The sequence below is a fragment of the Mesoplodon densirostris genome, chromosome 1 (assembly GCF_025265405.1).
Source record: "Mesoplodon densirostris isolate mMesDen1 chromosome 1, mMesDen1 primary haplotype, whole genome shotgun sequence".
Classification (NCBI taxonomy): Eukaryota; Metazoa; Chordata; class Mammalia; order Artiodactyla; family Ziphiidae; genus Mesoplodon; species Mesoplodon densirostris.
The window spans coordinates 9,703,594-9,847,772 of NC_082661.1; the positions used below are offsets into that span (position 1 = coordinate 9,703,594).

A 144,179-nucleotide genomic window follows, 5' to 3' on the forward strand; every position below is an offset into this window, starting at 1 on the left:
GCGGCTTCCTTCGCCGCGGTTCGTGACCTTAAAACTAAAAAGAGGCTCTGCACGGGGGAACCTGTGGTGGCCCGGCGCGCGAGCGCCCGGGAAAGTTCCCGCAAATTGCCGAGTTGGGGACCCGCCCCGGCCGCGAGAGGGGCCGTTGCCCAGACCCCGGGCGGTGGCACCGCCGGCCCCGGTCACGCGCTCTAGAGGAGGAGGACGAGCACCTCTCTGGAACTGACCCCCGTGCTCGGCACGCGCGACCGGGACCGTGGACCCTGTGCAGCCCTACGAAGAAGGCGGGGCCCGCGGGGCTGGCAGAAAGCCAGCTCCCAGATCCACGGTTAAGTGAAAAAAGCAAAGGGCATAAGTAATTAGAATATAATCGTTCGAGTCAGATTGTTTTCAAAAGTTGTTATGGGTAGGATGCGTGCTTGTACATGCACAGAATAGCTCCTGAAGGAGAAGCGAGAAGCTGCTAACGCGCGGGGTGGGGGGAGTCTTGGGTGGGAGAGGGGCGTCGTACTGTTTGAATTTTTCACCGCATGCGTGATTCTCTCAAAACGTTGTTAGTAAATAAAAGAGCTCGCCTTTGATCTCCCACGTGAGAGTCTTCGGTGGGTCATTTGGGACAGACGCCAGTCTAGGCGCCGTCAGGAGGAGCAGGGGCGACCCTGAGATGGGTCCCCGTGCCCTGGCAGTGCCAGGTCGGCAGGTGGGCAGAGCTTGAGCCGGAGGACCCTGTAAGAGGCGGGCTCACGCAGCCCTGGGCCCGGCCAGCCGGGCAGAGGCTCCCAAGGGCGGGTGGCCACGGGCCTTAGGGGGTGCTTAGCGACTTTTCACTATTCTTCTGTGTTTGGGTTGTTCCCTTGAGCACGTGGTACTTTTCCAACAAAAATAGTTTAAACGTAAAATCCAAGTATGTGTAACCCCCGCTCAAAGCACCTCCCAAATGTGAGGCATGTTAGCGTCCACGGTCCAGAGGGGTCCCTGGGACCAAGAGCCCGGAAGCAGGAGGTGTAGGAACCCGGGGCATGGCAAAGATGTCTTGGTCCCCAGCCTGTGTCCCTAGACCCCATGGCAGTATTTCCTAAAGCCAGAACCTCGTTCTTGTGGGAAGGGAGGCCTTCACTCAGAATTCACTCAGCCCTGGATACCAAAGGAGGGTGATACCTCTGCTGATTAGAGGCCCTGAGTGCCTGACTGGCTGTGGTTACCCAAAAAGGGGTTGGGCGGGGTGCAGGAGAGGAATAATTAGAAAAGTCCATCAGGAAATAAAAAGACTCTCCCCGCTGCAGGCCAGTGAGCAGATGAGATAAACAGGGCCTGCGGTGTGGATAAATTGGTGAAAACTCCTTTTCATCCAATACTTGTATTTTACAGATGAGAAAACTGAAGGCCAGAAAGGGTAAGTGACTCCCCAGGTCACACCACAAGTTAAGAGCGATGGAGCCAGAGCACCTTCTAAACGGTCTGTGCCTGCAAGTTCCCATCCTCCACCCTCCAGCCAAGTGACCAGACCGCAGAGTGAACTAGATGATTCAAAACAAAACATGACCACAACTTATCCGAGGTCCCTTCTTGTCAGAGAATAAGTCCCTGAGGGTCCCACTGAGTCCCCATCACGCTCGCACCCCGTTCTCCACTCCATCCCCCCACCACACACACTTTGCTCCCCCAGAGTTGAATAACTTGCATTTCCTGGAGCATACCTTCCTGTTTAAGGTTTCTCTGCCTTTGCTCATGCTCTCCTCTCTACCTGAAGCGCCCTTCCTCCCCTCCAGTGTGAGTTAGTGTGACCTAGTGAAGCAGGCAGGAGCCATGTCATCTGATGGGCTTGGATTCAAAATCCCACTTCTGGCCCTTAATTCTGTGCTTTCTGTAAGTTGCTTAAGGACCTCAGGGACCTTCACCAGGAAAATGGCCGTGACAACGGGTCTCCCTGGGGTAACTAACCTAAGAGCGTTTTTGACAATGGAACCACTCCTGTGATGGTTCACAACCTAGAAAAGGTGTTTGTGACTGATGATCAGAAATGCAAGCCACATAGGCCACAGGGCTGTACTACTAGGGAAGGAAGAAAGCACCTCCCTGCTGTTGGAAGCCATGCTGGTGGTTTCCTCAGGAGGAGTCAATTGAGGGAGGAATGGAAGACCGAGCAGAACCTGAGAAGCAGAATTGGAAATGCCCAAGGTTTTAGAAAGGCCATGATCGTATCACGATCACCCCCCTGCTCTGAGGATAATGCGGATCGCCAAGGGGACAGCTTGATCCAGGGGCCCCAACAAGTCCACGGACTCTGAGTTAGAAAATTAAAGTCCCACTGAAAGGATTATGGGGGCCCTGAACTGTCCACGTGGGAGGGTGTTGTGTGTGTGCCATGTGTGTCCATGTGAGGGCACGTGTGGAAGAACACAATAAATCAGGTGAAACCTGGCCTCAGGGGCCCAACATTGACCTTACCTTTGTCCCAGCACCTCCATATCTAGAAATAATGCTTTTGAACTGAGAGGGTTACTCTTTCTCTCTTTTATTTCTTCCTCCTCAGCTGCCACTTATAAAGACAGTTTCTTAAAAGATGAATTTTTTGAATACATCATGAAAAGTCATTTCTCACTCACCAGGTCTTGGCCCAGATTCCTAGAGAGGATTTTTCCAGAGAAAAGGGGGCAGTTCTGAAGCCACACAGGCAAGTTCCCTGCCATCCCCTCTGCAGGCCAGATTTGCAGCATGTAAGCTTTCATTTTGAACAAAATCAAGTCTATTCATGAAGAATGAACAATGAAACACCATGGCTGCCAAAGCCTGGGTTTGGAAATGCGGCTTCTGAAGTGGAACCATGGCTGTGCTTCTCAGAAGGAGAAAGATCTCCCACGGGGTCTCCCAAGCGCATGAAGGACCCAGAGTGGTGAGGGCCCTACTGCCTTTCCTCATCCGCAGGACCAGAAGCTAGGGAGCAGTGGTAATACTTTTGACTCTTCCTAAAGTCTTGTCAGTCCCCTACCCCCTAACTTCCTGGTCTCTCAATCACAGTCACATGAAGTCCAGACTTCATGCCCCATGCTCTCCCCCAAAATGCCCTCAAACCAGGCTGCTCTCCGGTCCCAGGGCGGCAGGTATCCTGAGTTCCCCCATAGCGCCCATTCTCACTCTCTCTGTAGTAACAGAACCCTGGCTGGCACATGCCACCTCTGAGCTGGTTTGGGCTCCCTTCCCTCTGAGTACCAGGCACACTCCCATCACCTCCCGCCACCCCACCGTCAGAAGGTGGTGACCTCCTGTGACAACAGGCACACCCTGGTCCTGCTTCTCTGAAGACAGTCTCACGTCCGATCGGTTAGGTTTGGTTCAGGAGAAACTTCTTGAGCATCTGCCATGTGGTGGCCACTCTACTGCCCACCGGAGATGCGGTGTGGAATAATGGAGCCCCTGCCCCGCAGGAGCTCAAAGTCTAGAATTTCCTGCCGTGATGGAAAGGCTCTCTACTTGTGCTGCTCCAGATGGTCGCCATCAACTAAATGTGGCTGCTGAGCTTTTGAAATGCGGCAAGTGCCAGTGAGGAACTGAATTTTACTCGTCTTTCATTTTAATTCATTTAGGTGTAAACAGCCACGTGAACGCACTCCGTAAGGCGCAGGAAACTAGTGCCTGTTCCTCAGGAGAGAGAGGGACAAGAAAACAAATGCAGGGGGGTTGAAGGACTTCCGTGAGGGGAAAATTGGGACGTTAGAAAGGTGCTAACAGAGCTCCATCTTGAGGGACGGGGAACAGCAGGAAGCACATCGTCCACGGGGGTGGGAGGGGGCGTGATATTACAAGTGCGCCTAGTTGGGAAAATTCTAGTGTGGCTACAGGCAGGAAAGGGGTCCCCGTGGGCAGGAGAGGCAGCTGGAGTAGGGGCCAGGTTGAGAAGGGCTCCAGCTGTCTGCCTAAGGAAGTTGGGCTTTCACTGATGCTGAAAGTTCCACTAGGCTTTTAGGGAGCTGTGTTTTGGCAAAATCACCCTGCTGCATATGGATGGTAGACTGAAAAAAAAAAAAGTGGATTCAGTAACAGACATTTAAAACTATAGTTACATTATTCGATTTTAGGTGAAGGAGAACTTTGAATTATATTGAAGATGCAGTTAGCATAACCCAATAAGATAAGAAGCAAAGAGATTCCATTAGCTTTGTAATAGTTAATTCATTTCAGCAATGACTTATTTAGTGCAAACCCCTCCTTCAGAAATAGTGCGAACGGTATGGATGTCTAAAATATTCTGGAGAACTTCTGAAGCGCTTTAGGAATATTAGGATTTCTAATATCAAGTCACAAAACATTCATGGCTATTAATTAAAGAAGAACCCCCCCCCCCCAGAAAACAATCCCAGACCTGGCTATTGCTCTGTTTCCTTTCAAGCCCTCAAGATCTCTAATGAAGACCCTTCGTTAATTTAGAGTAACCTGTCGCCTAAATCAACTGCAGAAGACCAACGGTCCACGTTTGCACTAATTAGCTCGTTCCAGTATATTTGCTTTAGAAAACTAAAAGTGCAAGGTGCGTGACCAGTTTTCTCCACTCTCAGTGACCAAATATCAGACAGACACAATTTCAAATAGACCCACAGGCAGGCACCAGATTGTAATGAATGACAGCTTGTCGATTTTCTGTTATTCACGAGCTGCATGAAAAGCTGAACAAGGTCACATGTAGACCATGCCGCCTTCTAGGCAAGATTGTTCCCGTTTCTTCTTTCTTTTTTTTTTTTTTTTTTTGCGGTACGCAGGCCTCTCACTGTTGTGGCCTCTCCGGTTGCAGAGCACAGGCTCCGGACGCGCAGGCTCAGCGGCCATGGCTCACGGGCCCAGCCGCTCCGTGGCATGTGGGATCTTCCCGGACCGGGGCACAAACCCGTGTCCCCTGCATCGGCAGGCGGACTCTCAACCACTGCCCCACCAGGGAAGCCCCTTTTTTTCTTTCTTTCTTTTTGAGGAGAGGGAGGGAACAAGCATTTATTGATCATCAGCAGATTCCCAGCAGTTTAAATATACAAGCTTGACAACAACCCTGTAATGTAGGTGTTATTATCACAACCTTGCTTTTGAAATAAGGAAACTGAGACTTGGACAAATCCATAACTTATCGAGGTTGTGAGTGTTAGAGGTGAGATTTGGTACCCAGGTCACTCTGTCTTCTCCCAGTTGTGTGTGATTAACTCTCCTGGCCACATTGGAAACGGCTTCATGGAGGAAGTGACATTTGCAAGTAGGCACAAGAAGTATGTTTAAAGGCACAGAACCAAGACAAGGCTGTTTAAAGAGCAACGAGGAGCCCATTTTGTCTAGACAGGTAGGAAATAAGCATGGGAAGGGAGCTTGGGGCAAGACTATGGAAGTTCATATGCCTTACTAAGGAGCTTGGATGAGTCAACACAAACCAGCACCACGTCACAGAAAACAAACCGAAATGCAAACCCTGTTGGTGGTGGTTTGATGATGTCATCTTTAGGTAGAGAAGGGAGCATCCTGCTACCCCCTTGGGTTAGTCACAAAACGAACCCTGGAAAATATCATTCAGAAATCAGTTGGAAAAAGCACTTATTGGAAAAAAAATTAAAAAACAAAAAAAAACTCTGCCTTCAGAAAAGGGTTTTTTGTTTGTTTTTTTAAGAAAATATCTTTTAACATTTAAGAGGCTTTTTTAGAATGTGGATATCTCATATTTTTATTGATATATTTATTTTGGACCTCGGTGCACAGGATTGAGTAAATCATACTTTTTATATTTTTCCATTCAAGGCCCCTCCCTTGTTTTATGTATTTATTTATTTTCTTTTATTCACATGTCCATCTCTCCACCTCCATCCCACTCTCAGTCATTCTGATGGTTCATTGTGTATCTGTTGATTTGCACGTATTAGTGCAAACAGGTTTTGGTTTGGATGCATGCATTTTTACTGAGGTGTTATTGACATATAACATTATATTCGTTTCAGGTGTACAACATAATGATTCGGTATTTGTGTATGTTATGAACTGACGGCCACAGTAAGTCCAGTTAGCATCTGTCCATCCTCATGGATAGTTACAAAAATTTCTTCCTGTGATAAGAACTTTTAAGATTTATTCTCTTAGCAACTTTTAAATATGTAATACAATACTATTAACTGTAGACACCATGCTGTACATTACATCCCCAGGACTTATTTATTTTATAGCTGGAAGTTTGTACATTTTGACCCCTTTCACCCATATGTGATCCATATGTGACCCCTTCACCTATATGGGAAAAAGTTCACATATAGAACATGCTGTCTTTTAGGAAAGATTGTTCAACTTTGACTCAAGGAAATTATGAGCCAGAATTTTAAAGGTACTCATAAAAAGACTTTTTAAAAGGGAGGGGGGGCTTCAACCTTTGAGTTATCTCACCACCTAGTTATATAGACACTAAAGTATCCTCAAACTGCCAGAGTTCTATAAGCATTCAAAAGCATTCACTAGGGCTTCCCTGGTGGCGCAGTGTTTGAGAGTCCGCCTGCCGATGCAGGGGACACGGGTTCATGCCCCAATCCAGGAAGATCCCACATGCCGCGGAGCGGCTGGGCCCGTGAGCCATGGGCGCCGAGCCTGCGCATCCGGAGCCTGTGCGCCACAACGGTGAGATGCCCACATACCGCAAAAAAAATAAAGCCTTCACTATGTTTATTTATCAATAGGATCTCTAAGGTGCTTGGAAATCAAAGTTTAAACCAACTTGACCTAGAAGGCCCAGATTCTTCTTCTACAAACTTGAATTGTCTTCTTACATATACCACCAAGTGTTTTTTCTTTTACTTTTTTTTTTTTTTAATCCTTAAACCAATGGGAACCAATGTGTAAAGCTGTGAGAATATAAAAGAATTATGCAGCTTTCTCCATGTCTGCTCTAAAAACCTGGACCAGAAGTCGCTGACAACTGAGGTCTCTGCTCCCCTCAGTATAACCCCAAGCCCTGCCACCAGCTCAAGGGGCCACCCAGATGGCCTTCCAGGGGCTTTGGGATTCCCGTCACCCAGTCACATTCTCCCACCCAGGCCATCTTCCTGTTTCCTTTGTCTGGCACAGAATAGGTTCATTGGAAATATTTGTCAATATTCTTGATTCACCAGCTGTAAAGAATGTGTGCCTTGAATAACTTGAACCAGAGAAGGGCTGGTCCTGCCTGGACCTTCCTGTGACCATAGCTACTAGGCCAGGGGGTCTCAAACCTGAGCGTGCCTCAGAAGCTCCTGGACGGCTGCTAAAACTCAGCTAGCTGAGCTCCACACGCCGGGAGTTTCTGGTTTGTAGACCTTAAACAAAGGCAGGGAAGACCAGAGCAGAGACGGCCACTGCTCCCATTTATGGAGGATGGAGGAATTCGGGCTTCATCTACGGATGGGGTTTCAATCCGGAATGGGATGTGGTCAGATTTGTGTGTTAGAGAGACCACCAGGACCAGGGTGGGAGCGGGCCTGAGGGATAGGGAAGTAGAGGGAGGGTTCTGGCAGGAGAGAAGAGCGTATGGTAAGTAGAGTTCAGCTAGGATTTTAGCAGCTGGGCTCACCTTGTGCCACAAAGAAAGAGTCTGCCGCTCTGCCTGCAGTCAGCTCCCTTTCCTCCCCACTCAAATGTCAAGCGCAGACTCGCCAAGGGCAGAAATGAAGGGCACACCTCCAACTAAGCAGAACAGAGTGGCTGTCCCAGGCACTCAGGAGGCTGGCCTCTCTCCCCCACCCCCTCCTCCGTGGCTACAGCCAGTCCTGGATGGAGAATGCGCCGTGTGCTAGGTGCAGGGGGTGGGACGCTGTCAGCTCGCCAGACGGCTGCCCATCTGGGTCAGCTCTGGGAGAGGCGTCTTTTCCCAGTCACACAAAGGTGCCTCAGAGGATGGGTACCCTGAAAACTCTCTCCTAAATCGTTAATGACCTGAGGACATTCTCCTCCCTGGCTTTAATGGTCCTCCTCGGCGAGAGGAGGTGACAGAGATCCCTGTTGTCCAATAGAATCACCTGGGGAGCTTAAAAAAATAATGCTGGTACCCAGGAATTTGGCAAAACTTGGATAAATTTAGTAACCGATAGTATTGAGTCTGTGTTGATTTTTTGGTTTTGATCATTTTACTGTGGTTGCAAAAGGGAAAGTTGTTTTTTGTTTTTGTTTTGTTTTGTTTAAGAAATTACACACTGAAATATTTAGAAGTAAAGAAGCTTCATGTCTGCAACTTAGTCTTAAGTGTTTCAGAAATAGAGAATGATTAAGCACATGTGGTTAACACTTGGGGAATCTGGGCTAAGGGTAAATAAGAGTTTTGTCCTATTTTTGCAATTTTTCTCTAAACCTAAAATTATTTCAAAAAAAAATTTTTTTAAGGAAAAACAATAAGCACCAGCAAGCCTGTGAAAAATTCTGAACATTGTTAGTCATCAACAAATCAACACCAAATTGAGATGCCACTTCACATTCAGTAGGGTGACTAGAATCAAAAAGCCAGGTGAGACCAAGAGAAGGCAAGGATGTGGAGAGATGGGAACCCTCATACACTGCTGGTGGGAATGGAAGTTGGTGCAGCCGCTTTGAAAAAGAGTCTGGCTGTTGCTCAAATAATTAAACAGAGTTACCAGCAGTTCCACTCCTAGGTATATACCCAAGAGAAACAAAAGCATATATCCACACAGAAGCTTGTACATGAATGTTCAAAGCAGCTTTATTCATAATAACCAAAAGATGGAAATAACCCAAATGTCCAATTGATGTGCCATGTCCATATAATAGAATATTATTCAGCCATTAAAAGAATGAAGTTCTGATACATGCTACAACATGGATAATCCTTGTGAAAGATTCACAAGATCTTTCTTGGGATTACCTGAAGATGGACTGCCCTAAGTGAAGGAAGCCAGTCACAAAAGACTATGTATTATATGCTTCTGTTCATATGAAAGGTCTAGAACAGGGAAATCTACAGAGACAGAAAGTAGATTCCTTGCTGCTTAGGGCTGTGGGGAGGATGAGGGGATAGACAGGTAATGGCTAAAGCATGCAGGGCTTCATTTTGAAGATATTTAAAAATTGACTGTGGTGATGGTCGCACATGTCTGTGAATATACTAAAACCCACTGAACTCTACACTTTTCTATGGTGAATTGTATGCTATTTGAATTATTACTCAATAAAACTGTTCTTAAAAACCCCTCTAGGGGGTGTGGTTGAGCATCCCTGGTGTCTAGTTCTCAGGGCCCTCCAGGGACTGCAATGAGCAGCCGGGCTGAGAACCACAGGCTGTTCCTATGTAGTGATGCTATGTGAACACATGTTTAAACCATCCAGTTATTCTATAACCAGGGTAATGTCCTTAGAGATCCAAAATTCGGTGGCAATGGGAATTCCATTTGTCTAATCCACAGCCCTTATTTAGTCGACCAAACTGTGCTTGGATGGCTCACCCCATGCCACCCCCCTACAACTTCAGCAGACTGGGAGCTGCCTGGACCAGCCACCTGGCCTGCCCATTGAGTGAGACGGTGCCAGCCACAGAGCAGACACGAGTCGCACACTGGCTGAGTTAGAGATGCTCACTTGCAGCAGAAGCCAGGTATTACATTGAAGTAATACATTTTCATCTTGATTTTCATTTACTTTCTTCCCTTCAGCTTGGTTCCATTTTTGATATGACCTCTGCTGTCACTGTCAGTACTCCCAGGTGGTGATGGCGGGGCACCGGCAACACATTATCCGTGACGAATCACGGCCGAGGTACTTTTCCACTGGGCTCACAGCCACAGCCCTTCTCCATCCTGCCATAGAATCACCGCACACCATGGACACTTGCCTCTCTCTCTCCTGCTGGACTCCCCTGCTTAGGGACAGTTTCTGGATGCCCAAGCCTATCTCAGTGCCTAGCACCCAGTTATTAAATTGACTTTCTATTCCTTAAAAAAAAAAAAAGAAGAAGAAGAAGAACCACTACTTTTAGAAATCAGACTGAAAACTCAGTCTCCTGCATTTACACTAGCCTTCCTGACGTGAAGATCTGCAGCTTGATAGGAGTGGAGGGAGAAAAAAACAGAACCCTCAATTTCAGGAAGACCGAGCCCCACCCCTGTGATCATTCAAAGAGATTTCAGGAAATCCTCCACTAACGGCCCAATTTCCCTGGCTTGAGATTCCAGAGGAAAGAGAAGAAAGACCCAGGGGGTTACTTACACACCGAACAAGAAATGCAGGATATAAAACTGTGCACGCTGCTTGCTTTCAGAGACTCCTCCCCTCCACATGCACCCAGTTACTCGGCCCTCCCACCACAGAACACCGACACACTGAATAAAGCCAAGCCCTCTACTGGTGTGCTAGAGTCATCTCTTCTCCTCCAGGACTTGGCTCCAACAAGTCTCCCCATCTCCTACATCATCAATCCTCCTTTTGCTATTGGCCATCAACGAAAGGCCACTATTTCTTCTATCTTAAAAAAACAAAAAAATCTTGAATCCGCTTTGGCTACCAGCAACCATCCCATTTCTCTGCTCCTGTTACAGCAAAACTCACAATAGTTCTGTTTGGTCCACTCCACCAAAACTGCTCCTATTAAGATTTCCAGTGGCCTCCACACTGGCAAACCGAGCAGTCATTTCTCAGTCGGCCTCTTACTAGACCTGTGAGCATCATTTGACACATCAGAGCCCCTCCTCCTTGACTCATTTTCTGCCCTTTGCTTCCAATTGACTTGTAGTCACAACTTCTCATTTTCCACTGCCAGTTCCTCTTCTGAGCTCTTAATGTTGGAGCACCCTGTCTGTTCCTTGGTCCTCTTTTCTCCTTTCATCTCTCTAATCCAGCCTCAGAGCTTTGAATAGCACCCAGTATGTTGAAGGCTCCCCAATTTTTATCTCCAATAAAGATTTCTCTCAATTCCAAATTTGTATATCCAACTGCCTTCCTGACCTTTCTCCTTGGTATCTAATAGGCATCTCAAACCATCACACTCAATACTGCAATTGCAACCTTTGCCCTCAAACCTGCTCTACCTGCGACCTTTGCCACCTCAGCTCAAGGGCTCTCTGTTCTTCCAGTTGTCCAGGCCAAAAACCTTGCCGTTATCCTTAAAGCATCACTTCCCCTCACTCGCCATTTCTAATCCATTAGGAAATATTCCACTTTGGAAATACAGACAGGCAAAAGGAGAGTGAGAAGAAAGGATAACATGAGTGATAACCTGAAGCATGACAAGGAGCATGATGCGTATGAAAGTCACAAAGGAAAAGATGTCACTGGGACCAATGGCCTCTATATGGAAATAATAAGGTTCCACAGGGAAGAGATTAAGTCCACATCGTGAAGGTACCAAAGCCAGGCAAAAGTGAGTTTTGATGTGGTTAAGTTCCTAAATCATGGAAAGTTCCCCGCATTTCCCACCCACTCATTCTCTCCTGCCCCAACGCCGACCAATGCTGAAGAAAACCAGTATGACAGGTAAAAGTACTGTCATTTCGAAGGGAGAAACAGGCAATGAAAACTTCAAGAGAACAATTTAAATTTTATGCACGAACTTGGATACTTCAAATTCCGAATCATCATTTCCAAATTTATTGTCATGTCACATAGTTTTTACTTATAAGGACCTTTTTCTCTCTGGGACCTTTCCAAATCTCCTCCATCACTATGCTTCTCTTATTACCCACTCCACCATTACCATCTCAGTCTCTGGATGTGTAGCTTTCCATGACTGATTTGATCACATATTACACTTTATATTTCTTTTAGCAAATTCCTTGTGGGTGTCATCTTTTTCTTAGGTTTCCTGTGCACTGCATATTGTACACTGAAGACACCCATTTGACCCAAGACCTCATCAGGTCAAAAGTTTCTTCACATGGAAAAACACCTCACGCTTACCCTATACCCAGTGACTACAACCAGTTTCTGCAACTCCTTCCAATTCCAGAATCTGGCAAACCTAAAATAAAGCTATTTTAAAATCCTTATTCTGATAACCTTATTAATTTACATGTCAAATGTCAGGGCTAAAAATCTCTCAGGGAGGTTGTGATCAGGATATGTATCTACTATCGATTCTCAAATGTTAAATTTAAATGCACGTATAAAGAATCTATCATTTACAATATTATGGTTCTGAAAAATATTGAAAATAGATTGAATGAAAATGCAACTCATTTAATAATTTGGAGATAGTGCAATAGAAACAAAGAATGCTTTTCAGGACTTCTACTTAGGCAGCAGTACCGTAATGGTCAAGAGCCCAAACCTTGGAATAAACAAGATGGGACTGTAAACCTAGTGCGACGTTAAACCGCTGACTTTTATTTCCAAACCTGTAAAGTGGGAGGTAAATGTGATTATAAAAGGGCCACAATGAGAGATCCTTGTGATGATGGAATTGTTGTTTCCTGATCATATCAGTATCAATATCCTGGTTATATGATTTTACTATAGTTTTTCAATGTTACCATTGGGTAAAACGGAGTAAAAAGGGTATACAAGAGCCCTGTATTATTTCTTAAAATTACATGGGAATCGACAGTTATCTCCAAATAAAAGGTTTATTAAAGTCATTCACAAATGTCGACTTAAGTTTTATATTAATATCCAAACCATCCTAGGCAATTACGTTATCTTCTCTAATTTTCTGAGTGAAATAAAGTGAGATTTCAAATTTAACAATGATGCAACCAGACGGTGGCGCTATTACTTCATGAATATACCATAGTAAGGCACTATTCACGTTATGTCATAAAAATAAAACGCTAGGATTTCGTCAGTCAAAATTGTAAATGTTAATTCCAATTCAGCAATATTTTCAATACATGTCTTACGTGAGGTTTGACAAAAATACAGTTTTCGTTAAGTCATTAAAAAATAAACAACATATACAACTAACCAATTCTGGATCTGCTTAACAGGGAAGTTTGCAAATGGAAAATACGAACCCATCTAAGTGTATTTTTCGCTGCGTCATATTGGACTGTCAAACCTCCCATGACAAGGAAGATTCTTACCAAGTCTGGTATTAAGCTGGTACTAAGCTGGTATGTCATTCCTTTTTTTTTTTTTTTTCGTCATTCCATTTTTATACAAACATTTCCTGCCTCACCAACTGTTAGAACTTCTGATAAAAACACAGCACTACTTTAACTAGAAGTAAAAAAAAATGGCTAAGGGATTTTTTTTTTTTTTTTTTTTTGGTGAAAGCAACAAAGTTTAGAACTTCCACATTTAAAAAAAAATTAAAAAATTTAAAATACTTTTCAGGGAAAGAAAATCAAGTTGCACCAGTTAATAAAAATTACCAACACAGATATCCTTTATCCAGCCAGTTCATTACTAGATGCTGGATACACAGCAAGTGTGGACTACTTGTTACTAACAGTGGGTTTGCAAGAAGCAGCCTCTAATACTTAACAGGGCACTTTTATGAGTGCAGGTCTACAGCTCACCTGGGGATCAGTATGTCCTCTGCACTCATCCTTATTCATGTCATACCGATCTAACCAATAACCAAACACCGCAAAAGCAGCCTGGATGATTCAAACAATGCTTTGAAGCCAGAATAATTGATTTTGCTTTTGAGAGCATGTTTTCTAATTAAGCAAAATAAGCTCTTTTTCCCAAAAAGACTGATGTTTCCTTGTGCAATTTCACATCAAGTTATACCCTTCCAAGTCTACCAAATAATGTCTGTCCTTAAATTCAAGTCAATTAACCAAACACATTTTGTACTTGTTCTATTTACTTGTTCACACAAGAACTGAACCAGACCAAATGAGAAATAAGTTAGAATTAATTTTGAGCAATTTATTCTCAAGTCATTACAGTGTTCAACCAGTTTGATGTATAAAGATAACAGACATAAAAGTAAACAATGGGAAGCACACATATATTCCCATTCTGAAAGAAGACATGTTATATATACAGAAAAAAATGCAGCAAATATTAAGGTATTCAAAGTAATTCTTTGACAATTCAGATGTGACATATTTACAGGAAAAGTATAAGTTTTAAAATAATTAAATAATTTTCATAGAATTATAAAAGTACTGAGATAAATATTAGGAGACTCTGACAATCACAAGACCACTTCCCTATTCTATTTTATACAAGGGTAGTTCTATAAAAAGTCCCAAAATAGAGCTAATATTTTGCCACTACGGAATATATCAAATTACCAATACCAAAATATTAAAATGAACATGCAATGTAAAAGCTGTACCAAAGAAAACAGCATTAGGCTCCTGAAATAGCCAACTGTCTACACAAGATTTCTTAGGTGTGTTCATGAAAAAAGAGCTTTCTAAAAGAGCTGCTGTAATGGATATATCTGCAGAGAAAGTGATAACTACTTAAAACCTTTTCATTCTATCATTCTCAAATGTAGCTGCAAAAAAGGAAAAATCTAAATATAACTTCTAAAAATATTAGCTTATGAAAAAAATGTTGAGTGGTGCATTCTTGATGCATTCGGATTTTTAAAGTGATGCTATGATAATTCTAGTATAATAGATAGTAACCTCTGGACCCCACCACTGTAATAAGAAATCCACCCTCCCCTCTCTTTCTCAAACAAGAAGTCATCTTAGAAAATGAAAAGGAGAAACAGTGACATCTACGAATTCAGAACAGTACTGTAATACGGCAAAATATCATAAAAATAGCAGCATGTGAAATTCAAGACTATTTTCTTAAAGCAAATGTTTAAGACTGAACCGTAAAAACAGTACTTGATCAAACTGGTCTATTACTCAACACCTGAAACGAACGATATTTTAGAAAGGTGCTTGTATTTATGATATCCCCATGATTAAATGTAAAGTCAAATATGTGTTTTAAAACATATATTGCACAGATAGAATAACAACATTCTGGTATCTCTAACACAAAATGGTATGTTATTTAGTACATTAACCTATGCTACTGAAAATTAATTTTATCCTAATTGTCTAAAACCAATCATGTAGGAGTTCTGAGCACATTAATCTCAAAATATTCCTAAACAAGATGAAAAAACACAGGCACTTGAATACAGGTGATTAGTGACAAAACACAGGGTTGCAATCGCATGACTAAGGGCAGTAAGTCTTTACACATAAACGTGAGGCCTTTCACGGATCCAAATACAGAAATAAGAACTATTTTACAAAACTCTGACAAGAAAATCAGATCTCCAAGGTATTTCGTATCAAATAATTTTCACTGAATAAAGCAATGACTGCTGCACGTCTTGATTAAGCTTTTACAAATAAATGTCCGAGATACGGTTGTTTGAATTCTAATTCTCCCCTTTCCTCCACCCCAGTACAACACACGACCCTCACTAACTGTCCAATAATACCCTCTATGCAAAACTCACTGCTCACCTTGAGATCCAGAGCATCAAAAATGGCTATCATTTCAAAACAGTCCACACTGTACTATAAGTTTTACAGCACCACAGACGTCATGAGTTCAGATATTTTTGTCTGGCAATATTTCATTCAATAATATTAACTGGTAAGAATGTATAGAGATTGGACATTTAATTGGAAGTCACAGTAGCATTTTTAAAACAACCAAAATAATTAATAAGCATTTTTCATGTTTTAAATTGTGAAACATTTAAATTGTCAAATTCACTTGGAAAAAATATCACACACACACTTTTATCATCCCAATGAGAACAAAGCTTCAGACAGTTGACACTGAGATACTTAGGGCTTTTTTCTTTCTTTCTTTCTTTCTTTTTTTTTTTTTTTTTTAAAGAAATTGCATTGAGTTTGGCCACATCCTAGCTTCTTGGCTTTACCAGCTTATAAAGAGAACATCGATGAGGCAGTATACTATATGCATTAAAGCCCCTTTCCCCTTTATCATCTTTGGCGAGAAGCCTCTTGAAAGGACACTGAGGGCGGATGAGGCGGGTCAGGCTCCACGTGCTCCCATCTCACACATCACTGACTGGAAGGCTTGCGTCATCCAAGTCCACGGGGTCACCATCGTGTTCCTGAGGGCCATTTTCACTTGGAGGTTTTAGCAGAGCTTGTTCAGTCACTTTGGTAGCTGGTTCTCTTGGAGAGACAGTCTGGACCTTGAAGTTCCCTGGCTTGACCTTGGCAAGAGATTCGTAAAATCCTCGCTTCTCCATGGAAAAGCTTGAGACCAGAGAGTCGCTGCGAGAGGCTGTGGATCGCGGGGTGGCTGCTGTAGCACCGGCAGAGAGGAGAGCGTGTTTGGGTTCGGAAGGGCAGCGGGAAGGCTCCTGCAAAGAGGGGTGCTGGTCAGACACGGGCAATCATTAACGGCAAGGCTAGTGACTCAGTGGGAGACTTTATTCTCTGAAAAACAAACAGAACAAAACACACACACACAGAGCAGAAGCATGAGCCATGCAGCATACACGTGCAAGTGCCTTCCCAAAGCAATGCATGTTTAGGAGTGAGTTTAGAGCGATGACAGCCAACAACCATTCCCACTTAGACACTAGCTCGTCAGTTCTTTTTTCTGAAGCCAAAGTTGGCTTTGAAGACTTTGAAGACTCAGTCAGCCTAAACGGGAATGCAGTGTGCCAACTGCAACTGAACTGTGTTTAACAGGGGCCCTACCAGCTTTACCATTTTATTTAAGAGTTTATTCTCAATAAACACTAGGAATTATCCCACACATTTTAGAAAGATTAAAAAATGAAAATGCAGAATATAAAAATAAAAGGCCATTTTCTCTTTAATAAGCAGAACTCAACATTTTTCAAACCTATTATTTTGTCTGGCAGCCTCATGAATTTGAGTTTTTGGTTCCCTGAATTTCACTGCAACCAATAATATCATAGTCTTTTCACTTCTTATTTAATTGCATTTATTTATTTTTGCATATGGCATACATTCATATGGCTTAAGATTTTTTTTTTTTTTTTTTTTTTTTTTTTTTTGCGGTACGCGGGCCTCTCACTGTTGTGGCCTCTCCCGTCGCGGAGCACAGGCTCCGGACATGCAGGCTCAGTGGCCATGGCTCATGGGCCTAGCCACTCCGTGGCATATGGGATCTTCCGGGACCGGGGCACGAACTTGTGTCCCCTGCATCGGCAGGCGGACTCCCAACCACTGCGCCACCAGGGAAGCCCGGCTTAAGATTTTAAAGGCAGGGAAGGGTACATATTTAAGCATTTATTAAAACTGTGGTGAAATAATTTCAGTTGTGAATATTAATTTCAATACACTTCTAACTAAATCAAATCTGAAGATAGCCTGAAATATGACCATTCCAAATGCATTGCCATATAGTTGTGACATTAGTGGCTTTGAAAACAAAGTGCTACAAACCACTAAAACACTCTAGATTCCCATTAGACGGCTAACTTTCACCTGAGATTTAATACACCATGCACACTATACTAATGTAGAGTTTATCCAATGCATGTGCACCTGTGAGTTTGAGCAAACTGTTACCACAAAGGTGCATTTTAAGTGGTGTAGTATAAAAAATCTCAAAATACACGAAATACAGAAATTGAAACTCTTGTGGCAATTCAGTAAATTAAGCTTTAGTAGATATGACTTTTTAAATTAGTGAAGTTGTCTTTTTTTTCATTATTTATTTATTTTTTAATATCCGTATCCAACCTGATGACTGTAGTGAAATAGTTTGCGTTAGTGTTGACAAAGTCAGTTATGATAACTGCAGAAGGCAGTTTGGTTAACTCAACTTTCCAGAATCAGTTGTTAAGTAGTGAGTAAGTCCAGGCCCTCTAGTAAGAAGGCACGTTTGCGTGAGAGCCCACATACGTGCTGCATTCCCCAGTTCTGGACGTATACCTCTGTATACAAGGATTCGACAGCCTTCTGGCCTGCCGCATCTGGAACACAGTGCAAAGCTAAGATTAGAGTTAACCTGTACTGGAGCGGGGAGAGAGAAAGTTCCGCTGATAGTTACAGCTTAGAGAGTCCAATCTGCCCCCACCACAAAGCACAAAACACAAACGCCCTTCTCCAACTTTTCCTCTTCCCAACAGACATTGTTTTTGCAGAGAGTCTCATACTTGACTGCTGAAAAGGTCACATAAAACACAGGCAGTTACAAAATTAACACCTATGAAAATAATTTCTGAGACATTCCAAACAGGATACAAGAAGAATAACTTTAAAAGTGAGAAAAATGGATTTGTATTTACTGATCTAGAGTCATTTCTAACAAGAAACAATTAAAAGACAATATTACTGCAATACTAGAAATGCAGGAAAATACTGCAAGTGCAGACTATCCAGCATCAATGAGTCTAGATACTAAAGGCTATCATGCTCCGTATTAGACTACCTTCTGCAGACCAATGTGCTGCACTTCAAGGTGCTTGGAAGTTTTTCATTCCTCAGTAGAATTTTTATTTTCAGATCAGAGATCAGTGACCAAAGTATTCCAAAGCTAAATCTTATTCCTATGATGAACTTGTACATGATAAATTAAAAAGTAAAGACATTTTCCTTACTATCTGAGAATGTTTAGCTGTTTTAATTTTATTATTATACTACCAAAAAGATAATTAAGATAGTAAAAAGCAGCCTTTTAAATTAACCTAGTAAAAAATGAGAATGAAATGGAAAATACTGACTGAGAACACTAGATTATATTTAAGGTTCAAGCTGCTCAACTGTCTTACAGCACTATTAAGGCAAAAAACCTAAACTGAAATTATAGGAAGTAAAAAGGAAACTGAGACCTTCACAAAACTGTGTAATGCTACAACTAAAGGTGCCTTACATGATTAGGCCAAATACCACACTAAGAATTGGTAAAATTATACCAAATCTGGACCTACTGACAAGTAAGAACTCCTAAAACAAAACAAGGAAATGTTCATTCTTTAGTTGCCCTGCTTGTGCATTTAAGACAATACAATGCACAGAAAGTTATGTATACATAACACTACAGGAAGCATTAAATTAGAAATGCATTATTTTTTTGCAAGTCCAATTGGTATGAAAGTCAACATGCAGATAAATCTCAAAACAGAAAGAAACTGAAAGGATTAGGGGGAGAGGAAGAAAAATAACTTGACAGGATCAGGGGACCCAAGGGAGTATCACCCCAGAGAACAGGAAACATACAGAAGACGCTGATCTGCCAGGTCCCCGCTGTGCTACAATGGCACCAGAGACTGCTTTAATCCAACTGTGCATCTCTTCAGGGCTATCAGCCTAAGGAGAAGGAAGGATTCATTCAATTTTTCCTCAAAATCAGCTCCTATGTCTGTAAATCCAATGTATTCATTTTGGTAATAATTAACAGTGTCAACAACAAAATCATTCTAAGGCAACGGTTTCCAAAAACTTTTAGAAATCACTTTTTTAAACCAGGTTTTGCTGGGTAACTTACAGAGATGTAAGTTGGGCATGTAATGTTTTAAGATGAGACACATCAAAAAGTGTCAATATGAATAATTATGGAGAGAAAACAAGAAGAGGAAGAAGTCAAAGAAAGACCTTCTCATTTCTCCTGCTGTACTGTCTGAATTTTCAAGATGAATATTTATGTAATTGTGCAGTTAAAAAAACACTGTGACATCTTTTTTTTTTTTTTTTTTTTTTGCGGTAACGCGGGCCTCTCACCGCTGCAGCCTCTCCCGCTGCGGAGCACAGGCTCCGGACGCACAGGCTCCGGATGCGCAGGCTCAGCGGCCATGGCTCAAGGGCCTAGCCACTCCGCGGCATGTGGGATCCTCCGGGACCGGGGCACAAACCCGTGTCCCCTGCACCGGCGGGTGGACTCTCAACCACTGTGCCACCAGGGAAGCCCTGTGACATCATTTTATATGTTATTTTTCTAAAAATAATTTCCAACAGTACCCTAAATCGTCATATTCCAAAGCATCATCTTCCTTGATAGGACCATGACTTGCAATGTGAATTAAAAACCTTACTATGACTTTAATCCAATTAAACAAGGCCCTCAGAGGGGTGGAGAGGTACTGCCCTTTACTTCTGGATTCTACTGTCTAGTAGTTTAAAAATTTTAAAGATACAAGTAAATTTTTTGAACCAATGATATTAACAAAGAGTTTTTAAAAGGAAAAACTCGAAGTAGGCAAAGGTAGAGTATACTTTCATTCACTACAAACAGGAGCACCAGTCTAGAAGTCAATTTGGCAAAGAGGTTTAAAAAAGTTCATGCTCTGATAGTTATTCTCGATCTAGATACGTATTGTAAAGAAGTAAGAAATTCAGGCAAATTTATGCACAAAATGTGCACTACCACATTAAATCACAGTAAATGTACAAAAACTATGTAAATGAGTGATCAGTAACAGTACAGTAGAGAAACAGTTTAATTGTGAAACATTCATATAAGAGAGCATAGTTCTAAAAGGTTTTCAGAGAATTTTTGATGTAGAAAAAAATGACTATGATATAGTAAACAAATAGGATATAACACTATATTGATATCATATAATCCCATTTGTTATAAAAAGATATGCTCTAATAAAGGAAAAAAAAAAAGAAAAAAAGAATGGTTGCCTGAATGTGGAATTCTATATGGTTTATAAAACACTTTTTCTTCATATTTTTCTGTATTTTCTAAATTTTCTGCAATAAGCATATGTAATAACTTTTATAAAACAAAACCAAATGTTCTTTTAAAAAAACTTCTAATCTAAATGAATGTGTTAAGTAAAAAGTGTATTTTAAACTTAAACATAGGATACTATCTACCATTAGTGAAATGATAAGATATACTGTGTACTTTTATTATGGATATTTGAGCCCCCCTTCTTATAAAATTACCAAAAGGTGATATAATTAAAATTCCAAAATATGTGCAAAAATAATCCAAATTGAAAGTACACACTTAGCATCTAACTTAAATAGCATTTCCCTTCCTCCAAATAAAATTTAATTCCATTTGACTAACTTACAGCAAAGAATACCCCTATTTGCTGAACATATGACCTGCCAATAATCTTATATATAATATTTTTTATTAAATTAGCAATTATATTTGTCATATTTTTTGCTTATTTTTATGAGAAACACATTTCTTTATGTTTATTTCACCTCTAAAATTATTAATTTCTTGTTAGGAGGATCTATAATCTCCAAAGAAGTATCTTACCTGCACATAGAAAGTTCGAGACGATGTTACAATTTCAAAGAGGTTGTCTCTCATCATTATGTCACTGTTAACAAAAAAAATTTTCCAATTGTACTTAAATAGCAGTTGTTTGATAGTTTTCCTTACACTTCTTTACCCAGTACCAAGTATGTGTCAATGAGAAAATAAATATTAGAGATAAAATACTGATTTAACTGAGAAATACTAAGTGATCGTTTTCCAATTTATTTTTGCATTAAATTTTACATATTTTATATAGTTGTATGTATTTTTAGAAAGGTTCATAAAACAACTTTAAAATTCAAAGTTTTCAACTGTGAAGAAATCAGTTTGTTCAAAGAAACAATGGCACAGTTAACATTCTTATAAAGCTCTATTCTGCAGCAACCCTGAAATACTAGAATTAATAATACATCAATTTGTCAAATATGATAGCTGTTCACATTAAATTTTGTCCTTTCCATTAATAAGCTTAAGAACTGTTTCCTAATTTGTAGTTTTCAAACAAAAAAATCTCAATACTCTGTTTCATCTGAAGGTTTTGAAACCTTTGGCATAACCCACTAGCAATAACACAGAAAAATATCAGCTGTAAGTACGTCAATTAAACTAAAGAACTATATATTGTGTAATAATAAGCGGTGCCAGGCACCAAGTCAGAGGCGGTGCTTTACCTTTGCTTACATTCCTGGACTTTATGAACCTCTTTAAGTGGTATTACGCGGAGAGGTTCCTTTTCCTGTCAAAAAAAGCAAATAAACAGATACATGACATATATTCTTAAAATCCTTTTCAGCATTACTTGTTTTATTTAGAGGTCTATGCGAAAATCATGCTTCTTTCCTGAAGCACATCTAAGACATAAATCTACCTTCTTGAACCATCCAGCATCAGAACAGCTCAAATACTATAACCTGAGACACACTGTGATTTGAAACAAGGAAACTGGCGTATAACCCATGTTCACATTATTTATGTGCTAAATGACAGTGTAGCTTATTAAAAACCATTAACCATCAGACTTTTCCTCGATGAACCCTTATTCACCCAGTAAGTGGAGGACTTCCTATTTTGGAATGTTATTTTCATACAGAGGGTACCAGAGTAGTGAATACCCAGCTTCTTTGAGTTAAATTTGTCATTTTAGGAATATCACTTTTATATGAATACATCATTTTAACAAGTACAATTTATTAAACATTTACTAAGTGCCAGGACATCTGCTATGTTTTAAACGTGTTATCTCACTTTCCACAACCCTAGAATACATGCACTATTACTCACCTGAGGAAACAGGATTAGACATATTAAGTACCTCACCTAAGGTTACAAAACTAGATATAAGGTTCACACATAAGATGTAACTAGCTCCTAGTTATTAGCACAGTACTTACAGTAAACATTTCATGAAATACACTGTATTTCACTGAAAACGACAACATGAGTTTAAGACATACCATTACTTTATGCAGTACTAAGAAAATAATTAAACCATGGATGAACACTTTTTTAAAACCAAAATCTTTTTTTTAAGTTTTAGAAAATAACTCATTTGCAGGTAAGCTCTAGGACGGCCTCTTCGTCTGCGTAGCTCTGGCCGCCCACACCAGCTGCCCCTCCAGACACTCCTTCCTGCTCCTGCACCACCACCAGGGACACCTGCACTGATGTGCCTCGCCTAGAAAATTTACATCTGAATTGTTAGGAACTGATGGGAGGAAAAGAGGGCAAACACGGTGACGAAGGACCCCCCAATTTTTAATGTTCTTTACATATTACAGATATTAATGTTTTATCTGTGATATATGTTATTAAATATTTTCTCCAGGTTTTCTTTTTTTTTCTTTTTAGATTAATTTGTGCTTTTATTTGCCAGTATAACTACAGTAACCTGCAAACTTTTTTATTCTAAAAAGCACATGTTACATCACAGTCCAACAAACACATATATAATGTGTATACATATATAAAAGTGAAACAAAGGTTTTGCCAAAAACGTCTACCCTGAGTGTTAATTTTAAGACTTTTTTTTAAAAACTAAGGCTGAACTGCACTGACACATCATAATCACCAAAGTCCCTAGTTCACCTTAGGGTTCGCTTTATGAAGTGAATAGTGTTGCACGTTCTATGTGTTTGGACAAAAGTATGATGACATAAAATCATTAAAATGTCATACGAAGTATTTTCACCGCTCATAAAAACTTCTGTATTCTATATATTCATCTCCCCTCCCCCGCAAACTCCTGGCAACCACTGATCTTTTTATTGTCTCCATTGTTTTGCCTTTTCCAGAATGGCACATACAAGGAATCTATTTTTCTTTTTTCCTTGAAGAGAGGGGTTCAAAGCCTTTATGCCTATAACACCACTCATGGCCCAGCCACACGTGGACTGGACAGGCTCCAGGTGGCAAACACCCCTACTAAATACTGTAGCTTTCCTTCCAGTACTGAGCCCTGTCCCACTGGTCCTGCCCAGCAGCCACGTGCAGGTGAAGGGGGGATACGTGTTGGGTATCTGTTCATAGGAAGGCCACAAGTTTTGTGACCCTTGTCACAATGAACCCTGATTTCCTGTCGGGTGTGTTGTAAACAGACGAGCCATTTCTTCAGACCCCCTGCTCTGAGCACACCCCATCCAGTTTTTCTTGTCTGCTGAAATCTTTTATACCTACTGAAAGAAACTTTTAAATTCTTATCTTTCAGAGAAACATATAAAAATATTTACAGATGAAATGTTATGCCTAATATTTGCTTCAAAATAGGAAGGGGGAAGTAGGTGGTGGTACAGAAGAAACAAAACTAGTCATGTGTTGATAATTATGAGATCTGGGTGATGGCTATTTAGGGGTTCAGAATACTATTCTATCTATTTACTTTATGTTCAAACTTTTCCATGATCCAAAGGTTTTGTAAAAGAGCCCCTTTATACTTTAAACATCAACTTTTATCATATATTATCCTTGAGCATATATAAAAATGTATAGGCAAAAAAAAAGTGTATAGGCAAAATAAATGGGTTAAGGTTTTTTAAAACCTCACATTCAGATCCCAGCTCACTCTCTGACTATGAGCCATCCATCTCAGTGTTTTTCACTCCATACTGTTCTCTGGGCCAGAAAGAGCACTGGTGATAATACAGCATTTCCTAAGAATCTCCCACTGTGTCCCTGAGATTTTCTTCCAACTGCCAGCACCCTTTTCTGCAGGTTTTTTTTTTTTTTTTTTTTTTTTTGTGGTACGCGGGCCTCTCACTGCTGTGGCCTCTCCCGTTGCGGAGCACAGGCTCCGGACGCGCAGGCTCAGCGGCCATGGCTCACGGGCCCAGCCGCTCCGCGGCATGTGGGATCTTCCCAGACCGGGGCACGAACTCGTGTCCCCTGCATCGGCAGGCGGACTCTCAACCACTGCGCCACCAGGGAAGCCCTTCTGCAGGTTTGGATGCTGACCTTCTGATCTTACCCAAAGGCGCTGTGCACACACAGGCAATGACAACTACAGCACAGCTGCTGCCTGGCTCCCTCACCTTCAGCAACAGTAAGAGACCTGAAGAGGTCAGAAACGGTAAAACGGGGGGAGGGGGTGTGCAGCTTAGTAACTGATAGAGGTCAATGATGATATTTAAAGTGTTCAGCTTTATCTGCGTTTGCTAAATGCTTAACATAGTCCTGAATACACACAACATAATTTCCCTACCTCCTATGATAGTTCAAGTATTCTTTCATCTCAAACTTTATAGCATAATATCCACATGCAGCTTTTCAACTTAGAGTAAATATTTCTATAAGAGTTCTTGTCTCATTATAACTACTGCGGATGACAAGGGGACATGTCAATTTCTCTGGTAAAACTGAACTCCTGAAGGCCAGAACATCACTGACTGCCCTCTTTATTCCCAGTTCCCAGTGCACCAGGGCCGTGGAGAGCTCAATGAATGTCTGGTGTGGGAAGGGCTCCTCCCAAGAGGACTGGCATTAACTGAAAGCAACGAATCAACCTGCCAACCAAGCACAAGGGTAGCTTCTGAGACACCAAGGCTGGTACTTTTTGAACCAAGGAACTACTGCTTCCAACTGAGGCTCTTAGGTTTTGAAGTCTAAGAAAGGGTCCCATGCTAAAATGGCTATTCTTGTTATGCTATGTCAATTTTTTACTCATTCAAAAACACTTATTATTTTCTAGGTACCAGGTGCTATGTTCATAAAAGGGTACAAAAGGGAATCTTTGCTCTCAAGAAGCTCATGCAATCAACTGGTAAAGACAAGTATGCAAACAATTACAAAACACAGTGGGAAGTATTAGGACAGAAGTGGGCATCAGGTTCCAGGTATGTAAAGAGAAGCCACTAAATCCAGAGTCCAAAAGCTTTCCAGAAGAACAGACACCTGAGATGAATCTTAAAATATTCCCTTCCTATTCTCCAGTGCTCTGTTGTCCAATAGAGTAGCCACTAGCTATGTGTAACTATTTGAATTTAAATGAACGAATACCAAATACAACCGGTTTTAATTTTAAAATTAAATACGGTCAGGTTTGTCAGTCACACTAGCCATATTTCCAGTGCTCAACAGCCACATGTAACCAGTAGACCTGGCCAATGCAGATAATGGAACATTTCCATCAGTGCAGAGTTCAGCTGGACAGTGCTGTTCTGGTACCGTCATTGAAATAAAATGCATGGTTCCCCCCCTCAAATGTCCCATAAAGAGAAGAGGTAGAATCGCACTCAATTTATCCAACAATCTATTGCAGAACTCAGGTCACATGACAGGAGTATTTTAAATAAGGATGTTACTCAAACAAGTGAAAGACGGACCTTCAATCTTTGATTCTACCTTCAGATAGGACAAAAATATCTTATATGAAGAAACTTAAAAGTCAATCTGAAATAGAAAAAGAAAATATCAAGAGAGGGCAGAGAAGAGAAGGCAGAAATCAGAGGGTCAAATGTTGACTTTCAGAGACTTAATTCTTTCTACCATCTCCTCCAATGCCTTTAGAGGAAATCTGTAGACTGAGGGGTTCTGATAGTTTTAATTCTTTCAACGTAGAATGCCTTTGAAGATACACTCTTTTTATTTAAGATGTATTTAACAAAAATACCATTAACCAAAAGCATCACAACAAAATAAACTGAACTGTATATACCTCTCAAAACCAGAATTTAATTATTTTAAAAATAGAAAACAGGACAAGAAATTATATAATCACTACAGTGTAACACTTGTAAAACATTTTTAAAGCAACAATCATGACACAGCAACATACCAGTTCAGATTTGAAGTAGCCTATTGTGTTTTCATCCAATTGAAAATATCTTCTCTTCCAGTTTTTCATCTATCAGAGATGAACACAGACATAAAACTTCTGTTTCTAAGAATGTCAAATGTTAATAACAACTTAATTATTCTGATATGAACCCACAATCAGAAATGTCAAGCACTGGAAAACCTTACTACCCTCCCTTAGTGAGGAGATACAGGAAATTTCATCTCTGTTGCTACTCAGGCCTTGAACTCCTAATTCAACTCTGGTGGCTGGCTTTCAGCTCTTACTGTATGATTTTATAATATGGTCTTATGTTTTTTATGCTCTAAAAGTTAAAAAAAAAAAAAAAGCACTTCCCCATCCCCCACAAAGTAAATGCTACCAAGAGTTCAACAGCAAGCACAGGAAATGTGATTAAACCACATCAAGCTTCTCATCTCTAAAATGCATGAATCCTTCTATAGGTACTTTATAATACTAAGAAGGAAAGCAACACATATTTAATAAAGTGAATATGCTTTGTAAAAATATTTTCTGTCAATGAGATATAGTTTTTGTGAAAGTACTTCAATATCTTTAAGGGTTAGTTAGTATTTTGGATTTAAAAGTAAAACAAAAAGAAAGGAATGTCTCTTTGAAAGCCCTAATTAACACTCGACCTGATGAGAATTCTGATTTTACCCGTAGACATGCTGGAATGAAAAAGCTTCAGCCCTTGCCTTCATTTCCCTTAGCCTAAAGAAGATCACACAGTTAGGGCTGAAAGAACCTTCCTCTGGCTGACCTAAGCCAATTAGACTTGCCAGGAGTGATGTGAGGTCAAGCAGAACCGCCAGTAGACATTTAAGTACTTCTTTACTCACAGAAATTTTTAAAATTTTATTTTTAAACTTTGAAGTCTATTTCCTCATGAAACTCTACAGATTTAGTTCACATTTTAGAAAGGTATTCTGGATTCATAAATACTGGTAAATTTACCTGCTCTTCCCACATTTCACCATTATGGATCTGGTTGTGTGAGAATATCTGGGCCAAGACGTAATAGCTCTTACTAAGGACCAGGTGCTATGCTAAGTGCTTTCTGTTTATATCTTTCAAAAAAGACCTCTGGATGGTAGGCTTTACAATATAATTTTCCATAAAAAGAAACTGAGAGCCCGAGAGGTTAAGTAAGTAGCCCAAGGTCTCAGTGTTTTCAGCTGGGGTCGGCCCAACCCCATATCAGGTAAGTGATCCTTCCACACCCTGCTCCCCTGGTCTCCCCTTTCCTGCCAATCTCCCTACTAGAGCTCCCTTTCCCTGACCTATTCCCAAGGGGGTAAAAAAATCAACAGAAAAACTTTCTGGAATAAATTTAAGCTGTTAGGAAGCTCATTTAAAATGGAAGGTTAGTGGTAATAAGCATTAACTTATCCAGCCACCCACAGACCAAGAAAATAATAGCACTGAGTTTTGAACACAGAATAACCCCTGTTCTATCCGATGACTCCTGGTCAGTAAGCTGGTCTTTCACTTTGGTTCTTTCACAAAACAAAGCAAACCCTAACCCTAACCCATGCTGAGAGTTTGCTAATATACACTCATTTTTCATTACTTCACATATTTTGTTAAACTACTCACCACTGCTCCTTGTTTTACACAATATCCAGCTTTGATAACTGCACTATCTGAAGATGGTTTAGGAGTAAAGTAAGGAAGATGGCTTTGTGACCGCTTCAAATTATTTCTGTCAATACTTTCACCACATTCATTTACTTCTTCTTTCTAAAATGAAGCAAAATAAAGATATTCCTTTTTTTGCTTGTTTACCTTCAAAGCATACTCGTAGTTCACGGTGTCATTCTAGTAGAAAAATCTTAAAATCTATTTTAGTTTAGTTAGAAACAGGGATCTTGGAGTAAAGAGTTTTCTAATTAATTTGAGATACTTAATCATAACTTTCAATACCACTGATTAAACCACAGATTTCTATTTCTCTTTTTCTGCAAAAGTCCTACCACCAGTGTTTTTTGGTTTTTGTTTTGCTGGGGGGGGGGCTGCTGGATGGTGGGGGTATAACTTTTAATTTTGAAATAATTATAAAGATTCACAGGAAGTTGTAAAAAAACAATGTACAGGAGGTCCTATGTACCCCTTCAACTGGGTTCCCCCAACAGGGAAACTGTATAACTATATAGCACATTATCAAAACTGACATCGAAACATTTCGCAGACCTTATTCATATCTCACCCATTTTACATGCATTCATTGTCTCTGCATATATCATTCTATGCAATTTTATTGCCAGATCTGTGTAACCACCACCAGTGCCAATGTACAGAGCGTTCACGATAGGCTCCCTTGGGCTACCCCTTTAGAGCTTCTATCCCCAGTTCCTTGGCAGCCGCTAATTTGTTCTCCATCTTTATTATTTTGACATTTAGAGAATTTAATATAAATGGAATCATACAGTAGGAGAGCTTTTGAGATGGTCTTTTTTCATTCTGCTTTCACTTTGGAGATTCATCCAGGTTGGTCCTTGTACCAACCGTCTGACCCTTCTCATTGAGAGTAGTATTCATGGTTTGGACATACCACTGGCTAATTCACCCACTGAAATGGCACTTGGGTTGTTACCACATTTGAGCTACTAGGAATAAAGCTGCTGTGAACATTCATGCTGTTTCTGTGTGAACATTCATGCTGTTTCCGTGTGAACATAAGTCTTCATTTCTTTAGGATAAATGCCTAGGAGTGCAAATCCTAGGTTAATACACTGATTGCAAGTTTACTTTTTTTTTTTTTTTTTTTTTGCGGTATGCGGGCCTCTCACTGTTGTGGCCTCCCCCGTTGCGGAGCACAGGCTCCGGACGCGCAGGCTCCGGACGCGCAGGCTCAGCGGCCATGGCTCACGGGCCCAGCCGCTCCGCGGCATATGGGATCCTCCCAGACCGGGGCACGAACCCGTATCCCCTGCATCGGCAGGCGGACTCTCAACCACTGCGCCACCAGGGAGGCCCCGCAAGTTTACTTTTATAAAAAACTGCTAAACTCTTTTCAGAGTGGCTGTACAATTTTACATTCCCACCAGTTATGTATGAGTGATTCAGTTTCTCCTCATCTTTGTCAGCATTTGTGTTATCATTAATTTTTAGTTGAGTTATTCTGATAGGTATATGATGATATCTCATTGTGGTCTTAATTTGCATTTCCTTACTGGCTAACGATGGTGAATATCCTTCCTAGCACTTATTTGCCACCTGTGTATCTTTTATCTTTTGATGAAATCTCTGTTCATGAATTTTGCCCATTTTCTAACTGGACTGTTTGGTATTTTTACTATTGAGTTTTGATAGTTCTTTATACATTCTAGATACAAGTGCTTTGTTGTATATGCGGTTTTACAAATATTTTCTCCCAGCATGGTGTTTTTCTGTTCATCCTCAACAGACAAAACATTTTTAATTTTGATAAGGTTCAATTTACCAATTTTTTCCCTTTATATAGATTGTGCTTTTGATGTCAAGTCTAAAAACTCTTCACCTAGTCCTAAATCCTCAAGATTTTCTCCTTTGCTATTTTCTAAAAGTTTCGCAGTTTTAATTTTTGTTTTTAACAGTTCAGTCCAGTGCTTTTAAAAAACTAACTATACTCAGGTTTTCATGTTCCCCAAAACATTAGCTTCCTGTTTATTTATAACGTACAACACAGGTGATAATCTATTCTACACATCAACCAAAGGCGTGTATTTTCAAGAAGTCCTAAATCTCGAGAGAAAAACTAAGTACTCAAATCATATCTTAGGGAATTTTCAATCTGCTCTACACTTAGACAGGTCAATAGCACTAATTATGTACTTAACTTTGTAATCCTAGCACTTAACCTGCTAAACCAATAGTTACTGAATAAATTAATCATGCAAATGAGATGTCATTTTGTTACTGTTATCTGAATGCTTTTATAATGAGTAAATACTACTTTAAATAAACTATATCGTAAAATGATAAAGCAATACAATTCTTTGGGATCTTTTTAATATTGCACCTGCCATACGCTCTTAGAACCTACTGAATAATCGATACCAAAATTAAAACACAAATCTTAATTCTATACAAAATTAAGACAGCCACAGATACAAACAACTACAATATCTTAGTACAACTAAAGACAAATTGTCTTAGCTCTCTATCAACACAAGACATAATACAGGTGAAAGCAGCTTAGTCTAGCTCTATCTCAACCAGAAGTCTTACAGGGTAAAATCATTACTTTTTTAAAAAAGTAAATACACACACACACACACACACACACACACACAAATTCCTAGTTTATTTTTTATCCAACTTTGGTGAAAAATGTAACCTCCCATTAGGGCAGGGAATTTCTGCTCATTAATACATATATCCTCTGTCTAGCATAAAGAAAGCACTGAATAATTAATTAACTAATAAGTCTTTTAAGTACAAAAAGGCACACAGGTAATGAAAATGCCTAACATTGGCAATATCAATTAATTACCTTAAAATTCTTAGTTTCTCAACTGCTAGTAATTTAATTTGCATTACAAACTTATTCACTTAATAGCAACCCAAGAAATTTAAGTGCATACAAGTTTTAATTTCATCAAAAACTTTAAAATAAATTTATATTTTCCATAATACCCAAGAGTAAGAATTAACTCAGCATACCAGTACTTTGGGGATAGAATTGACTCAAAATTCCAGTCCTCTGTTTAGTTCATCTAGGCCAGGTTGTAGAAAAACAGGTTTAAAAAATTATACATATTTACAAACACTTTGACTTGGCAATTTTCTCTCCAGGAGTTTATCCTTTAAAACATATTATCTATGGCTCTAAAGTTTATGCTAAAAGCATGTTCATCAAAGCATTTACGAGATAATGGAAAATATCTTGTTGCCCCCACCTGCCCCAACCTTCCTGGCACAGAGCTCCTAAAACCCTTGTAATTTCCTAAGTGATAAGAGCACTGGAAGCAACTTTTGTACTAATATTTGGTCTTTGACCCTGCTTCCTGACAAAGAGTTCATAAATCCCTTAGAATTTCCTGGGTGACAGCATGTCTTTTGTTCTAATAAGGTGACTCTTGGTGGATTCCTGAATGGGGGATAGTCACCAGAAAGACCAAGTCATGATTAAAGGCTTGGAATTTTCAGCCCCATTCCCTACTCTCTAGAGAGGGGAGAGGGGCTGGAAACAGAGTGGATGATCAATCATGCCTACGTGATGACGCCTCCATAAAAATCCCTACAATATGGAATTCAGAAAGCTTCTGCATTAGTGAATTAATGGAGGTACTAGGAGAGTGGTGCACCCAAAGAAGGCATGGAAGCTCCACACACACCCCTTCCCACATACCTTGCCCTACACACCTCTTCTATCTGGATGTTCATCTGTATCCTTTATCATATCCTTTTACAATAAACAGGTATACAGTAATTAAACTGTTTTCCTAAGTTCTGTGAGCTGCTTTAGCAAACTAATTGAACCCAATAAGCGGGCCACAGGAACCTCGAATTTATAGCCCATCAAGTCAGAAGCACAGGTAATAATGTGGACTTACGACTGACATCTGAAGGGGGTGGAGGGGCAGTCTTGTGGGACTGAGCCCTTCACCTGTGGGATCCAGATAGGCAGTGTCAGAATTGAGTTAAATTGTCGGACACCCAGCTGGTGTCACAGCATTGCTTGTGTAGGGGAAAAACCCCACTCATCTCGTGTCAGAAGTGTTGGGGTGGGCCTCCCTGGTGGCGCAGTGGTTGAGAGTCCGCCTGCCGATGCAGGGGATACGGGTTCGTGCCCCAGTCCGGGAGGATCCCATATGCCGCAGAGCGGCTGGGCCCGTGAGCCATGACCGCTGAGCCTGCGCGTCCGGAGCCTGTGCTCCGCAACGGGAGAGGCCACAACAGTGAGAGGCCCGCATACCGCAAAAAAAAAAAAAAAAAAAAAAAAAAGAAGTGTTGGGAGTGTAGCAGTGTGAGAGTACAGGAGAAACACAGGAGGAAGAGTGGGTTTTTCCTACTTATGTTAGGAGAGGCACTGACCAAACCCGCCCACCCTGGCCAGGCACGACAGTAACCACTTGCATGAGTTCTCTTACAACAGGAGGGCCTGGTATGGAACACAGAACTAACAAGCTACCACCAACTGGAAGAATTCGGGAAATGTCAAAAGGAGAGAGGAGACGCCAGTCCATATACCCTACCAACCTCCCAGAATCCTTCTCACTGGAATTCATCTTGGCTGAGCAATGCGCGCGCCACCAGGAAGAACCCTGAGTCAGAGTGATTGGCCAGAGACCACCCCGAAACTAACCCCAGCACCACAAACCCCGAGACTGGGAGCCACGTGGCAGAGCAGTCTTCCTGGGCTCCCTCACCCCGCCGCTCTCCGCCCGGGCGCCCGTTCCCAATAAAGTCTCTTGCTTTGTCAGCAGGTGGGTCTCCTCAGACAATTCATTTCCGGGCAGACAAGAGCCTGCTCTTGGGCCCTGGAAGGGGTCCCCCTTCCTGCAACACTTACATTGTTTGTAAAAGAAAAAAGGAAAGAGAAAGGAAAAAGAACTCTGTCCAACAACAGAGGGTTTGTAATTTATAGTAAATTCATGGCAAAACTACTACACAGTCATGAAAAATGACATGAAATAATTTTTGATGACTTGGAAAATGTTTGAGATGTAAGTGAAAAAAAGCTGTTTACAAAGTATCCCCATTTCTAGGGGCAAAAGTACACAGAAGAAAGGCTCAGAAGAAAACATGAAAAGTGTTAAATGTTGTTTATCTATGCTTTCCAGATATTTTACAATAAAAACATACTTCTGAAATAAGAAATAAATATAAAATTTATGTATTAATTATTGCATTAATTCAGTAAAGATGTACCGTTTGACTTTTGATAGCAATACAAAAATCAATATGCAGTAGTTAAACCATCACACGATAGAAGAATTAATTTATTACCTGAGTTGGGGTAATGATGGGCACACCACCAACAATGTCAGTTCTGTAAGACACTTGCTTCTTCCCACATTCACCTTGGCGACTTGGGTTATCAGAATGAGGTTGTGAGTCTGACTGCTTTGGTACCTAAACAATAAGTCAATGAATCGTTTTGCAACAAGCATTATATATGAGACCCTCTTTATCACAGAATTTCCAACTGATCATCAATTTATATATAATTGGCATATATAAAAATTATTTTTAGTATATGTATATACCCCTTTACGTTCTTATACTAATTTTTCTCTTACAATATTACTTTATGACACAGCCATCATTTACTGAGTGCTTACTTGGGCAGGTACTATTTCATATATTTTCCCATTTAACCCTCCTGTCAACCCTATGCATAGGGGGAGCATCGCCACCGTAGCAGTAAGAAAACAGGCTCAGGGGCATTAGGGAACATAAGTTTTTTTTTTTAATTAATTAATTTGGTTGCACTGGGTCTTGGTTGCAGCAGTTGGGCTCCTTAGTTGCAGCTTGCCGGCTCCTTAGCTGCAGGACGTGGGCTCCTTAGTTGCAGCCCACAGGCTCCTTAGCTGTGGCGTGCAAATTCTTATTTGCGGCATGCACGTGGGATCTAGTTCCCTGACCAGGGATCGAACCCAGGCCCCCTGTATTGGGAGCACAGAGTGTCATCCACTGTGTCACCAGGGAAGTCCCAGGAACATAAGTTTAGATCCTGGCTGTTCCACTTTCTAGCTAAGTTTGTGTAACTCTCTTCCACACTTAACCACTATACTACATCCCTAGTTTATCAGAGCACTTGACATTGTATTACGTCTTTGTGCTGTTACCTTTCTTTTTCCTCCATTCCTGCCCAAGATTTTGCAACATCCCAAGGACAGGGGATCCTGTCCCTTTAGATGCTTCCCCTAATGACTCTCTCCCCAGGCCTTAGGCCAACCCTCCACCGTCTCTCCATATTTAAACTACAATACCAGCCCTGGGCAGAAACAAAAGAAAGGGGGCTTCCCTCGTGGCGCAGGGTTAAGAATCCGCCTGCCAATGCAGGGGACATGGGTTCGAGCCCTTGTCTGGGAAGATCCCACGTGCCGCAGAGTGACTAAGCCTGTGCGCCAGAACTACTGAGCCTGCGCGCCTAGAGCCCATGCTCTGCAACAAGAGAAGCCAGCACAGTGAGAAGCCTGCGCACCGCAACTAAGAGTAGCCCCCACTCACTGCAACTAGAGAAAGCCCATGCGCAGCAATGAAGACACAACGCAACCAAAAATAAAAAACAAATAAAATTTAAAAATAAAAAAAACTCTTTTTAAGTTAAAAAGAAATGAAAGAAGGAAACAAGAAAGGCAGAGAAGAGAAATGAATTCTGGAGGGGAAAGCCTGAATTCTTCTAAGAATTTTTTTCTAAGAGGTTGCACATTTTGGAGTGCTTTTTAAAGGCAATATGATAATGGACAGAATTTTACTTGACGAGATTTGCAAAAATACTTAAGAATGAAAGGGCTATAAAGTTCACTGCACCCAGAAACAATTTGCTAAGGAAATCCCAGTGTTTTCTAATGAACAGCATCATGTATTTCAATTATTTTGACAATGTGGCCAAGTTATCCTTAAGAACAGAAAATAGCATTAAAAGAATTTGAAACCAGAGACAGAATTATCTATTCAACTTATGTATTAGCTGAAATGTGCTGTTAAAAGGTGACCCATATAAAAGTGGCTATTCCCTCTCAAGAAGTTGAGGATTTAATCATACATGAGAATATCCCAAAAAATACCTTTAACATCACCCTAAAAATATACTAAAATTTACATTGGTTTTTCCATTTTTCTTCTAGAAATGACAGTATATTAAAAATCCTTGCCTATGCTGTTAAACCTACTGCTTCTCATTTGTCCTTATAATAAAATAAAATGCTAAGTATAGCGTAATTCCAATGTTACAGTTCAACAATTAACTTAGAATTGCATTTTATAATAAAAAGTATCTAAATTGTAAATGTTTTATTCCCTAAGAACAAGAAAAATATGAGCAAAATACCCACGAATATAGTAACTCCCTTAAAAATTCTGAATGAATAGTCTCAATACAGTCATTAAAATAAACATATTTTCAGGACCAAAAAAGCCAGTCAGGCAACTGTTTAATGAGAATCAGAAAAGTGACCTCCCTAGACAGATGGCAAATGTCAAAGAGATTGAACATGCTTGGTTTCATTGCCTATTGTCTTTTTTCCCTCTCCCTTGCTTCCCTATCCTTTATTGTTCTGACTGTTGTTTTGTGAGAGATTTGAATGTATTTTTGGCAAGCATTTGCACATGATCCTAACAGTAGGAAATTCTAATAGTAGAAAAAGAAAAGGTAAAGATGACTAGAGAACAGATGAACAAAATGGAGAATAATGGCAGGGCTTAAAGACTGAAACCTAAAACATTCAAGACCAAACTCTTGGGTGTTAGGATCTTTCTGAGGGCTCTACCCACGACCTGCAGGCTGAAAACCACAAGTATAAGGCCTTATACTTTGGGGCACATACTTCTGTTAGGACTAAAGTCCTGTATTCAGCTTATTCTGTCTACTCCCAGTTGTCAATTAAAAAAAAAAAAGTGTAGAATTTTGGCCATAATTTTAAAACATTAATTTTTAGATTAAAATCTAATATTGAGGGCTTCCCTGGTGGTGCAGTGGTTAAGAATCCACCTGCCAATGCAGGGGTCACGGGTTCGAGCCCTGGTCCAGGAAGATCCCAAGTGCCCCGGAGCAATTAAGCCCGTGTGCCACAGATACTGAGCCTGCGCTCTAGAGCCATGAGCTACAACTACTGAGCCCGCGAGCCACAACTACTGAAGCCTGCGTGCCTAGAGCCCGTGCTCTGCAACAAGAGAAGCCACCGCAATGAGGAGCCTGCACACCGCAACGAAGAGTAGCCCCCACTCGCCACAATTAGAGAAAGCCCGCGCGCAGCAGCAAAGACCCAACACAGCCAAAAATAAATAAATAAAATAAATAAATTTCTAAAAAAAAAAAAAGATTTGATTTTCCAAACTCTAGTCATCAATACTTCCTTCAGGGTTGGTTCCTCTACTGTTGCTCTTTCTCTCTATTTTTTAAATAGGGGGAATATTTTTTAATGGTAGCCACCAACACACACTCAAAAGACTTCATGAAAGTAAGGAAAGCCATAAACTATGGTGTTGGATGATGGTCCATTAAGACGGCAAGGTACTATAATTAGTAAGTAGATAAATAATCACCATTCCCTTACCCACTGCCCTCTAATCACCTCTATTCTGAAACCACATAGCTCCAAAATCTAATTTTGGATTTCCAAGACTTTTAAGTTTATATATTACATTGTACTCAGCAGATTACTAAATTACATAGGTTCACCAAAATGTCATTTGGAGTGACTCCATAGAAAGGTAAACTGCACATATATTAAAATGTAAACTTGAAATATCCAAAGAAATCTACATGTAAATCACCAGCAATTTCCATAGTAAAGTATGACAAATTAAAGATTCTGCACTGAAATGTGGAAAATGCAATTAAAACTGGCAAGATTTTTTAAAGAATAAAGTTAAAAATGTATCTTATTAAAGCATGGGAAATTCTTTCATTGCTATTCTATGAGTTAATGTGTATCTATATAAACCTGATTTTTAGTAAGTGCTATCAATTCTATACTCACTTTAATATAGTTATAATCACTTTGTTGACTGGCTACGAATTTCTATATCTTAAATTTATATTTTCTAAATGTGAATTATAAAAACACAAACATCAACAGATTTATCTTAAAAACTATAAAAATTTCAACATGTAACAGCTGCAAGATCACAAAAGCTATTTAAAAGTCCACATACTTTGAAACATTACCCAATTCCTAATCAGTTTCTCTTGCATTTGAATAAGCTTAAAGTGTCACTTGTATAAGACGGTTTCATACCATTAATAAATTAGATATAGCAATTCAAGAATCTCCCAAATGGTAAAAAGCCTGAGACCATTCACTACTTTTTCTCTTAAAGCTCTAAGAAATCAGTGCTGCTTATCATTGCAAATGTAAAAAAATAGATTAATTCAGTAAAGTTACTACATAGTGTCATTCTAAAGAAATTTTCCAAATAGGGAATATTTATTTATTAAGAGTCAAAAACAATCAGTTTTAAGAAAATGTACTTCTGAATCAGTTTAAAAAATTGCTTTCCTGAAACTGCACAAACCTAAAGTAACTGCTGCTCCACGTACAGATCAGATGCAGTGCATGGCTGTTTTCTGTCATGTGGTAGCAAGCTGTTCTGGTGCAAGATAAAAAATCGACTTAACTCTGAGAACAGCTTTAACTATATTAACTCTTTATTGTGTTGTGATATAAATACGGAATCACTTATTTAAATGGAAATGAACATATGCTGTCAGGGCACATGTTTTTAAAGAGTAAGTCGTTTAGGGTCAGTAAATAACCTCATTTTAGTAAAAATACACTTCAATTTACACAAATCTCACACAGGACCTCCTTGCCCACACTTCCCATGAGGGCCTGCTGAGTGTGTTTTCTCCACTAGTGTGTAAAGAGGAGAAAGGGAAGGCGAGGCTTCATCAGGGAACAGCTCCTGCCTACTTGCTCATCAGCAGCAGTAAACTCTCCCCGAAGTTTGTTTTCTGCTTTAGGGTCAAAGAGTAAGGAAGGAGGCTCTTTTTTTCAGGCAGCAGTGAGGTGCTGCACTTCAGGGTTAGGTTCCAGAGTCAAGCAGATGGGGTGGCTCATGGCTCCACAACTTAGCAGCCACTGAACCCATAAAAGTTATTCAATCCTTCTAAGTCTCACTTTTCCAGATACTTTATGTAGAACCTTCAGTGCAAGGCCCGGCACACTATAAATAATCAAAACATATAGATTTCATCAGAAAACCAAGAAGAGAAGCCCAGGTTGGAAGCAGGAAGCTACAGCACAGGAGGAAAGTGCCCAGAAACTGGAGGGAAAAAAGCGATGCCTGAGACAAAGCCCTCAAGGACCACGCAGGCAGGACCCTCTGGTTGCCACAGCTCTTCAGATCAGCCCCTATCCCCATATGTCATTTCTAAGCCCTTTGGCTGCCTTGTCCCGCTCCTATCTTCAACTCCCACCTACCTAACGCCAGTCCCAGTCACGGCTTAGAGGAGAGACGGAATGCCACTCCTATTCCCTGGGTAGGTGGCAGGAAGTCTCTTAAACTTCCCTGGGGGCAAAAACATATCCTCAAGGTAAAACTCTACATGCATTTTTCCCTAGAAACACTACTGTAAACAGTGGTTAAAATCTACAGTAAGGGACTCCCCTGGTGGGAGTCCAGTGGTAAAGAATCTGCCTTCCAATGCAGGGGACACAGGTTCAATCCCTGGTCAGGGAACTAAGGCCCTACGTGACACGGGTTAACTAAGTCCAAGCGCCACAACTACTGAACTTGCACGCCTCAACCAGAGAGCCTGCATGCCGCAAACTACAGAGCCCACGTGCTCTGGAACCCTCACGCCACAACTAGAGAGAAAAAACCCTCACGCCACAACTGGAGAGAAGCCCGTGCGCTGCAAGGAAAGATCCCGCATGCCTAAACGAAGATCTGGCATGCTGCAACTAAGACCCGACGCAGCCAAAAATAAATTTTTTAAAAAAGTTAAAAAAATAATAATAAAAGTATCATAAATAATTTTTTTTAAATCTACAGTAATATAGACCCTTATTAGGTACACAGTGGGTTAAAAAGGCATCTATGGGCTGATTTTAAGGGCCAATAGTTACCATGTACAAGAAAATTCACTCACATTATAACCTGTCTTTTAAACAAACTTTGAGTAACTCTGGGACAAACTGTTGGTAAGCTGAAGACACTCAGTAGGTATCTTTACAAACTGTAAAGATCACATCCACACATTAAAATTTTTTCACACAAAAAGTACAAATACTTACTGTAATTTTTATAGCTTTGTTCAACACATTTACCCATTCTACTAGGTCCTGCTGATCATTGGCTTGTAGGAAATATTTCCTCATCCCTGCATTCATAACTGTTGAGAGACAAAACAAACTACAACACATGAAATTTTGCACTTGTTACCTCTAAATTTACGTCTGCAGCAGCTGAAAAACCTTGCAAGCTTCAGTATTGTGACTCTCTCGAATTTGACAAAATGTTAGACCATATATGATACTGCTTTTATCACTCAATAACATAGGTAAAACTCTCATTTTTCATGGCCACGTTTTTCAGTAAATGTAAAAATACCACAGTTTATTTAGTCAATCCTCTACCGATGGACGTTTAGGTTATTTCTGATTTTTGAAACTATATAAAATATCCCAATGAAACATATACATATACTTCTCCATACTTGGGATAGAATTAGCATAGGATAAATTTCTTAACATAGGCTTATTGGGTCAAAGAAAATTCACATTTAACATTTTTATAGATATTAGTAAATTGTCTTCTCCAAAGGCTGAATCCATGTACATTCCTACCAATAGTGTATCCAAAGGCCTATCTTGTCTAATAGTCCTCACCAGTACCTCTTGTTTTCAGCCCCAAGGCTCTGTGACATTATTTCCCAGACTTCCTTGCCAGCACGGGCCACGTTCTGCTGACGGGAGCTCCTGGCGGGAGCCTGGAAGGTGGAAGGGAGGTGGCGGAGGGGACTCCCATGCAGAGTCCTGCTCTTGCTGGTCTCCCTCCAGCAGCAGCCAACACACAGCAGCCACTGCTCCAGGCTCTGCTGCTCCCTCCCTCCATCAGCCCTGCAGTCCCCTCAGAAAGTCCTAGGTTCTGGTAAGACCATCTCTTCCCTTTCCTCTCTCCAGCCCTGCGGATGGTAGCTGCTTCATGCAGGTTCTAATCTGTGGGTTACTTCAGCATTCCCTTTGTGCTCCTTCAGCCTTTCAACATCTGGTTATCCAATTCCCTGTAACAAATGCCCTGGGTTTGAAATGCCAAGTGTGGTGTGTTTTCCTGACTCTCTGTCAACCTAACTGGTGAAAAATTATACCTTGTTTAAATATGAATTTCTTTGATTATTGAGACAAATTAGTTTCATATGTTTATTGGCCACCTGCATCTGTTTTGTGAGCTGTTTATTTTCTCTACCCATATTTCCCCCGAGTTGTTGATTTATTTTTTACTGATTTATAAGAACTTCTGTATTAATCCTTTCTGTTTTATCTCAAGTACTTTTCCCAGTCTATCATTTGTCTTTTCACTTAGTTCATGGTATCGCTGACCAATCAGAACCAGTCTATCAATCTTCTTCTTTTCCTTTTCCTTTAATGATTCTAGCTTTCACATCATATTAAGAAAGTCTCTCCAACTCAAGATTATAAAAATAAACAGCTTTATTTTTCCAGCACTTATGCATTTTCTTTATGTTTATAATCTTAATACATTTGGAACTTTTTATGCAATTTAATTTACATATACCCCTTTAGTGACTACCGACTTTTATAAAGCAAAGCACACCTGCACATAGTTGTTGACAAACTACTAGTCAATGTTCAAATTAAAGCTTATTAATTACACATCACACAATTTATTTTTAAAAACAAACATTATCCTAGGAGCTAAGGCATCTAAATAGCTACAATGCTGCAGTTTTTTTTTGTAAACATACAAATAACTTCCAAAAGTCTCCATCAAAATTTTAAATGGTATACTAACACTCAGTTGAACATGACTAAGGGAAGGGGGTAATGAAAACCCTCAAGGGAAAAAAGCTTATTTCTCAAATACATAAGATTATGAAATTGAGACTGAGACCAAGACACTAAACAAGAGCTTCCTTGTATTGATATGAGAGTCTTATCTTGTGAAGTGCTATAAAACAATTAGATTGGACCTAAAGAAATTTAACACACTATAAATCTGTTCTTTTATACCTTACTAGAGATTGGAGAAATTATAAATGCCATAAATATAAATTAAGATAAATTAGTAACTCACTAGGCTATTATATATGTCAATATATAGCTTCTGTTTTTAATTTCTAACAATCAGTAAAGCATCCTTTCATAATCTTTTTCCAGCTCAGGCTAAAGCTGAGCTCTCCTCATAACAGCTATTTTCCCCCTCAATGTTGTTTTGGGCAGCTACCTAGAACATCTCAAGAGTTTATAAATCTAAGCTCTTGGTAATACACTACACCTGCTATAAAGTGCTTAATACACATATTTTTGAATAAATAACATTTATATAAGGATCTCTTTGAAGGGAAAGCAGAGAGGCAAATACACCTCTAAAAAGACTCTCAGCACACTTTGCAGTCTGAATAAAAAATCATGTGCTTTAAGCATTATTTCATGGCAGGAAGAGGCACAGCGATACGATAGGGGGAAAATCAGAGCCTGGAGTTGGCAGACCTGACTAGCTCATGCACTTACTAGCAATACCATCTTGTAAAATGTATTTAATCTTTGACTCTTGTTTTCCTCATCTATGAAGTGGAATGCCACCCATCCCTGCCTTGGGGGGTGGAGGTGATCTGTGTAAAGAAACCAGCACAGTGCCTGGGATAGAACAGATATTCTTGTTCACCATCTTCATCACCTTCATCATCAGCATCATCACCATCATCATCATTTGGAGGTTTCCAAGTAAAGAAGTATTGTGGAAAATGTAAAGCAAATTACTAAAAACTGATATTAGCAATGCTGGGGGAACAGCGGACAGGGAAAGGAAGGAAAAAACTTTTAATAATAATAATAATAATAATAAACTGTATGAAACCTGTACGTTTCCATGCTTTTAAAGCAAGGGTTTCATTGTGTGTAATGAATGCATAGCAGAGGCTTGTGTGCTTACTATCTTTTCACTTAAGTACTCCCTTACTTCATTTCAAGTCTTTACCATCAAAGTGAATGTACCAAATGGATAAAACCTGAAGCATAAACATTAACTTGACTCCAAACAAAAATCATTTCACAACCTAGGATCAACTGGTTACGGTTCAAATATGGTCATGGATCAAACGGTTATGAGACATTTCATTATATTTCTTTGCCAATTTTCTCCCGTTTTCTCTGTCTCTACTCGTTCTCTATCCTTTCCTTCTCTATTAGTCAGATGTTGGCTTTCTTAACGGAAACTCTAATTTAATTTTCTTATTTCTCTCCTACTATCTATCTTTGTTTTATTTTTAGCTTTCTTTGACTTCTTCGGAGTTTTGCATTGTCTCATGTTCTTTTTCCTATGTGACAGTTCTTTCTTCTCAAATGTCATGCAATCCTGGACTGGCCAAGACCAGGATTGTATTTTGGTACCATATTTAAAAACAAGGTAACAAAAAACGGACTGGAAGCTCTCTTGAATATATGTAGGGTTTCTGACTGGTGGGCTTTGCTGTACAGCAAGCTCCTCTGGTAGAAACGCCCAGCTGTCAGTACCTATGGCTCTCTTCTCTGGGGTGTTCAGATTCTTGCCCCACCTCCACCTGGCTGCATGGTGCTCTGAGCCTGGACACGGGAAAGAGTTGCATTCAGTGTGCAGACTTTTTCATTTAATCCTCCCATTTTCTGTTTCATGCCTCATCCCCCCCCTTCTCTGAGACTACTGTCCCCACGCACACAGCCTCATCGATTCTATTTCTGGAGATACTACACATGCCATTCCTTGCTGGGATTGGGGAAGGGTGGCTGCCTGCCAGAGCCAGATGGAGGTAGGGACTAGAGGTTGTTTCTACGTAGACATTCAAACAAAGTCCCTGTGTTGGGTCCCTCCTCCCTGTTGCCTCCCCAGACCAGAGCCAACACCTAGTCTATCCAGAGCTGGCGTTGGGGCAGCACATGGAAATAGCTACCTTCCACTGGTCTCTTCTACTCTGTCAAGTCATTTATTCTTCCTCCATCCACTTTCCATCTTTATACACTGTGGATTACAGAAATCTGCTAGTTTCAGCAAAGATGGTTTGGATGTTTCTTGTTCTCACTGTTTGCGGGCAACGTGAGAGGAAACAGGGAAGGAAAGTCTTTATGTTGCCATTTTGAATGGAAGCTGTAGTTCCATTTTAGAAGCCAGTGCCTCTCTCTGAAGACAAACATTTTATGAATCTTTTCTCCCTCTAACAGTAAAGGACCCAATAAACTGTTGGCAGACCAATATATAACTGTTAATCTCTGATTTCAACTAAAATCACTCATTCTAAATACCCCAATAACTGAATAGCAAATCTTTTACTGTATATTGCTAGACCTTCAGACTGTATGCTTGAGATTTTACATTAAAGACCTGTCAAGAGTATGCACATGATACACTCTAAAATATAGAGTTCTCTCTCACTTGACTTGTCCCCAGTAGCCTTCCATTCAACAAGGTTCTGAGGCATTTTCCTATTTAGCAACCAAAAATTATAAATTTGTAATAAATAAATGACTTTTTATTAGTTTCTCAGTGGCAATAAAAGCATTATAGAGGATTCTCTGAACAGCTATACTACATCTGGCTCATATCACATCTTCTTACTGGATATATACCATTGCCATCAGATGCTATCCCTAACATACTGCCTACAGAAGAAACCTGCTCTTTTCAAGCAAAAGAAAACAAAGAAATTTAACATCAATTCTACCCCAAGAAGTATCTTTTTTACTTTAATGTAAAATAGTCCCTATTGATGTCAGCTGGAAACTCCTAATTTTCATCCCTTTCATCACTGATGTCCACTAACATACTCTCTAACAGCATATCGATCCTCCCAGCTTCAAGTACATCCACTATTTTAACAGATTCTAAAGTTTTCCATTCTTGATCTTCAAGCTCCATCCAGTCCTCAATTACTGTCACCAGAATATTTCCATTTGGACGTTACCCCACCATTCAAACTCCTTACCGAACATTTCACCCTATCTAATCTGCTCTCCTGGATCCCTCATTTCTTTCCTTGAAGCAAACCTACTGGACACCTCTCTTCCCTTCAACTCCCACATATCCAGGCACCGAGCCCTTGTGCTTTTCCTTTTGGTGTTCTTCATCCCTCCTCTTTCCCCCTAATTCAGGCTCTGTGTTAGGAACAGCAGTTCAAAAGCCACTTAACTAATGTACTTGCATCAAGCTCTCCTATCCATACAAAAAAAAAACTTCCTTCACCTTATATCTACTTTCTAGATGCTAATTTCTCCTCTCTCGTTTTCCAGAAAATAAAACAAACAAAAAAAACCGCTTGTCAACACATTACACCCTGACTCCTCTCTTTTTACTTTTCAGTCTCTCACCATTCTCTCCAGCTTTACTGAGTGTTTAGTTCTCTGCACACACCTTGTTCTTCTGCCCTGCATGCCTCTGTCCAGTGGTCCTCCCATCTTTTCTCCCCAGTGAGAAAGGATGATCAGGTTAGTCTCATCCAGTGTGGCTCCCTTCACTCCCAAGATCCCCAAAAAGGATCTGAAGCTCTTCCTTGAATAGACTGTACATCGCTTTATCTACCGCCTGTGATAAATGCAATGATAACTCCCTGGTACTGTATCTGTCTGTGAGACAGCCAGCCTGTGAGATTCTTAAGGGCAGCAATTGCTTCTTATTACTCTCATAGCCCCATGGCAAGCACAGTGCATATACCAGACATTCATTAAATGTTCACTGAGCACCTCATCAAATACCCTCAACTACCCCTGCTCCCAAACTGTAAACTTCTCATTACCCATAAGCTGCAAACTAAATCCTTTCTATTATTTAAGTATTGAATATCAAATAATATCGGGTAGAGCGTTTAAAATTAATCTTGCTGGACGTGATCACTATAAATGTCTAGATAATGATTACACATGGGCTGAGTGGGAGGAGGCTGTGACTGGGATGGGACACAGGAAAGAGGCTTCAGGGGTTGGGGAGCAGTTTTATTTCTTCACCAGATGATAGTTTCAAGGGAATTTGCCTTAGAATAATTCATTACCCTATAGGATTGTGTTGTGTGGTTTTCTGTGACTGTTTTTTCTTACAATATGATGAAATTATATTAGTCTAACTTAAAATAACTAACGTATAAAATACGGCTACTCACCAAAACAGAACTCAGCCTTTGGCCTTAGCTTAGTTGCATCGCTAACCTAACAAGAAAGAGAGATGAATCACTCACTTCTTCATGTGCTACTATAAACAACCTTAAACACTATGTGAATTCCACATGTATGATTCCCCAGTAATCATACACATTTAGCACACAGATCTAAAATTAAACTTTAAGGCAACTGAAAAAGAATTGTTAATTAAACTTAGAATATGGGTCCCAACTTTAAGGTGTTTAAAACAAATGATACTTCCATGCTCTCTTTGAACAAAATTGTTTTTTCTTCAAAGGGAGTGCAAAGAAATTGAAAATGAACCATTAAGTTTTATGTCACACATACACATATTTTTAGTTTAATGTCATTTTCAAAATACCCTCAATGAATACTCCAGAGAAACTATGAATTCTTCCCAAATTGCATATTTCTAAATTAGCTGTGAACTGCATGAGGAAATGGCGGTGGGTAAGGGGGAGATTGTATATTTAATAAAGTCCAAAAATCCAGAAGGCATTAACCTGCAATGAGGAAATCAAAATGGCACTGGATTCCCACTTGTACATTAAAATACCCTAGGATAATGGGGCCCCCCTTTACTAAAAGCAGCACATGGTTCCGTTTAGAAGGTGAAGCAACTAGTTGCACCTGGTTGCTGCTAGCCCTTTAAATAAAGTAGCTCACATGGAAGCCCATTCATGACTGTTGCCATGCTGTTGCCCAGTGTTAGAACTTACAACTGTAGCATCTGTTCTGCACCTTCAGAAGGAATTCTAAGTCTGGGGTTCCTGACTGATCTCAACTACAAACTGAGCACTGAGTCACAATGAAATTTGTTCCAGGAATAAATTCTGGGGAAAAAGTGGCATGTCTAAAGTAGAGTACAAGCTGTACATTTCAAACTTCAGTAAGCTGTGGGACAGAGATGAAACCTAACAGAACTACACAGGGAAGGTTATATTTTAAAAAGGAAGCAATGGAGGAGAGGAATGCAGCTGGCCAGTCAGTCTGCCTGCTTTGCTGAGTTAATACCTTAATTTTTAAAAAGACCAGGCGACAAGCGATTGAAAAGATACAGGCACATGGGCAATTTCTACCTCAACTGCCTATTCCAATAAAACAGGCCTTTCCACATCACTTCATTAAGAGTCAAAGGTGTCTGGCAGCATATTTACATTGTAGTATACCTTTACTGTAGGCAATCAAGTAAAGGGGGAGGTGGGGGCCGGAATTATCTACAATTTATTCTACAATGGAATTCTACACTTGCTTCCTAATGATAGTCTCTATAGAATTTAAGCTGTAAGATACCCTGAAGTATTACTAAATGTCTTAAATTTACAGGAACACTTGAGATATACTTCAACAATATTTGTCTTTTGCAAATTTACATAATATGGCTTTAACATAAAATGGTTCCCTTTAAATATGTAATTTTTTTGGTCAGTGAGAATGAATGGCTCTATTATGATGCTGATAACATAGCTTTTTATTTATCAAAATATCTTTCTTTTAAATAGAGGCACACTGGTAAATTGTTCTTCTGTTGAACTTTGCTAACAAATCTCAGTGTATGCATAATAGTATGTATATGCATATTAATCATATTGAGTTGCTACTTCTCATATCTCATCTTAAGTCATCATCAAGCTTATTACTTTGTGTAAAACAAAACTAGTTCCTCAGCATCTATCTCAGTTCCCAAAACACTAAGAAAAGACAATAAGAGGGAAAAAACTACCTAATACCAAATCTAAATTTCTGAAAAGAAAAACAGTATTGCAAAAATTCTCGAAAAATCAACAAACAAGAAAACAAGTTAGTAGAGACAAAGTCAAATGAGGGGAAAAAACCCATCTTTTATCATGAAGATGGTTCATATTTTCCTCAAAGTAAAACATAAAGGAACAAACAAAGGTAATGAGATTAAAAATTACAGTTTAAATAAATAAATACAGACTTAAAAAATCTTCTCCAGATTTCCCAAAGACAGAACCTAATTGTTAACAGATGAATCTCCCCTTCTGACGTTCATATACCTGATCATAAAAGTTAATGTTAACTTTTCAATTTGCCACATCCTGTAATTTAACTCCATATTCTTCCTAATTTTATCAAAGAACTTCCTAAACATAGTAATCAGGTACTGTTTTCAATGTAATATGAACCAGAACATCATCTTAAATGACAAAGAGAGGAGATGGCTCCTTTTATTCACACTCTCATTCTAAGGGATTTTAATTCATGCATGAATGTAAGACAATACAGAGAGACTACCTTTGAAATGTAGGTAAGTTTAATGGCTCCAACACGTGATGATCCAGAAGGCAGGTTCTATAAACAGATTATCAATATATAATTATTATCCAACATCACAAATTTATTTCATATAAAATGTTCTACACACACTAAAAACGGTTAAGGAATCAGATTTTTTTAAATGTCACACTTTACAAATTAACTTTTCAGTTCAAGTATTTACTAAGTCTGAAATCAAGTGGACAACATGGGTAACAAAACTGAACTCTAGTCTGTTCCACCACAACGCATTTTGTAACTAAAAGGCTATTTTGTTAGCACTGTATCTAAACTTTTCTTTTTCATAAACAAGATCAGATTTTGTTCCAGAAAGCAATGGGGGAAAATATTTAGACATAAAACAAACACAAATGTAAGAAATTTCAAAAGAGTATACATGTTACTTTTATTAAAATTTTTAAATCAAATATATCTTTTGAAAAATTTTCCCTCATTTAAATTATACTAGTATTTATTACATCATAACTTATCTACCTTTATACCATTTTTCCAAAAAAATTATTGATACTTTTAAAACCATATTCAAGGAATGTATATATTGGCACTTTCATAAAAAAATATTTTTATTCTTCCCTTAACAAGTTTAAGATGTAGTTTGTGTCTTAAAAGAGCTAAGGGTAAAATTAAGAAGAAGGAGAATCATTTCATGCTGAAGCTATCAGGAAAGACTGTGAAAGAATGAAAGGCTTTTAAGCTGGACTTTATTAAAGAAAAATTCTGAAACACAAAAAGCAGGAGAGAGAATATTCCAGGCAGAGAAAACAGATGAGCTACAGCAAGCAGATGAGGATGCCCAGAAGCTCTCTACTGAAATGGGAAAAAAGGCTGTGTTGGGCCATAATATAGAGTCATATAGGGCTGAAAAAGGAAACAGCAGTTTAGTAACTTGAACTAAGAACCTAATTATAGAGGACTTAAATAAGAAACAAACTAGCAAGGAATTTATACTGTTAAGAATTTGAAAACATTAAAGAAGGCTTTGTGAGCAGTTCTGTAATCAAACTGTGTTTTAATTAATATATCTTATAACAAACTGGATGGATTATATAAAGGGGGAAGATGGAGGTGGGAAAATCAGATAAAAGAATCTAGAAAAAAGTAATAAATATAAACGTAAAGACTGACAGATTTCAAAAGTAAAAGTAAAACAATCTTGATTTTGAATGTTTCCTCCACTGTAGATTAAGAATCAACCTTTTGGGACCTTCAAGATGGCAGAGGAGTAAGACATGAAGATCACCTTCCTCCCCACAAATACATCAGAAATTCATCTACACGTGGAACAACTCCTACAGAACACCCACTGAACGCTGGCAGAAGACCTCAGACTTCCCAAAAGGCAAGAAACTCCCACATACCTGGGTAGGGTAAAAGAAAAAAGAATAAACAGAGACAAAAGGATAGGGACAGGACCTGCACCAGTGGGAGGGAGCCGTGAAGGAGGAAAGGTTTCCACACACTAGAAGCCCCTTCGTGGGCGGAGACTGCGGGTGGCGGAGCGGGGAAGCTTTGGAGCCGTGGAGGAGAGCACAGCCACAGGGGTGCGGAGCGCAAAGCAGAGAGATTCCCGCACAGAGGATCGGTGCCGACCAGCACTCACCAGCCCGAGAGGCTTGTCTGCTCACCCGCCGGGGCGGGCGGGGGCTGGGAGCTGAGGCTCGGGCTTCGGAGGTCAGATCCCAGGGACAGGACTGGGGCTGGCTGCGTGAACACAGCCCGAAGGGGGCTAGTGTGCCACGGCTAGCCGGGAGGGAGTCCGGGAAAAAGTCTGGACCTGCCTAAGAGGCAAGAGACCATTGTTTCAGGGTGTGTGAGGAGAGGGGAATCCTTCCCTGTCTGCCCACAGAAGGCAGAGCGCCGCCTTAATGAGCTCCAGAGACGGGCGCGAGCCACGGCTATCAGCTCAAATCCCAGAGATGGGTGTGAAACGCTAATGCTGCTGCTGCAGCCCCAGGAACCCTGTGTGCAAGCACAGGTCACTATCCACACCCACGCTCAGGAGCCTGTGCAGCCCGCCACTGCCAGGGTCCCACGACCCAGGGACAACTTCCCTGGGAGAACACACAGCGCGCCTCAGGCTGGTGCAATGTCACGCCAGCCTCTGCCGCCGCAGGTGCATCCCACGTTCCAACTCTAACTACTGTACCCCTCCCACCCCCTGGCTTGAATGAGCCAGAGCCCCCTAATCAGCTGCTGCTTTAACCCCGTCCTGTCTGGGTAGGAACAGAAGGCTGAGGGCAACCTACACGCAGAGGTGGGGACAAAACCAAAGCTGAACCCCAGGAGCTGTGCGAACGACGAAAAGAAAGGGAAATCTCTCCCAGCAGCCTCAGGAGCAGCAGATTAAATCCCCACAATCAACCTGAGGTACCCTGCATCTGTGGAATATCTGAATAGACAACAAATCAAGCCAAAATTGAGGCGGTGGACTTTGGAAGCAACTGTAGACTTGGGGTTTGCTGTCTATGACTAACTTGTTTCTGATTTTTACGTTTATCTTAGTATAGTTTTTAGTGCTTGTTATCATTGGTGGATTTGTTTATTGGTTTGCTTGCTCTCTTCTTTTATTACTTTTTTATTTTAATAATTTTTTAAAATTTTAATTATTTTATTCATTTATTTACTTACTTACTTTTTTTTTCTCCCTTTTCTTCTGAGCCGTGTGGCTGACAGAGTCTTGGTGCTCCGGCCTGGTGTCAGGCCTGAGCCTCTGAGGCGGGAGAGCCAAGTTCAGGACACTGGACCACCAGAGACCTCCTGGCCCCATGTAATATCAATCAGCGAGAGCTCTCCCAGAGATCTCCGTCTCAACGCTAACACCCAGCTCCACCCAACGGACAGCAAGCTCCAGTGCTGGACACCCTATGCCAAACAACCAGCAAGACAGGAACACAACCCCACCTATTAGCAGAAAGACTGCCTAAAATCATACTAAGTTCACAGACACCCCAAAACACACCAGTGGACACAGTCCTGCCCACCAGAAAGTCAAGATCCAGCCCCACCCACCAGAACATAGGCACCAGTCCCCTCCACCAGGAAGCCTACACAACCCTGAACCAACCTTACCCACTGGGGGCAGACACTAAAAACAACAGGAACTATGAACCTGCAGCCTGCGAAAAGGAGACCCCAAACACAGCAAGTTAAGCAAAATGAGAAGACAGAAAAACACACAGCAGATGAAGGAGCAAGGTAAAAACCCACCAGACCAAACAAATGGAGAGGAAATAGGCAGTCTACCTGAAAAAGAATTCAGAGTAATGATAGTAAAGATGATCCAAAATCTTGGAAACAGAACGCGGAAAATATAAGAAACGTTAAACAAGGACATAGAAGAACTAAAGAGCAAACAAACAATGATGAATGACACAATAAATGAAATTTAAAATTCTCTAGAAGGAATCAATAGCAGAATAACTGAGGCAGAAGAACAGATAAGTGACCTGGAAGATAAAATAGTGGAAATAACTACCACAGAGCAGAATAAAGAAAAAAGAATGAAAAGAATTGGGGACAGTCTCAGAGACCTCTGGGACAACACTAAACACACCAACATTTGAATTATAGGGGGTCCAGGAGAAGAAGAGAAAAAGAAAGGGACTGAGAAAATATCTGAAGACATTATAGTTGAAAACTTCCTTAACATTGGAAAGGAAACAGTCAATCAAGTCCAGGAAGCACAGAGAGTCCCATACAGGATAAATCCAAGGAGAAACACACCAAGACACATATTAATCAAACCATCAAAAATTAAATACAAAGAAAAAATATTAAAAGCAGCAAGGGAAAAGCAACAAATAACATACAAGGGAATCCCCATAAGGTTAACAGCTGATCTTTCAGCAGAAACTCTCCAAGCCAGAAGGGAGTGGCAGGACATATTTCAAGTGATGAAAGCGAAAAACCTACAACCAAGATTACTCTACCCAGAAAGGACCTCATTCGGATTCGATGGAGAAATTAAAACCTTTACAGACAAGCAAAAGTTAAGAGAATTCAGCACCACCAAACCAGCTTTACAACAAATGCTAAAGGAACTTCTCTAGGCAGGAAACACAAGAGAAGGTAAACGCCTACAAAAACAAACCCAAAACAATTGAGAAAATGGTAATAGGAACATACATATCGATAATTACCTTAAATGTAAATGGATTAAATGCTCCAACCAAAACACACAGACTGGCTGAATGGATACAAAAACAAGACCTGTATATATGCTGTCTACAAGAAACCCACTTCAGACCTAGGGACACATACAGACTGAAAGTGAAGGGATGGAAAAAGGTATTCCATGCAAATGGAAATCAAAAGAAAGCTGGAGTAGCAATTCTCATATCAGACAAAATAGACTTTAAAATAAAGACTGTTACAAGAGACAAAGAAGGCCACTACATAATGATCAAGGGATCAATCCAAGAAGAAGATACAACAACTGTAAATATTTATGCACCCAACATAGGAGCACCTCCATATATAAGGCAAATGCTAACAGCCATAAAAGGGGAAATCAACAGTAACACAAGAGTAGGGGACTTTAATACTGCACTTTCACCAATGGACAGATCATCCAAAATGAAAATAAATATGGAAACACAAGCTTTAAATGACATATTAGACAAGATGGACTTAATTGATATTTACAGGACATTCCATCCAAAAACAACAGAACACACTTTCTTCTCAAGTGCTCATGGAACATTCTCCAGGATAGATCATATCTTGGGTCACAAATCAAGCCTTGGTAAACTTAAGAAAATTGAAATCGTATCAAGTATCTTTTCCGACCACAACGCTATGAGACTAGATATCATTCACAGGGAAAAAACTGTAAAACATACAAACACATGGAGGCTAAACAATACACTACTAAATAACCAAGAGATCATGGAAGAAATCAAAGAGGAAATCAAAAAATACCTAGAAACAAATGACAATGAAAACACGACGACCCAAAACCTATGGGATGCAGCAAAAGCGGTTCAAAGAGGGAAGTTTACAGCAATACAATCCTACCTCAAGAAAAAAGAAACAACTCAAATAAACAACCTAACCTTACACCTAAAGCAGTTAAAGAAAGAAGAACAAAAAAACCCTAAAGTTAGCAGAAGGAAAGAAATCATAAAGATCAGATCAGAAATAAATGAAAAATATGATGGAAACAATAGCAAGGATCAATAAAACTAAAAGCTGGTTCTTTGAGAAGATAAACAGAACTGAAATCAGTAGCCAGACTCATCAAGAAGAAAAGGGAGAAGACTCATATCAACAGAATTAGAAATGAAAAAGGAGAAGTAACAACTGATGCTGCAGGAATACAAAGAATCATGAGAGATTACTACAAACAACTATATGCCCATAAAACAGACAACCTGGAAGAAATGGACAAATTCTTAGAAAAGCACAACCTTCCGAGACTGAACCAGGAAGAAATAGAAAATATAAACAGACCAGTCACAAGCACTGAAATTGAAACTGTGAATAAAAATCTTCCAACAAAACAAAAAGCCCAGGACCAGATGGCTTCACAGGCGAATTCTAGCAAACATTTATAGAAGAGCTAACATCTATCCTTCTCAAACTCTTCCAAAATATAGCAGAGACAGGAACATTCCTAAACTCACTCTATGAGGCCACCATCACCCTGATACTAAAACCAGACAAAGATGTCACAAAAAAGAAAACTACAAACCAATATCACTGATGAACATAGATGCAAAAATCCTCAACAAAATACTAGCAAACAGAATCCAACAGCACATTAAAAGGATCATACACCATGATCAAGTGGGGTTTATACCAGGAATGCAAGGATTCTTCAATATACGCAAATCAATCAATGCGATACACCATATTAACAAACTGAAGGATAAAAACCATATGATCATCTCAATAGATGCAGAAAAAGCTTTCAACAAAATTCAACACCCATTTATAATAAAAACTCTCCAGAAAGTAGGCACAGAGGGAACTTACCTCAACATAATAAAGGCCGAATATGACAAACCCACAGCCAACATCATTCTCAATGGTGAAAAACTGAAACCATTTCCTCTAAAATCAGGAACAAGACAAGGATGCCCACCCTCACTACTATTATTCAACAGTTTTGGAAGTTTTAGCCACAGCAATCAGAAAAGAAGAATAAATAAAAGGAACCCAAATTGGAAAAGAAGAAGTAAAGCTGTCACTGCTTGCAGATGACATGATACTATACATATAGAATACATAGTACTATACATACTATACCATACATACAGCATCCTAAAGATGCTACCAGAAAACTACTAGAGCTAATCAATGAACTTGGTAAAGTAGCAGGATACAAAATTAATGCAGAGAAGTCTCTTGCATTCCTATATACTAATGATGAAAAATCTGAAAGAGAAATTAAGGAAACACTCCCATTTACCACTGCAACAAAAAGAATAAAATACCTAGGAATAAACCTACCTAAGGGGACAAAAGACCTGTATGCAGAAAACTATAAGAAACTGATGAAACAAATTAAAGATGATACAAACAGATGGAGAGATATACCAAGTTCTTGGATTGGAAGAATCAACATTGTGAAAGTGACTCTACTACCCAAAGCAATCTACAGATTCAATGCAATCCCTATCAAACTACCAATGGCATTTTTCACAGAACTAGAACAAAAAAATCGCACAATTTTGGGCTTCCCTGGTGGCGCAGTGGTTGAGAGTCCGCCTGCCGATGCAGGGGACACAGGTTCGTGCCCCAGTCCGGGAAGGTCCCACATGCCGCGGAGCAGCTGGGCCTGTGAGCCATGGCCTCTGGGCCTGCGCGTCCGGAGCCTGTGCTCCGCAGTGGGAGAGGCCGCAGCAGTGAGAGGCCCGTGTACCGCAAAAAAAAAAAAAAAAAATCGCACAATTTGTAATGGAAACACAAAAGACCCCGAATAGCCAAAGCAATCTTGAGAAAGAAAAATGGAGCTGGAGGAATCAGGCTCCCTGACTTCAAACTACACTACAAAGCTACAGTAATCAAGACAGTATGGTACTGGCACAAAAACAGAAATATAGATCAATGGAACAGGATAGAAAGCCCAGAGATAAACCCACACACATATGGTCACCTTATCTTTGATAAAGGAGGCAAGAGTTTACAATGGAGAAAAGACAGCCTCTTCAATAAGTGGTGCTGGGAAAACTAGACAGCTACATGTAAAAGAATGAAATTAGAACACTCCCTAACACCATACACACAAAAAAATCAAAATGGATTAAAGACCTAAATATAAGGCCAGACACTATAAAACTCTTAGAGGGTAACATAGGCAGAACACTCTATGACATAAATCACAGCAAAATCCTTTTGACCCACCTCCTAGAGAAATGGAAATAAAAACAAAAATAAACAAACGGGACCTAATAAAACTTAAAAGCTTTTGCACAGCAAAGGAAACCATAAACAAGATGAAAAGACAACCCTCAGAATGGGAGAAAATATTTGCAAACGAAGCAAATGACAAAGGATTAATCTCCAAAATATACAAGCAGCACATGCAGCTCAATATCAAAAAAAAAAAAAACCCAATCTAAAAATGGGCAGAAGACCTACATAGACATTTCTACAAAGAAGATATGCAGATTGCCAACAAACACATGAAAGGATGTTCAACATCACTAATCATTAGAGAAATGCAAATCAAAACTACAATGAGGTATCACCTCACATGGCAGAATGGCCATTATCAAAAAATCTACAAACAGTAAGTGCTGGAGAGGGTGTGGAGAAAAGGGAACCCTCCTCTGGAGCCCATGCACCACAGCTAGAGAGAAGCCCGGATGCGGCAACAAAAGATCCCACATGCAGCATCTAAGACCCCGATGCAGCCACATAAATAAATAAATATTAAAGAAAAAATCTATGGGCTTGTTCTCAGGAATGATTAGGAGGCACCTTTCTCAAACCTCTATAAGCTTAGCAGGAACACTTAATTCTATGGAAGCCTAGACATTTAAAAGACTTAAGATTCACAAACATGAACTGATTATTGTTTACAGGGACAGGTCTTTTCAAAACCTGTAGTTTCTATGTAAACTACAACTCTATTACGTTCTGTTTTAAACTACAGACTATGTACAAGCTTCCAAATTTAAATCTCCATAAATATGTATATAAAATAAAATTATAATTTTTAATGTATACCTTTAAATGGTTGTGTTTTTATTAAAAAATGTTTTATGTTTAAAAGTGTTTTTTAAAATTTTGGATAAGAAAATGAAATGTTAAAATATCTTCAAGATCTCCTAACCACTACCAATGTGATTTTTTTCAAACACTGCTATCCTTCCATTCAAAATCATTATTTTTCTTTTAAGTCCTCCATAAGTCTATTATTTGAACTAGCTGAATACAGCTCTAATCCCGTGTGTGAGGAAGAGAAATGAGCAACTACGTCATCACTGCATGACATAAAGGGTCACAGATTAAATAGCGGCACAGTAGAAGGAAATATAAGTAGCTGGGAGATAAAACAATATTCAAAATACCTAGTTTCTAAGAACTGGTACGATTACTGCCAAGTTCAACCAGAAAAAATGTGGGTTTCAAAATTTGTTACTTGACAATGAACAAGAAATAATAAACCAATATGACATGTAAGATAAAAAGGGAAAGCAACCATTTGTTATGAGTTCCTGTACTCATTTTGCTAAAATACTCTTTCAAGTTTTCTCAAATTCACTTCCTAATAAAGCTACTTAGTTATTTAATTCTCCACCACTTCTCATTCCCTCAACAAAATACAGAAAGCCCCAGGACTTCCCTAGTGGCGCAGTGGTTAAGAATCCATCTGCCAATGCAGGGGACACGGGTTTGAGCCCTGGTCCGGGAAGATCCCATATGCCGCGGAGCAACTAAGCCTGTGCGCCACAACTACTGAGCCTGTGCTCTAGAGCCTGCAAGCCACAACTACTGAGCCCACGTGCCACAACCACTGAAGCCCAAGCGCCTAGAGTCCATGCTCTGCAACAAGAGAAGCCACTGCAATGAGAAGCCCACTCACCACAACAAAGAGTAGCCCCTGCTCACCGCAACTAGAGAAAGCCTGCATGCAGCAACGAAGACCCAACACAGCCAAAAATAAATAAATAAATAAATTTATTTTTAAAAAAACAACACAGAAAGCACCAAATTGATCCCCAGTAATACACTACAATGGATTTTTAAACCAATGGTTAGTGGTAAAGAAAGCAGTGATCAGAGGAAGGATGGTTCCCTAAGGACAGGTGAGCCAAACTACCTTCTTTCATTATCAGGGTTACTATGATCAGTAAAGCAGTGTTACAGCACTTAACATAGCAACCAGATTGAATCATATGAAATTGCCATTTTTTAGTAGATCAAAATGATGGTATATTGGCAATTTCGTGTGGTTCAACCACAATAATCTTACCAAGACATTTTACTAAAGTTTTCATGAAGAGATGTGCCTTAATACATTTTAAAGTGACACAAAGCTGGTATTGATGGCTAATACACTGGATGGTAGAATGCAGATTGTAAAAGATTCTTATCAGTTGGAATGAAGAGATAAAATTATTAAGAACGGAATAAAAAGACAGATTTAAAATTCTATACTACATTCAAAAACACTAATGGGCTAATTACACCACAGAAATCTGGCTTTAAAAGAGTTCATGTGAAAAAGATCTAGCTGAGTCCAAACTTTAACATATACCCTCCCTGCTATAGTCAAAGTGAACTATTTTCCAAATAAACTACAGGGTTTCTTACTTTGATTTCTTGCCCATGCTATTCTTTGAGCACCAGAATACCCACTTCTCCACCTCTTGGCCAAAATCATACCCATTCTTCTAGATCAATTTCAAATGTTACCACCTCCATCAAGACTTTCACTCCCTCTGCTAGCTATAATCACACCTTTCCTCTGAAATCCAAGTTTATGGTTCCTTCAGTGTAATAAACATATCCTATTTTGTACTTTTCTTCTTTTAGCTCTGTTTAAGTGGGAAGTACAGACAAAAGGAGAAATTCTAAGAAGACTCTATTATATATAAAGACAGAAAAACAATCAAGGAGTTGTAAATAAAATTCAGGAGAAACTATATACGAGTCAGCCAGATCTTATGAAGACAAATGAGGGAGAGCTCACAGGCAGGACTGAGCAATGGTTTGCGTGGGGGAGGAAAACCGAAACTGGAATCTAATAAACTGTAATCAGAGGGAGTCAAGGGGGCTAAGTTACTTTCCACCTTGGGAAAAGGAGTTTGGGAAGGGATTGTGCCACAGATAAAGGGATGGGTAATAAAAGGGAGGAACTGGATTTATGTTTTAAAAAAAGGAAAAAGAAGGTAAACATGAACTTTTGATTTCTGCTGACTTGTTCCTTCTCCCAGTGACTCTGGTCAAGTAAATAAAGGTATTAATCATGCAGTTGCATAGACAGGTTACTATCATCCAAGAAAGTTGGTCACACCCAGAGATAAGGGAGTAAAACAGGGTGTCAATAAGCTCAATAAGGATAAGGAGAAAAGACAGTTCCTAGCAAAGAAAGTCTCATACAAAGTCAGCACTCAAATAATATAAACTGAATTAAAATACAAATTCTCTTCCAAAATTTGAAAGGCTGCATGTGGATAAAGGACTAAATTTATAGAGAATCAGAGGGCAAAAGTAGATCAATAAGTAGAAGATCCAAGGAACTAGCTTTTGGTGCACAAAAAAAATAATAATTAAAAACTGTCTCGAATATAATAAACACTTTTTTTTGTTTTTTTTTTTTTAGTAATATATAGTTCAAACAGCAGTTAAAGTGAAGATCAGGGATGGATGGGTTTCTTGCATTAAGGAGGAGGTTGAATTAATACTAAGGACTAAGGTTCCCAACAACTCAAATCCTTTTTTTTTTTTTTTTTACGTTTGTAATTTCTTTTAATTACCAGAAGTGCGAGTTGTCAGTATATCTGGTGTAGGAAATGATAAATGTATAAACTCCAAATCCAAGATATATGACACTGTATTTTCTAAAATAATGGTTGATAATCAACTTCTTGTATTGTGTGACCTTGGGTATATTTTAAACCAGATCTCTGGAGGCTGCCCTGATCACCACCTTATTACCTTTTGTATAACAGAAGGAAAAAAAAAACCTGTCACAGGACTTCCCTGGCAGTCCAGTGGTTAAGACTCCGTGCTTCTAATGCAGGGGGCGTGGGTTTGATCCCTGCTCCAGGAACTGGGATTCCCCATGCTGCATGGCGCAGCCAAAAAATGGAAAAAAAAAAAAAAAAAGAAAAGAAAAAACCTGTCACAAGTCAAGCTCCAATTTATCATCTCTCCTTGGTCTGTCCCCATTACAGGAGAGGATGAGGGGATGTTTGTTTCCTGACTGGACTTGCTTTTCACAAAGTCCTGCTGGGGGTTACTCAGTACCCTGTGGCCTTCAAGGGTATTGTCAGTTGACTACTTTTTCAACTGTCTAGTATTTATCCTAGTTCTCATTTTTTTCCTTTTTTATTTAATTTTTTTACTGAAATATAGTTGATTTACAATTTTGTGTTAATTTCTGCTGCATATATATATATGCCATATACACACATATACATACACACTCTTTTTTATATTCTTTTCCATTATGGTTTATCTCAGGATATTGAATATAGTTCCTTACAACTCAAATTCTATATGAACAAATATAAATGCATTAGCACATATTTATTTTGTCTAACCTAAAATCAGTATTGGGGAGAAAAGAATACCAGACCAGTTGTTAGGGGATCTGGTTCATGCTCTGTGAAACAGAATGGAACCTCCTACCAGTCCCTGCTCTTCCTCAACTTTTCATTCCTCACCTGCACAAGTCGTCCACTAGACCAGATCAGCTTAGAAGTTTGCTAGGGACTCATCTCTTGCTTTGCACATGCTTCCTTGCAACATACTTCTCAATTTGAATAAAGAGTTTCACAGGCAGAGAAAATTTAAAACTACTCAACAGATGATCTCTAATCCAAGGCCACTCACAGATCTTAAAATTGGGATTCTAATTTTTAATATATGATATTTACCTCCAATAATTTGCAAAGCAACAATAAAATCAAATTCACGAGTGGCCAACACTCAAGTCTGACACCACAAGATGAAAGGACTATACATGTGCAAGAGTATCAGCTCGTTTAAGTAGTTTATTTACCAAAAGATAGTAGTCTCTATCTTAGAGACAGTATCTTAAATTTAAACGATTCAAAACTTTTCTACCAGAGTTAAGAGCTGCCCCTCCCAAAGAAGGGAAAACATAAATACATGCATAAATTTTTATCAAATAAACTGAGTTTCATCTTCTGAAATTTATTTATCACAGTAGGAGTTGGGGGTACAGGGCAAGGAGAATACAGTCAGTAGAAATAAATCTAAACATATTTTGTTTAGGAAGACAAATCCTAACACCTGCATTGTATATCAAATACTTTCATAATTAAAACTCTTGTATGCTTTTTTTTTTTTTTTTTTTGCGTTATGTGGGCCTTTCACTGTTGTGGCCTCTCCCATTGCGGAGCACAGGCTCCGGATGCGCAGGCTCAGCGGCCATGGCTCACGGGCCCAGCTGCTCTGCGGCACGTGGGATCTTCCTGGACAGGGTCACGAACCCACGTCCCCTGCATCGGCAGGCGGACTCCCAACCACTGCGTCACCAGGGAAGCCCCCTTTTATGCTTTTGAAGAGGTAACCCTTTGGATTTTACAAACCTGTGGATTATCCATGTACCATACAAAACTATCTTCTCTGGTATCCAGTATGAAGTACCTCCGAAGAAATTTCCCACTGTTTTCATTTTCTTCAATGTCTAGAAAACCACAAATGCGATTCTGACGATCCACATAAGGCATTTCTGTGCTTGAACATTACACTGTAAAATAAAAACATTAACAGTAAGTACTTCTCAGTGGACTTCAAGCATAAAATGTGCTATGGTATGGTTTATTCAACAAAGAACCTACTTTCCAACATTAGGTGGGGGCTGGTTAATGTGAATACATAAAAGCATGGGCAAAAATCACTTGAAATTAAGCTTATTGTGCGTGGTTACTAAATGCAACTATACAGAACTGATGTGGACAAGGGACAGCTATTCATGTCAGCTGAATAATTTACTTAACTTTTCACTATGAGTAGGCATCGTCATCCCCATTTCATAGGTAAGAAATATAACACTGAGAAGGGGAAGTGCCTTTCCAAGATTAGTGAACTAGCAGGTAATGAATCAAAACATGAACCCAGATTCTTGGACTCCAGAGTTTATATCTTAACATTTACATCATCCTGTCACTCTAAAACCCTTGGTATTATTAAAACCAAAATGAATCAAAATAAAGTAAGCTAACATCATGAAAAGAGAGATAAGCAGGTATTATGTGCCCCCGAATGGAAGACACAAACATCACCAATAAAGAGCATATAACAAAACAAAAAACAAAAAAAAAGGTTTATCTCAATCTGATCAAGTTTCTAGATTTCCCTAAGTCCAGCTTCCAGTTCACAGGAAACAAAGAACACAGAAGAACATATTAAACTTCACCACAGGTATTCAATCAGCAAAAGTGGACCGTGGGAAACATCAGGACCAAAAGCCCAGTTTCTTCAGCAAATAAACTACTACAGGGGGAAAAAAAAAAGGAGAGAGAGAGAAAGAGAAGTCACCGATTAAAAGAGACTTCAGAGGCATATCATATTCTGATTCTGAAGTACTGAAATTTTTGTTATGTTCATTAAAGTTAAAAACCATGGCTTGGATAAAAAGCAGTGTTTCCATCCATTTTTCTCTAAAAACTGTAGATATGTGATTCCCTCCTGATGTGATGCAAATCTGCTGACTATTCCTACTGCAAAGGTACTTCTACAGCCAGCGTCAACATCTTTCGGCAGGTTGAATTATTTATGTAACTATTTTTTTGTTTAACTCACAGTGAAAATTCAATTAGAATACGCCCTGATATACTGCTTATCTAAATCACTATTCTGTATACAGCCAGAGAAATGGTGAAACATGCCAAAAAGTTTTCTTTAATTAATTAGTTTATTTATTTTTGGCTGCATTGGTTCTTCATTGCTGCACATGGGATTTCTCTAGTTGCAGCATGCAGGGGACGCTCTTCGTTGCGGTGTGCAGGCTTCTCGTTGTGGAGCACGGCTCTACGTGCGTGGGCTTCAGTAGTTGTGGAATGCAGGCTCAGTAGTTGTGGCTTGCGGGCTCTAGAGCACAGGCTCAGTAGTTGTAGTGCACGGGCTTAGCTGCTCCGCGGAATGTGGGATCTTCCCGCACCAGGGATCGAACCCATGTCCCCTGCATTCGCAGGTGGATTCTTAACCACTGTGCCACCAAGAAAGTCCCCCAAAAAGTTTTAAACAAAACTATAAATTAAGTTTGTATGTGTGTGTTATTACAGATCTGGCACTTGGAGATAATTTTTTAATGAACTTACCCAAAGTTCTAAAAAATTTCTAAATGTAATCAAAGCTTGGAAAATTAATACACTATGTTAACACATACTGCAGGTAAAAACTGTCAACTTGTGTGGTAGGCCATGAGGAAAGACACAGGCCAAAGGAACAGAATTGAGAGGACAGAGACAAACCCATACATCTATGGCTAACTGATTTTCAACGACGGTGCCAACATCATGCAATAGGGAAAGAACAGCCTCTTTAACAAACGGTGCTGGGACACCTGGAGAGCCACGTGCTGAAGAATTAAACTGGACCACTATCTTACACCATATACAAAAAATAACTCAAAATGAATTAATCTAAATATAAGAGCTAGAACTATAAAACTTCAAGAAAACATAGAGGAAAATCTTCATGGCCTTAGAGTTGGCAATGAATTTTTAGATGTGACACTGAAAGCACAAACAACAAAAGAAAAAATAAGACAAATAGGACTTCATAAAAATTAAAAACTTTTTTGCATCAAAGGACATCAAGAAAATGAAACAACAACCTACAGAATGGGAGGAAATATTTGCAAATAAGGGTCTAATATCCAGAATATACAAATAACTCCTACAACTCAACAATGAAAAAACAAACCCAATTAAAAAATGGACAAAGGACTTGAAAAGACATTCCTCTCAAAGAAGATAAAACAAATGGCCAACCAGAACTCAAAAAGTTGCCCAACATTATTTGTCATTAGGGAAATGTAAACCAAAACCACAGTGAGATACCACTTCACACCCACCTGGATGGATATAATTAAGAGAGGAAAATAATAAGTATAGGCAAGGATGTATAGAAATTGGAACCCACCTACATTGCTGGTGGGAATGTAAAATGGTACGACACCTGGGTAAAACAGTTTGGTAGTTCTTCAAAAGTTAAACATAGAATTACCATATGACTCAGCATTTCCACTCCTAGGTGTATATCCAAAAGAACTGAAAACAGGTACTCAAACACTTATACGTGAACGTTCATAGCAGCACTATTCACAATAGCCAAAAACTATAAACAACCCATATGTCCATCAACAGGTAAATGCACATACATACAATGGAATATTACCCAGATACAGAAAGGAATGAACTACTGATACAATGCATCCAATCAAAATTCCAAGATATTTTATAAAAACTGACAAGGTGGTTCTATTATATATATTGAAATGCAAATAACCTAGAAAAGCTAAATCTATTTCCCAAAGAACAGACTGACATTACTTGATTTCAAGACTTACAGCAGAGCTACAGCAATAAAGATAGTGTAGGATTGGTGAAAAGATATAATAAATCAATGGAACAGAACAGCATCCAGAAACAGACCCATACATATACTGTTAATTGATTTTCAACAAAGATGTCAAAGCAATTCCAAATACAGTCTTTCAACAAATGGTGCTGGAACAATTAACTATGCATGTGGAAAAAAATGAACTTGAAATGGATCAGAAACCTAATGTACAATTAAGCTTCTGGAAAAAATATATATATATACACACACACACATATATATACTAATATATTTTTAAAGACATTTATATATACATATAAATAAAGTCTTCATGATCTTAGGGGTAGACAAAGATTCCTTAGATAAGACACAAAGAGCCTAAACCATATAATGGTTGATATAATGGACTTAATCAAAATTAAAAACTGCTCCCTGAAAGACACCAATAAGAAATCAAAAGATGAGCCACAGAACAGGAGAAAATATTCAGTACACATATATCTATCAAATAACTGATATCCAAAAATAGGCAAGGAATTATTACAACTCAGTAAGACAAACAACCAAATAGGAAAATAGGCAAAAAAATTTGAACAGACAAGTCAACAAAGAAGATATACATAGGGCCTCCCTGGTGGCGCAAGTGGTTGAGAGTCCGCCTGCCGATGCAGGGGATACGGGTTCGTGCCCCGGTCTGGGAGGATCCCATATGCCTGCCGCGGGGCGGCTGGGCCCGTGGGCCATGGCCGCTGAGCCTGCGTGTCCGGAGCCTGCGCGTCCGGAGCCTGTGCTCCGCAGCGGGGGAGGCCACGACGGTGAGGGGCCCGCATACCGCAAAAAAAAAAAAAAAAAAAAAGAAGATATACATAGTTTTTTAAAAAATAATAAAAAAGAAAGAAAAAGGAAGACATACAAATAATAAATAAGCACATAAAGATGCTCATCATTAGTCAGGAAGATGATACAAATAAAAACTGAGATACCACTACATACCTACTAGAATGGCTAAAACAAAAACAAACAAGTAAAACCCTGACAATACCAAATGCTGGCAAGGATGTGAAACAAATGGCTAGTCTCTCATATTGCTGATGGGAATGCAAAACGGCACAGTAGCTTGGGAAGACAGTTTGGCAGTTTCTTAGAAAGTTAAACGTACCCTTAACAATATGACCCAGCAATGCCACTCCTAGGTATTTATCCAAGTGAATTGAAAACTTATGTTCATACAAAACCTATATGCAAACGTTTAAAACAACATTATTCATAATTGGCAAAAAGCAGAAACAAACCAAATGTCCTTTAACTGGTAAATGAAGAAACTGTGGTACATCTAATACAATGGAATACTACTTAGCAAGATAAAGGAACAAAGTATTGATACACACAATATGGGTATTTTGTTAAGTGAAAAAAGCCAGACCAAAAGGCTATAGGGACAGAGAACAGATGAGTGAGAGGGACTGACTTCAAAGGGTAATTTACGGAGTGATGGAACTGTTCTGTATCTTGATTGTAATAGGATACACAACTATGCATTTATCAAAAATAGGCTCAAATACCACATAGAGTGAGCTGTATTGCATACAAATTTTTAAAAAAAACTACAGTGATAAAAAACATATCAGAGTTGCTAGGGCTTGCGATAGAAGAACAAGAGAGAACAAGAACAAAAGAGAAAGAACAAGAGAGAAATTTTTTTTGGCAACATAGCTGTTGCATATCCTGACTGTGGTAGAGCTTATATAATTACATGCATCTGTCAAAACTCATAGAACTATACACTAAAAGAGGTAAAATGTACTGTATGTAAAATTATACCTCAATAATGCCAAATTTCTTTTAAAAAAGATGCCATATATACTCACCAGACTGGCTAAAATTAAAACAGATTGACAACACCAAATGTTATGAAAGGTGTGGTGCATCCAGAATTTATGTACTGTTGATGGGAATGTAAGATGGTACAATCACTATGGGAAAAGTTCTGGCAATAAAACCAAACATACACCTACCCAATGACCCAGCCATTCTATTCCTAAGTATTTACTCAAGAGAAATGACAACATATATTCATGCAAAGACTAATTCACAACTATTAGTAGCAGCTTTATTCATAATAGCTACAAACTAGAAACAACCCAAATGTCCATCAAAAGGTGAAAAGATAAAAAAAATGTAGTATGTTTATACAATGCAATAGCAGTCTACAATATATTTTTATTTTTTATTTATTTATTTATTTATTTATTTATTTTTTGCGGTATGCGGGCCTCTCACTGTTGTGGCCTCTCCCGTTGCAGAGCACAGGCTCCAGATGCGCAGGCTCAGTGGCCATGGCTCACGGGCCTAGCCTCTCCGCGGCATGTGGGATCTTCCCAGACCGGGGCACGAACCCGTGTCCCCTGCATCGGCAGGCGGACTCTCAACCACTGCGCCACCAGGGAAGCCCAGCAGTCTACGATATAAAGGAACTCCTACTGCATGCAACAATATGGTCAAAACTCATCAAATTGTAAACTTTAAATGGATACAGTTTATTGTATATAATTTAAACTCCAAAAAGTTTTAAAAATCCAGCATAATAAAAAATTCATTAATAAGTTTGACTACAAATAACTTTTTAAAAAATATTTTGCATGGCAAATCCTGATCAGCAAGTCAAAACCAGTAGAAAATACTTGCAGCTTATATTACAAAGGGCTAATCTCCCTAATATTTAAAGAGTCTGCAAAAAATGTCAAGGGAAATATATCAAAACTTCAATAGAAAAGTGGGCAAAAGACATGAACAGACATTCTGCAGAAAAAGACATAAAAATGACCCTCAAACATATTAAGAGATGCTCAACTTCACTCATGATAAGAAAATCCCAAAATGACATACGATACAGTAGGCATTGCTACCGACACCACAAACAAAAAAAGGCAACCAGACTTCATGTGCCTCCTTGTGGAATTTATACCATCTATAAAACATTTATGAAAAAAAAGTACAAATACCTGAATCTAGATCTAACTACCAATTTATAGGAAATAGAGAAGACAGAGAAAGAACACGTTAACCTATATCACAGAGATTCAAACAGCAAAATTCAAACTATAATTAGTTTCTCAGGACAAATAACATGGCTTCTTCAGAAATAAATTCCAAGGGAGCAGGGGGAAAGGAACTGGAGGAAGAACTTATCAGTTAAAACACCTGAAAAGACATAATCACAACATGTGGGCCTTATTTAAATCTTGTTAACAACAAAAACACTGAGTTATCTAAGGAAATTGGAAATTTGAACACTGCCTCATGATATTAAGGAAACAGATATATATTTTTTTCAGTGTGGTGATGGTATTGTGGTTACGTTACTAAGAAAATGAATCCTCATCATTTAGAGATATTTATTCATACAGAGACAAAACATTATCTGAATACTCTGGAAGGAGGGCTGGATGAAGGAGGGATGGCCTGGGTGTGCAGTTGTCGGGGCTAGATGATAGGTACTGTAGTTATACAATCCTGTCTACTTCGTGGAAGTTCACAATTCTTCATTACAAAAAGAAAGGTTAATAAGAACTTTTTTTTCATAAGAAAAGTTCAAAAAAAGTCTATACTACACAGAGATACCATTTCTCATCTATGAGACTGTCAAAAATTCAAAAATCTGACAACCTACAATACGAGTAAGGCTGTAAGAAAACAGTAACTCTCTTATATTGCTGGTGGGAATGCAGAACGGTACAACCCTACTGAGATGAATCTGGCACTATTTAACATGTGCATTTACCCTATGACCAGCAATCCTACTTGCTACTGTAATTCTGAAACAATTTTATGTAAATGATAGTACTTCAGGTGCATCATAGGACAATGTCAACATACTGATGCTATGATTATATTTAAAGTAAAATAAAACAAATTTTGTTATTAGGAACCTAGATTTTCACAGTAAGAGAAAAAACGTACAAATACAAAAGGAAAAATTATATACAATGCATCTGAATTAGAGTTAGTATGAACTCATGATCTTTGAAAATATGACAGTAATAGAAAATCATCACTTTGCAATTCCAATATAATCACTGATTTAAGCAAGAGTCTTCAATGAATACTAATACCACTAGAAAACAGGTTGTTAGGGAACAGAATGTTCAGTCTCAAAATTTCACCCCAGTGTTCTTACCAATTACAAAGTGCAAAATGTACGTATATGTATCTTTACAGGGGTGAGATCTTATGGTCCCCACCTTTACCAAATGATTTAGCATCTAATGAATCTAGAAGCCAGGGACTAACGGATATCACTTCTCTCTAAATAGACCACACACTATATGATTCCACTGATCTGAAATATCCAGAATGAGCAAATCTATGAAGACAGAAAGTAGATTAGTAGTTGCCTAGGAGTATGGGGGATGGGAAGGAATGAAGAATTGCCTAGAGATGGGAGGGTACAGGGTTTCTCTTTAAGGTGATAAAAATACTCTAATATTTTTGACTGTGGTATTTTGTGCATTTTGACTGTGATAACAGTTGCACAGTTCTGGAAATATATTAAAAACCATTGAATTGCACACTTTGAGTGAATTATTCCTCAACCAAGCTGTTAAAAAAAAAAAGAATTATAATTGTCTTTTATCTTTCATTCCAGAGCACATCAGAAACCTTAAAAAACATTTCCTCTCCCAGACCTCTGAATGTTGTAGTGTCCCAGGGGATGGTCCACGGACCTCTTCTCTATTTATACTGAATCTCTTGGTGAGCTCACTCATTCACATAGGTCTAAATACTGCTATCTCCAGCCCTGGACACTCCGCTGGACTCCAGACTCATGTATACAACTGCCAACTCTGTGGATCTACTTATGTACCTAACAGGCCTCTCACACTTGGCAAAGTGAGCCCAGATGTACCCCCTCAGCAATCTGTTCCCCTCTGTCCTTCCCATCTCAGTAAAGTCACTCCCTTCTTCCAGCTGTTCAGGCAAAATCTGGAGTCACACTTGATCAAGACTTTTTTCTCTCATTCCATGTCCAGTCCGTAAGCAAATCCTACTGGCTCCATCTTCTAAGTATAACCAGAATCCCACCATTTGCATTACTGCCACTCTGGTCCAAGCCACCATCACCTCTTAGCTGGATTATTGCAAGGGCTTCCCTGCCTGCTTCCACTCCATTTTCAATACAGCTGTCAGAGTGATCTCATTAAAACATATGTGCGAGTGTTTATTCAATATTTGCCAAGCAGATATTTAAAATTAATTTAATCCTTATAATGATTTTACAGATGAGAAAACCAAAGCACAGAAGATTTTAAAAATAACTTGTCCAAGGTCACATGATTAGGAAGCTGCGGAGCCAGGATCCAGACCAGGGGAATCTGGCTCTAAAGCCCATGCTCCGCAGTACTATAAAATGTCACTCTGCTCAAGTCTCTTCAACTTTGGCTGCTTACTAAAATTACCTGGGAGTTTTTTTGAAAATCCTGATGCCTAGATTAGAGCATCCAGACCAATTAAATCAGAAACTCTGGAGATGGGATCTAAGCATCAGTACAGTTTGAAAGCTCCCCCAATAATTCCCACGTTCAGCCAAGGTTAAGAACCTCTGTTTTAATGCAATCCCATCTCATTCAAAGTAAAAACCAAAGCTCTTACAAAGACATACAGGCTTCACCTACCCCCCACCCCAACCTGTCCCAGTTCCCCCGCTTGATTACTCATCTAGTCACTGACGCCTACTACACTAGACAAGCTCTCCACTCGGAGCCTTGTAACTCAAAGGTCACTTTCTCAGGGAAGCCTTCTTGACAGCGCATCTGAAACTGCAAATGCTCCAAACTGTCCTGCCACTTCCCATCTCCCTTCCCCACTTCATTTTTCTCCTTAGTATTTATTGCTAACAAACAATATCAGTTACTTATTTCTTGTCTGTTTCCCCACACTGGAATGTAGGCTCCATGAGAGCAGGGACTTTTTTTCTATTTACTCTTGTTTCTCCAATGCCTAGAACAGTGGCTGGAACATGGAAGGGACTCAATAACAATTCGTTGAATGAAAAATTAAGGAACCCATAATTATTGCATCAAATATTAATGTGTAAGTTTCCAGACAGAAAGCCGCTTTTGCCTCATCTGATGAGAAATCATTTAGCAAACGATTTAATCGACTGCTTTGCTTAGATGATGGAAGGGAAAAGGTTTGATACTATATTTCTGTTTGGATTTATACTTTCAGTAAAGCTAGTATGAGGTAAGAACAGATAAAACTGTGTAATTAAAACCTCCACAAAATCTATCCTTCAGCTTTACTTGTGCTCTAAGGGCAGAGTTAGATCATACAAACATTCATAAATTAACACACACAGTTAACACTTCATCAGTCAGGAACCATGAAGCAAGTCAAGAAAATAAAAACAAAACAGAAGTCAAAAAGAGAGAAAGAAAAGAAAAAGAAAAATTAAATTCTGCACAGTGAGACTTCATTAGGCCCACAGGACTTCACTACTGAAGTCCTGATTAGATGCTGAATGAGACTAGTCTTGTCCCAAAACTGTCAACAAACACAAAGCTTAAGATATACAGACATCAAGGATCAAATACCTGTGGAGTCTGGCCCTGACACCCCACACACACCTCAGGGCTATGGTACTCTAATCAACGTCTTACCATCATTCCACTCTACACGAGCAGCAGACAGAAGAGAGGGGAAAAAAACGACAAGTATTCCAAGTGTTCTGGGAGAAGGAAGGTGATGGTCACCCAAAAGCAGTGGTAGGGGGCCCCAAGAGAATCTTTCACCAAGATCAGAAGTGCCTACAAGGAGGACAAATTGTCACCTCTTTCTCCAGTTCAATGTCTGCGTATGAAGTAGACTGAGTGACTGACCCTGTGCCTATTTGAGCAGGGGGACAAAGAGAATTGATGCGAAACGGCAGGGCACAGAAAGGGAGCAGACTTAAGCAGGCTGCCAGCCACCATTTGACATCAAAAGGAAGTAAGTTTCCAGTGGATTAAGTGTAAATTACAGAAGGTAGCTGGACTTGAGCTGTCTTGCTGTTATCAAAAAATCTGGCTGCAGAGAGAAACCCACCTTGCCCCCAAACACTCATAGGAACCAGCAAGTAGACTGAGAAGACAGAAATGAGGAGGAGGGAGTGTAGATTGGTAAAGGTTTACCCACAGCAAATTTCATATCCAGGGACTGCGCAGTAGGGAGTCTCCCTGCAAGATCTCACCAAAAATTCCAGTTTGGAAGCCTACCACTAGACATTAATGGCTCGCCACTGTTAATCAAGAAAAGGCTTTAATAACACCAGGTAAGAAAGAGTTGCCTTTTTTCATTTTTCTTCTAACTAGTCTCTATTCAAATACATCCACAAAGAGGGAAAAGAAAGGTATCCAGGGAGCATATCACAATCCCTCCCCACTCCAAGTGCTTCAGGGAATAAGTGGCCAGATACTGGGTTAAAGGAGGAGTGGAGCTTTAATAGGAGATGGAAGGTTTAAACTGAAGTAGATTAGACTGGAGCTTTTAATAGCTGTAAATGATAGAAAAGCTACCATTTGCCCATGAAATCATGAGGAAGCAGGGAGAGGGAAGATCCAACAAAGCATAGTTGAAAGCAGTCAATGTTGGAAAACATAACTGTCTTCAATTTGTTCTCACCAAGCTCAGACTGCTCGACAACCTGACGACACGTGGAACATTATTACTGTCCTCAGTAATGAGAGGCACACCTGGTGTGGAAATTCCCATGGGGGATTTACTGTACCCAGCAAGATGCTACATTAGAAGTCCTCTGAGACCACTTCCAATTCTAAGTGCCTGTGATTGTCCTTTCTTCAAGAAGAGGTTAAACTGAATCCAGAATCCAGATTTCAAGGGTTAAACTATTAAAGGCTAGGCTACCCAAAGGAGTAAAACCACAACTTTCTGAAGAATAAAATTATCAGACTGATAAGTCTGATAAGGGTTCCATGTAAGAAAGAATGTTTAAGACTTCAATATTTTTAAGACTCTAAAGACTTAAGTGTTAAAAAAATATCCTAAATGACTTTGATTTTTCTTTTACATTCAACAGAAATTCCAGTTCAAAGAATGTTTACGATTTAAAATCCTCAAAATACCATCTTCCTGAATCAAAGCAATTCAACTAATCAAAGGCTTACCAAAATAAACAGCAAGCACATGTTTGCTTAAATATCTTCTAGGAATTACAAACTCACGTGTTCTTTATCATACAGCAACTACTAGGAAAAAATATCACTCGGAGTTCAAATGGTTTAATGTCACTCGTTAAGCATAACAAAATCCTATTGCTGCAACAAATACCAACAATTTTTATTTTTAAATTAAAAAAAATCCACACGTTTATGTTTCTAAAAATAATTAAGCACTGCAGACAAGCATCTAAAGCAACAGAAAGTTTCTACCCTAGGAACTCTTTTCTGATACCAGTCAATAAATTTCCAAATGCTAGGTGCTTACAAATGGTCAGAAGAATTAAAACTAAATGTTAATATTTATCTCCTAATAAAGCCATTTCATTGTATCATTGCAGATCTAAATGAGAGCATCACCTTGAAATTTAAAATCAAATTTTAATATTATCAAAAGTAAAATGCTCAAGCATGTGAAAAAGTAATAAAGCTGAGGCAGTTACTGCTACAGAACTTGAAATTTTCTGTCTAATAAAGGCAGAGTGTGAGTAACTACTGTCACGTCTGAATAATTACTACATTTTATTCAGAAAACTATCTTCCTCGTTCTTAAATGACAGTTATTTAAACAAGAACAATTATTTAACGTCAAACAGTACGTCAATGTCAAAGCCCGACTTAAATTATGCTAATAAATTACTTCATGGATTTCATTCTGGATTACAATTATCATCAGTAGAAGTAACTGTGGGTTTTGCAGTAGGAATGTAAGAACTTTCAGGCTTAAATAAAAGTCTTTTTTTTTTAAGCTGCATTAAATGTTTTTTGAGAAAAAGCCCTATAAAAAGATAAAATGTTTCCATCTTTCCCAAGTTATTCTCCTAGGGGTCTTCAATATCACAACCTATATATTAACAACCAACATGTGAGTATTGCCCACAGTGACTTTTTAAAGAAAATAACTCTATGCTATTCTTAATGTCCTTAAACAATTCTAAAACGGTCCTTCCGGCTTATGAACTCATGGCAGTTTCCTAACAATTGTATACTTATCCTGTTTTACTGTCTCTCCTAGTCTATGACAAAGTCACATTTACACACCACCTCTTTCCTATTTTGCTACATTGCTAAAACTAGGGGGGAGGGGGATACAAACCTGCTACTTCCCCCCTTTCCCAAAAGCAACAATAAAAATACTAATTAACAAGATAAAATGAGGTATGAAGCAGTTTCAATACATAAAAATCACATCTCCTTAATGTCACAAAGTTATCCTCTGCTTACCACAAAGGACAAATGCATGGCCATATCCTTTGATACAGGTACACTCTTCAAGAGAATCCTGTCAATGGATACACTGTAGGGTTTACAGCGCTATAAAATAAATTAACTATTAACTCAAATTCTGCTAAGCTTAAATACTCTTGTTTAAATACGTAAATATTCTAAAATGTAATTTCCCCTGGGAAGATATGGCCAAGTTAAGGATTTAAACTAACTCTACTTGGGGAAATATGTTTTGCCACAAATGTGTTACTATGAAAATTTGAGTATGAAAAGCAATAGGCTTTTTAGTCAGAATGAATCTTACTATTTTTTAAATAACAATTCTTCAAGTTCTTCTGTGAAAAAAACATTTAGTTTTACAAAATGATTTTTTCAAGTTTTTCTCTGAATCATATAAAGCTTACCCCAATTTTGCTGTAGAGTTTCAATGGCATTAAACTAATATAGAAAGTGTGTAAGCTGAGTGCCTGGGGGGAAATAAAGCAGAACAGATCAGTAGTTCTCGGATAAAAGACTATGGTATAAACCGCATGGTGCGCTATTGGTTCCAGTCGTTAAGCACACAGGAAATAAGATTTTCTAGTTAAAAAAACGAATTGACAAACGGCAACAACTCCGTTAAAGCAAAGAAAATCTTATCAAAACCAACAACGATCAATCATAAAATAAGAAAACAAGCATTATAGGATTGTAGGGTGAAATCGGAGGGGAAAGAAAATGGCCCAAATTGCCTGACTATATCTTCTATAACCTCCTCTAGGACCTGCCCCCAACAGAGCGATCGAGTTTCATTATTTAGGTGCCCAGCCGGGCGCAGATGCTCTGCTGTTGGGCACAGCATAACTAGAATTCTACCAAAGGCAGTAAACACGACTTTCATTATGACAACACTTTCCCCTCTGATGGTCTATCCAGGAGGGTCAATAGAAAGCATCTGAAATAAACCACAAACCACTCAAGACGGTCCCAAAGCGGTGAGACTGGCAGCTGGCTTCTAAGCTTAAAGACCTGGGTTCTGGTCGCCTCCTTGGTCCTACTTGCGTGACCCTGGACAAGTCACTTCCAACTTTCGCACTGGTCACTGCACCATTAAGGTGCTAGGGTAAAGCACTAATACTGCAGGATGCTAGGGCACAGGGCGGAGTCGACTTCTGACTCGGCGAGTCCTAAAGTGAAAGCGCATTAAAATAATACAAGACGATGCCCTAGGCAGCTAAGCCCCCGTGAGCTCAGCCCTTAAGTCGAGCCATTCTACAGGCGTCGCCCGCCGGGAATCCCCCGACAGCTGGCCGGCCGGGCGTCCGGGAGGAGGGCGCGACGGTACTTTTTAGCAGAGCCACCGCACGGCTCCTCGGCGACAGCGACCGCCGCCGGGCTCCCCACCCTCCTCGGCCGGACGCCGCCGAGGGCCGAGGTCAGGAAAACAATAAAGGAAGGAGCCGCGGGAAGACGCCGCCGCCGCCCCCTCCCGCCGTCCAGAACTCGGCGCGCGCAGGTGAGCCGCCCCCGCGGCCTCTACCAGGTGCAGCCACGCGGGCCGACCGGCCAGGAGAGAGGCCTCGGGGCGCAGCCCGGGACCCCGCGCCCCCCACTGCCCGCGGGCCCGCACTTACCAGCGCCCGCCGGTCCCTCGAGCCTCCCAGCTCGCTTCAGCCGGCGCCGCGCTCCCGGAGCCCGGCCCCGCTCACCCCGCCCCGGCGCGGCCGCGCTCCTCACGCCGAACTTCACGGCGGCCCTCGCTCGGGAGCACCGGCGCCGCCGCGGCCCCTGGTCCCACAGGCACCGAGCTGCCGGGAGCGGAGCCCACGACGGCCCGCCCGCGCACTGCGCACGCGTGCCCGCGCTGCCTCAGCCCCCAGACGGCGGCAGAGATTCCAGAGCGGGCACTCCCAGCCCGAGGAGACTACAAGTCCCGGCAGGCCCCGCGCGGGCCCTGGAGGCGTAGCGGGCCGGGTTAGGGGCGTCTTCCTGGTTCAGGGGCGGCGACCTCGGGCGCGTCGGGGAGGACCGCGCGCGGAGCGCTGGGCCCTTGCACTGCGGTGCATCCTGGGATTCGTAGTTTTCGAGGACCACGGGGCTTGGCTCGAGGTTGGAACTCAGGGTTCTCTTGTGTCACCGCCTAGAACTTACAGGCACAGGGATCTTTAAAAATAGGCTTCATTCGTTTGCAGATAATTTGTTTGCAAGCTGTCCCATAATCAGTCCAGGAAGTATAAATTCACAGGCTGCTGTGTGACCTGGGGAAAAACGCTTTACAGCTCTTCACGCCAATTCTTCTAACAATTTCTCTCTCCCTAGAACTGTATCTGCACCTCCTACTTAATAGGACACGAGGCTTAGAGAAACTTAAAGAATAATTAGTCGAAATTCGATTCCAGTCGAAAGGCTGGAACATAAATATGTATTATCATAAATATTTATTCGTAAATATTTAACCTGTTTGTTGAGCACGTACCATGCCAAATCCCGTAAGAGGCACTAGACACACACTTAAGAACAAGATAGATGCCGTCCTGACCTCATGGAGTCTGCAGTCTGTAGCGGGAGCTAGTCCTTAAACTAGCAAGATAAATACAGATTTTAATGCAATGGAGAAGCTAAGCAAGTTAAAGAGATAGTGGGGGAGGAGGGGCTCTTTAGAGAGGGTGGTCAGGGAAGGCAGTCTGACGAAGTGATTTTTGAGCTGAAACCTGAAAAAAAGAATCATTCAGATACGCCAAGAGCTGGGAAAGGACTATATGCCACGGCTTTGACAGTGCATGGCACACGCTAGGCTCGCAATAAATATTTGTTCCGTCTGTGTCCTTCTTCCTTTCCTTCTCCATCAAAATATTTAGGAACACCTTTCAGAACATCCTTCCTATGCGAAGATGTACAGGAGACAAATCCATGTCCAGCAGTAGCACAAGTTGTACGTCTACAGCTGCTAGGACAGAAAACACAAGGTAAATGCCTACGAGTCTGGCGGCGTGGCTGGAACCTTGACTACTTAACCCCTTCTTTATTTGTGAACTGGGTCAAAAGTCTCAGCACTCAGCCTGGCCTCCTGACTCACTTCTGTTTATGAGGTAGAGAATCGGATTTTGGAGTTTGCCTCCATTAGGATTCTAAAGGAAGCTTAGATATTATCTCATCAAAATCAGAGGTGGAGTGAAAAACAGCCCTAGACTTAGCTGTGGACACTTACCTTTGTGACCTTAGGCAGAGGGTGACACTTTACCTTTCTGATGCTCAGTGACCTCAACCGCTCACTTTACAGAATGTTCTCAGAGTTTGATAAGCTGATAGAGGGGAAAACTGCTCTGCAGCCTGCGTGGAATGCTCCTGCCCTGGCTCTTTCAGACTGCTTGTCTTCAACATTTCCAGGATGATTGTTCTGTTATCTTTTGAGAAACCTTAGCTGTGTAGCCCTGCTGACAACTGTCTTCCCGAGGCCTCATTTCCTCATCTTTACAATGCTTGAAAGGATTTGGCCTCATCATAGTTTATAAACTGTCCAGAGCTGTTTCCTTTTGTCCACACAGTGGGTTTTATTTTTAACTGAATGTGTGGCTAACAGTTAAAAATAGGGAGATTTCACATAAAAACCCAGGTGTCACCTGCCTGATCTCTCTGGATATTTGAGCTTGTTGTCCCTGGCTAGGGGGTCTAGAAGGGTCTCCAGCTCCAGAATCCTAGAAGATTCTAGATGGGATATTTGGGACATATTTAAACTTAAAAAAAAAAAAAAGATTCCTTGTTTATCTGAAACTCAAATTCAACCTTAACGTCTTGTGTTTGGTCTGAAAACCCTAGCTCAGAGATCAGACCACTGAAGCAGAGAGCTCTCACCCGCTCCAGATGGGACCCAGAGGGGATCTTTCTCCTGAGTGTTACTATCATTAGACATCACTGACGGTGTGGTTTTAAATTATTCCTTTGCTCTTTTTGCCTAACAAGCCCCAAAGGTTGTTTGATATTGACAATCACATTTACAGACAATGAGGAAAGCCAGAGAAGTGACTCAAGTTGCCCAAGGACACACAGCAAGGTCAGGGCTACTTTGAAGTTGCAGTGTAACCAGAACCTGTTAGCATCCCTCTGTGTGGAAGGCTCTGGATCGGCCAATAAACACAATGAGAAAAACAAACAAACAAACAGAAACAGCAAAAAGAAAAAACAAACAGAACAAAACAAAAAAACACTCTCTGCTTTTCCTCTGGTCTTTTTTTGGCTGGAGAAGTTTATTACATAACAGTACTTTCAGTGTTATTTAAAAAAAAAAAAAAAAAGTATGTGGAATATTCCCTTATTGAAATTACAGTCTGGGAGCAAACCAAGAACGTTCAGGACCCACAGACGGCATTGAGGAATGCTGGAATATTCCATGGATACTTGTCATCTGAAGAAAAGGGAGAGGACTCTGAATTCAAGAATCTGCAGTTTACCTTTAAAACATCCTTGTCGTCATCATCATCCTGCCTTGCATGTGCAAAGCACTTGTATGTTTTCAGCAAAAATATTTATTGAGCCCCTTCTGTATGCTTACATGCTGGGCCCTGGATCCTCCAGACAGGCATTAGCCCCTTTGACAACACAAATTAGAACAGTGAAATCAGGAAAATGATCCAAAGTCACAGAAAGGGACTGAGCACTTGACTTGCCCTCCCCTCACAGGCACTTCCTAGCTCCTTCCCTGCTCTATTTTTTTAAATTTATTAATTTATTTATGTATTTTTGCTATGTTGGGTCTTCGTTTCTGTGCGAAGGCTTTCTCTAGTTGTGGCAAGCGGGGTCCACTCTTCATCGCGGTGCGCGGGCCTCTCACTATGGCGGCCTCTCTTGTTGCGGGGCACAGCCTCCAGACGTGCAGGCTCAGTAGTTGTGGCTCACGGGCCTAGTTGCTCCGCGGCATGTGGGATCCTCCCAGACCAGGGCTCGAACCCATGTCCCCTGCATTAGCAGGCAGATTCTCAACCACTGCGCCACCAGGGAAGCCCCCTGCTCTATTTTTTCTGCTTTACTTTTTTCTCCTTAGCAATGATCACGTTCCCACACATCATATATTTTACTTTTTTATCTTGTTTATTTTCTGCGTGTCGCACTAGAATGTAATGTCCACACCCACAGGGATTTTATCTGTTTTGTATCCTCAGTGCCTAGAACAGAAATATTTGTTGAATGATGGATGCCACCAGCCCCCTTTATGAACAGAGTCAGAATCAGAAGTCAACAGAAGGAGCAACTCCAGCAGTGAACTTCCGGTTTTTACTAGAAATCAGAATGCAGAGAGAACAAGAATCAAACATGAATCAAACATTCTCTGAACCCAGATTTCTTCTTTTCTTATTCCCTCCAGAAACTGGGTAGCAGAGAGTTAAAGACAGCTCTTTCCTATTTTTCAGTGTAAAAATGAAACTCACACCCTGGGAAGGGAGTTGGTGGGGTTGCTTTTGAGGTTAAGGAGTCAGAAGAGTGGCCCTCCCATGTACCTGGCTTTAGCCAAGCCATAGGAAGGGTGATTCTCAGTTATCACCCAGGATGGGGTGGGATTAGGTGACCAGCCCAGAATACAGATCAGGTGACTGATTCTCCTTCTGGAGCTAATGCTCGTGTCCCAGGGCTGGAACACAATCCTCCTTCGGGGAGGAGCTCTGAGGGACCGTCCATATGCCATGCTTACTGAGGCACAAGAACAGGATTTCCAAACAGGTCAGCAACCAATCTCGAATTCCAGGCTCACAGAGGAAAAAAAAGTCGAGGGTCAGGAGAGATGATTGCCTCCAAGACCTTTAGAGAGCAGGACCACCTGCCCTAGTTTCACTTTCCTGCCTTAGGACGAACAGGCAACAAAAAAGGGAACCTGGCACTGAATATCGCCTGATACCACAAGACCCCTAGAGGTCCCCAGCAACCCACGTGATCTCTGGGGTCTGGTGAGGTTCCAGCCCCATCAGACACCCCAGTTAGGTCATACATTAATTATCCTGACTACATGTGGCAGGTCTGGGATTCTGGGAAGCCCTAAAATTGTGGAGCACACAATGCCTGTATCTTCCAAGCACGTGGACTCTTGCTCCAAACCTGAAAAGGAAGATTTTCTGAAGCCAAGGTGCATGTCCAGGGCCACAGCCGGGTAGCTAATTGCCATACTGAAGTGGGGAACATTCAAGAGGGTGAAGGGCTCTTTCCAGACAAAGCTGGGGGAGGATGTGGGAATGAGTCCATCTTGGGCTCTGGGAATTCCTCCTCAGACCCCGGCAACTCACCTGTCGAATGCTAGCCAAGCTCCTCCTCAAGTCAGAGGCCAGTGGTTTCTCTCATCCATCTTGCCGTCTGTCAGAAGTGTTTGTTTACATTCGACAAGAGCCAGTGCCTCAAGTGTTCGGGAAGGCTGACGTGTGCCGTGCTGTGACCCCCAGGGGAAGGGAAGCAGAGGTCACAGCTTCCACCAGCTGACCCTATGGACACAAGCAAAAAGCCTGGTCTACGGAGTCCATCTGAGCTGACTAGCCATGACCTTGAGGCTTGTTACCTTATTTCTCTGAGCCTCAACATTTCCTCATCTGTAAAATGGAGTTGATAACAATTCCTACTTCACAGCCTCTGCATACATCTTAAATGAAATAATGCACATAAAGCTCTTAGCCAAGTGCCTGGCACACATTACTGGCTCCATCAATAGTACCTTGTTTAGTCCAATTCCTGAGCCCACCTGAGCAAGGTGGATGACACATTCAGAGTCTCTCACCTGGGCAGTGGGTATGCTGTGGACCGCCCACATATCTGGATGACCAGGATAGAAGTACTCATTGTGGTCTAGGACCTTGGGAAATTTGATACGGCTGGGGAGCAGGGTCATGTGGATATGGTGCTGGGGAATAAGAAGGGCCTGATTTGGAAGGACCCAGGATGCCAATCTTGGGGGAATGTGATGACTGATTTTATGTTTCAACTTGACTGGGTTAAGGGATGCCCAAATAGCTGGTAAAACATTATTTCTGGGTGTGTTGATGAAGGTGTCTCTGGAAGAGATTAACACTTGGATCAGTAGACAGAGTAAAGAAGATCACCCTCTCCAATATGGGTGGGCACCATCCAATCCGTTTAAGGCCTGAGTAGAATGCAAAGACAGGGGTAGGGTGAATTCACTCTCTCTACTTGAGCTGAGACATCCATCTTCTCCTGCCCGCAAATATTGGACCCCTGATTCTCAGGCCTTTAGACTCATTCTGAATTACACCACTGGTTTCCTGGCTCTCCAGCTTGTAGACAGCAGGTAATGGGACTTCTCTATAACTATGCAAGACATTTCCTATAATAAACATCCTACCGTAATTCTACCTATCTATCTACCCATCTCCTATTTGTCTTTTTCTCTGGAGATCCCTGACTAATACAGGGGGACTTCAATTTGCTTTCCCAAGTACCCCCCACCCCCTTTTCCTGGCCACAAAATTACATAAATATAAATAGATTAGAGCAGGATTGTGATGACTTCATCATTTTCAATCATCTTCGCTCCTTCAGAAACATTCCACTTTCACCTGGAACCACCCCCTGGCCCCTCCCCCATCAGCAGACCTAACAGCAGGGCAGCTCTAAAAATAGCTTGCCTTCCAGACCCCCTGGCAAGTAAATACATCTTTGTTCTCCGCTGGCATTTAATAACTGTACTTTATGGTGAAACAAAAGCTGTAATCAGAGTCCAACAATGGAAGCTGCAGCCAGCGCTGAACAATACTCAGAATTCCCATGGTGATCCCCGCCCCCAATCCGCAGCTGTGAGAACCAGAAGTCTCAAGCATGAATTCCATTCACAATTATTTGCCTGGTCCTAGTCCCACTGCGGCTTATTCGAATCAACAGCTTTCCTGCCTCCTCAGCGGGGGTTTCAGGGCTTTCGAGAAGCTGAAAAGGGATGCCAAGCTTGAGCCCCTGCCAAGAGCAGCCCGTGCAGGTGTGCACGAGGGGGCTGGCCCTGAGAAGTCTGCACGGGTCGCTCGGTGACAGGGCCAGACTGCCCCGAGGCTGGAGGCTTCAGCAGCTGTCTCAGAACCAGCAATTCATGCAAGACTTCCTTCAGATAAAAGAGAGCTTTGCACTGATTTTCTTATCCAGCACTGCAGTCTGTGCATTCCAGGATAAGCCCAGCAGCTGGCTTCTCCTGCCAGGTTCAAGTCCTAGAACCTCGGACAGAGAAGGTCTTTAAGAGGGACTATTCCAGTGGGTTTCAAGCCTTGTTGCATGTTAGGATCATTGGGAGTGCTTTAATAACATTCTTAGGACAAGACCCCATCCCAGACCAATTGAATCAGAATCTCTGGCAATGAGGAATTGACCTTAGTGTTATTTATTTCTTTTTTCTTTCGTTTTGTTTTGAAGTATAACTTAAACATAGTGTTATGGGCTGAACGTATCCCCCCAAAATTATATGTTGAAGCCCCCATTCCCAATGTGACTATATTTGGAGATAGGGTTTTTGTAGAGGTAATTAAGATTAAATGAGGTCATAGAAGTGGGGCCCTGATGCAATAGCATTAGTGTCCATATAAGAAGAGACACCAGAGATCCCACCTCCCCAAAATGTGAAGACTCAGCACAAAGGTGGCCATCTGCAAGTCAGGTAGAGAGCCATCACTAGGAATGGAATCAGCCAGCACCTTGATCTTGGACTTGCAGCCTCCAGAACTGAGAGAAATAAATTTCTGTTTAAGCCACCCAGTCTGTGTGGTATTTTGTTACAGCAGCCGGAGCTGACTAAGACACATAGTAAAGTCTACAGCTCTTAGATATAAAGGCCAATAAACTATGTAAGCACGATCCACATCAAGATACATTTCTCACACCCCAAAAGTCTTCCTATGCCAGCCAGAGGTAACCACTGCTTGATTTCTATCAATCACCATAGATTAGTTTTGCCTGTTCTTGAATTTCCTCTAATTGTATTTACACACCATATTGTATACTCTTTGGGGTCTAACTTCTTCTGCTCAACATTGTGTTTGTGAGATTTATCTATGTCATTGGGTGTTGTAACAATTTGTTCTTTTATTGCTGTGTAACATTTCATTTTGCGAATAAGGCACAATTTATCTATTCTATCGGTGGCCATTTTGGTTGTTTCCCCTCCTGTTTCTTTTTCCATGTTGCTCCCTGTGCCCAGAGTGGCTTTTCCCTCCAGCTCCATTTGGCCCCCTGATCTCTTACAGATAAAACCTGCCTACCACTAAGACCCCAGTCGAAACTCATTGTCTCTTAGAATCTTTCTGACCTTTCATAGAGAAATGACCCTCTCTCCTCTGTGACCCCACTGCTCCCCAGGTTGAAATTATCGGGGCATCTCTGTCAAGGGACCATGATTTCCTCAAGTGCAGGGACCATGTCTTAATTATCTCTATAGTCAGCACAGTGCCCTGGAGATAGGAGGGGTTCAAGAAATAATGGCTGACATAACATTGTAAATTAATTAAAAATTAAATTAATTTAAGGAAGAAAGAAAGAAAGAAGGCAGAAAGAAAAAGTGGCTGGTTTCTGGGAGCCAGGCCCCCTACTAGGGATGGTGGGGACACCTGGGGGCAGATCTGGCTTTGGGAAGGGAGGCCAGCAGAGACTAAGCAGGTTCCAGGCCTAGAAATGGCCCAGAGACCACAAAAGACACCTGACAGGAAGTCCAGAGGGACAGACTGGGTGTGAGCACAGCATGCAGCTGCCTAGGGCTCACACCGAGTAGCAGCCCCAGTGTCCTAATCCCAAGCCCCAGGCTTAGCTCTGGATGCTGAGCCCCACCGGCACCTGTGGAGATGGGCTCAGGAGGCTGGGAGAATGGAGCCCTTAGGCAGGGTATCAGTGGGCCCAGCCAGCTCCAAGGGACTGGGAGCTCCTAAGTCCTGACATGGCCCGGAACTCTGTCTTAAGAACTGCCACATGGCCCTTGATCCCTCATGATTGCCACTCCCCTTCCAGTGGAACATTTGGAGTTACCCAGGAAGCTGGGTTAGTGGGATTCATTGGATTTGCTGCTGCAGGATTCCTTTTTCTGATCTCTCTCTGGTCCTTCATTTCAGTCACTTACATAGGGCCACCAATACAGTTCTCAATCCAGTATGGCAACCCAGCAGCACTACTTAGAAAGCTCAGTCTCTGAATTAACAGCTCTTCAACAATTCATGCTTTTTGTCAGAGAAAGATGATTAGCATTGTTTAGAAAATCTGCTTTCATAAAGACTTAAATGATTGCATGTCTTAAAATGATTAGCTCACTAATGGTTTATAATTTTATGTCCTTCGCATGTCTGTGATCTAAGTTTTTGACCCACGATGCTGTTGCAAAGGGATGCTGTTGGTACCAGACAGACCTGAGTTCAAATCTACCACTTGCTGGCTGTGTAACTGAGCCACTCAATTGCATGTTCTGAGCTTTAGTTTCCTGTTTGCCAAATGATCCCTCTGCTGTGTAGCAGTTGTGAGGATGGGGCTTAGTGCATGGCAGGTGCTCAATAACAGCTACCATAATGGTGTCCACCTGGCCATTGAAGAAGGCTCACGCCCCTCCCCTCCTCAGCCCCATCCCTGGATTCATCATCTTTATTTCCTAACAACAAACAAGCTTTGCTCTGGAAGCTTTCCTGGTTATCCTCAAATGCCCTCCCCCATTTCATTCTCCTGCCCACATGCTGCCCGCCAGACTGTTTGTTTTGGATGCAGGAGGCCAGCCAGGGAGTGGCAGGCCTGCCCATGCAGTTCCTTGAAACCAAAGTTGCTCCCTGAGTCATTGCTGGGAGAAGCCAGTACATCCAAGCACCTACACAGGCATGTCAGAGGTAGGATACCCTGTGGGTGCACAGGCAGGGTTACGGGGAACAGAGGGCCTATAAGCCAAGCACATGGTGTAGGCTTTATCCTGGGGGGCTCAGAGAAGGGGCATTGAAAGTTTTTAATTAAGAAAGGGACATGATCAGATTTGTGGGTTAGAAAAGTCCTCCGCACTCTTCGATGAGTCTTTCAGGAAGGGAAAACCCCACCTATATTCTAGCATCTTCTTCCTTTGCCCAGTACAGGTTTTCTGCTCTAGCCAACCCCCTACACAGACTCTCTGCACCTCTGCCCCATTGGAGGGCTCTCCACATGGTAATGTTTTCCCTGTACTTCTAGGCCTGGCTTGGTTCTTCTGCCTCCAGAAATCCTTTCCTGCCCCTCAGCACATGTTCATTGCTCCCTTCCCAGAACCCGAGGTTCTTTCCCACACACCCAGCAGCCAGAGCCACTCAGAACTTGCTACTCTATGTGGCTAATTCTTGGAGCACACAATGCTGTGGAAAGAACAAAACTTTGCAGTCAGAAAATCCGAGTTCAAGTTCAGATTCTGTCCTTAGGGATCTTCAGCCTCTCACTCAGCTTCTCTGAGCCACACTTTGCTCATTTGCTCGATAGGCACCTCCCAGGACTGTGGTAAGTATCAAAAGAATGTAAAAGCACTCTGGAAACAGTGATTTAAAAAGAAAAAAAAGAAATAAATAAAATGATCTTTATTCCTAGATAACATGATTGTCTGTCCACAAAATCCAAAGAAATCTACAAAAAAAGCTAGTAGAATGAGTTTAAGGCGGCAGAATACAAGAGCAATACACAAAAACAATTTTATTTCTATATATTAGCAAGTGAGAGAAACCAGACCCATACGCAAGAAAAACATAAAGAGGAAAAGAACATTACTCTCCCATGAAAACTCCCTGGTGGTCCAGTGGTTAGGACTCCACACTTTCACTGAAGAGGGCCCAGGTTCAATTCTTGGTTGAGGAACTAAGATCCCATAAGCCGCGCAGAGCGGCCAAGAAAAAACAAACAAACAAACAAACACTACTCTCCCTCCAAAAAACATACTCCATGATTCCTGTTCTACTGTAGAAAATGCAAACGAATTTATAGTTACAGAGAAATCAGAGGATGGAAAGGTAAAGAGGAGCAAGAGGAGGGATTACACAGTTTGGGGGGGCAATTAAAATGCTTACTATTGTGATTGTGTTGTTGTGTAAACAGTGATGTTAAACAAAAAGGGGAAAAGGCATGGGCTGTAGAGTCAGGGAGACCTGGGGTGGGACCTTGGCTCGGTCTCCCACTGGTTGACTGTCTCTAGGCAGGCCATCCAGTGTCTCTGGGCTGACTTTTCTCCTCTGTAGGTGGGAAGCTTAGTACTTGCCTCCAGGATTAATGTGAGGATCAAATATGTTAAGAGGTTGGCACCTTGCCGGGCACATAGTAGCCTGGCAATGGATGTTAGCGCCCCGCCCTCCTCACTGCCAAACAACAGTGCTTTGGACATGGGAGTACGTATATGTGCGCTGATTGCCTGGCTGATTTAATTACTGACCAACCAAATAAAGGGATGGATGTATTGGCGGATAGATGGGCGGGTAGATGGAGAGATGAGTGGACTGGGAGACAAATATCTAACTGAATCAACAAATAAATCCATGAGTGGATGACCAAATGGATAGCTGAAAAAAATCAAGGAGCAAACGAATGTCTGAATGAATGAATAACGAATGGAGTGAGCACATCACTAAATGAGTGACAAGAGGGACATGGCAGTAAATGACTGTTCTCCTTCGGCCCAGAGGCCCACCCTCCCCTCGGCCTTTGTGCTGTGCGTAAGGCACCAGTTACCTTGCAGGCTCTCTCTTAGTGGCAGGCAGATGCCCCTGCCAGGTAACCAGGGTAACCTGGTGCCCGAAGAGAAGCAGCATTTGGCTCCATGGAAGTCCCATCTCGGCCTATCTTGGCAACAAGAGGAAACGTTCGGGGACTGCACAGCCTGGAGACAGTGCCCCCTCTGAGCGGCCAGTGGCCAAGCTCAGACCAGGTGCTTGCCCACCTTGGGCGGGGGTGGTGTCCTTGGTGGTCACCGACCTCCTGCTGAGGAAGGGGGGCGTCACTAGTTCCACTAGAGAAGATGCAATGGCCTGAGCAAGCTAGGGAGGCGGGTTAGACTCCCAGGAAGGGGGGATCTGCAGAGAGCTGGGGCCTGGCCCCATCCTGCTGATGGTGAGCTTGTGGGTCAGGAGACGGCTCCAGCAGTCACAGCATCGCCCTTGGGGCAAGGAGAAAAGACCCATCTGTGAAGGCACCCTGACTGAGAGCCATTCACAGCGCGCGCCTCTTTCTTATAACCTCACTGGGAGGCAGCTGAGCAGTGCTTGCCTCTCCGTCAACCGACTTATAGATAAAGAGGCCCAGATAGGAGAAAAGGCTTGCCCAGGGTGCGAGAGAAACAGCAGAGAATGAAAACAATTCCAATCTCTCGATACCTCCACCCTTCTCTACGGGCTACAGGGGACTCTGTTACAAAGGGGGAGGATGACACCCTCTGGCCACCCCAAAGAGGTTGCTTTTTGTTGCTGTTCCTCTAAAATTGTACTGAATCTGTTGCCTGGGTCACTTCCCAACTAGCTGAGAGGAATCTGTCTCTGAAGTCTCAGGTCATTTTGTTCAAGTCCCTCTTTCCTCCTCCCTGAGTTGCAGTTATTTAAGTCCTGTCTTCTCTGTGCTACTGGGCGTGAGCACCTCAGTGGAGAGCCCGGCCTCTTCCCCCTCCCATGTCCTCCCCCACGCCTGGCACATGTAACACGGTCCGCAGTAGCCACCAAAGTTTCCACAGCAAGTTAGGGAAAGAGCTGGGTGGCCCAAAGATACGCAGCCCAACAAGACATAGTCCCTTTTGTCAAGAGGTGAAAACAGAAGACTTCTAGAAACAGCAGTGTCTTATTTTTTATTTTTATTTTTTCGCGGTACGCGGGCCTCTCACTGCTGTGGCCTCTCCCGTTGCGGAGCACAGGCTCCGGACACACAGGCTCAGCGGCCATGGCTCATGGGCCCAGCCGCTCCGCGGCATGTGGGATCCTTCCGGACCAGGGCACAAAACCGTGTCCCCTGCATCAGCAGGTGGACTCTCAACTGCTGTGCCACCAGGGAAGCCTGAAACAACAGTGTCTTAACCCAAAAGTACAGATTTCTTTTCTTTTCTATTCTTTTTTTACTTTTATTTGCATTTATTTTTTGCGGCATTTATTCCCAGGCCATAAGTTTGTGTTTCTTCTGTTTCTTCTGGGATATCTTTTTCTTCTGGGCAACCTCCTCTTCTGGTTTAGGAACAATCTGTTCTTTTTCAGTAAGGCTCATCTCAATGTGGCAGGGAGAGCTCATGTATGGGTTGATCCGACCGTGAGCTCTGTAAGTCCTGCCCCACATCTTGGGGGCTTTGTTCACCTGGATGTGCTCAATGACCAGAGTATCTACATCTAAGCCCTGAAGTTAAGCATTACTCTCTGAATTTTTGAGCATGTGAAGTAAAAACTTCAGCACTCTTTTTGGGCCACTGACCCTGCGTCCAGCCCCACTGTTTGGCCTGGGCACACCTACCAACTCCACCATTGTAACAACAGAATGCTACACATTGCTTCTTTAAAGTGATATCCTTCAGATACTTGGTGGCTTTTCGGATATGCATACCCTAAATGGCCTGGGCAGTTTCACGAGTGTTCTTAAAGTGAACACGAAGATTTGAACCTCTTGACTTGCATGATTTTGTGGGGTTTTCTGGGTCAAGTGAATAGCGAACCATTTTTAGAGGTCACCTCAGGCCACTTACCGGAAAAAGTCAGATTTCTAAAGGTGGGATTCTAAGCAGTTGGATGGGCCTGGGGACAGATAATTAGGCCACAGGCTCTTTTCAGAGGTTTCATCTCACGGTCATTACTAACTCCGTCCAGGCATAATTCTCCCTCAAGTGTATCACTTTTCATTTTTCTTAGGACAAACGTGCTCTTTTCTGTGCTCTACTGGCTTTTCATTCAGGAAGAGAGGGCAAAAATATCCTTTAATTTACCAAAATTGCTTTTTAAATGCATCAACCAACTCAGGACTATCGGGAAGATAATGGTTCTTTCCCCTCATAATGATGGAGTAAATTTCAGCCAAAATGAATTTAAACATTGTTCGTGGGCTATAATTTTTTATTAATTTCATCAATCATGAGTAAGCCATTGACCTTCCACGGCTCCAAGCTGTTCTTAGAGCATCTCCTTGCCTTGTTCAAAGCCAGCCTCAAACACAGTTTTCAGGTGGATAACAAGAGGTGGGTCTTTTTCTCCAGCAGGGCAGTGGCTGAGAGCTCTGGAGTCTGACAGTCCCAGGCTCATGTCCTGGCTCTGCTGGTTCTTGGCTCTGTGACTTAGAGGTTGCTCTGTGCCTCTCTCCTTCCCTTATTTGTCAAGTGAAGATAAAGATGTTATCTGGAACTTTGCAGGGTTGATTAAAGATTAAATGAAATGATGTATGTGAGGCACTTATCAAGAGGTCTGTCACATAGTAAACTCAATGAATCTTAGTTATTGTTATTATTCTAATACAAACATGGCATTATGTTTATTTCGTTGTCACTAGGTCTCATGGTGCATCTCTCCATCATTTATCCCTTTATGAAGCCTTTATCTCTTATGGTTTGGCTACTCTCTCTCCACATCTTCCAGTGGTGGTTGGGTTGCTACTGAGGGGAGGAGAACCAGGCAATGTTCCCTGTTGCATGGCGTAGGAGGTGCAGCTGGAAGATGGGCTATGGGCCCCCCCCCCGCCGCCTGTGGGCTAAACAGGTGTCCAGCATATCCTGGTACGTGTGCTTGGAGCTCAATTCCACAGGCGCCCAGTGAGGCCAGGTGCACCCAGCTCGGAGATTCTGCAGGAGAATCCTCCAGTCCCAAGCTTCTCCAACCACTAAGTACATCACTTCCCACCAAGGATCCGAGGTGGTATGTTGGGATACAGGAAAAACACACAATAAATGTGGTTGCTTTCCCAGAACACTGATGACTCTTAAAAGCTGGGGGGACAAACATAATTATTAATATTAAAACAAAGGGGCTGGGCTTCCCTGGTGGCGCAGTGGTTGAGAGTCCGCCTGCCGATGCAGGGGACACGGGTTCGTGCCCCAGTCCGGGAAGATCCCACGTGCCGCGGAGCAGCTGGGCCCGTGAGCCATGGCCGCTGAGCCTGTGCGTCTGGAGCCTGTGCTCCGCAACGGGAGAGACCACAGCAGTGTGAGGCCCGCGTACCGCAAAAAAGAAAAAAAAAGAAAAAAATTTGTAGCAAAACAGATTAGCTTTGATGTGGAATGGGCTGAGTTTTAATCTATTTGATGTGACAAGAAGCAGAGCCTCTGAAAGTAAGATTAGGTCCAAGAGGATCTTAAAATTGTCCTGCATCGAATGCTGGCCTGATCCCACGAGAGCAGGTCATGGTTCAGGCTGGTCAGAGTCAGCTGCCCAGCCACAGGCAGCATGCACCCCCTGCATGCAGAACTGGGATCTAGTGCATTGAGTGACTGAGCGGAGGCAGTGCCAAGTTGACTTCCTTATTTTCTTGCATCAAATTTCCACTTCCTTATGGAATCTCATTTTCTGACCGCCTTCCTTGTCATCTCTGGGCTGGGTTGGTACATCTCCCACTTCTGAAGATACTTTAAAGGGGATGGGGGAGGAGGAAAGTATTATCGGCTCTTCCTCCCACCTGGGCATATACTGGAATTCACAAGATTTGCTCATTGGAGAGAATCTACCGGGGCATTTAGCAAACACCTACTGTGTGCCTGGCACTGGGCTAGGTACCCTAGTCCAAGGTGGTATGAGACCATCTGTTCTTGAGCCACCGTGGCCCAAAGCTCACTGTGTGGGACTATGCTGAATTAGAAAGTCAGGTGCTTTAGAACAAATAGCAAGTAGTCAAGAAGGAGGTGGCAGGAAGCCCCCTAGAGTGCATAGAAGAGTGATCAGCAGGGCTCCCACCTTCCCAGTCCCCCTGACCCAGGGAGCAACTCCCCTATTCAGAGAACAACTCAGCACATGGTCCTACCTGCCTCTACACCGGTGGTTCTCAAACTGTGGTCCGGGGACCAGCAGCTTCAGCATCACCTGCCACCTATTAGAAATGCAAATTCTCGGGACTTCCCTGGTGGTCCAGTGGTTAAGACTCCACGCTTCCACAGCAGAGGGCACAGGTTCCATCCCTGGTTGGGGAACTAAGATCCCACAAGCCGCCCAGTAGGCAGAAAAAAAGAAAAAAAAAGAAAAGAAAAGAAAAGAAATGCAAATTCTCCAGTCGCACCGGATGCTCTGAGTCTCCCTGGGTGGGGGTCCAGCAGTCTGTGTTAACAGCCCTCCATGTGATCTTGATATGTGCACTCTCAAGTTAGAGAACAACTGCTCGAAGAGAGGTTACTTGTGTGACCCGATTCTTGCTCTACGTTTCAAGGCACAGAGGTTCTCTTTGACTCTGTGGAGCCCTAAGCCGGGGGGTCTTTTCCCCTGATCTAGAAGATAGCATGATGCAGTGGGTAAGGGTGCTTGGAAGTCAGGCAGTCAGCGTTCAAATCCCAGCTTCTCCTGGGCAGGACACTCCGGTTCCTTGGAGGCTGGATCTCTGATCTGTAAAGTGACATGATGACAATGGAAATAACCTAATTGGGTAATGGGGATAAGCCCTTAGCACTGTGCCTTCCACATGGTAAACGCTCAAGTCATCCTAACTATCAACAGACATTTTGGAAATTAAGGTTTATGCCCACTGGGTTTTATTCTAAGAGCAGTCACAACTTTGGGGCCAGCCTTCATCCTGAGCCTCAGAGCAAACGTGGTTATGAAGACTCTTCTTAGGAGAGCCAGCTTCCCTGCCAGTACCTGTGCAGAGGACAGGCCCCCACTCACAGTCTCTGAACCAAACCCATCTCCAGTTTCCCCTCTAAGCATGAGTGGTGGCTTTCTCCCTTTCTGGGCAGTCCTAGACAATCAAACCCAACAAAGCCACCTCTGTCTCCTGCCAGGGAGATGGTAGCCCTGGTGACCCTCCATCTGTTGGAGAACATTCCCTTGGCCCTTGAGCAAGCCCAGAGCGAATAGTAAACCATCTGCACTGCCTTTCTTTTCCCTTTGTCTACTGAGAAAGTCTTTGGCTATAGATTCATATACCAAAGACTAAAAAGCACATTCAGGGCTCGTACCTTAAATCAACGAGCTGTTCTGTAATCTGTACCCTGCACGCCAAGTGTGCAGACATTTATTATCCACCCTCATTGGGGTATGTGCAGAAACCGAGAGCATTTAGAAACGTGTATGGCATGTTAATGTTGTCGGGCATGTAAATGCATGGCACTGAGGTTGTATTTTAGGAGTCTTTGTTTTTCTAGGCACCCGTTTTTCATTGTATCTTCTAGAAGTGTCAGTCCCACATGGACTGAGGGAAAAAATAAAACGGGTTCCCACTGCAGGCAAGCATTGCCTCTGAAGGTCTCCAAGAGGCTCAGATCAAGAACGTTTGGCATTTTGACGACTGGCTCCCAACTTCCAGAAGGAGATGACCTTGTATAAAACAAGGAGTTCTCAGGCTCGCTCCCCTCCCCCTGGCCTCTCATGGCACCACAAATTTTGAAATTCTAGAATCGCTCAGGATGACCTGTTCTGAGAATGGTGTTCAGAGCAAAACTCATAGTGAGGTTAAGACCCTTTTGTGAGATCTTCCTAAACAGCGAGTGACCAGGAGGAACTTTCCAGAGTCTCCTTAACGTTTGACTAGAGGAGCCAGCCAAGCTTGAGAAGAGAGAACAGGCAGAATGGTGGTGAGGTCAGAAAGATGCCATCCGTGACAACGCTACAAAACCAGGCCGCGGAGGAAGGGGGCAGAGAAAGACCCTGAAGGAGACACACTTCCCTCTCCCGCCCCGGTCTCTCCAGCCCCTCGGGGAAGAGGAAACTGTAGTGTGGCAGGAGCACCAGGTCCACTCTTTCAGAGCTTTCCGCTGACCCTGGCTCAGGCCATCCTGATGGAAAATCACTTCCCGGGCTTCCTGTGCCTTTTCCACTTGGCTAGTTTCTGAGATTTTCCAGCCCACTGAGCAGTGGATTTAGATGTGCAACAAGAAGAAAATATGAGAGAGTGATGGGGCAGAGAGAGCCTGGAGGGAAGCCACCCTGGGGGTGACCCGGAGCTGAGACCTGAGAAGTAGAGGCCAGCTGTGTGAGGACCCGGGAAGAATGTTCTGGGCAGAGAACCGAAAGCGCAAGGGCTCAGAGCAGGGATTCAGTGTTCAAGCAGCAGGAAGAAGCATGGGGTGGTGGGAGGTATGGAGAGCAGGTGAGGGCATAACGTGAATCCACCAGGATGGTGAAGCGGGCCCCCCAGGATCTTGGCGGCCGAGGCAAGGAGTTGAGATTGCATTCATCGTATTCGATAAGGGTTGCCAGATAAAATATAGGACACCATATTCACCTTCCTTCGTTTCTAAAGAACCGGGTGGAACCAAAGTGTTCTAGGAATTGTCTCCCTTTAGATCCTACCTGAGAGTTGTTCCCTACGTGAATCGTCATCAGCATCACTGCTATGTATGCTCTCCACCATGCATTTTGTACAAACACAACCATGAGCATAAAGTTATTATACAAGTTGACCCACCCATTTCTCCTACTCGACTTGCTGGCTCACACAGCATCACCCTGGTCTTCCCTCCAGGTTCTCAGACCTCCCCTGTGCTCTGTGCAGACAGAGTCCTTCAATAAGATATTGATCACAGTTGAAAATTTCAAATGAGGGAGAGATGCTGAGAAAATCACCTTTCGACCCCTCACGTCTATAGACCCATTTATAGCTTTCACCGTCAACCTTACCAACCTGAAATTCCAGATGTTACAGACACACTTGAAACATGGCTAGCGTGACCAAGCAATTGTGTGTTTTTTGCGCTTTTTAATAGAAAGATTTAATTATTGTTTGAACTAAATTAATTATAAATAGACACATTTGGTTAGTGGCTACCACACTGGAAAGCTCAGCTCTAAGAAATCCAAAGATGAGAAAGAGGCAACCAGCCACCCCTCCCCTGGCTGTTCCTTACTGCAGAAAATTTGATGGCCTGATCTGATCATTCGTATGTAGGTATATCTTGGGCTCTTGGACCCACGCCAGGCATTGGGAGAGTCCTTGTGGACACTGAAATAGTACAGTCAACACTTAGATCCAAGAGGAATTCCCAGCAAGGGGCCCAATTGTACACAGAGGTGAAGGGCATGGCCCAGTACACCTGTATTAGACATAATCAGAGAGTAGGTGCAGAGAGGAGGGAGGGATTTCACTCTCTCCATGAGTCCATCCTTCTCACCCCTGACTCTAGAAGACCTGAGGAAGGCAGTGGAAAAGGCCCCGTAGGAGGTGAAAAATTTGTATACTGAAAACTACAGGACATTGCGGAAAGAAATTAAAGAAGAGACAAGTAATTGGAATGACATACCATGTACATAGACTGGATTATTAAATACTGTTGCCATTTCTATACTACATAAAGGGATGTACACATATATCGCAACAACCCACAAAATTCCATGTCATTATTATGGAAGTGGACAGAATTCTAAAATATATATGGAACCCCCCCAAGTAGATAAAACAATCTTGAGAGCAAAGAGCAATGATGGAGGTTAACACTTCCTGAACTCAAAACACATAACAATGCCACAGTAGTCAAAACAGTCTGCTACTGGCATCAAGACAGTGAGATAGACCAATTTGAATTTCAGATAAGTTTTATACTAAACAATTATTCATGTGTTATCTGGAATTCAAATTTAACTGGCATCCTGTATTCTTACTTGGGAAATGGATTTCCAAGTCCTATTTGAAAGGCAGCAGAGGGTTTTAAAGCATTGAAATGACAATCTGATCCAATTTATAGCCTAGTTGGGTTGTTGGACCTGCCATGTGGACTGTGGGCCGTGGTGGGGCAGATGAAGAAGTAGGAATTGCAGACAGGGAGGGAGAAGAGGCTGCCTGAGCAGGCGCCTTGACCCAAGGAACGCAGGTGAGGTGAGTGTACGCTCGCAAGGAAGAGGCCCGAGGCCACCCACTTGGGGTTTGTTGACTGAATAATAAAGCAGAGGGGACCCCAATCCTTAGTCCAGCCCCTGGCTGGCAGGGCACCCTTGCCATCAGCTGCGGTGCTGCTGGGTTAACAAAACTGTCCGAGACACCTGGAGCATGAGAAGCCTTGTGACGTCCAGCATCCCGCTCTGCCACTGTGGTGGATGGTTCTCCGAGTGGACTCAATGCGTGTGGCCAAGAGGAGGAGGAATTCCCAGAGACTCGTACATGAGTTCCAGGGAATAAGCCACGTTATGAAGTGTTAGGTGTGGTCACAGCTGTGCAGGGAGTGGAGGGGTGGCCGTGAACCAGGTCAGTGGATCTTCCAGGGAACAGGTGTCCCAGAGAGAAACCTTGATGGGTGACAAGAAGGCCAGACAGTAGCCTGAGGGTCCCAAGGCCTCCTCAGCGGCACCATCGCACGCTGTCCAAATGCCAAGGGCTGGTGTTTACCACCCCCGCAGGGCTCACTTCATTATTTCTTTGAGGAGGTTTCAGGGGAAATTTGTGTCTTCTGGCTCAAACATCTTAGTGATGCCTGCTGCCCGCAAGGCCCCAAGGGGGACGTTTCTCCACTGCCACCTGGACAGTGACCCAGGTCGAGCTTGAGATCAGCCAGCGGTCTTGAGCTGCAGGCTTCAGGGTGCAGGACGTGCCAGGCAGTGTCTCCTGCACTGCAGCCAGGCCGTGGTGTGTCTAGAAATGGGGCCAATGCTCCCTACTGCCTCTGTGTCCTGCCTTGTCGCTGGGCCTCAGAGCAGCACAGCTGGTCCCCATGAGGCTCTCTCCAGAGCCTATCCCCACTGGCCTGAGGCTCAAATCTGGTGACCAGGCCGGGCCAGGCAGCAGACGTGCTCCAGCCACACAGCCGCTCACAGCCCTCCTCGGAGGCACGTTCCCTCCCCCAAATAAGCTCATGCAAATAGACACCTGCAGGCTGCCACCCTGCTGACTTATCAGCCACACCCACTGACTTTGGCCTCACCTGCTCTGGCAACATTACAGCAAATCCTTCCATTTGTGGAGGACTTTATATTTACACATCATCCTGTATTCATTTCCTGTGGCTGCTGTAATCAATTACCACAATCTCAGTGACATAAAGCAACACACATTTATCCTCTTACAATTATGACGGCCAGTGTCACTGGGGTAAAGTCAAGGTGTCAGCAGGGCTGGTTCTTCCTGAGGGCTCCAGGGAAGAATGTGTGCCTCACCTCCTCTACCTTCTAGAGTCTGCCGGCATTCCCCGGCTTGTGGCCGCACCACTCCAATCTCTTGCTGCCACAGTCTCGTCACCTTCCACCTCTCCAACCTGCCGCCTCCCTCTTATAAAGACCCCGATGCCTACGTCAGACCCACCTGGATAATCCAGGATAACCTCACCAGCTCAAAATCCTTAATTTAATCACACCTGTGAAGTTCATTTTGCCGTGTAAGGTAACATTCAGAGGTTCTGGGGATTAGGACGTGGATATCTTTGAGCCGTTATTCTGCCTACCACACCCACCCCCCCATTCATCATCTCATCTCATCTTTGCAGTGGCTCTGGGAGGATGAAAAACTGAGGCTCAGAAAGGTTAGGTGAGTTGTTGAAAGTCACACAGCTAGAAAGTTGTAGGAAAGGGGAGGTGGAATCCAGGTCTCTGTGATTCTAACTGAATTTAACAGATTATATCGTCATGTAAGAGGAAAACAAGGCACTTCAACATGAAAGAGGTCTTCAGCTTTCCCCTCTGAGATTTCTGCTCCTCAACATGCCCGGGCAGGCCTTTGTCCCTCTTTCTTTTTCAGGGGTTAAGAGTTGAGTGTCTGTCTGAGCACAAAGGGAACACCTGCAGCCTGTCCTAGTTCAGGGAGTGACCCACATTTGAAGAAAGAGCTCAGCAAGCCACAGCTGGGTCTCTGATCTTTAGGGCAGTTCGAGGGTTTCTGGCACGCACGCTCACATGTGGTTTGGTAACTGATTTTCTCAATTAACCCATGAGTTAATAAGCTTCCTGTTACTTAAGGAGATGTCCCAGACCCCAGGGACCTTCAGCCTTGATTCAACAGCCAGGAGAAGGGGAAAAAATGGTGACTCATCTCTTGGGTACTGAACCGGCAGAAAATAAAAGACTCGGGGGCAATATTATTTTGTTTTAAGTAAGTCATTATAGATTCAATACTTAGATGGTGTTAGAGGGGGGACAGCAAGTATTATTCACTCCTTGGGTATCTCAAGGGCGCATAAAGGAACAGTTGCACCTGCCTGCCAGGAAACATGCTCAGGTCACAGTAAGACACTGGATGACTCATGCAGAGCTTGCTGGGGAAGCCAAGCAGTTGGCCATGCTGTTCAGTGATGCAGAGATAAAGAGAAGTTAATCACTGTGTTCGAGACTCGCTGAGTCCTTTCTGGTGTTCTGGGTGGACACATGACAGCTCCCCTGCCGCCAGCTGCCATCCCATCCCACGCCCATGGAGCCTGGCTTCCTGCCGGTTTTGTGTGATGCTGGGCCTGATGGGTCCCTCTCCTTAAGGGAGTCCAGGAGCCTATCAGGTCCCTTTGTTCGGGTGAGAAATGGGTCAGGGGAAGATGTCTCTGAGTGGCCAAGAAACCAGGAAATCTTGTTCAGTGAAATAAATGTTGAAGCTATCTTTGCTTTATGTCACATCAGCTCCGAGAATGGATTGACCTGCCTCTCAAACGTGGCTGGCAGGAAGTGACTGGGACACAGAGAAGCAGGAAAGCTCATCACTGCTGGCAGGAAGAAAAACTGTAGCATCCACTTTAGAGAGCGATTTTATGTGATCGAACTGAAGTTGCACATGCCCTTGGACCCACCAATTTCATATTAAAATATGTTTAAAATATGCATATTTTAAGGGGATCACACATGCTTTTAGAATTTTTGTTTTTCCAATTATTGGTATATTCTGGAAATCTTGCCACTAGAATGCTTCAACAATAACTTCTCAATGATTGCATAGTGTACAGTATTCTAATTCTTACTGTTGGACAGTTAAAACCATGCTGATGCTTTGCACTATAAACAATGCTGCAAGGAACACCTTTGTAACTAAATCATTGGCTCTTTTCTGGATTTTGCTTTCACCAGTATAAATGCCTAAAGTGTATTTGTTCAATCAAAAGCGCATGTTTTTCAGTATTATTGCTGGGTAATAAGCTGCCTCAAAACTTAGTGGCTTAAAAAAACAATTATTTCTCAAGGGATAGAGTGGGAGGTTGGGGTGAGCAGATGTAAGCTATTATATATGGAATGGATAAACAACAAGGTCCTACTGTACAGCATAGAGAACTATATTCAATATCCTATGATAAACCGTAATGGAAAAGAATAGTTTAAAAAAAGAATGTATATATATATATATATATATATATATATATATATATATATATATATATATATATATATATATATCTGAATCACTTTGCTGTATAGCAGAAATTAACACAACATTGTAAATCAACTATACTTCAATTTTTAAAAATTGATTAAAAAATTAATTATTCCTCATGATTCTGAGGGTTGGCTGGAGAAGTCCTTTTCAGTGGAATTTCCTTCTGGGGTCATTCACATGGCGGTATTCCTCTGGAAGGGCACTAGGCTGGAAGGTTTCAGGTGGCCTCATTCACAGGTCTGGCAATTGGTGCTGGTGGTTGGCTGAAACCTCAGTGCTCCATGTGGCCTCTCAGCCTCCAGCAGGCTAGCCTGGGCTACAGCATGGTGTGGTCCCGGGACTCCCAGAGGACAAGGGTGGTGGAGCAAGCCCCTTAGGGTCCAGACTCCTGAACCATAAGGGGTTCATGATGTTACTTCTGCCACATTCTATCGGCCAAAGCAAGGCCCAGGGCCAGCCCAGATTCAAGAGGGGGGAGAAATGGTCTCCATCTCTTGATGAGTGGAGCAGCGAGGCCAAGGGGCACAGACACAGGGAGGTGGGATTCACTGGGGCCGTTACTATAATGATATACCACAGTAGCTTACATCCTAAGCCCTTTTCTAAAGTGTTCCAAAGTGGCCTCAGAAAGAGACTACCAATTTATACTGCCACCAGCCAGCATCCTTTGGGAATATTTATTTTTTAAAAAACTGGGGTAGGGCTTCCCTGGTGGCGCAGTGGTTGAGAGTCCGCCTGCCGATGCAGGGGACACGGGTTCGTGCCCCGGTCCGGGAAGATCCCATATGCCGCGGAGCGGCTGGGCCCGTGAGCCATGGCCGCTGAGCCTGTGCGTCCGAAGCCTGTGCTCTGCAACGGGAGAGGCCACAACAGTGGGAGGCCCGTGTACCCCACCCCCCCCAAAAAAAAAAAAAAAAAAAAAAAAAAAAAACTGGGGTAACCACGTCTGGAAGAATGCACACAATCTGTGATAGAAGAGGAGGTTTCCGTCTCCTGAGTGGCCACAGTCATACCCCTGGGTGGGCACCTGGGGACCTGGCCGCACAGCCAACATTCACGCCAGGCAGTCGAGGGATGGTCACTCCCTTTGGGCAGAGCAGGAGCTGAGCTCTGTCTCTCCCCGTCTGTCTGTTTGGCCACCATCTCCACGGTTGTCACTCCTGCCCAAGCCCCCCCACCTCTCCCAGATCACCACAAAAGCCTCTTAAACGTTAAGCCTCGTTCCCACTCTGCCAGCCCTCCACTCCTCTGCCATGTATCGTTCAGAATGACTTTTTCAAAACACAGATTTGGTTCGCAAGTCCCCCCGGTGTCCAGCCCACCACGGCTCCAGCTGTTTCTGCCTGCTCCCCTGCCTCTGGCCTCTTGGCCTTCTTCCTCGTCTTCTAAAGGAGTCGGCTCCCCAGCTCCTGTTCTAGTCTGGATCGAACCTTCTCCTGAACCCCCAACTTTTCCTTTTTTAAAAAACAGCTTTGGGACTTCCCTGGTGGCACAGTGGTTAAGAATCCTCCTGCCAGTGCAGAGGACACGGGTTCGAACCCTGGCCCGAAAAGATCCCACATGCCACGGAGCAACTAAGCCCGTGTGCTACAACTACTGAGACTGCGCTCTAGAGCCCGTGATCCACAACTACTGAGCCCGAGTGCTGCAACTTCTGAAGCCCGCATGCCTGGAGCCCGTGCTCCGCAACAAGAGAAGCCACTGCAATGAGAAGCCCGCGTACCGCAACGAAGAGTAGCCTCCACTCGCCGCAACTAGAGAAAGCCCATGTGCAGCAACAAAGACCCCACACAGGCAAAAATAAATAAATAAAGTAAATAAATTTAAAAAAAGAAAAAAACAGCTTTGCTGAGATATAATTCATGTATCATACAATTCACCCATTTAAGTGTCCAGTTCAATCGTTTTTTAGTATATTTACAGTTTTGCAACCATGACCATCAGTCAATTTAGAACGTTTTCATCATCTCAGACAGAAACCCTGTACCCTTTAGCTGTCACCCTCCCTCTCTCCCCAGCCTCTTCCTCCCTCCAGCCCTAAGCAACCACTAAACTACTTTCTGTCTCTGCATATTTTCCTGTTCTGGACATTTCATATGAAAGGGATCATATAATATGTGGCTTTTTTGTGACTGGCTTCTTTCACTTAACATCATGTTTTCAAGGTTCATCCACCTTATGGCATGTATTGTACTTCATTCCCTTTTTTTTTTTTTTTTTTTCCTTTTTGCGGTATGCGGGCCTCTCACTGTTGTGGCCTCTCCCGTTGCGGAGCACAGGCTCCGGATGCGCAGGCCCAGCGGCCATGGCTCACGGGCCCAGCCGCTCCGCGGCATATGGGATCCTCCCAGATCGGGGCACGAACCCGTATCCCCTGCATCGGCAGGCGGACTCTCAACCACTGCGCCACCAGGGAGGCCCTTCATTCCCTTTTACAGCTGAATAATATTCCATCGTATGGATCTACCACATTTTTTTTATCCATTTGTCAGCTGATAAGACATTTGGGTTCTTTTCACCTTTTGGCTACTATGAATAGTGAACATTTGTGCCCAGGTTTCTGTATAGACATATGTCTTCGTGTGTCTTGGGTATATACTTGGTGGAATTGCTGGATCATATGGCAACTCTATGTTTAATCATTTGAGGAACTGCCAGACTGTTTTCCAAAGTGGCTGTACCATTTCACAGCATATGAGGGTTCCAATTTTTCTATCCAAACCCATTTTAATTCCACTCATGAGAATTCCCGGGTCGTCCAGTGGCTAGGACTCTGCACTTCCATTGCAGGGGGCATGGGTACAATCCCTGGTCGAGGAACTAAGATCCCACAAGCCATGTGGCACAGAGAAAAAAAAAAATCTCACTCATACTTCAGGTCTCAGCTTAAGGGCTACTTCCGTGCAGAGAACCCTCCCTGGGCCTCGCATGCCCTCCTGGGGTTTAGGTCAGCTTCTTTGCTTTAAGCTTTCAAAGAACTGGGCTTCCTCACTTTAGGGCGCTGAAGCATTGCTTAGTGCAATGATTCCATCAACGCCTGTCTCTCCCCACACTGTGGGCTCCATGAGGGCAGAGGCTATCTGTGTTGTTCACCTTTGAAGCCCTAACCCACGCCTGGCCCACAGCAGCCAGCCGCCCATGAGAAATCTATAGAATGAATATCAGGGGCTGAAAGCGCAAAGGGCACATAACTCATTCAGAGTCACCAAGTGGAGCCATGGGAGCCTTGCGTCCTATTCCACCCTGTCCAATACAGTAGCCACCAGCCAAATGTGGCCACCGAACACTTGAAATGTGGCCAATGCCACTGAGAAATTAAGTTGTTGATTTTATTTCACTTTATTAAATGGAAATTTAAATAACTGTCAGTGCAGGTAGGAGTGGGTTAACACCGGTACTCCTGATACAGAGCTGAGCCCTGCTTCCCTGGCATTAGAACCTTCCTTTCCCCCATCATGCTTCTCCCTGCCCTTGAGGAGGTAGCCTTCGCCCAGCAGTCCAGGCAAATGTTTGTGTTGACTGCAGGCTGAGCCTCAGGCATGGCCACTGATGCTTCCTTCTCCGCGTCTTGGGGAGAGACTAAAAGACTCAGTACTCTGGAGGGTCTCTAGAAATTGGAAGGTCCCAGTCCTGTTCCTTCTACTTGCACTTATGGTGATTTAAATGTAAAAACATTAAGATGAAATAAAAACTCAATTTCCTAGTCACACTACCCACATGTCAGTGCTCAGTGGCTACATGGGGCTAGTGGCCACCCTATTGGACAGGGTGGATATAGGACATTTCCATCACTGCAGAAAGTTCTACTGGATAGCACTGCCCCAGAGGTTTCCCTACAGAGGGTTCTCTCCTCTCTATCTCCCCCAGGATACACTGTCCTCACTGCTTCTCAGCTCTCAAGGCCTCAGATCCTGTGGGCCATCCTCCTGTGTGCACATGGGGCTGGGACTTCCCCCACCCAGTTCCTGGGGAGCCCGTCCTTCTCCCCAGCAGCTTGGCAGGCCCCAGCACATCCCCTTCTCATCTTAGGCTTACAAGAACAAAAATGTCCTCTCTCATCTGGTACTCTAGCCTCCAGGATACCAAACCCTCTAAAGAAGAGTGAGGCAAAAAGCCCCTCTTGCTCTTCCCGATGAGCTCATAGGAAAATAAGACAGTTCACTTCTTCCCCAGGTCCTACTGTTCCTGGTCATAGGCACAGCCATTCACTTCTGCTCTACTGCTCTCCCGGAATCAGAGGACTCAATGAACGATTGCAGCTGGGAAGGTCTACCAAGAGTGCCTAGCTCGACCTTTCATTTTGCATAAGGGAAGAAGGCCCAGAAGAGAACAAGGACTTGCCCAAGATCACAGAGCATGCATCTTGACCTAATAAACACTGAATGACTCCAAATAATGAGGAGGAACAGAAATCACTTGTATCAACCTCCTACTATGTGCTGGGTGCTTTACCAATCACACATCAACTTATTTAACACCACAGGTCTTATGGCCCACTTCAGATTAGACTCTGAGGTGCAGAGAGGTTAGGTGACTTGCCTAAAGCAACACAGCTAGTAAGGGACAGAGCTAGGACTCAAACCCTTGTCTTGCTACTTCATGACGTAAAGGAGTTGCTGGGCCATCTTTGTTGGAGGGGAGGGTCTGGGGAGGTGAGCCAGATGGTGGGTGATAGGAGAAGCAAACACAGAGAAGGTCATGGACATGGCACATCCTATGTTAGGCTGACCAACACTCATGGTCGCTGCTTTTGGCCTGGTGACTGTGGACTTTTTAAATTCTAGTCTAAGAAGTTCTCACTTGTAAGGAGGGCTTGGTAAGATCATCTTAACAATTTTTGTCTCAAGACTTCTACTTCCCAGGTTCAGAGATTTTGTGATGTGAACACTGTAGATGTTTGAATGACCACAGTCTCATCTGGGATGTAAAAAAAGTTCACTTTGAACCACTAAGCAAGGAAGACCCTGCAAGATGAGCTTTTAAGTTGCAAATTTCTGCCACTGAAATTCTGGTTCCCACTTTTGAGGCAGACCTCGCCCCCTAGTGGAAAAGGGTGGACTCTGCATTATAGTAAATGGTCCAGCCACAGGAGGGTGCCTCCTTAAAGTTCTATATTTCATAATACAGGAAATCTGGTTTTAAAAATAAAATCAGCCAGTGTGGTGAAATAGATTCACAGATTTGTTGTTGTTCTTGGATTTTCCTTTTCCACTGGAGAAGAAAGACAGTCAGGTATGTGGGGTACGGTGGGGACCCCTGCTATGGAATCAACATTTTCAGATCGATCTGAGTTGTTTCTGGGAGTGATCCCAGACCTCCCGCATCAGGACTTCCCCAAAGCCTGGGAGTTAAAGTGCAGGTTCCTGGGTGTCTCCTAGGCTGCAAAGTCAGCCTTCACAGCTGGGGGGCCAGGGGTCCATTTGCATCAGCAACCAGGAGATTCTGGTGAAGATTCAGTCCAAGAGTCCTGGACCTGGACATGAGCCTGTTCTCAGCTGTTTCAGCTTCACCTGTACCATTTCCCAGCAACCCTCCACCTGCAAGGACACTGCTCATCCTCCACGGCCCATTTACGTGTCACCTCCTCAGTGAGACCACCCTTGCCCTGTCCCAACGCCCCCAGAGGAATCAAATGTGATTTCCCATGTGACGGCACCCTGCCCAGCACGGCCCAGCATGCCCAGATGCTCCGCACACAGTTCTGTCGGGCATGTAGTAGGTGTTCAATAAATACTTGAATTAAGCACCTTAAAACTTTTCCCCTCGGGACTTCCCTGCTGGCGCAGTGGTTAAGAATCTGCCTGCCAATGCTGGGGACACGGGTTTGAGCCCTGGTCTGGGAAGATCCCACATGCCGCAGAACAACAAAGCCCGTGTGCCACAACTATTGAGCCCACGTGCCTAAAGCCCGTGCTCCGCAACAAGAGAAGCCACCACAATGAGAAGCCGGCGCACCGCAATGAAGAGTAGCCCCCGCTCACCGCAACTAGAGAAAGCTCGCGCACAGCAACCAAGTCCCAATGCAGCCAAATAAATAAACAAACAAACAAACAAACAAACAAACTTTTCCCCTCTTCTCAGTGGCCTGTGGAGGGAAATGGAAACAGGTGAGTCCTGTGGCCAGGCCCGTGGTGGCCCCGGCTCTGCCACTCTGAGGAACCTGGATGTACAACTGCCTTGCTCTCTGAAGCTCAGCTGCCACTCTTTTTTTAAATTTAATTAATTAATTTTGGCTGTGTTGGGTCTTCGTTGCTGCGCATGGGCTTTCTCTAGTTGTGGCGAGCAGGGGCTACTCTTCGTTGTGGTGCTCAGGCTTCTCGTTGTGGTGGCTTCTCTTGTTGTGGAGCATGAGCTCTAGGCGCGTGCGCTTCATTAGTTGTGGCACATGGGCTCAGTAGTTGTGGCTCGCGGGCTGTAGAGTGCAGGCTCAGTAGTTGTGGCGCACGGGCTTAGTTGCTCCGCGGCATGTGGGATCTTCCCAGACCAGGGCTCGAACCCATGTCCTCTGCATTGGCCGGTGGATTTTTAACCACTGTGCCACCAGGGAAGCCCTCAGCTACCACTCTTACTGACGTGGAAAATACACCTACATCACGGGGTGGGGCAGTTGGGAGGATTCAGTGAGAGGGTGGGCGTCACGTGTAACATCTTTAAACCAGAACGGTCACTCCAGCTCCCTGGGCCCGATTCCCCGCTCTTACAGTGAGGAGGTAGAAATGACATCACCTCCCGTCCCTGACGCCCCGAGTCCTTCTGCGTCGGGTGCCTCCATTCTCTGGACCTTGAGGCAGGGGACGCAGCCCGGCCCGTCAGCCCCTTACCCCATCCTTTCTGGGGTTGCCTTTCTCCTACATCCCTGCCTTTTGGACCCTCACAGTGTGACTGGTCACCTTAGGGAGGCCTTTTTGGAATTGCTGTTCCGCGAGGTTTTCCAAATCCTGCAGACTCTGGGAGCTTGACATTGCATGTTACAAATAGCTGAGCCAGGACAGTGGTTTCCCATAGAAAGTGGACAGTCATTCATGTTTCAGCAGTGCTTCCAAACAGCCTCTTCTCTCTTGGACATCTACGGACTTGCTTTTCAGAAGTCTTCCATCCTTATCCTCCCTATTATCCCCTAGGACCCTGGTGAAATGCCACGAGGCTACTCTTTCTCCAGAGCCAGTGAGTCGAGCCGCACCCCAACCTCTGCCCAGGGGCTGCTTACCAAGGGGCTGTTACACGAGTCGTGGCCGCAGGGATCATAGCCGCGAGGGAGGCCGAGGGGCTGCCTTATCCCCTTTTTACAGACAAGGAAGCACAGTTCACAGAGGGGAAATGACAAGTGACTTTTCCAACTTAGCACCATTAGTTTGGAGGCAAGGCAAATTCATCATCGCCTTCTTCTCCCAAGGCTGTGCTTCTCTGTTAAAGAAATCATCTATCTGGAGAGAGAAAAAAAATCAGGTTCTAAGGAAAAACACATTGCAGAATCCCATTTTGAATGGGAAGAAAACTCCAAATGCATCTAAAGGTAATTCGGGAAGGTCACCTGCCAAACTTCTCAACGATGGGAGTCCCACTGGATTTTATTGTCTTCTTTGAATTTTCTCATTTTTCTTCAACAAGCTTGTTATTATATAGAAGTAACATTTCGTGTTATAAAAGGGGAAACGATCCTGCTTATTTGAAAACAAACTACTGCTCTGTAGGAAGACCTGGATGAATCTCTTAAACATGATGTTGGGGGCTTCGCTGGTGGCGCAGTGGTTGAGAGTCCGCCTGCCGATGCAGGGGACACGGGTTCGTGCCCCGGTCTGGGAGGATCCCACGTGCCGCGGAGCGGCTGGGCCTGGGAGCCACGGCCGCTGAGCCTGCACGTCCAGAGCCTGTGCTCCGCAACGGGAGAGGCCACAACACTGAGAGGCCCGCATACCACACAAAAAAAAAATTAAAAAATTTAAAAAACCCCATGATGTTGAACCAAAGGATGCAAGCATGGAAGAGAGCAGGCTGCATGATTCTCTTCATTAAATATTCAAACTAAATGGCCATTGTAACGAATGTGATACTCAGACAGCGTTTACCTTTGAGGAACAGTGACAGGGAGGAAGTACAAGGAGGGAGGGGGGCATCTGGGTGGTGATCATGCACTTTCTGGTTTTGATCTGGGTGCTGGAATATGGGTGTGTTCATCTGTGGTAATTCATCAGCCTACATTATAGATTTTGGGCATTGATTTTGATTTTTTTAAGATAGTCCACTAAAATACTATTACTCTGAATGACGGTGTATTTTGACACAAGGAGAGTGTCTCACTTGCCTTGCCCTGTCCCGGCCCTGCAGGGGTGGGAGGAATAATTGAGGCTGTGTTTTCCAACAGCCTATGCACTGGGTCACACCTGCCAACCCTTCAGAACCCTTTATATCAGGGACTTGTCTGGAAAGCCTAAAATACTCCAGGGATTTCAAACAGAATAAATATAATACAGAGAACAGATCACACAGATGAAAGAAGACCTGAGAAGGCAAACAGGAGAATGAGGCAACCGCCTCAGGAAGGAAGTCTTCACCACCCTGGAGCTGCAGGGGTACACAGATGAGGAGGTGTCACCAGGACAGAAGCAGAAGCAGGGCCATTTAATGGATCTGGAACCACGATAGGAGGCTGCCAGGTAGGAGCTGGGACAGCAGAGCAGAGCTGGAGCCATAGGGGAGACACAGCCACTGCTGGAAAATGCCCTCTGCAGCCGAGAGGGTGAGAAGTCCCCTGGCTTCTCTCAGTCTCTTTTTCTCCAAGCTCCCATCACCACTTCCTGTTGGCTGGGCCTGGCCAGATGCAAGCTAGGGAACAGAACTTGCAGGATGGGGGCTAGGACAGACCCAACTCCCAGTTCGTTTGTCCAATTCTTCCACTGGTTCCCCTTCTCACCTTCCCACCAGCCTTCCTCTCTGCCAGGCCACTCTGCCCAGGGCATCAGTCCTCTGCTGGGAAGGAGGCTCCCTTAGGCCATGTCTGATTCTAAGGTGATCATTAGACTAAATTTACCCACCTTGTTGTCTATACAGCATCAGCTGATGCTCCATCACTTTCCCAAAGACACTGGTTAACAGGCTGTGGTGGACACACCCTGAATAATCACACCCCTTGTATAATCCTCTCCCCTTGAGTATGGGTAGAACATATGACTTACTTCTAGCCCCGAGAACATGGCCAAGGCGATGATATGTCACTCCCAAGATTACCTTGCGTTATGCATGGCTCTGTCTTAGCAGACGACAGTGAGAGAGACTCTCCTGCTGGCCTTGAAGGACAAACAGCCATGCTCTGAAATGTCTGTAGAGAGCACCATGTGGCAGGGAACTACAGGGGCCTGTAGAACCTGGGTGGTCTTCTCTCAACAGCCAGTAAGCAATCAGGCCCTCAGTCATACAGTTGCAAGGAAATAAATCTACCAGCAACCTCATGAGCTTGGACGTGGGTTCTCCCCACTTGTGTCTTCAGATGAGAACACAGCCAGCTGCCACTGGATTGTAGACTTGACTCTGGGCGGGGGACCCAGCAAGGCTGCTTGGACTCCTGACCCACAACAACTGTGAAATAATAAGTATGTGCTGTTTAAGCCACTAAACTTTTGGTACTCTGCTACACTGCAATAGAAAACTAATCCACACAGTGAGAAAAAAGACTCTTTTGCCTCGCTTTTTCCAAAACCTAAAGTTTCATTGAAAAAGGTGGGACAGGGCTTCCCTGGTGGCGCAGTGGTTGAGAGTCCGCCTGCCAATTCAGGGGACGCAGGTTCGTGCCCCGGTCCGGGAGGATCCCACGTGCCACAGAGCGGCTGGGCCCGTGAGCCATGGCCGCTGAGCCTGTGCGTCCGGAGCCTGTGCTCCACAGCGGGAGAGGTCACAACAGTGAGAGGCCTGCGTACCACAAAAAAATAATAAAAATAAAATAAAATAAAAAGGTGGGACAGTAAATAAGTCATGCCGTACCTTATAACTGTTTACTTCCCTTCCTACCTCTTGTTCTGGCTGAGCCAAAACTGCCAGGGACAGTGGCAAGGTGTGTTGTTCTGTGTGGCAAGCAGAGATGTATCACAAAAATGGGAACCTTGGGGCTTCCCTGGTGGCGCAGTGGTTGAGAGTCTGCCTGCCAATGCAGGGGACATGGGTTCGTGCCCCGGTCCGGGAAGATCCCACATGCCGCGGAGCGGCTGGGCCCGTGAGCCATGGCCACTGAGCCTGTGCGTCTGGAGCCTGTGCTCTGCAACGGGAGAGGCCACAACAGTGAGAGGCCCACGTACCACAAAAAAAAAAAAAACGGGGAAACTTGGGGCTTCCAGCTGGAGTATGTTGTTACTGCTGATGCTCCCATAGGAGTGCTTCTGAGAGTGCATCAAGTTAGGGCTGGACTCAGGGAGCTTTGGGGTCAATGATGGCAATGGACTCATGGCTCTGATCCTTTCCATCCTCAAACGATATAAATGGGAGTGCTATGGTCTGAATGTGTCTCCTCAGACTTCATATGTTGAATTCTAACCCCTAAAGGTAATGTCATTAGGAGGTGGGGCCTTTGGGAGGTGATTAGGTCATGAGGGAAAGGCAGGGCCTTCGTAAAATGGATTAGTACCCTTATTAAAAGAGGCCCCTGAGAGCTCCCTGCCCCCTCCACCATGTGAGGACACAGCGAGAAGAAGCCGTCTATGAACCAGAAAGCAGGTTCTCATCAGACACCATGTGGAATCTGCTGGCATCTTGATCTTGGACTTCCAGCCTCCAGAACTGTGAGTAACAAATTTCTGTTCTTTATAAGCCCCCAATCTGTGGTGTTTTGTTATAGCAGCCCAACAGACCAAGACAGTGGGCCAAAGTTCTGAGACCATTACTAACTTGGAGAGTCAGCTGAATACTTGAGCAGTCCTTTTCATGTTGTTTTATTTCCTTTTACATGGACCAGTGGAAGAAAAAAAATCCCATAGATTCTTCTGAAAACTGTTAAGATAATGAGAAGACGAAGGAAAAACTTGCATAGATTGGGATGCCCACAGTTTGTATTTTCAAGGCCTAAAAGACGAAACAAAACAAAGCAAACGGGACTTTCAGGATAAACGCAATCATCCTCTAGAAGGGGAAAGAGGAAGGCCTAGGGCTTCCCTGGTGGCGCAGTGGTTGAGGGTCTGCCTGCCGATGCAGGGGACACAGGTTTGTGCCCCGGTCCGGGAGGATCCCACATGCCGCGGAGCAGCTGGGCCCGTGAGCCGTGGCCGCTGGGCCTGCGCGTCCGGGGCCTGTGCTCCACAATGGGAGAGGCCACAGCAGTGAGAGGCCCGCCTACCACAAAAAAAAAAAAAAAAAATAGGAAGGCCTAGCAATTGTATAAGATGCTGGTTCTCAACTCTGGATGTACATTAAGAATCATGTAGGGAAGGTTTTTAAAATAAACCTTAAAAAAATTAAGTATAACTTAAATACAATAAAGTGCCCCAATCTTAAGGATATACAGCTTGATGGATTTTCACAAGTGAGCACTCCTGTGTGACCACCACCCGGATCATGATAAAGGACATTTCAGGTACCTCTGAAATCTCCTTCCTATCCCCTCCTGGTCAATATCCCAGCCTCCTCCACTCCCACCTCCACAAGGAAATTGCTATTCTGATTTCTAACATCATAGAGAATAACTAGAGGAGCTTTAAAAAATACTGATGGGGGCTTCCCTGGTGGCGCAGTGGTTGAGAGTCCGCCTGCTCATGCAGGGGACACGGGTTCATGCCCGGTCTGGGAGGATCCCACATGCCGCGGAGCCGCTGGGCCCGTGAGCCATGGCCGCTGAGCCTGTGCGTCAGGAGCCTGTGCTCCACAACGGGAGAGGCCACAACAGTGAGAGGCCTGCGTACCGCAAAAAAAATAAATAAATAAATGCCGATGCCTGGGTCCCACCATGGAATATCTGGTCTTATCTGGGTGGCTCTCAGGCCTGGGGAGTTTGCAAAGGGCCAGGTGATTCTGATGTGCAGCCAGGACTGAGAATTACTCTCTGGTTTAAGGTCAAGTCCCATTTTCTGCAGGGGAGCGAGGGCTTAAATTCACAGACCAAAGAGCTCCTCCCAGCACTGTAGACCGGCTCTCTAGCGATTTCTGGATTGCAGCCATCAGGAGCCAGGCCAGGTACTGAATCCACCGGGATTTTGAGGTGGCCCACTGAGGCAGCTGAGCTCAGTTCTCCTTGGACGAGCCAGGGGCGGGTGGGCTGGGCCACGGATTTTGGTGGAAGGTGATGTCCTGGCAAGAAAGGAGGTGTTGGCAGCAAATACGCTCCACCAGACATTCCACCTCCCCCTAAAATTCCCCTTCGGTATTTATTTATTTATTTATTTTTTGTGGTACGTGGGCCTCTCACTGCTGTGGCCCCTCCCACTGCAGAGCACAGGCTCCGTGACGACACGCAGGCTCAGCGGCCATGGCTCACGGGCCCAGCCGCTCCACGGCACGTGGGATCCTCCCGGACCCGGGCACGAACCTGCGTCCCCTGCATTGGCAGGCGGACTCTCAACCACTGCGCCACCAGGGAAGCGCCCCCCCTTCGGTATTTATAAAATGATTCGGGTGTGACCCAAATCGGGCAGTCTGGTTTGGCTTATCGTTTTCAGTACGCCCAGATTTCACCCTACCAGGTTTTTCTTTAGCATTATTTGGAGCTGTGAAAATCCTTAAGAAATTGAGCAAATTTCCCCCCATAGATCGCTGGAGCTATAAAGTCAGTGACCCCAAAAAAAGTGTGGAGGAGAGAACGAGCAAAAGAGCAATCAAAGAGAAAAGAAAAGATAAGCACTCGGGCTTCCCTGGTGGCGCAGTGGTTGAGAGTCCGCCTGCCGATGCAGGGGACACGGGTTTGTGCCCCGGTCCGGGAGGATCCCACATGCTGTGGAGCGGCTGGGCCTGTGAGCCATGGCCGCTGAGCCTGCACGTCCGGAGCCTGTGCTCCGCAACGGGAGAGGCTGCAACAGTGAGAGGCCCGCGTACCGTAAAAAAAAAAAAAAAAAAAAAAAAAAAAAAAAAAAAAAGATAAGCACTCACGTGGCTTTTGCAGGACGACTTAACCAACCCAAACTTCTGCTTGATCTGGTTTGTCGTGAACTCTTGCCACTTGCCGTCCACCAGGGTCTGGGCTCTGATCTCGTACGTCACCGAGCACTCTGCTCTCAGGCTGATGGGGCTGTGCTCATAGATGGAGGAGGAGAATTCCAAGTCGGTGTGGCTTATTCTCTGCAAGGAGGGTGACCCACCTTAGGTGGAACCGAAACCTGGGTGACCCGGAGTTAGCGAAACGTGGTCCCTGCCACATCGGCCCTCCTGTCTGATGTGTACAGGGCGGAAGCGTTTCCCCATGGCCCCATTTCCTACATGCAGCTGCTGCTGAATCGGTTGGCATTTGAACCCTCACCGTGAGCAAACCACTGGCCAATGGACTGGGGTTTGGCCGACTCAGGAAAGCACCATGAAGTCAATCTATATTGAACGGGAAGGTCTTCACATCGCTTTGCCAGAGTTTAAAAAACCAACATAGTATTCATATGAGCACTTCGACTCCTGTTGTTACATAATTCATCTCTTCCATCCAGTGAAATCCATTATGTAGGGAAATGCGTGAGTCACTAAAGACCAAGGACTGGCCCAAAGAAGAGATGTGACTCGCTCAAGGACACATAAAGAGGTAGTGGCCAAGCTGGATGAAACCCCAGGTTTCTCATTCATGCATTTATTCATTTATCCACTCATAATACAAACATACCACCCCTACATTCCTGTTCTGTGATTGGCAGTGGTAATGAAAAGATATGGTAATATTAAAGATATGGTTTCTCAAGGAGCTTAAAGTTTTTGAGATTGAAACCCTAAGTGGAAGGTAGGGGTCCACCATCATAGTTGTCATCATCATCATCATCATCAGGGCCCTGTTCCAAGCCCTCTGCACAATTTAACACATTTAATACTCACAGCAACCTAGGAAGGTAGGTCTTATTACCTTGTCCATCTTAAAGGTCAGAAAGTGGACACAGGGAGGTTCCTGGGCTCACCAAGATCAAACGGCTCACCAGGTGGTTTGAATTCAGACTCTACTCTGAAACCCAGCTCTCCTGCCTCCCCTGAAAGTCTAGCAGGAGCACGGAGGTGAAGGCATCCACCTTCCTGACTCTTCCAACATCCTGTTCACAGCCTCTGCTTTGCCCCCCTAGAGAAAACCATTCCCTCTGCCTTTATGGGCATACACATTACCTCCACAGAAGAATGGCCACCTGTAAAGCAACCCCCAGCATGTACAAACTGAAAATGAATTGAGCCCCACATGTGGTTCCAGAGGACTATCATTTAACCTTGGCCTTACCAGTAGAGGCCATACAAACATGAAGACACTCCGTTTTGAGATCCTTATCTATTGAATGGGTTAAGAGCAGTAACCTCACAATGTTGGTGCAAAAATCAAATGACATCATGACCATGAGCATGATTAGCACCAGGCTTACACACATTACAAATGAATTAGTAATTAATGTTTTTTGTTTGTTTGTTTGTTTGTTTGTGGTTCGTGGGCCTCTCACTGTTGTGGCCTCTCCCGTTGCGGAGCACAGGCTCTGGACGCGCAGGCTCAGCGGCCATGGCTCACGGGCCCAGCCACTCCGCGGCATGCGGGATCTTCCCGGACCGGGGCACGAACCCGTGTCCCCTGCATCGGCAGGCGGACTCCCAACCACTGTGCCACCAGGGAAGCCCAGTAATTAATGTTTAATCAATTATTATTAATTCAATATGAACTGATTCTGAATCTCAAAGGCTGTTTCAGAGACATATCTCTCCTGTGCTCTGTCCTTACCTGCATATGAAAACTACAGGAAGTAGTATCATGTTTGATTCCCTTTATCTCAAAGAAGAATCCATATATGGCAATCACTTCTGAATGTGTAGTATACTCCTAAATGGGGAAAGATAAGCAACAAAGTGACAGGGGTAAAAACCTTCAGTATTCAAAGGCAAGAAAACATAGCAAAACCAATTCTAGCTACAACTACTAAAGTGACTAATTTGTGATTTAAAACACAACAGCAATGTTAGCCTGGGAAACAAAAGAAAAGACAAACTGCAGCGACTTTACAAATCCTTACAGGTTGGCACTCAGTGGCAATACTATTTGCTCTGCCTGCTCCCCTTAGTGGGGAGAAGAATGAGTTGGCACATTCTTAGATGACCCGTGGTCTGCAGACCTTTGAAACAAAGCATTTTGCTCCAATCTGATAGGCCTAAGAGACCCGCCATGCCCACGGTATTGCAGGGTGTCCTGGCCACTGTGGTCTGCAATCTGTCCACTTGGGCAGGTCCCTGCAAGCACAGCCCATCCAGGCCTGACCCAGAGGGGAGTCTCTGATGAGAGACTCAGGGCCCCAAACCCGTAAAACACGAATTCTTTTGAGATCACTACTGGGGCGGCTTTAGCGATGTTGGAGGATCGCAGCCATTGCTTGAAGAACTGTACCGATCAAGGGAGCCCGAGACAGAGGGCAGCCACCAGCCGCCCAGGCTCCCCTGGTGACTGAGCACCCAGAGGCTTTGCAGCCGAGCTCCCTAACTCATTGCCGCTTTGATTCTGGGCTCCATCTAAAGAGCTGCTCAGAGCAGTCGCCCTTGCAACCTTAACCACGGGCTCAGAGTGGAACCTCTTCTCGGGCAGTTGGCAGCTCACCACGTTGGTGGGGAAGAGGATAACCAACTCATCCCAGTTTGCCCAGGCCTTTCCTGGGTTTAGAACAGAAAGGTCCTGCATCTCCAGGAAACACCTCCAACCCTGGAAAGCTGGGACCGTTGGTCACCCTCATGGGAATCGTAGATGTGCCCATCAAGGGACTGAATGGCCTGTCCCAGGGCCCCGTCTTGTGCATTTTCCTTCTAAGGGGGCGGCACGTGTGCAGGAGAGACCCCTATGATTTCCTCTTCTGCCCCGGCCTCCCTACCAGAGGGCGGAAGTGAGTGTGGCCATTGTACAAAGGTCTCTAACCAAGCACGGGACGGGATGTTTCTTCCCCTGGCTCGGGCCCAGCGGTCAGTACCTGCTTGAAGAGCAGCCCGAATCTCACCCCCTGGTTGGTAAGATCCTTCACGTGGGCCATGTCGCCCCCATTCTCCAGCTGAAAGGAAAACACACACCTCTTACCAGCAGCCCGATCCCCCCACCATCATCTTCACTACACTGATCCCTACAACCCTGTCTCTGGAGCCTACATTCACCCATGAATCCAGTCCACAGTATTTACTGAAAACCTACTAGCCGGTTACCATGCTCAATGCTTTCAGAAGATGCAAAGATGAGAACAAGAAAAATGCCCCAGCAGTTTTTTCTTACTTGAGAAATAAAATGTGCACAGCAGGAGCCCAATTACAAGGCAGAGAATATTCATGGCTATAAAGTCAAGAGCAAGTACGGCCCCATGGGCAGGCTCCACGTGAGGGCGGGGGCCGGGAGGGAGCAAATTTCTGGAGGATGACATTGGTGGCAGGGGCCAGAAGGACATGAAAAGGGAGGTGAGGGACTTTCTGAGGTGTCCAGCCCCAAGACTGTCCCCTCTCTCTCTGTTGCCCCTTCCATCCTCTGCTCGGTTAGAACACAATTTTGAGCTATGTCCCAGAGAAGCACGGTTCCACGGAGTGGTTATCTACTGCGCAGGGCACTGAGCCTTGTGGTTTGCACATTACAATAGGTATTTGTTGAGCTGAATTTAATTTCAACCAGTGACTCATAAGTCTTCAGAACTCAAACACTGCCTCACTTCATCTCTGAAAATGCATGATTGGAAACACATAAGAAGCACAACAGTTGGCACAGACAATTCACAAAGAGGGAAATGCCACATGGAAAAATATTCATATTTACTAGTAATAAAGGGAATGCATATTAAAAAATGAGATGCTATTGTTCACTTCACAATTGACAGAAGTGATCTGAAAGGAAAATGCTCTATGTTGCTGAGCTTGTTCAAAGAAAGGCACCTCATTTATCGCTGGGGAAGGAGTAATTTGGTCCAAATTTTGCTAATATGTATCAAGAACAAAAGTGCACATTCCTTTTGGGGCCGGTATTTTCTACTCTTCAGGTTCTCCTATAAGAAAATAATTCTAGGGCTTCCCTGGTGGCGCAGTGGTTGAGAGTCCGCCTGCCGATGCAGGGGACACGGGTTCGTGCCCCGGTCCGGGAAGATCCCACATGCCGCGGAGCAGCTGGGCCCGTGAGCCATGGCTGCTGAGCCTGCGCGTCCGGAGCCTGTGCTCCACAACAGGAGAGGCCACAACAGTGAGAGGCCCGCGTACCACAAAAAAAAAAAAAAAAAAAAAGAAAGAAAGAAAATAATTCTAAGTATAGTAAAATAAACCATTATGTGCAAATGCATTCACCACACAGCCTACTTATAATAGTTAGCAGTTAGACACACCATGACTTTTCTACAATAAAGGAAAGGTCAAGTAGCACTGTTTGTAGCATATCCTCTTGGTGGAAGAGTTCGCAGCCAGTAAAAATGGTGATAAGAAGCACATTTCATTAAGTATATTTTTTAAAAAAAGACCTGAAGGCAATAAAATGCAATAAGATGTTAGCGATGGTTGTTTTGGGGTGATGGGTCTGAGAGTATGTGTCTTCTTTCTTTCAGGTTCTCTGAATTTTGAAAAATTTCAATAATAAGCACATGACATTTGTATCTGTGAGGGGACTCTGTTTGCAGGGCCGTGTGGCCAATTGTCCCCGACTCTCCGGGTCAACAGGACAGATGTTCTAAACACCTGGGCTCCAAGGCGGGGCCTCCTCTCCTCTCCCCTCCAGGCTTGGCTCTTCCCACTTCCCCTGGGGAAGGATCCAGATACTTCCCCACCTCAGAGGCCCAGAGGTTTCGAATGCAAAACACATCTCCAGAAAAAGCAAAGGCAATAAATTTCGATAACTGTTTCCGCGCTGAGCTGGTGACTCACCGCGAGGTAATGGTCGGCTATAACCCGGACGAGCCAGGATTCAGGGAAGAAGTTAATGTGCCTTAGCTCCTCCAGATCCTTGCCTGGAAGAAGCACAAAGGGGACATTCTTACGGATTTATTCATAAGAGAACTGCAAAACTCTCATTTACGGAAGGAAAAAGGAGGAAGTTGGGAGCTGAGGACTGGCGGGCATTCCCGGGCCCCAGGAATCATTAGATGTGTGGAACCCAAGTGGGACGTCCCACGGCCCTTTCCCCCAAAGGGTCCACAGCCCCCGGCACAATCCTGCCCAAGGAGGGAGGGTTGAGATCTGATAAACAGTGTCTTTGGAGTGTCTAGAAGCAATTTGGACCAACTCTCTGGGCTCCATCAACCATTTGTGGGTTTTGGAGCTACTCATTCTATCTGGATAACTCGAAATGGCTTTGAAAAAGTTCTCAAATATCCTTTCAGACGCAAAGCTCTCACTGGTGGCCACCTGGGCTGCCCCAAACACACTCCCCAAGAGTTCCCTCTCTTTCCAAGTCACAGCTGCCTTGTTCTGGGCCCAGAGCATGAGTAAACTCAAGCCTGGAGCACAGACCCACAGCTTTCTCCCAAACTGCTGAACAAGCGAGCGACCCAGAGGGGACGCCACTCTAAGAGGTAGGGCATGCGGTTAGATGGCGACACACAGCCCTGGGCGCTGAGTACACTTTCATAATCGGTAAGCCCCTTCCATCCATCATCATGTTTTACAGAAGCTCTGATTATCCCCATTTTACAGACAAGGAAACTGAGACCGGGCAGCCAACTGACTTTCCTAAAGTCACACACCTTGGAAATGACAAAGCCAGATCTCAGCTGATTCCTTTGGAAACGTCTGGTGGGGCTTCCTCAGGAGTGGCTGAGGGGTGTGGCAGGTCCCCAACAGCCTCCCCTGGATGTGCTCCCACGGGCTGGGGCTTACCTTTGGTGATGCCGTGCAGACGCAGGCAAAGGAAGAGTGGCATCCAGTTCTGTCCCACATCCCGATCCAGAAAGCAACACTTCTTGGGGAAGCTTAGCAGAGGTGCAGAGAGGAATAAAAGGCCTTCAGAACACTCCTTTCTGGAATTGGCTGGGGCTCGTGAAAGTCATATCAGAGACTAGCGGTTTCACCAGCCAGGGGTAGATGGCGCCTGGTTCTCTCTGGATGGGTGGGGAGTGTGGAAGCAGAGGGGGGCTGCTCCCCGAGGTGGTAATGAGACAAAGGGTTATATTCCCCTTGCATCTACCACATAGTAGGTACCCGACAAATACTCATTAAATGATGATGGGAACGCATAACTGTACAGAGGATTTCAGGATACATTTTCTCACTGGAGTCTCACGAACTTCTCAACGGGCAGACAGGACAAGTATCATCAGCTCCATTTTACAGATGAAAAAACAACGGCTCAGCCAGGACTTGAACCTGGGGTTTCTGATTCCCCCTCTACACATGCTGCCCTTTGAGTAAGTGGCCAGTTTAGGCACTTCAAAAGCACTTTCTGGTAGAATCAAGAAGAAAGAAAGTTTGGATGAGTGGGTAACTTGTTTTAGCAGCTGGTGCCAGGATCAGTTCTGGACAGCGTTAATACTAAACTCTGGTTAATTTCCACACGTGGCTGAGGTCAGGGCTGGGTTGAAATCAGACTCCCCTTGAGAATACTTGTACTCACAGGCACACATCCACTCTTGTTTTGAAACAACTTGCTTCATAAAATGGTCACTTTTGACAAATGGGGACGACGGGGGATAATTTTTCCAATGACTTTGGAAACACAAAGTCATTCCCTCAAGTCAGATCCTGTATGAGACCGGCCAAGGGCACTTTCAGAATATTTTTCCATGAATCAAGAGTGATGTCCAAATCACACCCTGTCCCAGCCAGACTGAACACTCCATTGGCCCCGTGTCCCGCCTCTGCTGGGGGTGGTGCCCACCAACCTGCCTGGGGACCATTTGTTTTCACAAGATCTGGGAATTCCTGGGGCTCTCCAGCTCTTCCTCGTGGCAGTGGTCCCAGGAGAGAAGTTTAAGGATTCTGAGGCGTTGTGAGAGGGGAGAGGGGCGCGAAGACAAATGAGCAAATTCAAATTCAATGATTATTTATTAGAATCCACTGGGGACCTGTCTCTGGGGGTGGACGGACCAGGCATAAATAAAGGAGGGCTGATACTTCCAGGAGTGCAGGGCTTTGATCCTGGATCCAGCCCTCCATTACCCAGGGCAGGTGGAGCTGGGCTAGTGTGGGCCGTGCCAGTGCCCTGAGAAACACGGATCTCTTAGCTGGACAAATAACGCTTGCTTGACTCCTTTCCCAGACGTGAATGCTTCCTCCTTCCCTGCCTCTCTCTTGCCATTTAATGGAAGAATCAGCTAGGTGGCATCATGGCGGGTGCAGGCGTCAAGGAAGAAAGAAGAGGCTGAGCTGACGCAGAACCCCCAGCCCAGCTGCGTGCTCTGGGGAACGAGCCGGGACCCTCGGCAAGGGCTCCCACAGCCCGGAGTGGCCCCTGAGGAGAGAGAACTTGCTGGAGCTGCAGGTTAATACAGTTCTAGCCCAGGAGGGAAAGGACCATCTAGAGGACAGATTTCCCCTCCAGCTCAGAAGCCCCCAGGCGCCAACTCCACAGCTTTGTGGGAAGGATGCTGGGAGAGGAGGAGGGACCCAAGGCCCCTGAGTCTCCCCATGAGAGGCACTCAGCCAGACGACCATCAGCCAGGACCTCTCCAGACAGACCGCCTCCCCGAGAAGATTCTGAATGAGCTTTGTTGAGACAGGTGATTGGACTTTATGACCCCTTTGGATCACAGGAAGTGGCAGTGATGATGGCTGATTTGGACAGGTCACAGGTCAGCTCATGCATCGCCCAACCATGCTTGGGGTCCCTGAGCTTGGGCCCTGGAGTCAGACAGACCAGGTTCCAGTCCTGGGCCAGCCGGCCGTCAGCCGTGTGACCCAGCCTCCCCAAGCTTCCATCTCCTGTTCTGTCCGGGGGCACAACAGCCACATGTGCTTCCCTGGGTAGTCGGGAGAAGTAAAGGTGACAGAGCTCGTGATATGTCGGGCGCAGCCGCTGGTCCTAGTGGTACTCGGGCTTCATGATTGCCACCGCTGTCCTCTCACCCCAAAGAAAGTGACCTGAACTTGAGCCGGTCAAGTGCATGGCCGTGTTCTTGCTGGCGTTCATTATCGCTGCCACCCTCTAACTCGCCGGAGCCATGGGCCGCCTCAAAGGAAGTAAACGGTGACCTCAGCTGCTGATTTTCTAAAATCCCAAAGCATCTGAGCAGTGTGGTCCAGCGCCTTGAACCAATGGGCGTAACCCTGCCCCTGGAGCCGGGCGGGTGGATGGCTGCAGAGCCAGGACGCTGCCCGGGCCTCCCGAGAACAGCCCACGTGTTTCCATCTAACCCAGTTCAACTCCGCTTGCTGGGCCGCAGCATCTGGATTCTCTGGGCCAAGGATGAGCACGCTCACCTGATGTAACATAAAGTGGGGGAAGCTGGCTGCTGCGTCGGGACCTCTTTGCATGGCTGTTTGGGGGAAACAAAGGCTGGCATGGCTTCCCCGGGCGCTGAGCTCTGTTGTCTCTGCAAAGACTTTGGGTTTAGCACTGACTATTCTGGGACAAGCTTCAGGCCATGGTGTCTGCCTCCTAAAGTTCATGGGAAGCCCTTGGGGCATGATCCCCTTAGGGAGGACAGTTCATAGGCCCTTGATACTGAAAGATACACCCAGGTCGGCTCTGGGTTCTGCTTGCAAGACCCTGGGGACAAATCCTCCCTTCTGACCTCCTGAAAGGCAGTGCCAGGAACAAGTCTGTGTCAGACTGGCACAGGTTGGCATTTCAGAGCTGCCATCAGCCACGATCTTCTTGCTTCCTCCAGCCTGTCACCTGTCAGAGTCATTTACCCTCTCAGACTCAGAGCCCCATTAGCCCAGCACTTCAAATTTTTGCCTTTTAAATGCATACTCTAGAATTCTGACACGTGCTACAGCACAGATGAACCTTGAAGACATTGTGCTAAGTGAATTAAGCCAGACACAAAAGGACAAATACTGTACGATTTCACTTATGTGAGGTTCCTAGAAGAGTCAAATTCACAGAGACGGAGGTAGAATGGTGGTTGCCAGGGGCGGCGGGGACGGGCAGAGGGGAAAGGGGATTCATTGTTTAATTTGTATGGGGTTTCAGTTTAGGAAGATGAACAAGTTCTGGAGATGGATGGTGGTGATGGTTGCACAACAGCATGAATGTACTTAATGCCCCTGAGCTGTACACATAAAAATGGTTACAATGGTCATTTTTATGTTATGTATATTTTACCACAATAAAAAATTAGAGTTAAAAATTACTTTGTTTCTATGAAAAATATCTGAAAGAATAGTTTATATTTTAAAGTGAAGTTTGAAAAAAATTACACACTTGGGGGAAGGGAACACGGCTCTTTTCAAAAGGTAACTTGGTGTGGAAGACCTGGACGCCTTCTGAAACCCAAGAAGCAGGAAACAACAATTCTGAATGTCGCTGCCACCACCATCACCTAGCAAATGTCACCGCCATTCAGGACGTCCTGCCAAGTGCTGTGCTGGGCCTTCCTTTTCTTTGAGTCAGAACGAACCTACATCAGACCCGATGAGGGGGTATTGTTAACCTCTGCAGCCAGTAAATGGCAGTAGTGGGACTCAGACTCAGGGCCGCTACCTGCTGACACACCTCATTTACTGAATGTGTTGTTTGTCTCTGCTTCCTAGATTGTAAACTCTGTGAAGATGGAGATTTTTGTCTGTTTTGTCTACACTTGTATTCACAGCACCCTTTGCAGTGCCTGGTTCTCAGGCAAGTCAGCTTGCAATAATGTTAAATGAATTAATTGGATGAATGAGCTGGTCCCTGCCAACTCACCAGGCTCAATCTTACCATCCCATCCCTCTGCTCACCCATACTTCACCTTTTAGGAATGCAGTTCCAGCCCAGTGCATGTGTGGGCATGCACACACACACACACACACACACACACCACACACATACATGCACAGACCAGGCTATTCTATGCCAGTTTTCCTGTGCTCACGGGGTCCTGTCTGCTGTTACCATGATTTTTTGTCAGGCCAAGTCCTCTGGGTCATTTGTCGAGACCCAGTCAATGTCACCTTGACTATGAAGATGAAGATGGTCCTGACCTTTGCCCAAAGGCAGAACTGGGTCTAGAAATTCTGTGTAATGATGATGCTACCTGCCCTTTGCAAGAGCCTCCTGCACCCAGACACTTATATTCCTTGCGTTCCTCCAGAATCTCCACTCTTACCCTTGAAGAAGACGTCTTGGGGCCACCCAGTTTGGGTGAAAAGCCAAGAAGCCACATGAGGGAAGTGCAAAGGTAGTAAGGAATAGGAATCAATAATATTTAGGGACTTTGAAAAGAGGGAGATTCAGCTTCCAGGGAGCCAAGCTAAGGTGGATAGGAGCACTGCTGGTCAGAGACAGAGAAGAAATGAAAACGGCAAGAAACACAAACACAAAAGAAATGTATCAACCTCCCTGCACAGGGCTCGGTGGAGAGATTCTGACAGAGAACAACTGAACCACCCTCACGTCCATGACTCATGGACTACTTCAAAACGAATGTTCTGGTAAAGAGATCAGAGTTGTCACACCCGGGGTGCCCAGTTTCATGATGACTCTGTGGTTATATCTGCAAATGCCATCCATTAATCACAAGAGACACATGGCTGTGTGCCCGCCCTGGCACACAGCATCACAGTACATTTCCTTCAGACACCTGTGGGCTGGGATGCTCGGAGTGCAGGGCATGGCTGGGCCGCTCTCCTCGGAGGCTCCCCTCATTTTATATATGGGAAGGTGGTGCTGGGTTTGTCGGGGCAGTGCTCACCCACACAGCCGGCACATGCTCTCGTTCTCTCTCCAAGAAGCTCAGAGAAGGAATCTGTCCAGTGCACAGGTGAGATCCAGGAAGGTTTCATGGAGGAGTCCTTGGCCAGCTCCATAAAAGCTGGGTCAGATTTGGACGGGGCATAGGAGGAAGGAGACTCTGCTGCAGAGGTCAGGGAAATCTAATAGTTGGGATGGTGTGGAAATTGGATTCACTGACTGCTTTCAATGACCTCTTTCTGGTGAGGTTGCTGGAATCCACCCTTGCAGTGTCTGAAAGGGACCCATTTAGGGATTAACAAATCAGCTAAGGACTAGAATTACAGGTCTGTTCATGACTTGCCCTTAACTCAAAGACCTCAAAGTAAAAGGATGTGTCTGACGATCTAGGAGCCCCAGCTCCACCACCAATTTGCAAAAGGCGCCCAAGTAAGCCCCTTACCATCCCTGCATGGATTTTACAGACACACTGTTGAGTGAAAAAATCCAGACCTTTAAAAGTCTATGCTGTAAGATTCTATTTAAAATTCAGAAGCAGCCAAGACATCTCCATAGTAAGAGAAGCCAGGATACCCGTTCACCTTCGAGTGCGAGAGGTAGTGACTGAAATAAGACACATTAGGGGGCCTGTCAGGTTCTGTTTCTTGGTCCGGGTGCTGGTTATACAGGTGTGTGCACTTTGTGGAAATTCACTGAGCTGTTCACTTAAGGTTTGTGCACTTTACTGTATGTGTTTTATATTTTGATGAAAAATGTACATTAAAAAAAAGTGCCCGAACTTCCCTGGCTGTCCAGTGGGTAAGACTCCGCCTTCCAATGCAGGGGGTGCAGGTTCGATGCCTGGTCGGGGAGCTAAGATCCCACATGCCTCGGGGCCAAAAAAACAAAACATAAAAAACAGAAGCAATATGTACCAAATTCAATAAAGACTTTTAAAATGGTCCATATCAAAAAAAAAAAAACTTTAAAAGAAAAGTGGAAAATTTGCCTGTCTCTGGCTCTTCTCCATTTGATGAATTTTTACAGCCCCCCTGGACTTCTCAGACTGCTAAGTGGAACGAAATGATGACTTCCTCTATGGATGAATGAAGGCGATGGTTTTGTTTACATTTTTTTGTTTTTCTTACAAGGAAATGTTAAATTTAATTCTGGACAGCCTATTTGTATTTCTAAATTAACCACTGCCAGGAAAACACGTGTGTGTGTGTGTGTGTGTGTGTGTCTGTGTGTGTATACACACATGCATGTTCCCTTTCTATATTGATGTATTTAGACAACAATGAAAATAAGCTTTGAAGATGTTCTTAAACATGGAGCTAGGCAGAGAAACTGCTCCTTTCACTGTCCATCGGTGCCCCTGGCACAGCGCATATGTTCAATAACTATTTGTTGAATGAATGAAAAAAAATCAATGAATAAAAGAATACAGGGCTTCCCTGGTGGCGCAGTGGTTGAGAGTCCGCCTGCCGATGCAGGGGACACGGGTTCATGCCCCGGTCTGGGAGGATCCCACATGCCGTGGAGCGGCTGGGCCCGTGAGCCATGGCCGCTGGGCCTGCACGTCCGGAGCCTGTGCTCTGCAATGGGAGAAGCCACAACAGTGAGAGGCCCGTGTGCCACACACACACACACACACACACACACACACACACACACACACACACAAAAGAATACAGATGAGTAGAAAAGGCTTGGACATATGTCTTAATTTGCAGGTACAGTGGTGCTGAAGGAGTTAACTATTCAAATACCTTCCCTCCTAGCTCAAGATGTTGCTAAGACAGCTGAGAAAAGGAGTATTTGATCTATTTTACTCAATTGCTGCTCTAAACGCTCCTTTTTGGATGCTGGGCCAGCCACGGCCACACCCAGCGTTGCAGCTCAGCCTCATCCCTGGTCGGTCTAACATTCGGGCAGCTTGTCCCGCTGCCACCACATTATGAAAGCACAATCCCATTTTGCAGGTCCCCGTATGGTGATGGTCCACTCCGATCTCTGTTCCCCCACCTGGGAGATACCTTATAAACCACTCTGTCATTTCAATGATTTCATCAACAGATGAAACTTTAAAAATTGGGCCAAACAGCCAACTTCCTTGGTTCTCATACACAAGCCTGTGTACTGTCTCCCAGGGTCTGCTCGCCTTCTAATGCTCCTGGAATGTCCCTGTCAGTGGCTGTGGAAACTTCCTTGACTAGCTGTTCCCTCCGTCTTCACTGAACTGTGGAGCTCAGCTCCTCGGTGACTCAGTTCCGGCCCAGGCTGACCGTGACTTCCCACACTTCCACCACTTCCACCCCTTCCACCACTGGAGCAGAGATGCCTTCTTGCAGCCCAGGCCCTCAGGCCAGCAGCTCTGAGGCTCAGCCCCAGGGATCCTCAGGCCAACACAGAACCTGGGCACCACCGCTGCCCCCTCCCATGTCTAGCGTAGGCATCACCAAACTATCGAGACATTATTTCTCACTGAGCCTCGAGAAAGCCTTAGAACTCTGCCTAGTCTCGTCCACCAAACAGGCCCTACCCATCAGTAAAAATGGAAACTTGTCTGCCATCCCTCCTGTTTCGAGCTGCCGCAGACATGGCGTTCTCTGAATTTGGCATCTGCATGGTCAGACCCATTTCTCAGCTGGGGCAACCCAGCTCTGTAGAAAGGTTTGATGGAATTTCATCGTTCCATAAGCTGTTATGCGCTCAGCACGGTGCCAGGTGAGCTGGGGATGCAATGAAGGATCGTAAACCCTTCCTACAAGCCGCTCACGGCCTACCCAGGGAGACAGAACGTGTGCACCCACCAAGGTGTTCGTGAGGGCCTGGCTGGCAAGGCTCCTGGGGAGGCCCCGCCCTGGATGGACTGAGAAGAGGAGGCGGAGCAGGCTGGGATGAGGGGAGCCGGGGCAGCAAGTGCTGATGCCTCGGCTAAGGAGTCCCTCGGGGACTCAGGGGACAAGCACTTGGCAGGTGGAGGCCATTGACCAGGGAGCACCTTAGGGGTGCCCCTGTTCTGGGGCAGAAGAGTGAGCTGGGACGGGAGGCGAACCACCCGCAATCCTCAAGATGGACCACGGTCCTCAAAGTCGGAGGTGGGCCTGGGCGACCACGGAGCGGAAGAGCATCTGAGTTCCAGACTGTCTCATCTTTTCTCCCAAGGGGACACCAAGCCTGCTGGAGGGAGGGAGAGGGGGTGAGGGAAGAAATGACGTAGGGCAGGACTCAGAGAACACGGCTCCAGGGAGAGGACACCATCCTAGCTGGTCAGCTTGGGCAGCGAGACCATTTGGAGACACACGAATGGTTTCCAACACGGGAAACCTTGCAGGCTCAGGGGGGCTGCGGGAAATGCGTGCAGAGGGCTGAGGTTTGGGGTCAAAATGGAATCAGTGTCGATTCAGGAGTAATGCAGAAGCTACAATGGGAAGGAACACCCGAGGATGGGGGGAGTCTTGGAGACCCCAGCTCAGGCAGGTCCAGGAAACCCCGCTTTCAGGGCCACATGCCTTCGCCCTCTCACTCCCACTTGTTTCTCTCACAGTAAAAACACAGTTCCAATGAATCACCCACATTCTAGCTCATTTCCTATCTCCCAGTTCTAGACATTTCCAGTAGGAGAGCTAACCTGGTGCCAAACAGCGACTTTTCCTGGTGTGCATGACTCATCAGAAAAAGTGTCTCTTGGGCTATTAAAAGAGTGGGAGAGGGTGTAGCTAAGACATTTGGGTTCAAAGCAAATTATATAGAAACTAAGCAAGGACATGTCATTCTGGCAATGAACTTTGCTTTCCCCAAATAACGAGACAGGAAAAAGGGGCTCTTTACTTGACATGGTGCACAGATGTTTCAGAAAAGGATTAACTGCTTCAGAATAATGCAAGCAAAACTTGGCTTAAACAGGTCGATGCGCTGATGAACATGTGGAAGATGTGTTTATCCGCTAAAGTCACATGTGCAAAAGAAAAGGAATCTCTTGACTTCCTTCAATGCACCTTATCTTGCTTGGAAGCCCCCGTCCCTGCTGATATGGGGAACAGAACGTAAACCTGATCATGAAGGTAAGCCTGCCCGCCTAGGGCGGATCCTCCTGGCAGTGTCTTTGGCTACAAGGCCATCACACTCTGCAACCAGCTTGGATGATGCGAGTGTATTTACAAAGTTTTAATAGAAGCTAAAGAGACACCAGATGGATTACTGCTTTCACCCTCACCCCCACCCTGTCCCCCAGACCCATGCTGCCACAGCTGACATTGCCAGTGGGGTCGAACAGACAGAAAACACAGGCAGAGGAGGACACAGGGAGGGGAAGAAGATGCACTGCCAGGCAATTTTAGAAGTAATTGGCTAACAACAACACTGAACCTAGAGGCAGCCTCAGGATCTTTCTATACACTATGCCCAGGGATTCACGACTGAACCAGCTGCAGAGGGCACAAGAGAGAAACCCTCCCTGCCATCCTAGGAATGGGCAGCAAAGTGTCTTGGGATTTGGCAGGTCTGGGTTCAAGTCAGGCTCCATTCCTTATCACTTGTATGATCTCTGACAAGGTATTCATCTCTACTTCAATTTCCTCATCTGTAAAATGGGAATAATAAAACCAGCCCCTGAGTACTAGATTAAATGAGATTACAAATAGAAAGTGTCTATCAGAATTATTGCATTTAGTAAGCATAATTAAATGGTGCCCATTCTTATACTGTAACTGTTATTTTTCACTTAAATGTTGAGATATATAACTTTTAGAATTTATAAATTTAGAGATTCTAAGAGACTGGATTAATGCTATGAAATCTTTGTACATTCAAATGCTTTTTCATTTGTCCAGAAAATTCAGGATGTTATATGCTAACTAGTGAAATATAAATGAGAAAGATCTGGTCTGATTTAGGTACATTTTAAAGGCCAGTACAGTATGGTAATTTTCCTGAATAAAAACATACCTTTTGCATCATGTCTTTTACTGGACACAGAACACGTGCTCAAAGGCACATGACTATCTCATATTATAACACCTATTATTCACTTTTTCAAGTAATCTAGTGGTTCAAAGTTATCCCATAATCTTAGATCCCATAAGAAAACTGCATTCTATGCACTCTGAATGATGCTATGAAAAGTAATATCACTGATGCTTTCCCCCATGATATTATGAACAAACAAACAGTGTATGTACTGTTCATCAGTCAACACTAAGTCACGCTACCTGCTAAAAAATGAGAGCACAGTTGCGTACATCGGAATTGTCTGAGTTTTGTCATTTAGTTGCAAGTAGACCCACAAAAGAAGTGTTTTCAGAAGGTGAAACTCTCTAAAAGTAAACAACCTGGCCAAAATAAAAGATTGAGAAGTAATTTTAGGAACAGCCAAAACCACACTGTGTGTAAAAAACTGAAAAATTAAAAGTGAGTTTAGGAAGGAGGTGATACCACCCTGACGCACATAGAGAGATATCGAGTGACTTGCTCAGGGTCACTCAGCTGGTAACCTGCATGGCTGGACCGTGAACCTCAAGTCACCTGTCACCACCAGAGCCTGTGTTTTCACCCACTGGCTGTGCTGCTGTTAAACAATGGCCATCACTGAATGAGCTCCTACCAGGAGACAGAGTTCCCAAGGCGTTTCCGTACTTTTAAAATTTAATTCCACACAACAACCCTGCAGAGTTGGGATATATTCCTTACTTTTATAGATGTGGAAATTGGACTGACCCTACGTTTATTTAATAATTTAATGTTTTGTTCATCATGGGTCTTTTTTGTATTAATTCTCATTGTAAAATATTGCATTAAAATACATTTTATCTCAATGACTGAGGTTTTTCGTGTCCCTTAAATTTTGCACCTGAGGTGAGCCTCACTGGTCATATTCCAGTCCCAGCCCTGACTGAGGGCTGAAATGTGAATAACTTATCCAAAGTCACACAATTCTGAGGTCAGACCTGGGCAGGGGTCACTTCTGCCCCAAACTGGCTGTGGAACCTCCTGCAGGCTGCTTACTGGCCCTGCAGCTGCAATTCCCTCATCTGTAACACAGTGATTATAGCAGTTGCTCACAGGATACTTGTGACGGCTATGTGAGGTGACACGTCATATGAGTTTCCTATTGCTGCTGTAACAAATTGCCACAAACCGAGTGGCTTAAAACAACACAAATTTATTATCTTATTGTTCCAGAAGTCCTAAGTACAAAATGGATCTCACTGGGCTAACATCAAGGTGTGGGAAGGGCCGTGCTCCTTCCTGAGGGTCTAGGGGAGAATCATTTCTTTGCCTTTTCCAGCTCCTAGAAGCCACTGGCATCCCTTGGCTTGTGGCTCCTTCCTTCATCTTTGAGCCAGAGGCACAGCATCTTCAAAACTCCCTCTGGTTCTGACTCTTTCTCCTGCCTCTCCCACATTGAAGAATCCTGTGATTACACTGGGCCCACCCGGATTATCCAAGATAACCTCCCCATGCCAAGCTCATTCAATTAGCAACCTTAGTTCCATCTGAAAACTCAATTCCCCTTTGCCGCGCAACCTAACATATTCGCAGGTTCCAGGGCTTGGGATGCCGACCTCTTTGGGGGACCATTATTGAGCTGACCACACATAGAGCGGTGCCTGGGCACAGTAATGGGCTCAGCGGGCATCAGCTCTGACTCCTGCGTGGCAGGGCTCTGAGTGGCCCACCGAGAGGTTTGGGTCCTGGCTCCAGAGCCCACACTCTGCCTGCAGCAGCACGAGACATCTCATCAAGGAAGAAGGGAGGAGGAGGATTGGGTGTTGCCCTCCATGGAATCCACTCCGTAAAGGATGTTTCCCAAGCAGCTCCTCTAAGAGCCACCGATGACTTGCTTCTCTGAGTCATTTCAAGGTTTCTTAAACCCATTGATATTTTCTGTCTCTGACCACGGAGATGCACCCTGGCTTCAAAATATATCATAGCCTCTTCAACCACCACTTTAGTGGTCATGGTGGGTGGAAGCCAAGCTAAACCGTGACGCTAAAGGGCAATGGGAATGTCACTCTCCCACCCCTCTCGCTATGTCTGGACACAGGAGAACGGTCTCTTTCCTCTTATTTTTTTTTAGGCACCTACAATGCGTGGGCTTTGACTCTGGCCAGACAGTGACCAAATTTGTCACTGTCTGGGCAATAACGGTGAGCCAAGGGGGAGACATCACAGAATCACTTGGTATGATGTCCCCACAAGGAACTCTTCAACCACTGCTGGGCTGGGGAGCTACATGTCTTCTGGTGCAGAACCCACGCTTGAGGTCCTCAAGCCCAGAAGGTTCTCTGAGATCATACCAAAGAGGAGCTTACCAACACAAGGGGAGTAATTGGGAGCTCCATGAATCAGGACCCTGGTTTTACTTTTAGGATGAAGGGTAATTACTGAACTAAAGCCCTCTGTCTTTAGGCCAAGTATTAGTACCCTAAAGTATTCGTTCCTACAGGAAATAATCATGCTGAGGACATTCAAACATATTTTCATTTACTTAAGAGCTCTGATGATCTGAATCAAGACGGAACTCACAGAGATCCTAAACTTCCCTCCAACACAGGCGACCATCTGGGCTGTTCTACATGTGCTTATTGGGGCTCACAAGTAGCCATTGGGATGTAACTGGTGTAAAAATGTCTTTAACAAGACATTGTCCTCTATTTTTATTGAGAAAACTGTGTATAAATAATAAAGATCTCCTTCTGAATGCAGACCATAGAGAAAGCCGTGCCCAAGTGATCAAGAAAATATGAACAAGGATGTCCATTGCAGCTCTGATTGTCATCACAAAAGTGAAGCAAACTAAAACAAAAGGCCATTAGGAAGGGAATGAAAATACTGTTGTCTATTCATTCATCAGAGCCCTGTACAACAATTAAAATTTAAAATGCTAATTAGGTACATACATATCAATACAGAGAGAACACGTCGCGTGATGTTAGTGAACAGAGTAAGTTGCAGGAAGTCACAATCACTGCAATCACTATGAGAAAGTTGACTTGAAATTTAAACCTTTGCAAAACCATACTGTGCATTATTTTTGCATGTACATATATGTAACAAGAATATAATCTCATGGACTGGATTCACACAAATCCTCCACTTTAGGGAGGGAGGGAGGCCAAGAGGACGGAAGGGGAATAGGGCTGGGCGGGGAGTTGGGCAGAGCACACAGCTGACTTCTGCTTTCCTGGCCATGTTTTCTTTCTTAACTTACGACAAAATGCTACCATCTGTTCATTTGGGGAGGTGGGTCCAATTGTGTTTTGCATTATCCTCCTACCTTTGTAACTTTTTTTATAATCCCTACATTTTTAATAATCCTTACATAATCCTTTATAATAATCCACAATCCTTTTATAATCCTTACATTTTAAAAAATCCTTATATTTTTATAATAAGGACATGGAAGGTCCTTACAATAAGGACCTTCCATGTCCTGATTGATCTTGACCATCAATAAGGAATAAGAAAGCCTGGAGAAGAGCATACTAGTGGGCTGGTACTGGGTCCAGCCCATGACCCACAGGCATGGAGGCCACTCAGACCTGGGTTCAATTCCCAACCCTCTCGCTGCATGGCAGAAGCAATCCTTTCACGTCCTATAATCTCCATTCCGCAGGGGAAAACACAAGGATACCTCCCTGGGTTGCTGTAAGAATGAGACCTGAAAACCCACTCAGCCTGTTCTGTATACCCCAAGTGCTTCATAATTGGTAGGTATTGTTGTTATTAGCCAGAGAAGCATTAGCTGCAGAAACTACTGTTTGAGAGGGCTGCCCAGTGGTGTTCCAAATGCTGTGGAGGAGACGGTGGCTTTTCTCAGGGAGTTCCTGAGCCCTCAAGACTCTTTGCATCACAGACAGGAAGTCTGGGGGTGGTGGGACACGTGCCCGCCTGGTTTGCAGGGCAGCCTTTCGTGCAGGTAGAACTAGACAGCCCTCTGAGTCCTCCATTCTCCTAAGTCTACAAGGAGCTTGGCTTCCAGAAAAACAGAATTTAGAATGAAGTTTTCATAATATTAGAGTGAGTCAAACAGGGTCACCGAGTGGTGACCTTTAAGGAGAAAATTGACTGAAAACCAGAGGCCCAGGAGGTCAGGGAAACTGTGTGCTTTACCACAGGTCATTTACAAGATGGAAAGAAAACTCAAAGGAAGATGAGGTCAAAGGGACTTCGGATGGGGAAGGTGAATGGCCTTGAAGTTGAAGCACCTGCTGAGACAGATGTTGTTCTGAAAAGGCTTAGAGACCCAAGCATCACGCCCACGAATGAGGGGTGGGTCCCAGTCTACCCTAAGTGGGGCTGAGGGACTCTCCATCCCTGACCCCCGGCTGGCCTTTCCACACAGATGCCCTGGGGCCATGTGACTTCCCAGGACAACCCAGTGTTCGCTGAGTTCTGTTTGCTGGGAAACCTGGCCTCTGTTACAAATGAGGAGACGGTGCAGCAGTGAGGGTGGGACCTGGACCTTGGAGACGGGAGCCCTGAGCTCGAGCCTAGCCCTGTCTTTTATCATCCCTCTTATCTTCGGGACAATCATTGTACCTACCGCACAGCACTGTGGGGATTAAAAGGGACGGTGCACACAGCACAGCACACACCCAGAAGTGCTCAGTAAAAGTTAATTCACCCGAAGGTCCTTTCTTAAGCAGGTGCGGTCCGTGGTGTCAGGCCCACCAGCCACTAAGATGAGGAGCCCAAGCCTGGTAAATTTCTAACCATCTCCCCGGGCACTGGGTGTGGCCCAAGGCCCCTCTTTACATGCCCTCTGTTCCCCACCTCCCTCCAGCTTCAAGGCAGCTGGACACCAACCAGGTGAGGAGAGTTCACCTCCGAAGACAAGACGGCAGCATGAGGTCCAGGAGCTGAGGGCCTGGTCCCTCCGGGGCACATGCGCTGACGACATGCCCGAGGCCTCACAGGCTCTTCCCTCCCTCCAGGTAGCCCGGCACTATCTGTGAAGACAGACTGGCTCCTGGGGTGGAGCCAGAGAAGCAGGACCCAGTGTCCACATCAGTCATGTCTCCCCAAACCTGTGAGTCTAGACGCTTGACACGTAACGTTCTTGACCTCTTGTCCTGCCCAGCCAGCCTTTTCTAGGGCGTATCCCATCGCTAACATTCTGGTTGTGGTCAGACATTCTTTGTCCCTTCCTTGGTTAAATGTTACCGGGGTGAGACAACTCAGTCTTTCCAAGGGAGGGACAGTGTCACGAAAAGTCTAAGGGCTGTCATGTTTATCTTTTCTTCAAGGGTTGCACAACCTTTGCTCCATGAAGGGTGGGGCGCATGCACTTGTGGAAAAGCCATGGAGAGCAGGGCAAAATGACCCTGGGAGCCCCCGGCTCCCCCCTGCCAGGGCCTAGCATTGCTCTTGGGGCCCAAGTTCCTGAGGTCTTCGTAGATAATACAGACATTCGAGGTATCCCTCAACACCAGAACCCAGAACGTTGTTCTACCAACCTCACTTCCCTGTAAGTCTGAGGGCATTGCAAGCTACTGAGTCAATTCAAACCAACAGGAGAACAAATCCTTCCAGGTCTAATTCTTGAAATCGGAACGCTTTCCACCACACATGCATGAGGAAACATTTATTTCCTAATATACCATCACAATTTTTCGTAGAATTTTGTCTTCAGTTTTGTAATTCACCCAAAGGGAATACCATCTTGGTAACTTGGCAGTGGGTATCAAGAGCCTTTTAAAAAGTCCCCCAAAGACACAACAATTAAATGCAATACGTGTTCCTAACCTGATCCTGCAATGGAGGAAAAAAGATGCTATAAAGGATGGTGTCGAGGCAATGCATCACATTGTGTAAGGTATCACCTCCATGTCAAATTTCCTGAAGTTGTTAACCTCATTGGGATTATAACAGAAAAATTCTCTTTACTAGGAAATATACATTGAAGCATTCAGGGGTAAGGGAACATGATATATGCAACTTGCATATGTGTTATGCAATGTGTGTTAATAGATACACACACAGATGCAAATGATAAAGCAAACAGGACAGAGAGTGAACGAAGCAGGGTAAAGGGTACTGAGATATTCTTTGTACTTTTCTTGTTATCTAATTTGTTTGAAATTATTTTCAAATAAAATATTTTTTTAAATACTAATAAAAACAAAGTCCTTTTGGCTTAGTAATTTCACTTTTAGGAATTCACTGTGGGAAAATAATATGAGATGAAAATAAATGTACGTTGAAGGATGTCATGAAGGTACTATTTATATCAATGAAATACTGGAAATAACCTAAAAGGCCAGGCACTGGCCGGAGTCTAAGGAAAGCCCTGTGGTTGCCACATGGGTAACAACAGAGCAGCCGGATCGGCAGAGCCAAAGCCCCCTGGGTTAAAGATGCGACTGGAAGACCCTGAGTTAGAGGTCCCTGTGCTGGTCCAGACGAGAGGCCTGGAAGGTTGGCCTCTGGCTGGTGCCCACGCAGAGGCCCACAGAGATGAGTTGCACTTGTGCGGGAGGATGAAGTGGTCCCCCAGGGGCTTGAGCAGCTCGTCAAGGAATACTGGGTGGGGGGTGCAGTAAAGGGCGGGGCGTGCAGTAAAGGGCAGGGCACCGAGAGTTGGGTTTTAGCCTTAATTGTCAAAAAGGTCACACCGGCAGTGGAATGTCTGAGTCTAGAGCTGTTCAGGGCTGGAGATAGAAACTGATTTCGGGGTGAGAGCTTTTTCCTTTTTCCCTTTTCCCTGGTTTCCAAATTTTCCACAATGAATGTGTCTTAATATTGACAGAGTCTTAAAAAGTTATGTAGGCAATTAATTAATTACCAGGTGGGTAATGAGACAGCGGGAGCCCCGAGGGTCCCTACTCTGATGAATAGCACCCCTCCCCATGCCCGAGCACAGTACCCACGTTGGGCCCCCCCGAGGCCAGGCTGTCCAGGAGGGACGGACGTTTGGGATGGAGAAGGCACTGCACACTGGGCATGTCCAGCAGGGGTGTGGGTGCAGGCCCCCCTAACACCTCCCTCCCCCCATCCTAAGGGCAGCTCGCCGGGAGCCAGCTCTCACCTGGGGGACCTCAGCACTTTGTGCAGCAGCTCCTGCGGGAGTTCCCGGAGGTGGATCTGTGTCCCCACCAGAGGGACCAAGTTCATCTCCATCCACTTCTCGCAGGCAGTGGTGAGCGGCTCTCCTTTGTACTGCGAAGGCAAGAAAAGCGCATGGAGAAAGGAGTCCCTGAACTCGCAGCGCCCTCTGCTGGAAGGCGACGATGCTACACGCGTGCTCTCGGGAAGGCCGTGCTGCAGCCCTGCTCAAAGCGCTTCTTCAAAACATAAACTGCAGCAGATAACCCACGTTATCTGAGTGTCTGCTATGCTCAAGGCACTGCACTAGGTTGATTCAAATCAATCCTCACTGCTACCCTAGGAGGTCGGTTCATTATTATTCCTATTTTACCTAGGGAAAAACTGAGGCTCCAAAATTCCTGCTCTTGCCTGAGGTCACACAGCTAGGTAAGTGGTTTGACCACAGGGCTTGCAAGCTGAAATCTCTGAACTGAGGTCTCTGACTGATCACAGACGCTCCCCCCCACTTGGGTCTCAGTTTTCTCCTCTGATAATGAGAGTGTTAGATTACGTCATTTACTGCCAACCCTGACACCCTGACTGAGCCCAGGGGGCGACAAATTTCCCTCAACCCCGCCAAGAATGTCCTGGAATGTTGTCTGCTGTTTTGGCAAGAAACGCTGACTTTCCCCTCCCCACCCCCTCACCCCCCAGATTAAAGCTTTTCTACTTTTTGGAGTGCTAAAATATTCTTTTAAACATAAACTGATTTTTAAAGATTGTTCACTTGGCACTGTTAGGTTGGTGCCATCAGATTTTTTGGAGCTGGGCCTGAAATCCCAGAGGACCCCCCAGGTGCCACGTGCCCTGTCCAGGTTGCTCTCACCTTGCAGCCGGCCAGGTAGAAGTTCTTGATGGTGCCCGGCGTGAGTCCGTTCATCATCGTGGTCACACACCTGCAGAGAGACAACTGCTGTTCCTGGAGGCCCCCAGGCTGCTTTTAGGGAAGCGGGCAGCCCCAGAGGTTTTACCTCAACTCCGCGCCGGCAGCAGAGACCTTTCAGGGAAGGGAAGGAAAAGAGCCTTATTTTAGGGATGTGGACATTTGGCTGGAGGACAAGACCAGCAAGGCTTGTTGCAAAGAGCTCTGGGCTGAGGGAGGTGAGGCCTAAGGTCAAATCCTTCTGAAGGAAACAACGTAGCCTTGGCACCAGGGAGAAGTATTACTGTTTAGAGATTAAGCACCTAAAGGTGCCTTACTGAGTTTTAATTTTAGCCAGGGTGACCATTTGTTTGTCCCCCTTCTGGAGGTATTTTCTTCCTGTACAGACCATTGTGGAGCTGTAGAGGGAGGGGCTCCCAGTCCTGTTCCTCTCTGTACGAGAGTAGATTCAAAAAGCAAGTTTCTGATGAAAATCTCCGTCCTTTTCATGACTAGGCCTCATTTACTTGCTTCACTTACTCATCAAAGATCTATTTACTGAGCACGTACTATGTGCCAGGCACCCTGCGAGGCCCTTGGGTTACAAAGAATAAAGCCAGTGGGCCCAACACATGTTAAATAAACATTTAGACATGTAACCACATTATTACAGTTGTGTTCAGGGTTAAAAAGTCAAAGAACAAGGTGCCATAGGAATGTGAAAAAGGGGGAATCTGACCTGGTGGGGGGATGATCAGAAAAGTGACATTTAAACCTTGAAGGAGGAGAACAAAGAACTGTTCAGACCAGGAATTGGGAGACCAGCATTCCAAGAGGAAACAGGATGTGCAAAGGCCCTGAAGCAGGGACAGGGGTCGTACTTTGAAGGAACATCAAGGAGATCCCAGATGCAGTACAGTGAGGGGGAGCAGGACTAGGAGATGAGCTGGGGTGGACAGGGCGTGTGGTGGGGTGGATATGCTGGGCTAGAGTTTCAGTGACTCACCTGTCACAGCTGAGATTAGTCTCCAGCGCAATTTTCTTAAGGCATGTTCGTGTCATCAAACAGGGCACCAGAGAATAGCTACTGAGCTCTCATACAGAAGCAAAATCTTGAACTCATTATTACTCAATGGTTATCCTAAACTCAGTTGAGATACATGTTGCTCTTGGACAAAGGCTTAAAGGATATCTGGTAAGTCTTGCACATATTCTAAAATGTATTCTTCAATTAAGCCAGGTCAGCGAGAGCTGGGGAGCTCATTACCACCAACACCCACACCCCTGAAGAATAGCTTTTACTCAGTTGCATTTTGAAGACTTTGCCAATATCAAGAAAGAACATTATTAAATTTATCGTTGCACCCTGTGTAACCCGCACGCACACACTTCATCCCCTAGAGATGGGTGGCCTCAAGTGTGCGTGATTCAGACTCAAGCAGCCATCTGGGTGATTTTGCAGTGGCTGGGGGTTCAGCCAAGATGGCCTTTGGGATCCCATCCAGCACCTGGATTTGTGATGCTATCAGAGTGACCCGGGGCATTTCTGTTCACGCGCGCGTGCGCGCACACACACTGAGGCTTGCACTGCCACACCCCTGCCAACTGTACCATCAGCCTCTCAAAGGCAGGCGAGACCCAGCCCAGCTGTGTGCCAGACCCGTCTGGCTCCGGCCTCGGATTCCAGCCCCACCAGCTCCGGCCTCAGATTCCAGCCCCACCACAATTATCTGTAGAATCTCTGGGCAGGGCCCATCAGCCCCAGGCGATCCTAGGTTTGTTCATCAGTGGAATGATAGGCTTGGCTCAGTACCCAGAGCCCTCCCTGCTCCGGCATTCAAGACAAGGCATGCAAAGGAGGAAGGAAATGAAGAATCTGCCATTCTTGGTTCCACCCCAGATAAGCCAGGGCTATGGTTCCGGAAGGAAGATGGGGCTTTGAATCTGGGCCTCCCGTAGGGCAGCTGAGGCTCACAGACAGAAGGTGGCCAGATGCCCCACTCCAAGAGGGAAGGTGGCCTTCCAGGTTTGGGGCCAGAGTTATCTTCCAGCACAGCACCAGGAAATAGCCGCTCAGAAATGCGTGCGCGCATTTAGTGGTGATTATCAGTCACAAGGTTATGTGGAGCTGAAGTCACGTGACACACATGGGAGGGGAGTGGGGGTTCTCAGAAAACCCAGACTTTACCCCATCACCCGCAGGGTCAAGGCCAGACTCCTTGGTTCTCCCCGAGACTCTACACGACCTGTCCCTGCCTGTGACGGCGGGCCTCCCATCCCTCACAGCCAGCCACCCACCCCATAGTCTGGCCAGGCCGACACACTGGAGTGCCTTTTCAAGACTGGCCCCCTCCGCGTGTCTTCTGTGGCCACGTCCAGGCCTCTGAAAGCCTGCGTCCCTGGGTTCACGGGGCATCTGCATCCCCAATGAGGCTTCGAGATGCTCCAGATTGAGGATCTGGCCTGAGTCATTTCAGGTGCCCCCAGGAATGAGGCACCAAATCAAAAAAATCTCTGGGATTGAATGTGGCTGTATGGATTCTGTAGAAAGTGAGTTGAAACCTGCAAGGTCCCTGGAAGAGATCCTGACCCTGCCTTTTACAGAGCAGCTGATGTCCTCTCTGGGCTAAGATGGGATGTTCGTTCATTCATTTATTCATTCATTCATTCATTCCCTCAAATGAAGAAACTGAGGCTTAGGGTGGTGAAACAAGTCAGGCAGAGCATCCCTGCCCTAAACCTCCTCCCTGTTGAATTGCATCAGGAATTTGGAACTCGAAGAGCGATCAGATACCACCTCTGTGTTCAGGACGTGAGTGCAGTAAGCACACATCCCTGAAAAAGCCCAAGAGAAGGGACAAAATATTCTAGAAGAATTAATCCCATCAGGGCTTTTCCATTTGGTTCATTTACCTTCCATAAGCATTAATGGCCGACTCAAACTTGTGTTCTATGCAAAGAAACCCCAGATGTCCCAGACCACGGAAGAGGGATGCTCCATGAGCTGGGCCGGGAGGGCCCCTTTGGATCCCACCTGGGGCTGGCCCTGGCCGCGCCTTGCCACGGTTCCTTACCTTTGGAACAGGCTGCGGAACTGAAGAATGTGGGCTACAGCCAGCACGCCCAGCACGTCGTCCACGCTCACCTTTACCTCGCGCAGGTAGAGACTCTTCAGGGCCACGGCGAGGGCTTGGGGAGGCAGCATTGAGGGCCAGCATGGGGCTCTGCAGCCCCGCATCCCTCACGCACAGGTGCCCTCCCCGCTGGATGAGGGTCCCTGAGCTGGGGGTCGGGGATGCATTAGACAAAACGCAACGGCTCTGACCTGGGCGCAGATGCTGCCTGGGCTCCCAGCCCCCCAAAGCAGTTGAGGATGAAGCTAAAGAACATGGAGCTTCTGTGAAAGAATCTCCTGTGAGCCTGTCCTGAGCCCGTGCCTCAGGGGTTCTCTCCTAACCTGGGGTCTGGGGCCTGTGCGGGGAGGTGGCTACCCCAAGGTGTGCACAGTGCTGTGTGCATGAGGTGTGTTTTGTGTTCTCTGGAGATGACATCATTACAGCGGGTTTTCCTCAGAGTCTGGGATCTTCAAAAAGGTTAAGGACTCCTGGGACGAGCGGGGATACATTTGCTAGTCCGTGGACTCAGCTTATTCCGAGTTCTACCTGATCCCCAGCAGTGCTGTAGTGCAGTCCCATGGGCTCTGAGGACAACTGGTGTGGATAATTATTATGTGGAGAATTTCCTGATGGCACGTGACAGCACGGTGCGTTAACACCTGTTAACAGGTGTGTCTAGGTGGCCGGGATGGGATGGGGAGGGGCTGAGCCCAAGGGAGGCCCCTGGGGGAGGTCTCTGCTGCCAGCAGCCAGCCAGGGAGGGACCCTGGTGGGAAGGGGTGGGTCAGTGTTGCATACGGACAAGCGTGGGCCTGAGGGCTTCCCTGGGCATCTGCGCCCAGGAAAGCAGTGACACCTTCCCTGGGTCTGTCTGGGTGGCCCGCCTCTTCGTCCCTCCTCTGCATTCCTCACTCCTCTGTACAAGGACGGGGGCCTCTCTTTAGCAGAATTCCCCCTTCTTTTATTTCCCCACCTTGTGCCAGCCTCCTTCCCCTCTTCCCTGCGCTGCTTGGCTTTTTTTTTTTTTTTTTTTTTTTTTTTTTGCGGTACGCGGGCCTCTCACTGCTGTGGCCTCTCCCATTGCAGAGCACAGGCTCCGGATGTGCAGGCTCAGCGGCCATGGCTCACGGGCCCAGCCACTCTGCAGCATGTGGGATCTTCCCGGACCGGGGCACGAACCCATGTCCCCTGCATCGGCAGGCAGACTCTCAACCACTGCACCACCAGGGAAGCCCTGCTTGGCTACTTTTAACAAAGAGGCACTGAACACTGTGTGCCTCCAGTTTGGGGTGTTTTGTTTGTTTTTCAAATCTGAGAGGCAGTTTGTTCAACGACACTCTCAGAATACGAGGACAGGTGCACGTTACCAGCTTCGGTGACCAGAGGGTCACTGATCTTCAAGGAAACGATCGTCTTCTTTACAGGGCGTTGTTCTTTAATCTTCCCGGGCAGCTGAGCTAGCGAAGGGAACAGGACGAGGACGCGCAGGTGTGACAGCCACAGTGACCTGTGCAGGTACAGCGTGCGGCCCCACAACTACTCACGCAGCCTTGATCTTGGCGTGGATCACGCTGTATTTTGTTCATTTTTGTTTGCTTGTTGGTATAGTGGATGCATTGTTGAAATGATTATTTCTTTTGAAATAGTTGAAGACTCACAAGAAGTTGCAAAAATAGTACAGAGAGTTCCTGTGTCCCCCTGGGCCAGCTTCCCCGATGATCTGACACAGCCACTGTGACTGTCAAGACCGGGACACTGATACAGACCCCCCTCCCCCTCTCTCTCCCCCCTCCCCCCTTCCTCTCATTAGGCTGTGAGCAGCGAGAGGGCCAGGGGTGGGCCTCCATCATCTCTGCGCCCTGAGCACCTAGCTCAGACCTGGCACCAGGCAAGAGCGCAAGGACCATCAGCTGAAGGATGAGTGTGGGACCAGGCGTCCTCCCAGCGGCTCCTGAGACTTTGCCCCACGGAGCTCCAAACAAAGGACCCCCGCCACAGAGGGCTTCCAGGAGGAAGGGAAGGGGCACCCTGCATCCCCGCCAGCCTCCACTATCCACTCAGAGTTACTCTGAAATGTGAGGTACGACACATGGTGCCCTCGGGTCTCCAGCGGTGTCCCATGCCTTTGGCACGAAGCCAGAGCCCTTCCAGCGGCCCCAAGACCCTCCCACTAGTCTCCAGTTCACCAGGTCCCAAACCTGCCTCTTCGTGGTTTGTTGCCCAGGAGATTTGTGGAGCTCCCTCTCTTCCCCATCAGGGGCCCGCCTGACCCTCTGCTATGGAAGGGAGCTCCACACCACCACCTCCCCCCATACTGGCTTTATATTCCCTCCTGGACCAACCACCTGCCAATACACCGAGTATCTGTTGGTTTACTATCGGCTGGGCAGGCACACTGGACGGTGAACCTGCCATCCCACCTCAGGCCCTGCACAGTCTTGCACACACTGGTGCTCAATGAGTATTGGCCCAATCGATGGATGAATGGATTCCATGGCCAGTGAGCTCAGGGTGCCAGGTCATGCAAGTGACATGAGTCAGGAGCCCAAAGTAGGTCACAATTTGCAGCTACAAAGAATGCAGAAAAAAGAGAACAAAGGTCCATTTCCCTGAGGCAAACAAGACCATCGAGCCTTCCCTCACCACATTCTTGGCACCTGGTCCTGTTCAGGCTCTCATTCAGCCAGTGTTTATTGAGCACCTACTAAGTGCCAGGCCCTGTTCCGGCTCTGGCTCACTTTCCTCCCCTGGATCTCTGCACAGCCTCCCCTCTGCCCGCTCCATTCTGTCACTCACCCCCACTGGGGGCAGGAAACAAGAGGATGCTGGCAAGTGACTGACACGTAGCGGGTATTCAGGAGGCATCGTTAGGATCATTATGTATCACACGATTTCTCACGCTTTATCGTCACTTCAGGTGGGCTTGTCTGTCCCCCACCCCCCGACATTAAGTTCCTAGCACAATGCCTGGCACAAGTTAAGTACTGAACAGCTCTTGAAGGGAGGAAGGAATATTATCAGCTACGTCAGAGTAGGTGGAAGACAGTTTCTGTAAGTAAAATTTCACAATCTGATAGGAAAGTGATAATTTGATCATACGCTTCTGAGGTGCCCCCAAACCAAAGTGGTTTGTTTTTAGTAAAAGAGGGTCGTTTGCTTTTGGATCCTCCTAGAGAATAAACACATGCTGCTATGGTACAGCCGATCCTGGACTCTGGGTGGAATGAACATGAACGTGAGTGGCTGGGACAGCCCCGTGTGGCCAGCACAGGGTTGCTCCAGGGGAGCTGTGTCTCCTCAGCACCCACCACTCCAGGGCTTGGTCAGAAACTTTCTCTGCTGCTCACTCCAGGAGAATGACGCTCATGTTCTCAGGAACAGAAAAGCAATAACTGTGAGATGCGTATAGAAACCATCATCGAAGGCACATGAAGGGCTGGGACTGTACCCACTGAAAGCCTGGGAGACACGAGTCCCAGGGTCTGACGCAGTTGGTGGTGCTTGCAGGGGAGACCCCGGGAAGCTGTGACAGCCCAGGCACTGAGGTTTCATCCCTGCACGTGACCTGATGTCCCCCAGCCGGGCCCAGCCTCTAGCAGGGGGCTTGGATTAGAGCAGCTGTTTTAGTAGGGCCAAATCTAAGTGGGACCATTCTAGACTTACTAAAAACATGAAAACTCCTTTTTTCCCTTCCATATTCTCTTGATTTTCATTGTACTCACTGTCTGGACCCCAGTGGCCTTTCACTGGTTGCCCAGGAAGAGCTGTGATCTGGGCACAGGGGCCATGGGAGAAAGAGCTCAGTCCCACGTTTGAAGACACTGGGACAAAGGCTCAGGAAGATCATAAGTGTGAAGCCTGTTACAGTTCTATGGGGATGCCACGGCCTGCTCTTGGCTCCCAGCTTGGCCGGGAAGAGCTGAGTCAGAGGCTCTGTGGCCGGGAAGATGCCGGCAGGCAGCCAGGCTCTGTCTTCCGACTGGGGGCTCCGGCAGCCTGTCTGGCTCCAGAATATCAGAGCTTTACTGCCACGTCCTGGAAATGTAATCCCATCCTGACTGGCATGCTGGCTGCTTGGGAGACCTTGAATGTTCCATGGCACCTGTTTATGAGCTGTCTGGAGGTGATGCCAATCTATATTACCTGAGAAGAAGTTGGCAAGGCTGCAGGAGAGGAACTTATGGGACAGATAAGGGGCAGCTGGGGATTATTAAGATTCCAAAAAAGCGAAAAAGAAAGACGTGACCTAAATACTTTGGGGTATGAGGTGGCGTTAAGAAAAGAGAAAGAAAAGGAAAAGAAAAAATGAAATTGATGTACACTTGTAAACCTCCAACCAGCACACTTAGAGCCAAACAAGCCACAGATGTCAGAACTATGCCTTCTTTCTAGAAAGCCCATCAGAAGACTCAACACAACCCCCTTTCTCTTCTCAAAGAAGTGGGGAGGGCCTCCATCATAGCTGGTGGACAAGAATGGGTTATTATGAGAACAGAACTGACATTTACTGACCACTCGCTATGTGCCAGGTGTTGTTCTAGAACTTCACACCTGTTACCTCCTCCACAATGAAACACAATAAGAACCATTATCCCATTTTATAGCCGAGCAGACTGAGGTCAATCCTGTAATGAGATCACACCATGAGCCTTGGTCTTAACTGCCAGAGTGACCGTGGTCCCCAAACAGATAACCGAACGCCAAGCTGGGGCCTCTCTAACCAGAGAGCCCTTGGGGGTCCTGCTCTGGGTGAGAACGTACCTTGCAGAAGCTTCTCAGGGTTTGCGTTGCCCCGGGCCAGGGCAGTCATGTAAAACTTGGCCAAGGTCTCGGACTGAAAAAGCCGGGTCTGATGCAGTTCCCATCTGAAGCCAAGACATTTGAGAATCACAGCTGAGGAGAGGAAAGGATGCTGAGCAAACATTTTAACGACCCCCCGACCTGAAGATGCTTTCACTCCTTTTCCCACGTACTCTCTGTCCATCCCGTTATCGAGCAAACAAGGGGGCAGGCGGCTTCGCTAGGAACAAAGTGACAGTCACGGGGAGCTTCCTGGCTCCCAAACGGATCCGATGGGAACAAGGTAACTTAGAAAGCGGTAAATGTCCACCAGAGCTGCCAACCAACAGAGGCACACAAGCTGCCCTCCAACTTGGGGACTGGAAAAAGCTTCGTGGGGCAGGGACGCTGGCTGTGACATTCTTGGAGGGGGCCTCACCTTGCCTCCCCCATTGCAGTGTTTCTTAGCCTCGGCACTGTTCGTATTTGGAGCCAGATAATTCTCTGTGGAGGGGTCTGTCCTGTGCTGTAGGACGTTTAGCAGCATCCCTGGCCTCCACCCACTGGAGGCCAGTATCACCCGCCCCACCCAGGAGTTGTGACAACCCAAAATGTCTCCAGACTTTGCCAAGTGTCCTCTGGGGAGCAAAATTGCTACCTGGTCCCCTGTTGAAAAATACTGGGCTGTTAGTGTCTAATTATTACCCACCTGAATGTCATAGAAAAAACCCCATCACCAGGGGGCAGAGTTCTCATCAGCATTGCATTTCTCGAGGGGATGGACATCATCAGAAAGCCCAGCTCACAGGCGTGAAATGGGATTACAGTGTGAGGAGGGTCACTTGCAAACTGTAAAGGGCTTTATGCTGGGGAGTCTCACCCGGGGTGGCATAGATGATAAGAAAAAAAGAAGAGACTTGAATAGGAGGGTAGATGGAGGATCCAAGGATGCCTGGCCAGGTGAGACATGAGAGGCTATGGGCAAGAGGGGCTCTGCAGGCTGGACCCCTGAATTAGCACAGAGCTGGGGGGAAGGGAGCCATGCTCAGGGTGATTCCCCCCAAACCCTAAATCCCAGCGCCGGACAGGACCTTGAGGTTCACGAGCCCCATCTACGTATTTCTTGGCTTTGCTATTATTTTGACTGCATGACTTTGGGTACCTGTTTCCTCTCCTGTTATTATTATTGTTATTCACCAACTTTATGATATTGTTTGGTGCTGGGAGTTGAGAACCTGGGTTTTCATCTCAAATCTCCGGTCACCTCAGGTGACAGCCTGGCTATGCGGATTAAAAGGAATCTTGCCCCGTAATGGTGATTTTAGGCAAGGGCAGAATTGCGGATAAAGTGGGTCCCCCGCGCCCCCTTCCGCTTTCAGGATGGCAATGCAGGGCAGACATCACAACTGATCTGGAACTCTTTCTCCTGAGCCCGGAGGCGGCCTCACACTACTTCTCACACACCCCCATCCCACCCACCCCTCATCCCCCACCCCCCACCCCCAGCTCCCACCATCAACCAGAGCTGACTGGTGAGAAGAAATCAATTAGCCTCTGCCGGGGAAGGAGGCTGGCTCTGACCTTAGACAGCCACACCCTGTGGGGTGGGGTTTATCCAAAAAAGCGCCATCAAGAAGCTGACCTGTCCAGGCTCCTCGTGGGGCTCAGCGAGCCTTTCCCAGCTGGACAGACCCGGTCTGACTCCTCATCCTACCTCAGATAAGTCTTCTTGGATGAGTGCAGATGTGGACATCCAAGTCATAATTGATTAAAGCCCAGAGGGACACAGAACAGCTGCCCCGGGCTGGATGGGCTTCTGCTTAGTCTTCCAATCCAAAGCCCATTTATTAACATTGGCAGGTCTGTATTTATCATGGCCATTAGCATATGAAAATGTGTTTGCCAAGCAGTTTCATCCATTGTGCATTTGGGAAATATTTACAGTCACCTCTTACACGTGGGACACTGTGCAGTGGGCAGGAACAGACCTTACAGACTAGTCACCAGGCCTCTGGTCTAGTTTCCTTCCATAAAGACCATAAGCTACCCCTGAGGTCAGCAACATTCTGACGAATCCATTGGTGAAAAGAACTCACCTGCCTCCCCGCTTTGGATGGCCTTGTTCTTCAAATTCTCAGGGAACTTTTTCTGAATTTGTGAAATGCATAACCTCAAGAAAAAATACAAACAAAAAATCCAGGGGTTAATACTGACATTTTTCTTCATCTGCAACATGGATGATTCCAGTGTAAGCATCCCTAAAGCATAAATGAATCAGTCTTATCATATCTCTCCCTTTGGGACAGTTTCCTCAG

The 144,179-nt window shown here is 44.3% G+C and overlaps 2 protein-coding genes, 1 non-coding gene and 1 pseudogene across 6 annotated transcripts in view; all 4 read right to left on the reverse strand.

Moving 5' to 3' along the window:
* Positions 1 to 13,799: 13,799 nt before the first annotated feature.
* PLEKHA1 (pleckstrin homology domain containing A1) lies at positions 13,800 to 74,656 on the reverse strand. 4 transcript variants are annotated; one of them, XM_060098619.1, is made up of 13 exons: positions 74,414 to 74,656; positions 60,381 to 60,541; positions 47,605 to 47,661; positions 45,327 to 45,372; positions 39,259 to 39,356; positions 33,299 to 33,424; positions 27,962 to 28,105; positions 26,342 to 26,410; positions 21,747 to 21,811; positions 21,073 to 21,136; positions 19,071 to 19,160; positions 17,754 to 17,824; positions 15,928 to 16,234 (listed from the first exon to the last, which is right to left on the reverse strand). In XM_060098619.1, exons 2-13 carry the CDS (start codon positions 60,519 to 60,521, stop codon positions 16,024 to 16,026), a joined length of 1,182 nt encoding a protein of 393 aa, XP_059954602.1. In that variant the 5' UTR covers positions 60,522 to 60,541; positions 74,414 to 74,656; the 3' UTR covers positions 15,928 to 16,023. The 4 variants fall into 4 exon arrangements, with proteins under 4 accessions (XP_059954619.1, XP_059954629.1, XP_059954602.1 ...); XM_060098628.1 differs by having other exon boundaries at positions 17,784 to 17,824; positions 74,414 to 74,654; XM_060098636.1 differs by lacking the exon at positions 17,754 to 17,824 and having other exon boundaries at positions 13,800 to 16,234; positions 74,414 to 74,654.
* On the reverse strand, positions 23,579 to 23,709 carry LOC132501812 (small nucleolar RNA SNORA11). Its single transcript, XR_009534326.1, has one exon. It is a non-coding gene; the product is annotated as a small nucleolar RNA SNORA11 (small nucleolar RNA).
* A 12,187-nt stretch (positions 74,657 to 86,843) lies between the features above and the next one.
* Positions 86,844 to 90,182, reverse strand: LOC132490357 (large ribosomal subunit protein uL22-like; annotated as a pseudogene).
* Positions 90,183 to 107,446: 17,264 nt separating this feature from the next.
* Positions 107,447 to 144,179, reverse strand: part of BTBD16 (BTB domain containing 16) — a 44,938-nt gene continuing 8,205 nt past the window's right edge. Inside the window, exons 4-16 of the mRNA XM_060098658.1 lie at positions 143,961 to 144,034; positions 141,847 to 141,978; positions 138,453 to 138,542; positions 137,044 to 137,158; positions 133,934 to 134,003; positions 133,049 to 133,179; positions 126,228 to 126,347; positions 116,079 to 116,170; positions 115,128 to 115,210; positions 113,219 to 113,296; positions 111,991 to 112,089; positions 110,196 to 110,384; positions 107,447 to 108,182 (exon numbers count right to left, since the gene is read on the reverse strand). Coding sequence (XP_059954641.1) covers positions 108,114 to 108,182; positions 110,196 to 110,384; positions 111,991 to 112,089; positions 113,219 to 113,296; positions 115,128 to 115,210; positions 116,079 to 116,170; positions 126,228 to 126,347; positions 133,049 to 133,179; positions 133,934 to 134,003; positions 137,044 to 137,158; positions 138,453 to 138,542; positions 141,847 to 141,978; positions 143,961 to 144,034 — 1,342 coding nt within the window. The 3' untranslated portion in view covers positions 107,447 to 108,113. The remainder of the gene's footprint in view (positions 108,183 to 110,195; positions 110,385 to 111,990; positions 112,090 to 113,218; positions 113,297 to 115,127; positions 115,211 to 116,078; positions 116,171 to 126,227; positions 126,348 to 133,048; positions 133,180 to 133,933; positions 134,004 to 137,043; positions 137,159 to 138,452; positions 138,543 to 141,846; positions 141,979 to 143,960; positions 144,035 to 144,179) is intronic.

Bases quoted from the DNA above. Each gene is read 5' to 3' on its own strand.
- PLEKHA1 (XM_060098636.1), bottom strand. From the start codon at position 60,521: ATGCCTTATGTGGATCGTCAGAATCGCATTTGTGGTTTTCTAGACATT. The intron at 33,425-39,258 runs GTAAGTATTTGT...CTTATTGTTTAG, and splicing joins ACAAAGCTATAAAAATTACA to GTACCAAAGCAGTCAGACTC. The intron at 19,161-21,072 runs GTAAGATACTTC...CCTTCTCCTTAG, and splicing joins CTCGAACTTTCTATGTGCAG to GCTGATAGCCCTGAAGAGAT.